Consider the following 144,179-nt stretch of genomic DNA (forward strand, 5'->3'; position numbering starts at 1 on the left):
AATCCTTCGTTTTGGTTACTCAAACTTTAAAAACAGAGATCAGTAACGCCTTCGTTTTGCTGTTTGATTCTTAGAACAGTTTTAAGAAATTAGGGCTTTTCTCTGAAAATTATATAATTAACTATCTGCAAATGATTTTGATACGAAATAAAATACGGTAAAAGGCTATTTATAATTACGGAAAATTAGTATCCCGTTGGATCATTCCGGATATAAAATGGTACGTTTATTTATAAAAACTGATCCAAACGGTATCGGTTTTCGGGATAATTATCCAAATCAGTACAGCTTGTACGGCGGTCTTGGTCTCAGCACCCAGTTACACGTACTACGAAGTGATAATTGGGATAGTTTAATAAAAAGCTCCCGTTTATTAAAAATACGGGTTTTATTAATATATCGAAACGAATATTGTATCGAAAATGTTGTGCCGGGACCCGCGCAGGACAAACCGTACACCGGATCGAAAAAGTCGAAACATGGAAAATGCTCGGAATATTACAATTAGGTTAGGAAGGAGTTCTCGGAAGAGTTTCGGGTTCCAAAAACGTAACAACGGTTGACGTCGGTTGGTTCCCGTTTTTATAAAATAAATTTTAATTACCCGGAAAAAGATTTTAAAAATTTCATATGATTCTTATAAATCTATAAATCAACATAAAATAATTAGGAAGATATGACAATTATCTATATTTTATTTTGGACATATAAAAATTAAAATACTCAATTAATATTATTTTTGAATATTCAAGTACATATATCACTTAACAATTAACTCACAAAATAGATACTGAACACACATAATATTTATTTAATATCGAAAATAATTACACGATATATCCCGGATATTACAATGGACCTTACTCAAGAAGGAATTTGTGTATATGATTCTGATTGGAAACTTTTTGTAAGGGATAACAGTACAAGGAAACAATCGGAAGGATTCATAAATCAAGAAATTAAAATTGAAGAAGAAATAATGAATGATTAATTAGATATGAGTGAGACAATCATATTTTTACTCAAGATGGCCAGTCTTTCATACTATATGGCATACAACACATGATTAGGTGGCGTCCCACCAGACTCTTCGTTATTCTGACAAAGAGTCACACCATAACACTGCTTGTCTCAATCAGAAAATAAGTCTTGAGGGAAAAATGATTTTTGAAAGGAATACAACAATTTCCTTATCACCTCAGAGCTGATTGTAAACGAAGTTCATACTTTATTCAAGATTCATAAGAATGTTTGGTATTATAGAAAAGAATGATAACATTGGTCGCCATCCACATTTTATCTATTTACAGCTGCAACGTTCGTTCGATCAATATATCCCATTCTGAGTCATATATTGACTTTTAAAAGTTCTCTGAAATGCCTTCTTCAATTGATTATTAGAATAAATTCCCATATATTAGGTCTTGTATCTTTAGCGTCGCACTTCCATGTTCAATATTTTTATAATTCGACCCTGCTTGCACTCTTACGAGATTTGCAATCATAACTTCAAATTTTGCTTACGCTACTGATCATTCAATATATCAACTCCTTTGCTAATAGCATTCTTCCTTTAGAAAAGTCTAGAGATTTTCTCAATCATCTTTGCTCATACTCGACTTCTTGTAAATCGACGTATTCTTTGAACTCTAATCGTCTCAGAAATTGGATGAATAGTTTCTCCATACATTGGTTCTGTCATTAAACTTATCAAACAATATTTGCATTATTCTACTAGGAACAATCAAATTTTTTGCATAATAGCTGGTCCACTTGGCCTTTTAAATGAACCATACTAACTTCTAGAACAAGTATTCTTCTGGATAATCTAAATCTTATAACAAACAAGAAACTCAAGTAGTAGTTTGACAACCAAGTTTTTAAAACTTGTTTTGTTCCAAGGACTTTTAGAAAATTTTGTGAAGAAAAATCTCTTTTAAAAACTGTTTAAAATTTTGAAAATCATACACCTGGTCGTTATTACTATATGAGTTGGTTTTTGTCATTTTCAATAATTTCAAGGTATCAAATCAGGGAAGCAATCAGATAAGAGCCCATTCATTTCCATATAACTTCTACCCTGATTGGGTCCATTTTTTCTGCATTGGTCAATAAAAACTCTAGTTACCGTTGCATATTATCTTATTCGTTGCTTCACTTCTAATCTTCCATGCTGGTAACATTCCCATCATCATCTTTTATGATTACTAAGTATAATAAGTCTATCCAGTAATCATCAGATCAATTTTATAACACAAAATCGATTTATATCACATTACTTCTACACGTATCATGTTTGGTCATAGCATCATTATCAAATTCCAAGAAAACTCTCGATCTCCAATCCTCTCAAATTTCTTTAAAAATCCATTTAGCTTACTCTACAAGATAATCATGGGTGGCATACTCATTAGTAGCTTCATATAACCTGGTAGCAGCTATCCTTCAGAATAACTAAATTCTCATTCTAGGTTTTTTCTTACCACTCTTAATATCTCGTGTATTAACCACATGTTGTAGCTCTCGAATCCATCCTCCTAGGTGCTGTTACTTCATAAGACGGGTTTGAAACTGATGGTATATTACAAGGCATAGAGTAGACATAAGAGATGCACTCACAGCTGAATATCCGGTAGAACCAGAATCAGCTTGTGGGGAATTCTCGAATAGGTAGTCTCGCATCAAGGGATAAGATACTTGCTTGAAAAGGTGTAGCCATCGCAACTGGGGGTGATATGGCTAACATAACATAACAATTTTCTTTTCAACTGTAAAATAACATAACGAATTTGCAAGAGTGAGCTAACTAGCTCAGCAAGTCATACTAGCAATAACTGAGGTTCAACAATGATCAGTTGAAATGATTCAGAAGAATCAAGTTTCTGGATAATCAATGATTAGAATTGAATATTCTCTTTTCATTTAAAAAAACCAAGGTTAGGTTGCTGATCAGTCAAGCACTAACCCCGAGCGAAGCTCCCAGCTTTGCTTTATATACTGGATCCAAGGCACGCATTGGCCTAATATGACCACGAATCTGGTCCACATTTATAAAACCATCCAATTCTAAAACAATTCAATATGATAACCATTGCAATTCCATAAAAACATAATCATGATTAACATTGATAAAGCATTTATCTTAGAGCATAAAACATTTCACAGGTATCACCAGGGTGTATTAAGGTGTAGATGTTAAGCATAAAACGCGCTAATAATTCACGCAAGTATACGCGTTCGCAAGTAATATAGAATAAATTCTAGTTCATTCCCACAGATTCTTAGACTAATTATGTTCAATTTACACTTACTCACCAATGTATGATTACTTCTCAATGTCAAGATAATAACACTTAGATTTGATTAACTAATTATTAACTACAATTAACTACGAGAATTGAACACTTAATTGACACTTGAATTAACAATATTAAACACACATGAGATCATAACTTCATTACTACTTCCTTCAATAGTTATCGTTATTACCCTTAGCATGAAACAATGATGATATTAATCGAACAACACGAAACTGATAAAAGCCAACTTTCGTTGTACTAATACCATTCTACCAAACATCCACAATTAAGATAGAAGTTGAATATGCATCAATTATGTTGAGACCCTATATGTCTACAGAATTTGACAACATAATGATTTAAGCACAAGTTATTCCATATGATTACACAGGGCAAGTAAAACGGTTAGAGTTACCCAATAATCATGCATACACATACATAAACTTATACAAGCATGGCAAGTTCTAAATCTCAAGATCCACCGTCGCTTCACAAGAGATTAACACCCTATCTTAAATGTTCGTGACGCACATAAGACGAATAAGCGCAACCTATGCTAGATATCATACAATTATCACACACTAAGGTATTAAACAACTAACTAAAGAATTCCATAGTAAATCCGTTACGACCCCATGATCACGATTAACCCATGATAGAACTCATCGTCACCATGGGTTCATATGAAAACATGATAATAACACACAAGATAAACTAATAAACATACTTATTAAAACCAGAGTACGTCACAAGAGTAATAAGGTTCAAAGTAAAGAAAACTAGCATCCACTGATACAACGAACAAAAGAATCACAAGAAAATGTATGCTTCCTCTTCTTCGTTGCGATGTGCTAAAATGGTCTTCTTCCTTCTGTCCTTGCTCCTTGATTGATACCAAAATTATGTGAAACGTCTCTAAAAACTACTTATATAGAAGCCCATAAGACTCAGCCATCTCAGAAGTCAGAAGTCCAACAGTCGAAGGACTGTAAAAAATCAGTATAAAAAATTACGCCCCTGAGTGGCCGCCCAGCAATCCTGAGCGGGCGCCCAGCTTTCTGAGCGACCGCCATTTAGTCCTTAAGCATACTCTAAGACTTGGTGAAATTACAAGTGTTTCTAGCATGCATGTCAACCTACAAGACTCAATCATCACTCCAACGCTATCACTACACTTGCATCAATATCACAAATCAATCGGTAAAGTAACGCAAAAGGGATCATGGTATATGCATGAGCTAAATGACCTGATAAATAAAATAAAATAAAAAACTATATGGCAAAAATATGCAATTATATGAACTAAATTATCATGAATATGCAACTACATGACACACAACAAAAATATTCCTTAACTACCACCCCCAAACTTAAAATCTTCACTGTCCCCAGTGAAGGTAGTAGAAAGGAACACAGGGTATACCTACTCGGAGAAATCATCATCATCACCCTCAGAGGGTGGAGTATCAGGAGGCGGATAAGCAGAGTCCTCACCAAAAACGGGCCACTGGATGTCAGCTCCAAGGCCTCTGAAAGCAGTCCCAAGTGCAAGGGTGAGCACCTGAGCGAACCTACTTTACGGCTTATACATCGCATCCATCCTCCTCGACAGCCTCCTATACTGGGTGAAAGGAATATGTCCTAAGTCCAATCATGTATTAGGATTTAGGAATAACTTTTTATGTAATCTGTTTTGATTTCATTGATATTAATAAAAGACTTGTTTTGTTTTTATTACAGGCTCTATCTATTTAAGTGTTCAAATAAGATATACCATAGTTTAGAGTAATGGTTTTTATGGATAATGATGAGATCATAATAGTGAGACCTAAAAGATGATAACTCTAAACTTAAATAGTTCCTGATCATAGGATTACTAACTGGTAATTAATAATCCGCAAAGATCGGTACATACTATGCTTGCTTCATTATGAAGGATGTCTGTTCTCATAGACATTTGTGTGGTGACACTATAGCTAGTATGTAGGTGCTTATTATAGAATAAGTTCACTGAACATGACTCGCATAGCTGAACAACTGATGGAGTTCACTCACGTGTCAGCAGTTGTTCACATAGTGATAGTTGTACAAGTATCCTTAGACTTGAGGTCATCATAGTCATCTTGTGTACACTGAACTATGCTTTAGTTTAGTTCGTAGTCTCCAGGAACAAATATTAGGGCTCTACTAGGTATAGGAATTTGTACACGAAGATAGTGTATGATCAATAAAGGATCTATCCCTTCCAGTGAAGGAAGCGAATGTTCAAGGCTGATCCACTTATGCTAGTTCAGGAATCTCTGGCCAGAGTGAATGAAATTAGAAAGGAGTTTCTAATTTGCATAGAACTAAACATAGTAAATGGTAAGCAAGTGATTAAATTACATAGGCTTGACACAAGATCCATGCCTTGTATTTAATCAGGACATTATAGGGTAGAAGGAGTTTATTGTACGGTAACTATTCACTGAATAGGTTCTTGGTATTCTAAGCAGTGAATTCGTATTATCCGGATAGTCGCGATATGCTGAGAAGTATCCCTCACGATGTAGAAAAAATATGATTAATTAATTAATCATATTTAATAAATTAGAAAATTTATATAAATAATGATAAAATAGTTTTATTATTATTTATTTCTACTACCGGCTTAATATTGAACCTACAGGGTCACACCATAAAAAGAGAATGATTTAATGGTGGAGGAATTAATTAATAATGGCTGATAATTATTTATTTATGAAATAAATAATTAATTGGCAAATTTAATAATTAATTAAATTAGATTTAATTGATTATAAATTAATTAAGAAAAGTTTTTAATATTATTAATCAAGAATTTAATTTTTGGAAATTAAATCAAGAGAGAGAATTATTTCTAAAGTGTTTAGAAAAAGGATTAATAATTAAAAGGTGTTTTAATTATTAATGAGAATAATAAATGGGTTAATAATAATAATATTTTATGGGAAAATTTCAGCTGAAAATTTTGCCTATAAATATATTATTATAAACCCTGTTTTTATTCTAACCCAAAAATTTTAGAAAAACCTAATTCTCTCCACCTCCTCCTCCTCCTTAACGTCGTTTTCTTGGTGGATACCGGTGGAGTACTTCACGTTTGAGGAGCAGCTGCTAAGGATCTCCGATCGTTGCTTTTGGATCGCTATTAAAGGTTAGTAATCGATTCATATGTTTTAATCACGATTTATATGCTTTTATTTGGATTTTATATGTGTAAAAGTGTTTTACCTTGCCTCCGCTGCGATTAAAATCCAACATTGGTATCAGAGCATATGTTGTATGCATATAGATCTGTGGTAAAAATTTTAGAATTTTATGTGCTTGTATGAATTAATTATGATTTTTACAAGTTATATTATGGATTAATTATGCCTGATGAGAAATCGTTTCTCAGAATAATTTTGAATGTTGATCTGGGTTCTACAAGTGTTGTAGATCGTCTTGGTATTTGTTTCATAATTTTATGATGTATAGAGTTTTTATTATGAATTTTTGAAGATCTTGCAATTAAATTCGTAATTAAATAATCATGTATATATATATAAATTGTAAGTATGTATATATATATCTGCTGTGGTTGCTGTACTGATGGAACGGAAGCAAAGAGAAGACACAGATGTCAGGTACGGCTGCACGGCGATCGAGAGAAGAAGCTGTCAGGCGGCTGTTGCAGGCGCGTGTGGCGCACGCGCGCGCGGGGGGTTGTCGCGCATTCCGGGAATGCGTTACAACCTGTGGCGCATTCATGGAATGTGTTACACCTTTTAATGGCTTAAAAGGCTTGTAACGCATCACCGGAATGCGTTACAGAGCTAGTAATGCGTTCCTGTAATGCGTTACAGCCCACCTGTTATTTTTAAATTTGATTTTTGGGAGTTTCGTAACTCCGTTTTAGGCGTGCAATATATCGTTGGATTCGTTTTTCCGAGACGGATCTAATGGAGTGATCAAATTTTAGTTTATATAAAAGTTTTGAACTGTTTATATTTCCGAAAGTGTTTTAAAGTTGTTTTTAACTGTTTTAACTGCTTTTAAATGCTTCATGTGATACATAGAGATGTATAATGCTTAGACCAATATTCTAGATGATATAACATGCCTACCTTGAGGTTTATTCATGTTTATATATGTGATATATGTTTAGTTTATCATGCGATGATAGATTTATGTGAACTTAAATAAACATAAGGCGTTTGTTAGACAACCTAGTATAGTGAAATTGTTTCATAACCTAAATAATAATATTATGAATACAATCATGAGATTCTTGTGTTTATGAAACACATAATTGAATATGAATTTTCGATATGAGAGAAAGGATGATTCTGTCAACAACAGATTTCTATCTGTAAGAAAGGGTTATTAAGTGACACCTCTTGACAATACTCCACCCGATTTGGGAATCATCTGATTATTGATTATTGATTTAAAATATTTAATTTAAAAGGAAGAATTCTTTATAATATGATTATGATTGTAACATAATATAATCCCTCTAAAATTAAATAATATCAAGTAGTAATTGGCCAATGACACAACGGGCTTGTGTCGGTCATAGCCTTCCAACATGATAGAAAAGTAGTTCTTATTTTTGAATCATTGTCGGTTCGTGCTACAGCCGAGGGCTTTGATTTCGAAATAAGAAATACTTGTCTATTACATAGAGATGTGTACATTGAATAAGAATCTAAAGGTCGGTACGTGCCACAGCCGTGGGCCTTTGGGGACTGATTCAATTGTACGGAATGTTGGGTTAGACTTGACTTAGAATATTTAGTTTGTCGTGCCACATCCGTGACTCAATTATTCAAGAGGCTAAAGTTTGATTAGGGAATAACATAAGATGTAATTGACAAGAGTTGTCTGCCTATTGAACATTACATGGCGGTTCGTGCTACAGCCGGGGTTGTGTAATAGAATGTAGGATCCCTATTCCCACTAGCATTATGAATGCTTAATTTTTCACGTAGGGGGTTGAATAAATTAGATAAACTAGTGGGAGCCACTTATGAATAAAGACCCGATTCATATAGTGTTTTTTTAAAATGAAATTGAATATTTGTTAAGTGTTGTTATGTGTTTATCATTTACAGATTTACAATATACATTATGTCTTCTGCACTATCACTCAGGAGCATACTTGATGCTCACAAGTTGACTGGTCCTAATTATGCTGACTGGCTTCGAAACTTGAGATTTGTTCTCAGGATTGAGAAGCTGGAATACGTGATTGACTCACCTAAGCCTACTGAACCTGCTAGTGATGCACATAATGATGAACATGTTGTGTATCGTAAGTGGGTAGATGATGCAAATGTTGCTCAATACATCATGCTAGCTTCCATGAACATTGAGCTACAGAAGCAACATGAGCATATGGATGCTCACACTATCCTCATGCATCTACAAGAGTTGTATGATGTGGCAGGGAGGACAGCTCGATATGAGATATCGAAGGAGATGTTCGGTTAGTAGGATGTCTGAGGGATCATCTATGAATGACCATGTACTTAAGATGATCAATTTGATTGAACGTCTTGGACAACTTGGTTTTGCCATGGATGGGGAGCTGAGCCAAGACTTGGTCTTGCAATCACTTCCGAGTTCGTTCTCGCAGTTTGTTGTGAACTTTCACATGAATAAGTTGGATGTCAGCCTGCCTGAACTCCACAACATGTTGAAGATTGCGGAATCGAATTTTCCCCCTAAGAAGAGTTCTGTTCTTCTAATTGGTGAAGGTTCCAATCCTAAGAAAAGGAAGAGGAACCCTTCCAAGAAGAAGAAAGTAGGTGAGAAAACGCCGGTTCCACCAAAAGCTGAAGACCCCAAAAGCAAAGTTGTTTGCTTTCATTGTAACAAGGTGGGGCACTGGAAGAGGAACTGCAAGGTATACCTTGCAGAATTGAAGAAGAAGAAGGGTAGTGAGACTACCGCTTCTGATTCAGGTATGTTCATGATAGAAGTGAATATGTCATTAAATCAAATTTCTACTTGGGTATTAGATACCGCCTGTGGTTCTCATATCTACAATTTGTTGCAGGGACTAAGGAGAAGTAGGACTCTAAAGGAAGAGGAGGTGATTCTACTGATGGGAAATGGAGCAAGAGTTGCTGCTGAAGATGTAGAATCATTTCATTTACATATGCCTACGTATGCCTACGGGAAAGACTATTATTTTTTAAATAATTGTTATTTTGTTTCCTCGATTGTGAGGAATATTATTCCCATGTTAGACTTGGCTGGATTTTCATTTATTATTGAGAATAATGAATGTTCTATTCTTAGAGATAATATTCTTTATGGACGTGGTACTTTAAATAATGGTCTGTATAAATGTGACATAATTTACTTCAGATTGAACAAACTAATAAAAGAAAAGGGATGATGAAAATCTCACTTCATTGTGGCACTGCAGTCTCCATTTAGTAGACATGGAGAGAGGGCTGCAAATTTGCTAGGAATGGTACACACAGATGTATGTGGACCAATGTCTACGCAAGCCATGGGTGGATTTTCATACTTCATTACTTTCATGGATAATAGATCTAGATTCGGATATGTGTTTGATGAAACACAAGTCTGAAGCCTTTGAAAAGTTCAAAGAGTATAAGTATGAAGTGGAGAAACAAACCAAACATAGTATTATAATTCTTCGATTAGATCGAGGTGGTGAATACTTGAATGGAGAGTTTTTGGATTATCTCAAAGTAAATGGTATAGTCTCCCAGTGGACGCCTCCAGATTGGTATCTGAAAGGAGAAATCGAACTTTGTTAGACATACTTCGGTCCATGATGAGCTATGCAAATCTTCCAGTATTCCTATGGGGTTATACATTGGAAACCTCAGCATATTTACTGAATAATGTGCCTTCCAAATCTGTTCCTCAAACTCCGTATGAGATATGGAAAGAAAGGAAACCGAGTCTTAAACACGTTAAGATTTGGGGATGTCCAGCTTATGTCAAGTAAGTTGATCCAGATAAGCTGGAATATCGATCCGTAAAATGTAGTTTTGTGGGATATCCTAAAGAGACTTTAGGGTATTACTTTTACACCGATCATCGGGTGTTTGTCTCCAGACATGCTACCTTCTTGGAAAAGGAGTTTATCCTTGAAGGAAACAGTGGGAGCAAAATTAAACTTGATGAAGTTCAAGAAGCACAAACTACTACGGGTCAAGTGGAAACACCTGTTCTGACTGAACAACCTTCTGTGGAACAACCAATTCGTAGGTCACGGAGAGTGTCTCGCCAACCTGAGAGGTAATATGGCCTTGTCATTGAGAATGACAATGAGTTGTCGATCATTGATGATGACGATCCTGTGACCTATAATGAGGCTATGAGTAGTGTTGACTCAGAGAAATGGCATATTGCCATGAAATCCGGAATGAAATCTACGTATACGGGATAAAAAAGAATGATTAAAGCAGATGGCCAGGTGGAGACCTTTAAGGCCAGGCTTTTGGGAAAAGGATTCAAACAAAGGCAATGGATTGACTTTGATGAAACCTTTTACCTGTAGCCCTGTTAAAATCAGTTTGGATTTTGCTTGCGATTGCTGCTTACTACGACTATGAGATCTGGCAATTAGCCATATGGTTTTCTTTCCAAAAGAAATGAAAACCTAGTGTGTAAGCTGCTGCGAACCATATGTGGTTTAAAGCAAGCTTCTCGTAGATGGAACATCCGTTTTGATGAGACAATCAAAGAGTTTGGTTTTATGAAAAACGTAGATGAACCATGTGTCTACAAAAGGGTTAGAGGGAGCGCGATAACATTTCTTGTGTTGTATTGAATTAGAGTTGACACATATAATAACATAACAGACCCACTCACAAAGCTACTTTATGAAAGTCACTTTGATCGTCATAAAGACAAGATGGGTATTAGATACTAGAGTGATTGGCTTTAGTACAAGTGGGAGATTGAAAGGAATATGTCCTAAGTCAAATCATGTATTAGGATTTAGGAATAACTTTTTATGTAATCTGTTTTGATTTCATTGATATTAATAAAAGACTTGTTTTGTTTTTATTACGGGCTCTATCTATTTAAGTGTTTAAATAAGATATACCATAGTTTAGAGTAAATCTTTTTATGGATTATGATGAGATCATAATAGTGAGACCTAAAAGATGATAACTCTAAACTTAAATAGTTCCTGATCATAGGATTACTAACTGGTAATTAATAATCCGCAAAGATCGGTACATACTATGCTTGCTTCATTATGAAGGATGTCTGTTCTCATAGACATTTGTGTGGTGACACTATAGGTAGTATGTAGGTGCTTATTATAGAATAAGTTCACTGAACATGACTCCCACAGTTGAACAACTGATGGAGTTCACTCACGTATCAGCAGTTGTTCACATAGTGATAGTTGTACAAGTATCCTTAGACTTGAGGTCATCATAGTCATCTTGTGTACACTGAACTATGCTTTGGTTTAGTTCTTAGTCTACAGGGACAAATATTAGGGCTCTACTGGGTATAGGAATTTGTACACGAAGATAATGTATGATCAATAAAGGATCTACCCCTTCCAGTGAAGGAAGCGAATGTTCAAGGCTGATCCACTTATGCTAGTTCAGGAATCTCTGGCCAGAGTGAATGAAATTAGAAAGGAGTTTCTAATTTGCATAGAACTAAGCATAGTAAATGGTAAGCAAGTGATTAAATTAGATAGGCTTGACACAAGATCCATGCCTTGTATTTAATCAGGACATTGTAGGGTAGAAGGAGTTTATTGTACGGTAACTATTCACTGAATAGGTTCTTGGTATTCTAAGCAGTGAATTCGTATTATCCGGATAGTCGCGATATGCTGAGAAGTATCCCTCACGATGTAGAATAAATATGATTAATTAATTAATCATATTTAATAAATTAGAGAATTCATATAAATGATGATAAAATAGTTTCATTATTATTTATTTCTACTACTGGCTTAATATTGAACCTACAGGGTCACACCATAAAAAAAGAATGATTTAATGGTGGAGGAATTAATTAATAATGGCTGATAATTATTTATTTATGAAATAAATAATTAATTGGCAAATTTAATAATTGATTAAATTAGATTTAATTGATTATAAATTAATTAAGAAAAGTTCTTAATATTATTAATTAAGAATTTAATTTTTGGAAATTAAATCAAGAGAGAGAATTATTTCTAAAGTGTTTAGAAAAAGGATTAATAATTAAAAGGTGTTTTAATTATTAATGAGAATAATAAATGGGTTAATAATAATAATATTTTATGGGAAAATTTCAGCTGAAAATTTTGCCTATTAATATACTATTATAAACTCTATTTTTATTCTAACCCAAAAATTTTAGAAAAACCTAATTCTCTCCACCTCCTACTCATCCTCCTTAACGTCGTTTTCTTGGTGGATACCGGTGGAGTGCTTCATATTTGAGGAGCAGCTGCTAGGGATCTCCGATCGTTGCTTTTGGATCTCTATTAAAGGTTAGTAATCGATTCATATGTTTTAATCACGATTTATATGCTTTTATTTAGATTTTATATGTGTAAAAGTGTTTTACCTTGCCTCCGCTGCGATTAAAATCTAACACTGGGCATCAGCCATCCCAGCACCTTCCTGAGCTCTAGAAGAGCCTGCCTCATCACGACCCTAACTGGGCCTAGCCATGGTAGCACCAGCTGCTAGACGTCCTCCTGGAAGACGATATCCTAAACCATGCTCTTCCGACTCTCCACTCGTCCACTCCTGCATCGCATTCAGAGTTGCTGAGTCAATAGGAGCGGTCGCCATATGCAACTGCTCGTGAGAAGGCCAATGAACTCCCACTGCTCGGCACAGCTTCGTGACAGTAGATGCATAAGGGATGTTCATGTGCTTCGCTCCCCTAAAAAACTTTAGAATCCCTTGGTAGATGAACTCACCAAGGTCCACATAGTACTCCTCATTCAAGATCCCCCATAACAACCTTGCTCGCCCAACTGTAACCTCATGTGCATGTGAAGTAGGCAGAATATTAGCACAAATAAAGGCATTCTATGCACAGGCATACCTATTCATCACAATCGCTGAAATAGAACGATACTCATTAGATCCAGTCTTGAACCTCCACACCGTGCCCGGCTGACAGAGAGTAGCACAAATCAAATCCAAATCAAATTCCTCGGGGGTCTTCTCATTCCAATTCTCATCCGTGGGCTTCCGCTGACGTTGTCCAATCACACGACGAATCACCGCGGGCTGATAATTAACTGTAAGCCCACGAACAACAGTAAACCCATTCTTGTCCGCCTTTGCGTTCGCATAAAACTCGTGAACCACACTCATTGGAACCGCCTCCGGCGACTCACAAAAAGAAATCCACCCCTTCTCCGCAATCATCAGAAATAACTCACCATCCCTCCCCGATGGTAAAAATCCCCTCTCCTTCAAAGTCAGCTTAGCTAGAAGCCTAGTATACTCCTCCTCATCAGCCCTATCCAACAAACGAGGTCTCGCAGCAGTTCCCCTCGAAGAATCAGCAGTAGGAACGGTGCTGCTGCTATCAATAGTTCGGGATCTCTTAGGTGCCATTGAAACTGAGAAAAAGTGTTTAATAGTTGTGTTTTGAGTATAGGAGAGAGTTTTAAGGTTGAAAGTATATGGGTGTGTATATGGAGGAGTTGTATGTATATATAGGGTAGGAATTAGGGTTAAAATTTGAGTAGGAGTGGGGTTTTTGGGAGATAAAACGTGGGTTATGGGAAAAGAAATCGTGGGTTATGGGTTGTATATTGTTTTTGAATTTTTCTAATTTTTTTTTTAATTTTTTATAAGGCAAAAAAAAAATTTCAGACAGTCGGGTCCTGCGCAGTCGCTCAGCAAAGCTGAGCGGGCGCCCAGCAAGGCTGAGCGGGTGCCCAGGGGGTCTCTGGAAATTTTTTTTCTTGTCCAAATTTTTCTGATTTTTTTGTGGTTTTGGATAGGTGGTTAACTTCTAAGGGTTCCTATAGTCACAAATCTTGGGTTGCCTCCCAAGAAGCGCTTCTTTTACGTCATTAGCTTGACGTAGAGTACTTCGATCAAGTTGACAATAAAATGACATTAACCACTTCCCGGTTTGCCGTGTCCCCATAGTAATGCTTCAATCTCTGACCATTAACCTTGAATGCTTGGTCCGGATCATTCTCAAAAATCTCCACCGCTTCATGTGGAAACACAGTTTTGACAATAAAAGGTTCAGACCACCTTGATTTCAACTTTCCAGGAAAAAGTCAGAGACGAGAGTTGAATAAAAGAACTTGTTGCCCCGACACAAATGACTTAGGGGATAGCTTCTTGTCGTGCCACCTTTTTACTGTTTCCTTGTACATTTTGTTGTTCTCGTACGCTTGAAGTCGAAATTTATTAAGTTCATTTAACTGAAGCATTCGCTTCTTCCCAGCTGCATTTAGATCAAGGTTCAACTTCTTCAACGCCCAATAAGCCTTATGCTCAAGCTCCGCAGGTAAATGACACCCCTTACCATAAACAAGTTGAAATGGGGACATCCCAAGTGGAGTCTTGTATGCTGTTCTATAAGCCCAAACAACTTCATCGAGCTTTAAAGACCAATCCTTCCTTGACGGACAAACAACTTTATCTAGAATGCGCTTGATCTCTCTATTAGACACTTCAGCTTGACCATTCGTTTGCGGATGATAGGCAGTAGCAACACGATGATTCACATTGTAGCGCTACATCATAGAAGTGAACTTACGATTGCAGAAATGTGACCCTTCATCACTTATGATTACTCGTGGCGTTCCAAACCTTGTGAATATCTGCTTATGGAGAAAACTCAACACTACCTTTGCATCATTCGTCGGTAGAGCCTTGACTTCTACCCATTTTGAGACATAATCGACTGCTAGCAAGATGTATTGATTATTGCAGGACGAGACAAATGGTCCCATGAAATCGATTCCACAAACATCAAAGACCTCGACTTCAAGCATCATATTTAACGACATCTCATCCTTCCTCGTAAGATTCCCCACTCTTTGGAAACGATCACACCTTAAAATGAACTGATGTGCATCCTTAAACAAAGTAGGCCAGAAAAAACCTGCTTGCAAAATACGAGCTGCTGTCTTTTCATCACCATAATGTCCACCATAAACTGTGGAATGGCAGTCTCGTAATATCCCCTCCGTCTCACAGATTGGGATACATCTCCTGATGATCTGGTCAGCTCCTTGTCTAAACAAAAATGGTTCATCCCATATGTACCACTTCACCTCATGCAGAAACTTCTTCTTTTGAGCTGCATTCATATTAGGAGGCATTATATTGCTGACAAGATAGTTCACAATATCTGCGAACCATGGCTCTTCCTCCTGAATTGCGAATAACTGCTCATCCGGAAAAGATTTGTTAATCAATGTCGTATCATGTGAAGTAGAATCGGGATTCTCCAATCTAGAGAGATGGTGAGCTACTTGATTCTCAGTACCTTTTCGATCCTTGATCTCTAACTCAAATTTCTGTAGCAAGAGCACCCAATGAATAAGTCTAGGCTTCGAATCCTTCTTTGAGACCAAATAGCGAATGGCAGCATGATCAGTGAATACTGTCACCTTTGTCCCAAGCAGATAAGATTGAAATTTTTTGAAACCAAAGACTATAGCCAAGAGCTCCTTTTCAGTAGTGGTGTAGTTCATTTGAGCTCCATTTAGAGTCTTACTAGCATAATAGACCACATAAAAAAGATTATTCTTCCGCTGCCCAAGAACTGCTCCCACTGCATAATCACTCGCATCACACATCATCTCAAAAAGTTCTGTCCAATCAGGTGTCGTAAAAACTGGTGTAGTTATCAAACTCTTCTTGAGAGTCTCGAATGCTGCTAAGCATTCATCATCAAATTTGAAAGGCACATCTTTCTCGAGCAAGTTGCACAACGGTTTAGATATCTTCGAGAAGTCCTTGATGAAACGCCGATAGAAACCCGCATGACCAAGAAAACTACGGATTCCCTTCACATAATTAGGTGGTGGAAGATTTTCAATGACTCCCACCTTGGCTTTGTCCACCTCAAGACCCTTGCTAGAGACTTTATGCCCAAGAATAATGCCTTCACGCACCATAAAGTGACATTTTTCCCAATTGAGCATCAAATTAGTTTCCACACACCTTTTGAGCACCGCACGAAGATTATTCAAACATTCATCATACGAATGTCCAAAGACGGAGAAGTCGTCCATGAACACTTCGACATTGTTTCCAATCATATCAGAGAATATAGCCATCATACATCTCTGAAAAGTGGCAGGTGCACCACATAAGCCAAACGATACTCTGCGAAAAGTAAATGTGCCAAATGGATAAGTGAAGGTAGTCTTTTCTTAATCTTCCGGTGCAATGCAAATCTGATTATACCCCGAATAGCCATCCAGAAGACAATAATACTCATGCCCGGTCAACCTGTCAAGCATCTGATCAATATATGATTCCTACATTCAGCCACTTCAGAATTTCTTTCTTCATCACTTCTTTCATGATAGGATTAAGTTGTCATTGTTGCTCAACATTCGGCTTACTACCTTCCTCTAGCAGAATTTTATGCATGCAGTACGAAGGGCTGATCCCTTTGATATCTACTATAGTCCATCCGATAGCCGATTTGAATTCTCTCAAGATCCTCAAGAGCTTGTCCTCCTCACTAACTGAAAGTTCAGATGCAATAATAACAGGTAAAGTAGATGCATCACCTAAAAAAGCATACCTCAAGTGTTCAGGCAATGGTTTAACCTCCAAAGTAGGTGCTTCCTCAATAGATGGTTTGAGCTTCCCTTCAGCATTCTTGAGATCAGAAGTACCAAGAGATTCAAATGGCATGTCTAGCTTTCGCTTCCAAGGAGAAGCATTTAGATATCGTAGTTGCTCATTGCCATCCTCATCATCACTGTCAAACTCCCCCACTAAGGCTTTCTCTAAGACATCAGACATTAGCATATGATCAAGTTCTGAAGTTACCGCAAAATCAATCAAATCCACCCTTAAGCACTCCTCGTCTTCTGTAGGGAATTTCATCGCCTTGAATACATTGAATGTCACATCCTGATCCTGCACCCTCATAGTAAGTACACCTTTTTGCACATCTATCAAGGTACGGCCTGTAGCCAAGAAAGGTCTTCCCTAGATTATGGGAATCTTCTTATCTTCCTCGAAATCCAAAATGACAAAGTCTGCAGGGAAGAAGAGCTTATCCACCTTTACTAACATGTCCTCCACGATGCCTCATGGGTATGTAATAGAATGATCAGCCAATTGTATAGATATGTAGGTGGGCTTTGGATCAGGCAAATTCAACTTTTTGAAGATAGACAATGGTATCAGATTGATGCTTGCTCCTAAATCGCACAGGCATTTGTCAAAAGACAACTTGCCAATGGTGCAAGAAATGGTGAAGCTACCTGGATCTTTAAGCTTTTGAGGTAATTTTTGTTGCAGCATAGCACTGCACTCTTCCGTTAGAGCAACGGTCTCAAGGTCATCCAGTTTCACCTTCCTTGAAAGAATACTCTTCATGAATTTTGCATAACTAGGCATTTGCTCCAGAGCCTCAGCGAAAGGTATGTTGATGTGAAGTTTCTTGAACACCTCCGAAAACTTATCGAACTGTTTATCCAGCTTTTGTTGTTGCAATATCTTAGGGAAATGTGGTGGAGGATAGAGCTGTTTCTCCCCTGTATTACCCTCAGGCAGAGTGTGTTCAACAGTAGTCTTCCTTGGTTCCGACGCTTTCTCCTTTTGCTTCTCTTCTTCATCAACAACTTCAGCTTATTCGTCTTTCGCTTTTTCAGCATCAGCAACTTTTCCAGACCTTAAGGTAATAGCTTTGACTTGCTCTTTAGCTTCCTTCCTTCCTGGCACTTCAGTATCGCTGGGAAGTGTGCCAGGTTAACGGTTTAGCACTGCATTGGCTATTTGACCGATTTGATTTTCCAAGGTCTTGATAGAAACAGCCTGACTTTTGCACAACAGCTTGAGCTCCTCGAAATCAACACTAGAAGGTGGAGCAGCACCTCTTTGTTGAGGATATGATTGCCTTTGAGCATAATGTTGTGGTTGCTGAAATCCAGGTGGATTAAACTGCTTACTAATAGGCTGCTGATATGGTTGCTGAATAGCATTCTGATTATTGCTCCAATTGAAATTGGGATGATTTCTGTTGTTAGGATGATAAGTAGCTGGCACAGGCTGTTGCGGTCGCTGATAATTGTTCATATACTGCACAGTTTCATTAACAAGAGAACACTGATCTGTAGCATGAGAACCTGCATAAAGCTTACAGACCATAGCTATCTGATTGACTCCATAGTTGGCTAAAGAATCGACCTTCAAAGACAACGCTTAGTGCTGCGCTGCAATAGCTGTAGCTACATCAACTTCCAGAATACCTGCTACCTTCCCAGGAACCATCCTTTGAGTTGGGTTTCGATGCTCATTTACAGCCATAGTTTCAATAAGATTATAAGCCTCAGTATAGCTTTTGGCCCACAAGGCGCCTCCAGCTGCTACATCGAGCATGGGCCGAGATTGGGCCCCCAAATCATTATAGAAACCAATAATCACCATCCAGTCAGGCATACCATGATGTGGACACTTTCTCAACATCTCCTTGTAGTGCTCCTAAGCTTTGCACATAGATTCTGTTGGTTGCTGCACAAACTGATAAGAGCACTCCTCATAGCTGCAGTCTTCGCCATTGGATAGAACTTCACTAGAAACTTTTATGCAAGATCTTGCGTAGTGATGGACTCAGCTGGTTCAGAATGTAACCAGTCCTTAGCTTTATCCCTCAGAGAGAATGGGAAAAGCCTCAGTTTGATAGCCTCATCAGTCACACCATTATATTTGAAAGTACTACAGATCTCGACAAAATTCCTGATGTGCATGTTGGGGTCTTCAATCGCCGCACCTCCGAAAGAAACAGAATTTTACACCATCTGAATAGTGCCCAACTTGATTTCAAAAGTGTTAGCCTGAATAGCCGAATGAAGGATGCTTGACTGAATGTCATCAATTTTAGGCCGAGAAAAGTCCATAAGAGCTGGATCAGCCGGAACTATACGATCACCCATGATTATTGGTTCTTTCTGCTCACTCTCTTTATCCGAATCTTCAAAATCTATCTTCTCCGAAATATCAAGAACTGAGTCTGTCGCCTCAGCCGTATCTAAAGTCCTCTTGCGAGTACGAGAACGTGTTTGCATAAACGCTCGCTAAAGTACCTGAAACACAACCGGAAACAATAAGTAACACGTCTTAATCAATGAGTCCTAATGACCACTGATGGGAAGTACATGTTAGTCCCTTAACAATGTAACAAGAATTACGGGGGGGGGGGGTTGAATGGAATTCTAGAAACTTTTTCTTGAATAAAAATGTTCTAACTCAAATATATATATAAGTGTGAATTGATTAGCAGAGTGCGGAATAATTACTTGAAATGAATCAAAACACAAGTAATTAAAAACAAGAGTCTTTAAAAAATTTCTCGTGGATTTGAATGATTCCACCAGAGATATATAATATATATCGAGAGAACTCTGTGTGCAAAAGGCAAACAGCTGCTTAAAAATGATAGCAACTAAGAATGAGAGAAATGCTAAGAATGCAGCTTACAAATGTTCTTTCTTGGTTGCTTAGTTCCTTAGTTACTATTCTATTTGCTACTTCTTGGTTTACATATCACCAAGATTACAAAGTAATAAGACAGGATAATAAAACAAAAACTATCAAGTCTAATACAATGCCACTTCATTACTCTATTCCAGCATCTTTAAATATATTCATAATACCATGGAAATGACAATACTTCTTTGTTCTCGAAAACCCAGTTGAATAGGCTACCACATTCCATTTGCATACACTCGACGCATGTGACTGTGTTGTCACTGTTAAAAGATATTTGAATTCTTTATCCGTCGGGTTCATGATCATCTGTCGAGTTATTGATCATCCGTCGAATTCATTGTTGTTTATCCGTCGGGTAGCAATCAGGCACTTGACTTCATTTCATTTATGCAGAATTACAAGACATCATCTATGTACAATTAATCAACCTAATCTGCATATCTAGTTAAAGTCAGCATGACTTATGTACTACTACAAATTCTAAATAATGTGTATGCAGAAATGTGCTACAGACTTATTGTTACATAAGCTACTCACTCGATGGATAATAAGTCATCATCCGTCGGGACTAAAATGAGTTATCTATCGGGACTATAATCCTTATCCGTCGAGTGCTACATTTTCACTAAGTAAAATCTACCAAGGTGTTTTGTTCATGCAATCATCAAGTACACAACATATACACAACAATCTCTCCCAATTTATGTCTACTGGAATTGTAGCCATAAATTAAGAGATACTTGATGATAACAAAACACCCTAAAAATACAACTTTGAAAGTAGATAGATAAAACTGTAAAGTGCTTCAATTAACAAAATGTACAAAGTTTTGCACACAGTCATTTTCAAGATACTCCTCTAGCCTGAACAGATTTATCTAGTTCCTTGAAGGTCTGGATCTCTTTCCAGGCTTTCTGTTGTTTTCTTCAATCTGATTTTGGAGCTGTCTGTGGAATTCCAGTTCATCAGATTCTGAGAGATTTAGCTTTTCTTGCATTTTCAAGAGAGTCTCATTGCTAGAGATGCTCAATTGGTCTTCTAATCTGAAAAATCTTCTCACTCCTTTGTCATCCATAAACTCCATCAGCTAGTAGGGCCTTAGATGCACTCTTCTCCCTGTGTAAGGGATAATTAGAGTCTTTGGGAGTGCATCTTTAGCTCTAATACTCCTTAGTTCTTCAATCTTCTTTAAAACCAATCTTCTTGCAGTAACATTGAACCCAAAGTTCTTCTTGAAATATGAATAAACCTTAATTAGTACAACTTGGCTTTCTTGAAGGATCCTGTGAAGTGGCCACTGAATCTCCTTTCCTCCCTTGTACTTGAACACTAACCTTTCAGTTAGGTTTCTGTATGCATCAATTCCTCTTACTTCATCTAGTTCATCTAGATAGAGGTTTAGATCAGAAAACTCCTTGATATCACACAAGTACATATAATCTCCTTTGTTGACTTTAGATTGAGCTTTGCCTAGAGATTTAGATTTGAGAGGTGACAACTTCACTTTCTTGACTGCTCTTGACTTTGTTCTCTTTGGCATGTTAAGGATTGGCAGATTGAAGTCAGGAATTGGTATGTTCTCCCATTCTATTGGTTCATCCTTAGGCACAATAGGTTCACCATGAATGTTCCTGTAAGGATCCACCACCTTGATATCTTCAAATACCACATAGGGTTTTGATGCTTGAGTTGTAGTTGTAGTGGATTCCTTGGGAAACTGATTCTCCAATTCCTTATCAACAATGTCCAGTTTCCTTTTGGTTCTTTTAGCCAATTCCTTGATTCTTGGAGATTTCTTCTGAAGGCCTGAATAGATTTATCTTGTTCCTTGAAGGTCTGGATCTCTTTCCAAGCTTTCTGTTGTTTTCTTCAATTTGATTTTGGAGCTGTCTGTGGAATTCCAGTTCATCAGATTCTGAGAGATTTATCTTTTCTTGCATTTCCAAGAGAGTCTCACTGCTAGAGATGCTCAATTGATCTTCTAAACTGAAAAATCTTCTCACTCCTTTGTCATCCATAAACTCCATCAGCCAGTAGGGCCTTAGATGCACTCTTCTCCCTGTGTAAGGGATAATTAGAGTCTTTGGGAGTGCATCTTTAACTCTAACACTCCTTAGTTCTTCAATCTTCTTTAGAACCAATCTTCTTACAGTAACATTGAACCCAAAGTTCTTCTTGAAAGATGAATAAACCTTAATCAGTACAACTTGGCTTTCTTGAAGGATCCTGTGAAGTGGCGGCTGAATCTCCTTTCCTCCCTTGTACTTGAACACTAACCTTTCAGGTAGGTTTCTGTATGCATCAATTCCTCTTACTTCATCTAGTTCATCTAGATAGAGGTTTAGATCAGAAAACTCCTTGATGTCACACAAGTACATATAATCTCCTTTGTTGACTTTAGATTGAGCTTTGACTAGAGATTTAGATTTGAGAGGTGACAACTTCACTTTCTTGACTGCTCTTGACTTTGTTCTCTTTGGCTTGTTAAGGATTGGCAGATTGAAGTCAGGAATTTGTATGTTCTCCCATTCTATTGGTTCATCCTTAGGCACAATAGGTTCACCATGAATGTTCCTGTAAGGATCCACCACCTTGATATCTTCAAATACCACAGAGGGGTTTGATGCTTGATTATAGTTGGAGTGGATTTCTTGGGAAACTGATTCTCCAATTCCTTATCAACAATGTCCAGTTTCCTTTTGGTTCTTTTAGCCAATTCCTTGATTCTTGGAGATTTCTCTTGTTGTTCAACTTGCTTCTTTGGATCTTGAGATTCAATGATTTCAGATGGCTAAGCAGGAATTTGTTGTGATGAATTTACAGCATGTAGCTTGGCCAAGATAGCAATTTGCTCTTTCTTTTGTTTAGCTTTTTTAGCATCTAGCCTTTTCTTCTCTCTTTGCTTCAGCAAATTGAGGGTGTCCAGCCACCACACAAATTTCTTTCCCATTCCTAAAAACTTTAACAATTCTCTTTTTCAAAGCTGAATCAGCTGGATCTTTGTAGAATGTAATTGACCTTGACAGAAGCTTCTTTTCATCAGGCTTAGGTGTCTCATACACTATATCCAAAGGGTTCTTCAATGATAATTTTGGATAGTTCACCCTTAGTTTCAGAATTAATTTAGCCTTTGGAGATTTGATGCAGGATGACTGTCCCCTTTCCTGATAGTTCAGGCTCATCTCATTCACAGAAATCTGCTAGATTTGGGAGTGACGGATGGCTGACTTTTCTGGCTCCTTTACTAGTCCTAATTTCCTTTGTATATCCTCATCAATCTTTTCCCAGTTGATTGGCTTCAACTTTTCCATTTCAGTTGCTCTAATGTTGGCTGCTGCTGCATTTATCAGATTTATACTGTCTGTAACTGGTGGCTTTGAGATAGTAATTGAAGGCACAATTACTTTACTGATTTGAATTTGAAGAATCTCCCCCTCACTTGGTCCTTTATCCCCCTTTTTGTTATCATCAAGTTGAGTAGAGGAGGAGGTTTGAGCATCCACCAGTTTTTGAAGTAAATCTGTCTGTTGGGCTTGATGAAGATGAATGGCTGTTAAAGATGCTTCCATGGCTGACATTCTTCTATCCAAGGCATCTATCTTGGTTGCAAGATGAGAATTTTTTCTTAATTGCCTCGTGATGTCAAGCATTGTAGCTTCTGGAAGCTTAGAATCCATCTTATCTGAAATGGCCTTCTTCATCTCCTCAATATCACCCTTGATGGTGTTTACAACCCTAGCATGTTAGAAGCCTTGTATTTGTTGAAGTTGCAGTGAGGCTAGATATGCCTGAAGGAGCTTCTTGGTGCTGAAATTTGTAGTGGTTTGAAAAGCAGTATTTGTCTGATTAATTAGTTGGATCAGGGTTTTCTTGAAGTAGTGCTCATCACAGTTCTTTGAAAATGCCCATGATGGCATACTTGATCTTGAACTGGAACCTACTTCCCCCCTATGTCCATTGCTTCATCTTCACTATCCCCACTTTCATCACCAAAGAAATTAGCTGAGCCACCAGTCTCATAATCCACATCACCAGCTGTAGAGGGCAAAGCTGTGATGGCATCCTTATCTCTTAGCATAGACTGTGTGGTATGCACCAAATTGAGCATCCTTTCTGCATCGCCATTGCCCTGTTCAGCTAGAAGTTGATAAGCTGGAACAGGGTGAGTAAATGCCTCAACATCAAGGGAGGTGGAATCTATAACAGCTTTAGGTTGCTGAGATAGTCCATCCCTGTCTGCATCCTGGACATTCATTGATTCACTAGCAATGACATCCATCCTTATAGATCTAGTACCTGCATTTCTCTCATTTTCTCTCTTTTGTTGCATCAGGGTCTCAGCCTGGCTCCCCACCCTCACACCCTCACCTTCACCATCTAAGGTGGGACTCCTCTCACTCTCTTTTGCCAATCCTGAAGAAATGGATTGCATAATTTCACTCATTTCCTCTCCTTTTTCCTGGGAGCAACCCAGACTCTCACTCATAACACTCTTCTCTCTCAATCCTAATAGTGATTGTACAACCACTAATTCTTCTGCACTTGAAATAAATGAAGTTTGAAGCTGTGCAGAGATACTCGACGGATGAGTGATATCCATCGGGTGAGTGGTTTTGCTATCCGACGGATAACTGCTGTTAAGCTTATCTATCGGGATACAATCACTACTCGATGGATGAACAATATCCATCGAGAGAGTAGAAATGAATGAACTAGAAATGGAAACTATTGTGGACTCTGTGCTGATTGAAGGTATTTTGGGCACAGATGATTCAACAGTTCCTGAAAGAATTGGCAAGTGAGCCAACAAATCATCTAAAAGATGATGCTCACTTGCACTAGATTTTGGCTTCCCCAACAAAGTTAAAGAAGGGGAATCAGGAATTTATGTTTTATCATATCCACATCCAGTGAGTTTGTGGGTGAGTTTGGCGTTTGAGGTGCTTCTATTACTAGAGATTTTGGCTGTGACTCCATATTTATTGGAGTCACATCAAACTAAATTTGTGAAGGTGTAGTGGTTGTGTCTTTAGCACCAGTTTGCACTGTGTGTGTACCCTGTGCATCCCCAAGGGTTTTAGATTTCTTCTTTCTGGCATAAGTTTAGGGCGAGCTTGTGTCCCTAACCCTCTTGACATGTGCTCTTGGTTGAGAGCTTTGTTCAATAGCTACATCCTTTTGGGATGATGCAGCTAGAAATGAGCTTTTATCCTTTTTAAGCACTGCAGTTTATTAGGAAACTGCAGTGTGGCTAGGCTGGGAACCACTCAACTCTCCATCCTTATCCTTAGGGTTTCTTTTATGTTCACCCCTTCCCTCACCTGTCTTACCCACTTGCACACTCCCCTTTTTGGTTTTGGTGGATTTTTCAACTGGCCTCTTTTGAGAGATACCAGAGGGGGCTTTCTTTGATTTGGGTTTTGAAATTTTTGCAGGTTTGGTAGCTTGGGTAGGCAACTGTTGGGTCATTGACACAGTTGCCATAGCCACACTATAACTCAAAGAAATTAGTGAGGTTGGAATAGTAGTAGGGATAGATGAACTTACCTCACTTACTTGAGGTGCTTCCATTACAGGGAAATAGAACAGTGGCACCTCCTTGTGATGATTGGCCCTGTTCAAATCTGCAATGAGCCTTCTCTCTTGAACCCAACAATCTAATTTGTTGCTAGGGTTCTCAAGCACAATTTCCTCAGAGAGATGGTTAGCTAACATCATAAAAAATCTAGCATAATACACATTCTTACCTCTCTTATTTAGCTTTCCTAGTTTGAAACCCAACTCAAACAAAATAAGGTCACTGAAATTATAGAACTTATCTGTAACTAGCACGTAGAGCATGTTAAGCATGGAGATATTTATTGAATCAAAATTACTGGCTTTACCTGAAAAGACCTTTGTCACTACATCACACATAAAACTCCATTCTTTCCTAAGGCCCAGTCTCCTAATGTCACTTAACTTAGAAGTATAAAGAGCATAGTTCATGGAATTAAGCATATTGATTATGTCAGTGTCAGTGTGTGGTGAGGTCACAGTGTTATCAAGAATCTTGAAACATGCTTTTATAACATCACTATTGATACAAAATTCCTTACCTTTAATGGTGAGTGTGATTGTCTTATCTGTTGAGTTGTATGTAGCGGTGGTCCACATCTCTTCAACAACTTCACAAAAGATTGTGGGTGATTCCATCATGGCATATCTAAGCTTGCAATTTTTCACAAAGTCCATCATCTTGTGATAGTCACCAGATTGCTGAATACCCTTATTTACTAGTGCAGTGAAATTGTTCTTCTCATAAATAAACCCAGTTTGAGACATAATATTGAAAACGGGCGCCATTGTTAGAGAATGAGAGCTTGAAGAGAGAGAGAGAGTAAGTGCTTTGAAAGAGAAAGAAATTGGAGCAGTTGATTTGAGAATGATAAAAGAAAAGCAATTGAAATAAAATAAGCTTTTATACTATCTCAAAAATAACTGCTAAAAACAATAAGGTAAAATAAAGTAACCAATGAAAATTGCCTAAAATAGCCGTTTAAAAAAATAAACTGTAAAAATTCCACCCATTATCCGTCGTGTCATGCTTACAAATGTTCAGGAAATTAACGGCTGAGATTAAGACAATTCGACGGATGAGGATAAACTGTTATCTGTCGAGTCATAAAATATTCCGGAAAAGTAATTGATTTTTATTAGCAAATAATATACCGACGGATGATCAAACTCGATGGATAAAGATCATCCGTCGAGATGTAAATTTTGACTTAGCCAAAATTTCATCCAAGACTGAAAAATCAATTAAAATTCTGGCTGCATTTCAACTTGCAAATTATCTCATATAAAATTTAAGAATAATTAAGCATACCTAACTCATTTACCAACCTTGAAAAGGTGGATTCATCCAGTGGCTTGGTAAAGATATCTGTAAGCTGCTTCTCACTTGGAACAAAATGTAGTTCCACAGTACCATTCATTACATGTTCCCTTATGAAGTGGTACTTGATATCTATGTGCTTTGTCCTTGAATGTTGTTCCAAGTGATGGCAGTTGCACTTGATTTTCAGTGATGGCAGTTGCACTTGTGCTATCACAGAAAATAGGAATCCTTTCAACTTGCAAACCATAGTCTAGCAATTGATTTTTCATCCATAAAATCTGTGCACAGGAACTGCCAGCAGCATTGTATTCAGCTTCAGCTGTAGAAGTAGAAACTGAATTTTGCTTTTTACTGAACCAGGACACAAGCTTGTTTCCTAGAAATTGACAGGTTCCTGTTGTACTTTTTCTATCAATTCTACAACCTGCATAATATGCATATGAATAACCAGTTAGATCAAAACCAGAATCTCTAGAGTACCAAATGCCAAGTTTTGGTGTTTCCTTGAGATATCTGAAATTTCTCTTAATAGCTACAAAGTGAGATTCTCTAGGATCAGCCTGAAATCTAGCACATAAACATGTAGCAAACATTATATCTGGCCTACTAGCTGTTAAGTACAGAAGTGAGCCAACCATGCCCCTATAACTTGAAATATCCACAGACTTTTCAGCAGTGTTTAATTCAAGCTTAGTTGCAATGGCCATGGGAGTTTTTGCAGATGTGCAATCCATTAGATCAAACTTCTTTAAGAGATCAAAAATATATTTAGTTTGACTAATGAATATTCCATCACTAACTTTCTTAACTTACAAACCAAGAAAGTAAGTTAGTTCTCCCATCATACTCATTTCATACTTACTTTGCATCAATTTGGCAAACTTTTTGCAAAGTTTCTCATCTTTAGAGCCAAAAATAATATCATCTACATAAATTTGAACAAGTATACTAGAGCCATTAACATTTCTAAAGAATAAAGTTTTATCTACAGTACCTCTTGTGAAATGATTTTCCAAAAGGAACTTTAATAAAGTGTCATACAAGGCTCTAGGTGCTTGCTTCAGTCATAAAGTGCTTTCAAAAGATAATAGAAATGTTCTGGAAAATTTGGATCTTCAAAACCAGGAAGTTGACTGACATAGACTTCCTCCTCCAAATCTCCATTCAGAAAGGCACTTTTGACATCCATTTGATAGACCTTGAAATTCGCATGGGTTGCATAGGCTAAGAAGATTCTGATGGCTTCAAGTCTTGCAACAGGAGCAAATGTTTCATCAAAATCTATTCCTTCTTGTTGACAATAGCCCTTAGCAACCAATCTGGCTTTGTTCCTAACTACTATGTCATTCTCATCCATCTTGTTTCTGAATACCCATTTGGTGTCTATTGGAATCTTTCCTTTAGGCTTGAGCACCAGCTTCCATACATTATTCCTTTAGAATTTTTTTAGCTCCTCCTGCATAGCCAAAATCCAATCAGGATCCAATACAGCTTCTTCTACCTTCTTTGGTTCTTCCTTAGAGAGGAAGCTGCTGTATAGACATTCTTCTTGAGTTGCTCTCCTGTTTTGAACTCTAGAAGAAACATCACCAATTATGAGCTCAAATGGGTGATCTTTTGTCCATTTCCTTTGTTGAGGTAGATTAGCTCTAAATGAAGAGGCCTCGTTGCTGTCTTGATGTGTGATTGAGTTTTGATTGTTAGAAACTCCCCCCGCGTTTGTGAATCTTTGATTTGAGAAAGGGGAACTTTCTATAGGTGATCTATCCTGACTTCCTGCTCATTTTGATAACCCGGCGGATGGTGAATTTTGAGTACCGGCAGATGAAGCTGGTTGTCTCCCGATGGATAACGCAGATTGCCTCCAGACGGATGAAGCATTATGCAACTCGATAGATGTTGAGTTTTGTGCTTCATTGGTAGTAGATTTTTCTGCATTATCCTTTGATACTGTTTTTCGATCACTTTCATCATCACTGTCATCACTAACCATCTCCATATTATCGAATTTGAGGCTCTCATGGTAATCTCCATCTTGCAGTCCTTCAATCTTTTTATCATCAAACACAACATGTATTGATTCCACAACAATGTTAGTTCTTAGATTGTAGACTCTATATGCTTTACCAACAGCATATCCAACAAAAATTCCTTCATCTGCTTTAGCATCAAACTTCCCATTTTGATCAATTTGATTTCTCAGAATATAGCATTTGTAGCCAAAGACATGAAGAAAATTTAAAGTTGGCTTCTTGTTCTTGAACAATTAATAGGGAGTCATGCATCTTGCTTGATTAACCAGGGAAATATTCTGAGTGTAGCATGCAGTATTTACAGCTTCAGCCCAGAAATATGTTGGCAGTTTAGATTCTTCAAGCATTATCCTTGCAGCTTCAATAAGTAATCTGTTCTTTCTTTCCACTACTACATTCTGTTGTGGAGTCCTTGCTGCTGAAAACTCATACAGAATCCCATTTTCTCACAAAATGCTCTCATGACAGAATTCTTGAACTCAGTTCCATTGTCACTCCTGATTCTTCTAACCTTGAAATCAGGATGATTATTGACTTGCCTTATGTGATTGATGATGATTTCACTAGCCTCATCTTTAGACTTTAGGAAATATGTCCAAGAGAACTTTGAGAAATCATCTACAATTACTAGGCAAAATCTTTTCCTTGAGATGGAGAACACATTGATTGGTCCAAACAAATCCATGTGTAGCAGTTGCAAAGCTTCTTCATTTGTTAAATTAAGTTTCTTCCTGAATGATGCTTTAATCTGCTTCCCTTTTTTGCAGGCATCACACAATCCATCCTTAGAAAACTCCACTAGAGGAATGCCTCTAACCAGTTCTTTCTTTACTAGCTCATTCATGGTCTTGAAGTTTAAATGGGATAGTTTCTTGTGCCATAGCCAACTTTCATCCTGACTTGCTTTACTGAGAAGACAAGTAACAGATTCTACACTAGATGAGTTGAAATCAGCTAGGTACTCATTTCCTTTTCTCACACCAGTGAGAACCACTTTGTTGCTTCTTTTGTTAGTCACAACACAGGCTTCTGAGTTGAAAGTTACTGAGTTGCCTTTATCACAAAGCTGGCTGATACTCAACAAATTATGTTTGAGACCATCCATTAAGGCAACCTCCTCAATAATGACATTGTCCTTTAAAATCAAGCCATATCACACAGTATAACTCTTGCTGTCATCTCCAAAAGTAATACTTGGGCCATCTCTCTCCTTAAACTCTGTGAGCAGGGTAGAATCACCAGTCATGTGTCTTGAACAACCACTATCCAAGTACCAAAGATTCTTTCTGTTTCCCTGCACACATCAAAATCAAATCAAGTTGATTTTGGTACCCAAGTTTCCTTGGGTCCTGTCTTGTTAGCTTTCTTTTTTTGTTTCTTAGGCTTTATCTCATTTGACTTGGGGATATCAGATTCATCCTTAGTCATTTGAGTTGGGCCTTTGAAACCATTCATTGCAACATAATTATCATGCATATTATAATCAACATGGAATGTCATGCTATTAGTGAACATGTTATTCCAATAAGGTATGCTAAATGGCATTTGTGGCATACTAAATACAGCATAATAATGATTAGGTGCAAATGGCATAATAGCAAACTGTGCATTCATATTATGTGTAGACATAGCATTCATAGGCATGGGAGGCATGACATTCATGTTGGGAAAGTGAGGTGGCACAGACATGGAAGTAGGCATGGCAGATTTGCAATTAACAGATAAATGGTTTACACTACCACACTCGACACAGATTTTTCTAGGAGCATATATATCAGGTGTGTAGTTATTGCGTTTGTTAATCCCTACTTTACCGTTTCTATTATTTTTCTTTTTAGCCTCTGTTTTCACCTCAATCTTTTCAAGCCTGTCACTTAACTGTTTGACAGTCATGTGACTAACATTAGCCTTTTTCCCTTTCTTAACTTAACTCGATTCTCCTGGAACAAAGTTCTTGGAAACAGATCCATATTTTTCATTCAACTTAACAAGTTTGGCTTTACTGATAGGCTTGCTAACAACCGACGGATGAGGATTTTCATCAGTCGACGGATAACCCTTTTGGTTATCCGACGGATGACCCTCATTATCCGTCGAGTCTACATCTGTTAGCACTCCATCCACCAAATTTGGTTCTAGTTTCTCCTTGTTCTTTTTCCAGGCTGCATCACAGAAGGATTTGATTCCTTGAACTTTGGTGATTTGAGCATGGACATCTCTAGATGTTTTCCATGCCTTAATCACCTCATGTTCACGCTCGAGCTGCTTCTTCAAAATATCTTCTTTCTTCAAGGACTCAGTTAATTCCTCCTTGGCAATCTTACACTCAATTCTTAATTTTTTAAAATCAATGAACTGAGACTCTAGCACATTATTTCTCTCACTCAAAAATAAATTGTTTTCTTTGATTTAGCATTTTCTTTAGTAAGAGACTTAAGTGTAACACACAAATGATATAACTCTGTAGACATGTCATTTATAACATCATTACACTCAGCTTTAGATAAATGTGTAAGGTTTATAGTAATTACCTGATTACTTGAAGAACTTGTTTCTATTTCATCAGACTTGGCCATTAGGGCTAGATTGACATAGCTGACATCTTCATCTTCATCCAGACCATCTGCTGCCCAGTTATTTTCTTGTGTAATGAAAGCCCTTTCCTTTTGTTTGAGCAGCTCAAAGTATTTTTGCTTATAATCCACAGGCTCAAACCTTTTCTTGCTGGAATCTGACTTTCTACACTCACTGGAAAAGTGCCCTACCAAGCCACATTTGAAACATTTGAATTTTGATTTATCCACCATGTTTCTATTTGGCTTGGCTGCTCCAAAGTTCTTTTTGAACTTGAGCTTGGCAAATCTTCTGGAAAGAAATGCTAAATGTTCATCAATGTCTTCCATGTCATCTTGGCTCAAAGAATCTTCACTTTCTACTGCAAGCCCCTTGCCCTTGCTTTCACAGACCCTTGAAGTTGATTCAACAGCTTCCATCTTCATCTCCTTCTCTTTCTCTAACTCAGCAACTAGTGCAATGGACCCTCCTTTCTTTTTTCCTCTCTCCATCCTCTCATCTTGCTCTATTTCAAGCTCATAAGTTTTCAGGATGCCATACAGTCTCTCCAAAGTAAACTCCTTATAATCTTGTGAGTTTCTCAATGAGACTGTCATTGGTTTCCATTCCTTTGGAAGAGATCTAAGGAATTTCAGATTGGAGTCTTTTGTCTGATAGACCCTTCCATGCAACTTTAAAGCATTTAGCAGTTTTTGAAACCTACTAAAAATGTCAGTGAGAGACTCACTTTCTTCATTATGAAAATGCTCATATTGCTGAATCAGTAGCTGCATCTTGTTTTCTCTAACTTGCTCAGTACCATCACAGATGATCTATATTGTATCTTAAACATCCTTGGCAGTTTTGCAGTTGATGATGTTGTCAAACATATCACCATCAACTCCATTAAACAGGATATTTATGGCCTTTTTATCCTTCCTGACTTGTTCAATGTCAGGATTTGACCATTCATGCCTTGGCTTGGGGACATATGGCTCATTTCCAGTTGCAGCTCTCATTGGTACATGAGGGCCTCTTTCTATGCAGTCCATATAGGCCTCATCTTAAGAAAGTAAATGAAGATGCATCTTTACCTTCCAATGATGGTAATTATCTTTATCCAGAAAAGGAATCTTGACTCCAATATCCTTCTTGTTCATCTTGCTGTATTGTTTTGATCTTTAAATGCTTTGTTCTTCAAGAGCTTGCTCTGATACCAATTGTTAGTCCCTTAACAATGTAACAAGAATTACAGAAGGGGGGTTGAAAGGAATTCTTAAAACTTTTTCTTGAATAAAAATGTTCTAACTCAAATATATATATATATAAGTGTGAATTGATTAGCAGAGTGCGGAATAATTACTTGAAATGAATCAAAACACAAGTAATTAAAAATAAGAGTCTTTAAAAACTTTCTGGTGGATTTGAATGATTCCACCAGAGATATATAATATATATCGAGAGAACTCTGTGTGCAAAAGGCTCACAGCTGCTTACAAAATGATAACAACTAAGAATGAGAGAAATGCTAAGAATGCAGCTTACAAATATTTCTCTCTTGGTTGCTTAGTTCCTTAGTTACAATTCTATTTGCTGCTTCTTGGTTTATATATCACCAAGATTATAAAGTATTAAGACAGGATAATAAAACAAAAACTATCAAGTCTAATACAATGCTACTTCATTACTCTATTCCAGCATCTTTGAATATCTTCATGATAGCATGGAAATGGCAATGCTTCTTTATTCTCGAAAACCCAGTTGAATAGGCTACCACATTCCATTTGCATACACTCGACGCATGTGACTGTGTTGTCACTGTCAACATATATTTGAATTCTTTATCCATCGAGTTCATGATCATCCGTCGAGTTATTGATCATCCGTCGGGTTGTTGATCATCCGTCAAATTCATTGTTGTTTATCCGTCGGGTAGCAATCAGGCACTTGACTTCATTTCATTTATGTAGAATTACAAGACATCATCTATGTACAATTAATCAACCTATTCTCCACATCTAGTTAAAGTCAGCATGACTTAGGTACTACTACAGATTCTAAACAATGTGTATGCAGAAATGTGCTACAGACTTATTGTTACATAAGCTACTCACTCGATGGATAATAAGTCATCATCCGTCGGGACTAAAATGAGTTATCCGTCGGGACTATAATCCTTATCCGTCGAGTGCTACATTTTCACTAAGTAAAATCTACCAAGGTGTTTTGTTCATGAAATCATCAAGTACACAACATATACACAACAATCTCCCCCAATTTATGTCTACTGGAATTTTAGCCATAAATTAAGAGATACTTGATGATAACAAAACACCCTAAAAATACAACTTTGAAAGTAGATAGATAAAACTGTAAAGTGCTTCAATTAACAAAATGTGCAAAGTTTTGCTCACAGTCATTTTCAAGATGCTCCTCTAGCCTGAACATATTTATCTAGTTCCTTGAAGGTCTGGATCTCTTTCCAAGCTTTCTGTTATTTTTAATATGATAACTATTGCAATTCCATAAAAACATAATCATGATTAACATTGATAAAGCATTTATCTTAGAGCATAAAACATTTCACAGGTATCACCAGGGTGTATCAAGGTGTAGATGTTAAGCACAAAACACGCGCTAATAATTCACGCAAGTATACGCATTTGCTAGTAATATAGAATAAATTCTAGTTCGTTCCCACAGAGACTCAGACTAATAATGTTCAATTAACACTTACTCACCAATGTATGATTACTTCTCAATGTCAAGACAATAACACTTAGATTTGATTAACTAATTATTAATTACAATTAACTACGAGAATTGAACACTTAATTGACACTTGAATTAACAATATTAAACACACATGAGATCATAACTTCATTACTACTTCCTTCAATAGTTATCATTATTACCCTTAGCATAAAACGGTGATGATATTAATCGAACAACACAAAACTGATAAAAGCCAACTTTTGTTGTACTAATACCATTCTACCAAACATCCACAATTAAGATAGAAGTTGAATAGGCATCAATTACGTTGAGACCCTATATATCTACAGAATTTGACAACATAACGATTTAAGCACAAGTTATTCCTTATGATTACACAGGGCAAGTAAAACGGTTAAAGTTACCCACTAATCATGCATACACATACATGAACCTATGCTAGCATGGCAAGTTCTAAATCTCAAGATCCACCGTCGCTTCACAAGAGATTAACACCCTATCTTATATGTTCGCGACGCACATAAGACGAATAAGCACAACCTATGCTAGATATCATACAATCATCACACACTAAGGTATTAAACAACTAACTAAAGAATTCCATAGTAAATCCGTTACGACCCCATGATCACGATTAGCCCATGATAGAACTCATAGTCACCATGGGTTCATATGAAAACATGATAATAACACACAAGATAAACTAATAAAAATACTTATTAAAACCAGAGTACGTCACAAGAGTAATAAGGTTCAAAGTTAAGAAAACTAGCATCCACTGATATAACGAATAAAAGAATCATAAGAAAACATATGCTTCCTCTTCTTCATTGTGATGTGCTAAAACGGTGTTCTTCCTTCTCTCCTTGCTCCTTGATTGATACCACAATTATGTGAAACGTCTCTGAAAACTACTTATATAGAACCCCACAAGACCCAGCCATCTCAGAAGTCAGAAGTCCAACAGAATAAGGACTGTAAAAAATCAGTATAAAAAATTACGCCCCTGAGCGGCCGCCCAACAATCCTGAGCAGGCGCCTAGCTTCCTTAGCGGCCGCCCAGCTTTCCTGAGCGGGCGCCCAGCTTTCCTGAGTGGGCGCCCAGCTGCTTACTGGAAAAATTATTATTCTGCTCTCGTTTTCTGTTGCGTTCTGCTTTTTAACTTCCCACATCCCATGCCAAGCACTCCCCCAGGCTTATTCCTAATGAAATCTCCCCAGAAATGCAAGTTATACCCTGAAATGCACAAACACTAGAAAAATGCATCAAATACACAAAATACTTGATTTTAAGACATCAATTCAAGCCATTATAAGACGTTCTAAGTGGTATAAAATGCAACTTATCAGTAGATATGAAGAACGGCTTCAAGCCTGATGAAGAATCAAGTATCTGAAGAACAATGGTTCAATGATAATACATGGTCTTGACCTTTGATGTGATAGGGTATTCCAGGGTGAATAAGTTTCTGTATGCTCAAGAAATTCTGTTGAAATACTTGGTTTATGGTGTGTATGTATTTGCAGAGTAGTATTGTGTTGGTATGGTTTAATATTGGGGAAATCAACCGTTGGTGGTTTACAAGAAATAAAGCTTACAACTCAAGTTCAATGATATGATCAGGGTTCAAGGTTGAATAGTTTAAAGCACTTGCAATGTAAAACAAGATTTATTTTGAATACTAGCAACATGTTATGAGAAAGTTCAGAACTATTTGGAATATATCTCGAAGAAAGGTTCAGAAGGACTTGCCTTATCATAGGTGCTTTCCAACTTTACTTGTACTCATCTAACAGTTCTACTCATCAATCACTTTCCTTCTTTTTCTATGCCTTGCTTCTATTCGTCAATCACTTGCCTTCTATTTCTACGCTTCAATTCTATCTACGGATCACTGACTTTCTTTTTCTATACCTCGCTTACTCTTCTAGGCATCACAAGCATCTATCAATACTCAATCTCATACTATTCTAATTGTCACATAGACGTCATAAGCTTTTATCTATCCTTTATTTTACCCAAATCTGATTTATAGATTGAAAGTTATGACCAAAAAAGTTAAACAACAACCACATATGCATATAACACATCAATCAGATAGCACGTAGCACATAACATGCAAGATATTCAATTAAAATTATTTTTCAAAGAAGATTCGGGTTCAAAATGATTTTCCATGTATTTAATACTAATATTTGAACATTTTTCTGAATTAAAATGGGCCTCCGAATCATTTTATAATTAAATAATAGGGTTCAAACACCCGAATCTGACTTTAAATTTTTTTTATAATAATTATCGAGTCTTGAAAATAATTTAAAATAATATTTTAAGGCTCGAAATTGTTATTCCCTAACAATATAACAAGAATTACAGAAGGGGGGGGGGTTGAATGTAATTCTAGTAACCTTTTCTAAAACAAAAAAAATGTTCTTGCTTGATAAAATATGAAGGTAATAAAAATAAATGCTTTTAAAACTTTCTGGTGGATTTGAAAGTATCCACCCAGATATATATATATATATATATATATCAAATAGAACTCTGTGAAGCTAAAATGGCTCACAGGTGCATTACATGTTGAATAATCAACCTACAGAGAGATTTTTAACAAGTACGACTTTATCTATCTCTCTTTGAAAATGTGTTTGCTTAGTTAATTGTTCTACTAGCTACACTTGGTTTATATATCACTAAGTTTACATGGTAATAAGACAAGATAATAAAACAAAACCTATCAAGTCTAACTCCATGCTACTTCGTTACTCTATTCCCTCATTTTTGAAAATCTTCATGACTTGTATAGAAATGGTAATGCTTCTTTGTTCTCAATTTCCTGCTAAACAGGCTGCCACATTCCTTTTTGCAAACACCCTACGCATGTGACTGTGTTGTCACTGTCAATAGATATTTGAATTGATCATCCGTTGGGTACATTCTTGTTATCCGTCAGGTAGCTTGTTGATCATCCTTCGGGTAGCTTTGTTGATCATCCGTCGGGTAGCTATTTGACACTTGACTTCATTTCACTTATGCGGAATTACAAGACATCTTATATTTACAATTAATCAACCTATTCTGCATATCTACTAGTAGTCAACATGACTCATATGCTACTACAGAATCTACACAAAGTTATTTGCAGAAATGTGCTACAATACTTATTATTACATAAGCTACTCACTCGATGGATGCCAAATTATCATCCGTCGGGACTATATTGAATCATCCGTCGGGACTATATTTTATCATCCGTCGAATGCTACAAAAATCACTAACTTAAACCTACTAATGTGTTTTGTATGATTTATCATCAAGTTCACAACATATTCCTACCAATCTCTCCCAATTTATGTCTACTGGAATTGTAACCATAAATTAAGAAAAACTTGATGATAACAAAACACTCTAAAAATACAAATTGAAAATAGTAGATAAAACTGATAAGTTCTGCAAATTTACTGAGAATTAGACAAGACAAAATGTACAAAGATTTGCTCACAATCATTATCAAGGTGCTCTTCTAGTCTAAGCAGATAAATCTATTTCCTTGATGGTCTGGATTTTTTCCCAAACTTCCTGTTGTTTTCTTCTATTGGATTTTAGAGGTGTCTGTGGAATTCAACTCCATCAGCTTTTGAGAGATGTAGCATTTCTTGTATTTCCAGTAGAGTCTCATTGCTAGAGATGCTCAACTGGTCCTCTAATATGAAGAATCTTCTTACTCCCTTTTCATCCATGAATTCCATCAGCCAATAGGGCCTTAGATTCACTCTACTTCCTGTGTAAGGAATAGTTAAAGTTCTTGGGAGTGCATCTTTAGCTCTAATACTCCTCAGTTCTTCAATCTTCTTTAGAACTAGTCTTCTTGCAGTCACATTGAATCCAAAGTTCTTCTTGAAGAATGAATAGACCTTTATCAGTACAGATTGGCTTTTTTGAAGGATCCTGTGAAATGGCCATGTGATCTCTTTTCCTTGTTTATACTTGAACACTAGCCTTTCAGGAAGATGTCTGTAAGAATCAATCCCTTTTACTTCTTCCAGTTCATCCAAGTAGAGATTTAAATCAAAAAATTCCTTGATATCACAGATATACAAGAGATCTCCCTTGTTGACTTTGGGTTGAACTTTGGCTAGTGACTTAGATCTGAGAGTTGAAGGCTTCACTTTCTTGATTTCTCTGGTCTTTGTTTTCCTTGTCTTGATGAATAGAGGTATATTTAATTCAGGAATTAGTAGACTATCCCGGTCTATTGGCTCATCCTTTGGAATGATAGGTTCACCATGGAAGTTCTTGGATGGATCTATCTAGAATTCTTCATGTGCCACAGAGGGCATGGATGTTTGAGTTGTAGTAGTAGACTTTTTGGGAAAATAGTTTTCCATCTCCTCATCACTGAAATCCAAATTCTTCTTAATTCTTTTCTTGTACCTTGGTTTCTTTGTCTGTTGAGGTGCATCTTGCACTTTCCGATCTTTAGATTCAGCAATTTTAGATGGTTGTGCAGAAATCTCTTTTGTAGTTTTCACAGCTTAAAGCTTGGCCAAGATAGCAGCTTGCTCCTTCTTTTGTTTGAGCTTCTTAGCATCTAGAGCAGCTTGCTTCTTTTCTTGCCTTAATCTTCCTTTCTCTTCCCTTTTTTCTTCTACAAACTGAGGGTGTCCAGCAACCACACAGATTTCTTTACCATTTCTGAAAACCTTGGCAATTCTTCTTCTCAGTGTTGAATCAGCTGGATCTTTGTAAAATGCTATTGACCCGGCCAACAGCTTCTTCTCATTTGGCCTAGGTGTCTCATACACTGTATCCAAAGGATTCTTGTCTGAAAACTTTGAGTAGTTCATTTTTGGCTTCATGATCAGATTTGCCTTTGGAGATTTGATGTAGGATGTTTGGCCTTTTTCCAGATTATTCATACTCATTTCATTCACAGAGATATTCTTGCCTTGAGAGTGATGAATTATTGTTTTGTCTGACTTCTGAATTGGACCAAATTTCTTTTGAATATCATCATCAATTTTCTTCCAGTCTATTGGGCTCACTAGCTTCTTCTCAGCTGCTGCTTTTAGATTGGCTGCTGCTTTATTGATTAGATCTATGCTATCTTTAGCAGGTGGCTTTGTGAAGGCAATTGCTGGCACAATTGCTTTGCTTACTTGAATTTTCAGCACTTTCTTCTCCCCTCACTCCTTGATCTCTCTTGACTGACTAGGACAATAGAGCTTTCTTTCTCCCCTTTTTGTTATCAGCAAGTTGAGTAGAGGAAAAAGTTTGTGCAGCCACTAGCTTTTGAAGTAAGTCTGTTTGTTATGCTTGATGTAGATGAATTATTGTGAGAGAAGCTTCCATAACAATCATTCTTTTATCCAAAGAATCCACCTTGGTAGCAAGATCAGAGTTCTTCCTTAGCTGTCTCTTAATGTCCATCATTGTTATTTCTGGAAGTCTGGCTTCCAATCTATCAGAAATGTCCTTCTTGAGTTGATCAACCTCATTTTTTATGGAAGTGACAACTTGACTATGTTGATAGCCTTGAATTTGTTGGAATTGGAGAGAAGCAAGATGTGCCTGCAGAAGCTTCTTGGTGCTATCATTAGTTGATGATTGAAGAGCAGATTGTGTCTGACTGATGAGTTGTACGAGTGTGGTCTTGAAATGATGTTCATCACATTTCTTGGAGAATGCCCATGATGGCATGCCTGATCTGGAACTAGGGCCTACTTCTCCCCTATGTCCAGTGGCTCCTCTTCACTATCTTCACCCTCATCACCAAAGAATTCTTCTGAACCACCAGTCTCATAGTCAATATCACCAGCTGTAGGAGGTATAACTGTGATGGCATCCTTTGCTCTTTACATTGACTGAGTAGTATGCACCAGATTCAGCATCCTTTCTGCATTGTAATTGCCCTGTCCAGCTAGAAGTTGATATACTGAAACATGATGAGTAAATGTCTCAGCATCCAAGAAGGTGGAATCTATAACAACTTGACTTTGCTGAAATAGTCCCTCCCTATCTGCATCATGGACATTTATTGACTCACTAGCAATGATATCCATCCTTATCTCTCCTGTACCTGCATTTCTCTCATTATCTCTCTGTTTTTGCATCAAGGGCTCCCCTTGGCTTCCCACCCTAACACCCTCACCTTCACCTTCTAAGGTGGGACTCCTCTCACTCACTTTTTCCAGTCCTGAAGAAATGGACTGCATTACTTCACTCTTTTTCTCTCCTTTTTCATGCGAGCAACCCAGACTCTCACACAATTCACTCCCTTCCCTCAGTCCTAAGAGTGATTGTATTACTACTAAGTCTTCTACACTTGTGAGAATTGAAGAAATTTTAAGTTGTGTAGAGACACCCGATGGATGAGGAATATCCATCGGGACAGTAGTATGGCTATCGGACGGATGACTACTGTCAAGCTTATCTGTCGGGATACAATCACTACTCAACGGATGATGAATATCCATCAGGATAGAAGAAATAAATGAGTTTAGAATGGAGACTATTGTAGACTCTGTGCATATTGATGATAATTTAGGCACAGAAGTTTCAACAGTCTCAGAAAGAAATGGCAAGTGAGCCAACAAATCATCTAAAAGATGATGCTCACTTGCTTGGATTTTTGGCTTCTCCAGGAGAGTTAAAGATGGAGAATTTGGAAGTGATGTATTTATCATGTCAATATCCAGTGAGTGTGTGGGAGAATTTGGTGTATTAGGTGCTTCAATTATGAGAGATTTTAGTCGTGACTCCATATTTATTGGAGCCACATCAATCTGACTTTGAGATGGTGCAGTGACTGGGTCTTTAGCACCAATTTACACTGTGTGTGTGCCCTGTGCATCCTAAAGGGTTTTTGATCTTTTTTTTCTAGCATAAGTTTGTGGTGAGCTAGTGTCCCTACCTCTTTTGTCATGTGCTCCTGGTTGGGAGCTTGTTTCAATAGTGACATCCTTTTGGGAGGATGAAACTAGTAATGAGCTTATTTCCTTATTAACAACCACAGTTTGTTGGGAAAATGTGGTGTGGCTAGGTTTGGGTACTCTCTTCTCACCAGCCTTATCCTTAGGGTTTCTTTGATTTTCACCCTGTCCCTCACCTTTCTCACCCACCTTCATACTCCTCTCTTTTTGTTTAGTGGATTTTGTAACTGGTTTCTTTTGAAAGAAACCAGGGGGGGCTTTCTTAGATTTGGGTTTTGAAATTTTTGATTTAGTAGCTTGGGTAGGCATCTGTTTGGTCATTATAACAGATGTCATGGCTACATTTGAAGGCAAAGAAATGTGTGAGGTTGGAAGAGTGGAGATAGTAGAAATGACCTCACTTACCTGAGGTCCATCCATTACTGGAAAATAGAAGAGGGGCACCTCTTTGTGGTGGTCTGCTCTATTAAGATCTGCAATTATTCTTCTCTCTTGAACCCAATAATTCATCTTGTTGGTTGGGTTCTCAATCACAATATTCTCAATGAGATGGTTAGCAAGCATCATGAAAAATCTAGCATATTAGACACTTTTACCTCTCTTATTGAATTCTCCTAACTTAAAGCCTAACTCAAACAAAACTAAGTCACTGAAATTAAAGTACTTATCAGTAACTAGCATGTAAAGCATGTTAAGCATGGATATGTTAATAGAATCAAAGTTGCTAATTTTACCTGAAAACACTTTAGTTACCACATCACACAGATAACTCCATTCTTTCCTAAGACCCAACCTTCTAATTTCACTTAATTTAGAGGTAGTGAGTGCATAGCCTATGGAATTAAGCATGTCAACTATATCAGTGTCTGTGTGTGGAGCAGTAACAGTATTATTAGGAATTCTAAAGCATGCTTTGACAATATCACTGTTAATGCAAAACTGTTTACCTTTAAGAGTGAATGTGATGGTCTCCTCTAGAACCTCACAGTAGATGGTGGGAGATTCCAACATAACATAGTTAAGTTTGCAGCCTTTCACAAAATCCATCATTTTGTGGTAACTTCCAGACTGTGGAATCTCCTTGTTCACTAGAGCTGTGAAATTGTTCTTCTCATACATGTACCCAGTTTGAGACACGATTTTGATGACTGGTGCCATTGTTAGAGATTGAAATTTGCAGAGAGAGAGAGAGTGATTATTTTTGAGGAAGAAAGAAGTTAGAGTAATTGAATATTGAGAATGATAAAAGAATAGAATAAAAATGAATTTAGCTTTTATACTATTCTCAGAAATAAACTAACAAAAATAATAAATTAAAATAAAGTGACCAATAAAAATTGCCCAAAATAGCCGTTAAAAATAAACAAACTGTAAAAATTCTGTCACTTATCCGTCGTGTCATGCTTACAAACTGTAAGTATACTCGATGGATAATATTCAGAGTTTTAACGGCTAGGATTGAGGCAATTCGACGGATGAGGATAAATCAGTTATCCGTCGAGTTATTAAATATTCCAGAAAAATAATTGATTTTAGTAACAATTAATATACCGACGGATGATCAAACTCGATGGATAATGAGCATCCGTCGGGATGTAAATTTTGACTTAGCTAAAATTTCATCCAAAGTAGAAAAATTAATTAAATTTCTGGCTTCATAACAACTTGCAAAATATATGAAATGATTCAAGAATAATTAAGCATACCTAACTCACTTACCAACCTTGAAAAGGTGGATTCATCAAGTAGCTTGGTAAATATGTCTGCAAGGTGCTTTTCACTAGGAACAAAACGAAGTTCCACAGTACCATTCATCACATGTTCCCTTATGAAGTGGTACTTGATGTCTATGTACTTTGTTCTTGAATACTGCACTGGATTTTTAGTGATGGCAATTGCACTTGTGTTGTCACAGAATATAGGAATTCTTTCCACTTCAGACCATAGTCTAGCAATTGGTTTTTCATCCACAAAATCCGTGCACAGCAACTGCCAGCAGCAATATATTCAGCTTCTACTGTAGAAGTAGAAACTGAATTTTGCTTTTTACTGAACCAGGACTATAACGACTCGCGTATTTTTGAATTATTTAAATATGTAATTGTGGAAGTATTAAATAAATAAAGTATGTGTATACTTTTATCAGTCGATGTTATTTTTTTATTATGTATGTGTGATTTATGGTGTACCGGGTTGTCCTCGTAATTAATTATGAAATTGTATTGAATTGTTTTCACTTTTAAAATTGGATTTAATACAAATTTATTTGTATAAATATGCGGGTTGTCTCTAAAGTTAATTTTATGGTTTTATAATTACAATAATTATTTTTAGGATTTTATAAAATTTAGAAATCAATATTTTATCAATTATTTAGCCCTGAATGATTTTCTGATTTCATTTATTTGTAAAATCTGTATTTAATTATACAATTCTTCAAAAATTATGAAACTCATATTTATTTAAGTTTAGAATATTCCGAGAATTTTAAAATTATTTTGGAAATTTTTTGAGAGTAATTTCACCCGCGCGTTGATTTGTTTAATTGATAAAATCGGGTATAAATTGCATTTCAAAAATTGTTTTAAAATTATGAAAATTACGTTTTTACTTACTTCGGGATATTTCTAACATTTTAAGACTATTTTGATAATTTTCCGAGATTATTTTTGTGCAACTTGGTTCGTTAAATTGCAAGTGCGGGTTGAGAAGTCGGGCGAGCAAAACACGTGTTTAATTTTTATAAACCTTAACAAAACGTGGCAGTCTTATAGTTTAGGTTCATTGGTGTTAATAATAATAATAAAAATAAAATCAAGGAGATGAACACAAAAAAATGTTCACATTTTTCTCTCATTCCTCTCTTGACTCAATCGATCACTGGCTTGATTTCTCTGATATCTCCCTAATTCCTCCCCATTTATAACCCATGTTCCTCCTCTTTTTTCTGTTACTTCTGCGCCCGTGTCTCTGGTAAGCCGTCGTCGCCGCCGGGATTCCGGTTGGTTGTGGCTGTTCCCGTTTTGGCCTTTGTTTTGCTTGTATTCATATATATACATATACCTGTACGTATGTATATGTTTGGGTATGATGTTGTCTTGGTGTTGTACCTAGTTTCTGCTGCCGCCTGTCTTCTTTTTCGTTACCGCCGTTATTTTTCCGGCGAGGTGACCTCAGGTTATGGGCGGCGCATGTATACTCCTGTTCCTGTTGCTTGTCCGATTGGTTTTGTTGCATTTTTTTATATATATATAAATTCCACAGGAATTATTTGATTAAAGAAAAATTCTGTGAAATAAATAATTACGTGTAGGTGGAATTTTATTTAATCGGTAAAACTCGTAGAGGACACCCGAAATAATTGGGCACCGACGAACTTTGCTGCGTCAACATTGATTCTCAATTTGTTGACGGTGGACTGTGATGTTTATTTTGAGTCCTAAAATTTTAAAATATTAATTTAGTTCATAAAGTTATTTTCAAAATGAAAAATATCTATCAGGTATATAAAGATTGTATCGAGATTTGGTTGCGTAAGTGATTGCGGTTGTTGTTGAATGGTTTGGATTAGAAATAGTGGTTGTTGGATTAGTTGTTTGGATTGATTGATTATTGTGATTGATGTCAGATTGCATCGACAGGTTAGCCGATACGTAAAGGAAGTGTTGCCCGATTTCCGGGAAATCGAACTACGGAAATACGGGAGCAAATTCGGTAATTATCTGGACATCGAGCGAGTATAAGTAAATACATATACATATGTTTTATACGAAACCTGATTGTATGTTATAGTGAAACGATTTGCCAAAATCAATAACCCTAATTTCATACAATGACGAGTATACGTATTTTCTGAAAATGAACACCGAATCGATTTTCGAGAACGTGAACCCTAACTGATGCCTGTATTACAATAATATATGTGTTACGAGTCGCGATTTGTTAACGCACGGGTAAATTGTTAGCGAGGATATGTCAAGCATAATCGAAAGTATAAATTAGGGTATTTCGACTCTGTAGGTTCTATTCGGAAGGCCCGAGAATTGGCATTGGGCGAAAGATAGTTTGGTGGTTAGTCGAAAAGCTTAGTAAGGTTCCAATCGAAGGACTTAAGTGTTGAGGTCGAATTCAGGGTGAACTATTGGATAGACAATAAAGCTTGAGTATTCGAGTCGGTTCGAAGTCAATTAATAATAATTGTAAAGCTCTGCAAGACAAGTACTTCTGAACCTTTCTCGAGATATATTGCAAATATTTTTACTTTCTCTCGTGACATATTGTTAATATTCAAAATTGCTCTGTTTTATATTGCGAGTACTTTGAACCATACAGTCTTGAACCCAGATCACATTATTTGATCTTTGAGCCGTAAGCCTTATTCTTTGTAGACCACACCTTGTTCATTTCCAAATACTAAACCACACAAATATGATATTACTCTCCAAATACATAACAACAAAACACCAAACACTGGAACCGAATTGTTTGAACATACAGAAACTTTTATACCCAACTCATTCTTTGTAACATCAAAGAACTAAACCTTGAAAAAATCACTGGTCATCTACTACCTGATTCTCTTACAGGCTGGAGGCCATTTCTTTTTCATACTCTGATATACCCTCGTGGTACCCATGAATTGCACCATGCTCTTATGCAAATGTTTTATATGTAAATGTGTTATTACTGTTGATTATGAACTTATTTCATTGAGTTATATTATTTATCATACTGAACTGCTTTAGAATTGGATAGTTTTCTTTATGTGGACCAGATTCGTGGTCATACCAAATTCATGGTCGAATTAGGCCAATGTATGCCTTGGATCTAGTTTATAGAGAAGAGCCATGTGCCTTGCTCGGGGTTAGTGCGTGACTGATCATCAGCCTAACCTTGGTTTTAAAATTTAAAAATGAATATCCAATTCTAATGATTGTTTAACAAGAAATTTGATTCTTCTGAATCATCCCATTTGAACATTGTTTAACCTCAGTTATCATTATTACGACTTGATGAGCTAGTTAACTCACTCTTGCGAATATTTTTATGTATTCTACAGTTAAAAAGGATATGGTTGATAGCGAGGTTTCCTCAGCCCAGTGTACGTGCTAGGATTCCAGATTGAGTTGGATTAAGCTTGCAGGAGCTTTATATGGTAGTGAGTTAGCAAGATTGTGCGAATGATTTCATTACCAGTTGTAAATTAAATTAGTTGGGATTTGGTACTTTGTAATAAAAGTTAAGGTTGTGTCTTGTTTTCATACTTTAACCTGTTGCGATCCATGGTTGTGTAAAGCAGGGTCATTGCAAATTATATTTCATATACAGGTTTATATATTGTGTGTGTTGTGGAACCAAAACTTTCGACCCGAGTTTGGAGGGTGCCATAGGTTGGTATTAGAGCTACAGGTTATAAGTCACTGAAACAAGCCTAGATTATCGGGATTGGGTAGAGGGTTAGGATTAGGAATAGGAAATAGAAAGATAAGACGTCGTGAGGTTGAGTGCGACCATTTAGTAGGTTTTCGGTATGATTAGTGGTGCGATTCGAGATTCTTAGCTTGCGACGTGATTTCCAGGTAACGGCAATGGTAGATCTTATTTTCCCTGTATCATCTGATCATTTGGAGCCTTCCATTCGAGGATCGTTATCTTTACTCAGATTTGAATTGCACATTATTCTTCCACCAGTATTAACTGAATTACCTCCTGTTATAACAGATGCACTCCTTCAAGCTATTATACGTTATTCTACCCCCTTCTGGTATAAGACCCACCTATTTAAGAACCTTCATTTGCTTATTCTTGTTCTACTGGACATTTAACTATAATTATATCTTTTCAGTTTACTCTACACAATGTTCTGTACCCCTAGTTTAAAACCTGTCTTATGGAGCAACAGTATCTACGAGGATGGATTCGAGAGCTACAGTAAATGGTGAGTGCATGAGCTATTAATAAAGGTGAGAAGGAGTTGAGAAATAGAATTTATGTGTTCTGGACGGTAGCTGCTACCAGGTTAAAAGAAGCCATTAGTGACTAGGCCACCCATTACTAGCTTGTGGAATGGATTAGATGAGTTTAGAAAGAGAATTAGAAAAGAGTATGGATCTAGAACTTTCTTGAAGTTAGATAATAGTGTTATGATGATGTGATATATTTATAGTAACAATGTGATGTGACATCAGGTGACTTGTTGACTGTTGGATAGCCTGTTCTACTTAACGACTGCAAAGATGATGACGGAAGTATTACCAGTATGGAAGCTTTGATGTGAAGCTACGAATAAGATAACCAGCAACGACAACTGAAGTTTTCATCAATTAAGGAAGGCAAATGGACCCAATAAAGGAGAGAAGGTAGATTGAGGTGAATGGACCTTTATGTGATTGTTTTCTTAAACTGGTACTTTGTTATAGGTAAGGAGGACAATAACCAACTCATATAGTAATGACGACAGATGTGCGATTTTCAAAATTTTTTAACAAGTTTTCGAAAAAGATTTTCTTTTATAAAATTTCTAAAAGCCTTTTTGAATAAAATAAGTTTTAAAAGTTGGTTATCAAGTCACTACTTGAGTTTCTTGTTTGTTATAAGACCAGATTACTTAGAAAGTACGTGTTCTAGAAATTAGTATGGTTGATTCCGAGGGCCAAGTGGACCCGCTATTACGAAGGAGTTTTGATTAATCCTAACAGCAGAATGCGAATCTTGTTTGAAGAGATTAACAACGGAACCAGAGTACGGAGAAGCTATTCATCTAGTTGCAAAGACCATTAAAGTTTAAGGAATTTATTGATTTAAAAGGAGCCTAGGCATGATCGAAGAAGATTGGGAAGATTTCCAGACTTTTCTAAAGGAAGGACATTATTAACCAAAGAATCGTCACTTTAAGTGGCATAGATAAAACTTGAAGTTATCCGATAAGAGCGCCACGATGATCGAATTGTTAAAATAATATACGTGTAGGTGCGATGTTAAAGACGCCAGACTTAACAAGTAAGAATCTATCATAATTCTTAATTTGCGAAGGCATTTCAACGTACTTTCTAAAGTTGTTATATGATACAATTGGGATATGATCGAACAAGCTCGAAAGATGAATACAAGTAAAATGTGGATGGTGACTAATGGTATCATTCTTTTCTCCAATATTACCGCGTATATTCCTTTTTGATTCCTAAATACGTATGAACTTCTTTTCTTAATAAATTCTTTACGATGATATCGAAAAAGAGGATATTGCATTCCTTTAAAATTTAATTTTTCCCCTCAAGTTTTGTTCACTGATTGGGACAACCAGTATGATGGTGAGACGCCTTGTCGGGATGTCGAAGAGTCGGATGGGACGCTACCTAATCATGTTCTGTATGCCATATGGTATGAAAGACTGACCATCTTAAGTACCAATGTGGTTGTCTCATTCATATTCAAATCACTACTTCTTCTTTCTTTTCAACTCTAAGTTTATTAAATTGCGAATCCTTCTAGTTGTTTCATTGTACTGTCGTTCTTTGCAAAAGTTTTTCAAACAAAAATCAACGTCAACTGAACCAACCAGGAAAAAGTTCCATCTCCCTCTCACCCATGCAAAGAAAATAAGGGCATATGGCAAGGATTGCAAATCACTAGCTCCAGTCAGGGATGCACTAAGAATCAAGGGAATCTACTCCAATAAGGAATACGTCTCCAAGGACGAGAGTTTATGATTTGTCTGTGAAATATGTTATTCCGAATACGGACGTGATGACGTGAATGATTATTGTGAATACCTTATGCGTTAAAGTATTAAAAGATGTGGGAGAAATTTGATTGTTTATTTCTCATGATTTTGTTGATGAGATGAAATACCCTGTTGAATTGATAAGATAATGACTAAAGGGCTAGCAAATCACGAACGTATAATTGTTGAATAAGTGAGTGCCCATATTGGAATTGAGGTTTCTGGAAATAAGTTTATGAGGATTTGATATCATTTAAGATAGGATAATTTAACATTATTCTAGGAAATGGACTAACTACTTAAGTGCGATGCCCAGATAGACTGTCGTGATGAAAAGATAATTCTGAAGACACTAACTAAGAATACGATGAGGTATAAAGGAATGACAGTAATTGGCTTTTCTTTGGATATGATGGTTTGACATTTTTCCACAGAAGATTCTTTATATCAGCTACTTCCATTTTGTCTAAATCAACTTGAGCAGTGTTAGAGGTTGACTTGATGACTTTATCAGAACTTGCTGTTTCAGTTATAGGTTGTTGTTCTTCACTCTGAACAACTTGAGCCTTGTCAGAGGTTGTCTTTCATTCTTCAGAAATCTTCTTTCTTTTCAGAGTTTGAACATTTGTATGTTCAGCAAGAATATCATCAGTAACTTGAACCATTTTGCACACAGGTTTTATCAGAATTTGAGGAATTTTCATCTCCTGTGGCTTGATTGGTTCATCAACTTTTCCCTTCCCTTTGTCTTTGGGATCAATCTCAGATTGTGATCTTGTTTTGGGCTTTGATGCCTCAGTTTGTAACTTCTCCTTGATCACAATGCCTTTTACCTTAGGCCTTGGAGGTTTCTTTGCAACAGAAGCTTTCGGCTTTAGATTTGTCTTTTCAGCTTTACATCTATCTTCTTCCTCCATGAGATTTTCTAAATCCATTCCTGGATTATGCTTCAGAAATAATCTTCTAGCAATTTCCACATCAAGTGTCTGAATCTTGGGATCCTTGTAGTAGACAATAGTCTGCTTTCCCTTGAGCTTTAGAGTTTGCATGAACTTTTGAGAATCTTGACTTCCACCTTATATCAGAACATCAGGCTTTGTCATAAGACTTTGTTCATCAGAACTTGATATCAGATTTTCAGTTTCAGTACTTGCTATCAGATTTTGAGTTTGAGCAGCTTCAGAATTTGTCTTCTTTTGAGTAGAAGATTTGCTTGCTTCAGTAATTAGTTTCCTTAAAGAAACCTTGCTGCTTTGCCCTTTACTTTGAAATTGACCTCTACCCTTGCTAGGGTTTCCCTGATCATCAGCTTCATCATCTTTCTTCTTCAATATTTGATCATTAGAGCATTTTGACTTAACTATCTTCTCCCCCTTTTTGGCATCATCTGATAATAGGAGTGAGAAAAGAAGTTCCACTGAAGATTGAATAACATTCAATTGAGCTTGTTGAGAAGCTTGATTAGCCAGGACCTCAGAGATTTGGGCATGTTGCCTCTCTTGAGCTTTCTCAATTGCTTCTACTTTCTCAGAAATAGGTCTGATAAACCTTTTTTTGTCAAGCTTGGTCTCTATATCTAGCTTTTCATCTTTTTCAAAAGCTTATCAACCTTTTCTTGAGTTTGTGAGTGTAGATCTTGAAGATTCTTGGTAGATAGAGCAGTGATCTTGAGCTGTGTCTTGATATCAGAATTTATCACAAGCTCATCAGCTTTAGCAATGTGCTCTGTCAGAACATTAGAGCTTGGAATGAAATCAGAATTCATTCCACTTCTTGGTCCACTCTACTCCTCTATGAGTTTCATCCCAAGGTACAGGAGCATCCAGTTCAACAAATTTCTTGACCAATGCTTCCTTTCCAAGTACAGGAGCTAGAGTATGTACTGAGACACTATCTCCAAAGCTTGATGAAGACTCATTATCCTCTGATAACACAACAGTGTGTGAGGCTATAGGAGTTTCTGATTTATCTTCATCTAAATTCTGATCTTCAGGTTCTTGATCCAGAATTGGTGTAGATGGTATCTCAACATCAGCATTTAAGATTGGAGAATGAGTTGGAGATGTCTCAGCTGCTGTAGGAGCTTCCAAATACAGAATAGTAGGAGTGTGCAGCCTGTTGATATCAATTTCAGGACTTAAGCCTGAATCTTCAACTATAATATCTTCATGAAGAGGAGAGACTGGAGGTGTAACCACTGTATCCTGAACATTGTCTTTGACTTTAGCTGGAGGTGGCAGAGATTCAATGATAATTGGCTCTTTTGAGATCAGAAATTCCTGATCTCCTTCCTCAGCTTCTTCAGTATCTTCTAATGGAGGCTTAGCAAAATGCCTTTTAGCCTTCATTTTCTTCAATCTCCTTGCCAATGAAGGAGTTGCTTTATCATGAGTACTTACTGTTCTTTTCCTCTTCAAAGTATCAGAACTTTGAACTTTAGCATTTATCTGTGGGGTTGACCCTGCAACTTCTGTTTCTGTCTGAAATACCAGAGTTTCAGCTTCAACTGTCATAGGTCCTGATACATGAACCTGTGCTTCCTCTTCACTATCAGATTTATCCCTGAAAATCATTTTCCTTCTCTTTTGTGGAGGCTGAGGGACAAACTTTGTCCTCTTTGGCCTGGAAGGTGAAGGTCTGATAGTATGTGCTGATGATTGAGGTTGAGATGACTGCGTTGGTTTGAAATATGTCCTGATGGTAGGTTGTGGTTGTGGTTGAGAAGTTGTTGGTTGTGTAGTGGTTGAAGGTTCTGATGGAATGCTTGTCGAACTATGGCCAAAGTCACCATATGGGAATCTTCCCCTGTTGTAAATACAATACTTGGAGACCCATTGGCACCACCATCATCATACACGCCTGACCTCCAGAACTCCAGCACTTGAGTTCTTGAGAATGTGTCTGGTTGGGTCAGTGCATAACCTATCTCAGAGTTAGCGAGAAAGTCCTGAACGAAATAAAGATCTGATGGGGCTTCACTCTTGCTAAGAATAGTCAAGTAATTGTTGGGGACAAACTTCGCTCCATTGAAAATAATATCTTTTGGTGCCATTTCTGTAAGAAATAAGTGAGAAAATATATTGTGCACAAGGTGTTTGATAAAAGTCCTGTATGAAAAAGCTTCAGAGAATATTAGAGAGAGAGAGAGAGAGAATAAGAGAGATTAAGAATAAAAAAGTAGGTAAAATATTAGAAAATCTTTTAACTCCCATATATATACTCTCTCCACTCAACAGTCCTTTTTAGAAGTAAAACTGACACTTGTACACCTGTCATCCAGTAAATAGTTAAAGCAGAGTTAGTGAGCACGAGAAATAAGCAATAATTAACGTGCACATGTAGTTTTTCAAGACAAACACGTTTACCACTAACCCAAATGATTATGACTGTTTTTATCTCACCTAATTATATTCTGATTAAATATGACCGTTTCAGTATTTACCACAAATAAGTCAAGTGGAAATTAATGCCACGTAAGCATCAGAGTTTCCATCAAGATTTAATATCAGAACTTGACTTTTATCAGATTTTAACAGTCATCAGAACATGGCTTCTGTACTTAAAAAGTGAATGTTTGTATCTGTGATCCTTCATACAAATACTGACTTGTTTCTTCAGAGTTTAATCATCAGAACTTCCATCAGAACTTGTCCTCAGAATTTATGCAAATGACACTTAACTGTTTGTCAAATACAACTTAATCACCACAGTAATTTTCATCATTCATATGGAGTGAGAGTGTGTGCATTAGCAAAATATCAGATAAAGATTAAAGTCTGATATACTTCAGTACATCTTAGAAATAAGGTATAACTAAGAAAAGTGCTTAAAATATGTCATTAATAATGAAGTCTACTATAGGATAAATTTGTGCGTGAGTTCACCTCAACTGTTTGTGCTCATTTTATGCATCTTTTGAAATTTCTTTTTACAGTGGCTTCTCAGTGTAAGTGAGTCACAACTTCTTATCATAATTTATGCTATTATCAGAGTATTTCTCCAGTAATCAGAGAATGTGAAAAGTCACTAAGAAAATTTTATTTGCTTTTCTAATGCATATTACTTAATACCATCAATGCACTTGGGTCTTCCCTTCCACATATTTACTCTAGATCTCAAAGGAGTACCTGACTTTAATATTCTGCTTCTGCAGTTGATGTGGAAATTGATTTCTGTTTCTTGCTAAACCAAGAAACTAATCTGCCTCCAAGAAATTGGTAGCTTCCACTTGTGCTTTTCCTGTCTATTTTGCATCCTGCTAAATCTGCATCTGAGTAACCTATTAGCTTAAAGTCTGACTCTATAGGATACCACAATCCTAGATCAGCTGTACCCTTAAGTTACTTGAAAATTCTTTTCACAGCTATTAGATGAGGTTCTCTTGGATCAGCCTGGAATCTTGCACAAAGACAGGTAGCATACATGCATGATATCAGGTCTACTAGCAGTTAAATAGAGTAATGAGCCAATCATACCTATGTAGTTAGTAATATCTACTGATGATCCAGTATCTTTATCTAACTTGGTTGCAGTGGCCATGGGAGTGGATGCAGTTGAACAGTCTTGCATTCCAAATTTCTTCAATAAATTTCTAGTGTACTTGGATTGACAGATAAAAGTACCTTCTTCATTTTGCGTGACTTGAAGTCCCAGAAAATAGCTAAGTTCTCCTATCATACTCATTTGATATCTTGACTGCATTAGCTTTGCAAACCTTTCATAGAGTTTGGCATTTGTAGAACCAAATATGATATCATCAACATATATCTGTACCAAATGTAAGTCCTTTCCATGGTTGAGGTAGAATAAAGTCTTATCAATTGTACCTCTATGAAATCCACTTTCCAGAAGGAATTGAGCTAAAGTCTCATACCATGCTCTTGTAGCTTTCTTAAGGCCATAAAGTGCTTTATCAAGCCTGTAGACATGATTTGGAAATTTTGAAACTACAAAGCCTGGAGGTTGTTCAACATACACCTCTTCCTCCAATTCTCCATTGAGAAAAACACTTTTTACATCCATTTGAAAGACTTTAAACTTTTTGTGAGCAGCATAAGCTAAAAAGATTCTTATGGCTTCAAATCTAGCAACTGGTGCAAATGTTTCATCATAATCAATACCCTCCTGTTGAGAGTCGCCTTTAGCAACCAACCTTACTTTGTTCTTTGTAATTATGCCATCACTGTCAGTTTTGTTTCTGAACATCCATTTTGTGCTAATAACTGATCTGTTCTTTGGTCTTCGCACTAGGGTCCAAACTTTAATTCTTTCAAATTCATTTAACTCTTCCTGTATTGCTTGCACCCAATCAGCATCTTGAAGAGCTTCTTCCACTTTCTTTGGTTCAGTCTGAGATAGAAAAGAATGATAGAGACATTCATTTGATGTTGCAGTTCTAGTTCTGACACCTGCTTCAGAATCTCGAATTATTAAGTCAGGTGTATGTGATTTGGTCCACTTCCTTGCAGATGGAATGTCTTCAGCTGTGTACTCACCTTTCTCCTTTGGTATGGTCTTTACTGGTTGATCAGCTACTACAACAGAGAGCTTGGTAGGCTTATGTGGTCCTTCATTAATTTTGTCAAGGTATTCTGGATCTGTACCTTCCAGAAACATAGCCATCTTCACTTTCCATATGGGATACTCAGAAGGTCTCAGTATGGGAACCCTAATAGTCTCATATCGGCTGTGGGTTTGAGTCTTTTAATTTTCTTCAGTTTTGGTGAGCTTGGTTGGAGTTTGTGCTTCTTCAGACATGATTGTTTGGATCTTTACTGTATGTGTGTTAATAGAAAAGCCCTGATACCAATTGTTAGGTCACACAACACTGTAGAAGGGGGTTGAATACAGTATTTTCACAATCAAATCGATTTAACAGAAGTATGTAACAAAGATCAAGTATATTGAATAAACTCTGTTACAATAAGAACTGTTGTTCTCTCTCAGTGATGAACAAATATCACTAAGAGCTGCTAGGTTACAATATATAATTTTCTCGATAATGATAACACATATAGTGTAAACCCTAAGTCTGTGTTTATATAGTACACAGTTACAAGATAACTTCTAATTGATATGGAATACAATTATGTCTCCTAAAATATATCAATCAGATATCTTCTACAAGTCTTCTAGTCCTCTAACTCTTTCCATGCATGTCTTCTTTTGTTTTAGTCTCGATCTTCTACTGTAAATCAGCTTCCTTCCTTATATGAAAGTCTTCCCGCACTTAAGTTCTGATATGACCTTAAGTTCTGATATTAAGTTCTGACTTCCAGTAAGTCCTGATTTCAGTAAGTCCTGATTTCAGTAAGTCCTGATTTGTCCTGTTGTTAAGTTCTGAAAACCAAACACAAATCATATTAGACATGACATCTCAAATATATCTAACATAATTGGTAAAACTCGTAGAGGACACCCGAAATAATCGGGCACCGACGAACTTTGTCGCCGTCAATAGTGATTCTCGATGAGTTGATGATGGACTGTGATGTTTATTTTGAGTCCTAAAATTTTAAAATGTTAATTTAGTTCATAAAGTTATTTTCAAAACAAAAAATATCTATCAGGTATATAAAGATTGTATCGAGATTTGGTTGCGTAAGTGATTGCGGTTGTTGTTGAATGGTTTGGATTAGAAATGGTGGTTGTTGGATTAGTTGTTTAGATTGATTGATTATTGTGATTGATGTCGGATTGCTTCGATGGATTAGCTGATAAGTAAAGGAAGTGTTGCCCGATTTTCAGGAAATCGAACTACGGAAATACGGGAGCGTATCCGGTAATTATCGGGACGTCGAGTGAGTATAAGTAAATATATATATGTATGTTTTATACGAAACCTGATTGTATGTTATAGTGAAACGTTTTGCCAAAACCAATAACCCTAATTTCATACAATGACGAGTATACGTATTTTCTGAAAATGAACACCGAATCGATTTTCGAGAACGTGAACCCTAACTGATGCCTATATTATAATAATGTATGTGTTACGAGTCGGGTTTTGTTAACACACGGGTAAATTGTTAGCGAGGATATGTCAAGCATAATCGAAAGTCTAAATTAGGGTATTTCGACTCTGTAGTTCTAGTCGGAAGGACTGAGAATTGGCATTGGGCGAAAGATAGTTTGGTGGTTAGTCGAAAAGCTCAGTAAGGTTCCAATCGAAGGACTGAAGTGTTGAGGTCGAATCCATGGTGAACTAGTGGATAGACAATAAAGCTTGAGTATTCGAGTTGGTTCGAAGTCAATTAATAATAATTGTAAAGCTCTGCAAGGCAAGTACTTCTAAACCTTTCTCGAGATATATTGCAAATATTTTTACATTCTCTCGTGACATATTGTTAATATTCAAAATAGCTCTATTTTATATTGCGAGTACTTTGAACCATACAGTCTTGAACCCAGATCACATTATTTGATCTTTGAGCCCTAAGCCTTATTCTTTATAGACCATACCTTATTGATTTACAAATACTAAACCACACAAATATGATACTACTCTCCAAATACATAACCACAAAATACTGGAACCGAATTGTTTGAAGATACAGAAACTTTTATACACAACCATTCTTTGTAACATCAAAGAACTAAACCTTGAAAAAATCATTGGTCATCTACTACCTGATTCTCTTACAGGCTGGAGGCCATTTCTTTTGCGTAATCTGATTTACCCTCGTGGTACCCATAAATTGCACCATGCTCTTATGCAAATGTTTTATATGCAAATGTGTTATTACTGTTGATTATGAACTTATTTCATTGAGTTATATTGTTTATCATACTGAACTTCTTTGGAATTGGATAGTTTTCTTTATGTGGACCAGATTCGTGGTCAGACCAGATTCATGGTCGAATTAGGCCAATGTGTGCCTTGGATCCAGTTTATAGAACAGAGCCGTGTGCCTTGCTCGGGGTTAGTACGTGACTGATCAGCAACCTAACCTTGGTTTTAAAATTTAAAAATGAATATCCAATTTTAATAATTGTTTAACAAGAAATTTGATTCTTCTGAATCATCCCATTTGAACATTGTTTAACCTCAGTTATCATTATTATGACTTGCTGACCTAGTCAGCTCACTCTTGCGAATCTTTTTATGTATTCTACAGTTAAAAAAGATATGGTTGATAGCGAGGTTTCCTCAGCCCAGTGTACTAGCTAGGATTCTAGATTGAGTTGGATCAAGCTTGCAGGAGCTTTATATGGTAGTGAGTTAGCAAGATTGTGCGAATGATTTCATTACCAGTTGTAAATTAAATTAGTTGGGATTTGGTACGTTGTAATAAAAGTTACGGTTGTGGCTTATTTTTCTACTTTAACTTGTTGCGATCCATGGTTGTATAAAGCAGGGTCATTGCAAATAATATTTCATATACAGGTTTATATATTTTATGTGTTGTGGACCCCAAACTTCCGACCCGGTTTTGGAGGGTTCCACAAGGACACTAACTTGTTTCCTAGAAATTGACAGGTTCCTGTTGTACTTTTTTCTTTCAATTCTACAACCTGCATAATCTGCATCTGAATAACCAGTTAGATCAAAACCAGAATCTCTAGTATACCAAATGCCAAGTTTTAGTGTACCTTTGAGATATCTGAAAGTTCTCTTAATAGCAATTAAGTGAGATTCTCTAGGATTAGCTTGAAATCTAGCACAGAGACATGTAGCAAACATTACATCTGTCCTACTAGATGTTAAGTATATAAGTGAGCCAACCATGCCTCTATAACTTGAAATATCCACAGACTTTTCAATAGTGTTAATTCAAGTTTAGTTGCAGTGGCCATGAGAGTTTTTGCAGATGTGCAATCCATTAGCTCAAACTTCTTTAAAAGATCATAAATGTATTTTGTTTGACTAATAAATATTCCATCACTAACTTGCTTAACTTGTAAACCAAGAAAGTAAGTTAGTTCTCCCATCATGCTCATTTCATACTTACTTTGCATTAATTTGGCAAACTTTTTGCAAAGTTTTTCATCTGTAGAGCCAAATATAATATCATCTACATAAATTTGAACAAGTATGCTAGAGCCATTAACATTTCTAAAGAATTAAGTTTTGTGTACAGTACCTCTAGTGAAGTGATTCTCTAAAAAAAACTTTGACAAAGTGTCGTACCAAGCTCTAGGTGCTTGCTTCAATCCATAAAGTGCTTTCAGAAGATAATATACATGATTAGGAAAATTTGGATCTTCAAAACTAGGGGGCTGACTGACATAGACTTCCTCCTCCAAATCTCCATTCAGAAAAGCACTTTTGACATCCATTTGATAGACTTTGAAATTGGCATGAGCTGCATAAGCTAGGAAGATTCTGATAGCTTCTAGTCTTGCAACAGGAGCAAAGGTCTCATCAAAATCAATTCCTTCTTGTTGACAATAGCCCTTGGCAACCAATCTAGTTTTGTTCCTTATAACTATGCCATTTTCATCCATCTTGTTCCTGAATACCCACTTGGTGTCAATTAATTTCTTTCCTTTAGGCTTGGGTACCAGCTTCCATACATTGTTCCTTTAAAATTGGTTTAGCTCTTCCTGCATAGCTAAAATCCAATCAGGACCCAACAGAGCTTCTTCTACCTTCTTTGGTTCTTCCTTAAAAAGGAAGCTGTTATATAGACATTCTTCTTGAGTTTCTTTCCTTGTTTGAACTCTAGAAGATGCATCACCAATAATTAGCTCATAGGGGTGATCTCTTGTCCATTTTCTCTTTTGAGGTAGATTTGCTCTAGATGAAGAGGCCTCATTGTTGTCTTGATGTGTGACTGAGTTTTAATTAAGAGAAACTCCCCCTAAGTTTGTGAATCTTTGATTTGAGAAAGGAGAACTTTCTGTAGGTGATCTATTCTGACTTTCAGCTTTTCTTAATGTTTCGACGGATGATTCACTTTGAGTCCCGACGGATGAAGCTGATTGTCTCCCGACGGATAAGGCAGATTGTCTCCCGACGGATGAATCATTTTGTAACTCGATGTAAGTTTAGTTATGAGCTTCATCAGTTGTAGATTTTTCTGCATTATCCTTAGTAACTGTTTCTTGATCACTTTCATCATCACTGTCATCACTAACCATCTCAACATTATCAAACTTGAGGCTCTCATGGAAATCTCCATCTTATAGTCCTTCAATCTTTTTGTCATCAAACACAACATGTATTGATTCCACAACAATGTTGGTTCTGAGATTGTAGACTCTATATGCTTTTCCCACATCATATCCAATAAAAAGTCCTTCATCAGCTTTAACATCAAACTTCCTATGTTGATCAGTTTGATTCTTCAAGATATAACATTTGCAGCCAAAGACATGAAGAAAATTTAGAGTTGGTTTCCTGTTCTTGAATAATTGGTAGGGAGTCATGCACTTTGCTTGATTAACCAAAGAGATATTTTGAGTGTAGCAGGCAGTATTCACAGCTTAAGCCCAAAAATATGTTGGCAACTTTGATTCTTCAAGCATTGTCCTTGCAGCTTCAATAAGAGATCTGTTCTTTCTTTCCACTACTCTATTTTGTTGTGGAGTTCTTGCTGCAGAAAACTCATGCATAATCCCATTTTCTTCACAAAATGATCTCATCACAGAATTCTTGAACTCAGTTTTATTGTCACTCCTGATTCTTCTTACTTTAAAATCAGGATGATTGTTGACTTGCCTTATGCGATTGATGATGATTTCACTAGCTTCATCTTTAGACTTTAGGAAATGTGTCCACGAGAAGTTTGAGAAATCATCCACAATTACTAGGAAAAATCTTTTCCTTGAGATGGACATCACATTGACTGGTCCAAACAAATCCATGTGTAGCAATTGCAAAGGTTCTTCAATTATTGAATCAAGCTTCTTTCGGAATGATGCTTTAATTTGCTTTCCCTTTTGGCAAGCATCACACAGTCCATCTTTTGTAAATTCCACTTGAGGGATACCTCTAACTAGTTCTTTCTTGACAAGCTCATTTATGGTCTTGAAGTTTAGATGGGACAGCTTCTTGTGCCATAACCAACTTTCATCTTGACTTGCTTTACTGAGAAGACAAGTGACAGATTTTGCATTTGATGAGTTGAAGTCAACTGGATACACATTCCTTTTTCTCACTCCAGTGAGAACCACTTTGTTGCTTCTTTTGTTTGTCACAACACAGGCTGCTGAATTGAATGTTACATTGTTGCCCTTATCACAAAGTTGGCTGATACTTAACAGGTTATGCCTGAGACCATCCACTAGGGGAACTTCTTCAATGATGACATTGTCTTTTGAAATTAAGCCATATCTCACAGTAAAACCCTTGTTGTCATCTCCAAAAGTAATATTTGGGCCAGCTCTTTCCTTGAATCCAGTGAGCAGGGTAGAATCTCCAGTCATGTGCCTTGAGCACCCACTATCTAGATACCACATATTCTTTCTGTTTCCCTGCACACACAAAAATCAAATCAAGTTGATTTTGGTACCCAAGTTTCCTTGGGTTCTGCCTTGTTAGCTTTCTTCTTTGGTTTCTTAGGTTTAATCTCATTAGACTTGAGAATTTTTTATTCATCCTTAGTCATTTGATTTGGACCTTTGAAACCAGTCATATGAACAGAATTATCATGCATATTTTGATTAACAGGGAAAGGCATGCTATTTGCAAATATGTTATTCCAGTAAGGCATACTAAATGGCATTTGTGGCATACTATATGCAACATAATAAGGATTAGGTGCAAATGGCATAGTAGTAAATTGTGCATTCATATTTTGAGCAGACATAGCATTCATAGGCATGGCAAACATGGCATTCATGTTGGGAAAAGAAGGAGGTACAGTCATGGAAGTAGGCATGGCAATTTTGCAATTAATAGATAAATGATTAAAACTACCACACTTAACACAGATTTTTCTTGGAGCATATTTATCAGGTGTGTAGTTGTTATGTTTGTTAATTCCTACTTTCCCATTTCTGTTGTTATTCCTTTTAGTATCTATTTTAACCTCAATCATTTCTAACCAGTCATTCAATTGCTTGATAGACAGATAACCAACATTGACCTTCTTTTCCTTCCTGACTTGACTTGATTCTCTTGGAACTAAGTTCTTGGTGACATATCCATATTTCTCATTCAGCTTGGCTAGCTTGGCTTTGCTCACTGGTTTACTCACAGCCGACGGATGTGGCTCTCTTTCACTGGATGATTATCTGACGGATGACCTTCATCATCCGTCGAGTCCACATCTGTAGACAGCCCTTCAACCAAATTGGATTCCACCTTTGTTAGGTCCCAATTTGTTTGAAGAAGGGGGGGGTTGAATGCAAACAATACCGTTTAATCGAATAAAATGCGGAATAAAAATATGAAACAAAATTCAAGTTAAATAAAACTTTTATTAAACTTGAAAGGTGTTACAACTACGGTATCGGTTACAAGGGATTAATCTCAAATCAATTATTACAAATCTAGAATAAATTCGACATGAACTTTTTCTATTTTTGCAATTAAAAGATCAAATGCTAAATGCGATTTGAGATTAAGTTCTAGGGATTTTAATCCGCTAGATTAATACACAAGAACAAGATAAATAATTCTAGTGGATTGGATTTAACTTTTCAATCTAGAATTTTGATCTTGAATAAAGCAGATGAAAAATAAAATGTTGAGCCTTTGTTTTCTGCTGAGTTCTTGACTTGTGTTTTTTTGTTGAATTATTGCATGAATATCTTCTGCTGTGTTTTTGTTGTTTAAGTAAACAGAACAATCCAGTTTTCTCAGCAAGACTTTCGCCAAGACAATCAAATGAACTGGTATGACAATCCATTTGAACTGGTAGGACTTTCGGTGGGACTATCCTCTTAAACTAGCAAGACAATCCCAATAGCTAGCAAGACAATCAGAATGAACTAGCAAGACTTTCGGTATGACTATCAATTGTCATACCGATTGTCATAGTAGTTCAAATCACATTGTCTTACTGAATTATTAATAGATTTTAATCTAATAATAATTCTGAAAATCCTTAATAATAATTCTAAATTAATTAATCAATTAATTCAATTAATCAATAAATTAATCTTTGCAGATATAATTTATTTTCTTAGTTAAATTATTTGACTTAATTAATTAATAGAGAATTAATACTAATCTTGAGCAGCAACCATTCTTCTGAAAATCTTCTGAAAATTACTGTCAATTATGAATCAATTCCACCACTTCAATGTTGACACTCGATGTACTGTCTGGTTCATGAGTGACTAACTTCCGTGACGTTTCTTAAGCCTTGACCTTGATACTCTTGATTTTCTTCAGATTAAATCCTTGTAATTAATTGATACCCTGACGAGATCTCTGTCACTTGATTAAATCCACAATCTTGATTTATATCACTGAGGCTTGATCAATTTCTTGAGCTTCTTCCAGTGAATTAAGTCTTCAAGTCTGTAGATGAATAATGTTTCTTAACCCTTTGACAGATGTTACTTTGTGAGATCTCTCTGACGATAGATCCACTATTTACTTATTACATTCTTATTTGAGTTGAGTTATATCCTCGAATATACAAATAGGCTATGCCATATGCCTTTCAATCTCCCCCTATTTGTTTGTTAGACAATAACAACAAATACCTAGAGGATAACTCAACTAACAAATAAGAAAAAGATATAAATAGTAATGCAAAGTGAATAGCAGAAAAGTTCTGGATTATATTTAACATTTTCCAGATTCTAAAAGAAATTTACAAGTGAATACAAGATAGATGTTCCTCTAGCCTGAACATATAACTACATTAGACTATCTTGATTCATAAAGCTCTAATCATATTACATTGAGTTTTGAGCTAATTGACTTCAGTTGTCTTCTCTTCTGACTTCACCTTCTTCTAAATCTTGAAGCAACTCTTTGTCAAAGACACGATCCTTTTCTGAAGTGAAGCTTGCTGGTCTGACTGGTTGAACTCCAACTGACTTCAGCTTATTCTTGATCTGATTGTAACTTTTAATATTCTTTTCATAATAAGCTTGAATCAAATCAGCAGCTTGAGTCTTCAACATGGATGAGTATCCAGCAGTTCTTAAATGATGTTCCATCTAGACCAGATGCTTAGCTGAGTAGTCTTTAAGAGATTGTACATCTAGCAGACAGATTTGAAGACAATCAGACTTAAAGAATCTCACCTGATGAGGATTGTTGACCACTTGAGGACTAGCCCTGCTGGCAAACTCTTTAAGCCTTTCTCGAAGAACTTCATTCAATTCTGAGCTTCTTTTTACCTTGTTGAGAAGAACCCAAATCTCTGATAAAGAACGATTCTCAAACAGATGAAGTGACACCTTGAAAGATCCTTCACTCTGATAATATACAAAAATGCTCATCTCATTTAGGGATCTATCAAAAGCAGTTGTGATCCTTGAGACTTCAGTCTTGATAGCATTCATGTACATGTCATTGTTAGGATTTGAGATTTCCAGCTTGTCAAGAAGATGTAGAAACTGTCTATCATTGTTAGTGCTCAGCTGAGGCATATCAAGTACTCTCCTAGCTTCATCCCATTTTTCACCAATCTTCAGTCTGACATCTCTTCTCCTTTCTTGAGCCTTAATGTCATGAAGACGTTGCTTTTGAAGAGTTTCTGTTCTTTGTATGTCTTTCCTCATGTCAATGATCTGGGAGACCTTTTTGAGTTCAGCTTCTTTTCTTTTCATCTCTGACTGCTGCTGCTGAAACTCTTTCTCAAAGATAGGATCCACTGTAGCTTCCTCTTCCCATTCTCCAAAATCACTTTCTTCTTCAGCTTCAAATAAACCATCTTTATCTTCCAAGACTGGTTCAGTGGGAATGTCAAAAATATCAAAGTCATCCTGTTCTCCACTGTAATAGACATCATCAGCCTTTCCTTTGTCCCCAGCAGAGGTATCTTTTTCTTTCCCCTTTCCACTACTCCCTTTCTTCTCCCCCTTAGTTGAGGGATCCTCTATTGACTTTCCCTTAGATCCTCCCTGACCTCCATCACCTCCCGAGCCTGAGCCTCCACCAGACGGCCCTTCAAAGTAAGTCCTTTGTTCTTCATTGGGACAGTGAGAATTTTTGATCATGTAGTACAGGTGCTTCATCCCTTCATTCAGATGTTCCATACCTGTCTCTATCTTCAGAAATCTAGAGGAATCCAGTGAATGATTCATTTCAACCAAATCTTCAAGAGAAGTCATCCTTGTATGTAGAGAGCAGAAGTCAGAAATGTCATCAGCTGATAAAGTTGGAGTTTCCTGAATGGAATTGAGCTTTGGTGTGACAGTGTTCTTGAGATCTGAGATATCATTCCTTATGAGTGCCAGCTGATTGTTGACAGAGGTGGAAGAAGAAGACCGTTCAACCACTTTTGCTTTGAATGCTTGAGCTTTAGCTTGACTTTTAGCAAGTTCTTCTTTTAGAGCAGCAATTTGAGCTAACTGGTTTACAGTATCAGTGTCTGTGTGTGCTCTCACCTGAATTTCACTCGTGTTTGGTTCACTCACCTCACGTGCTTGTGTTTCTCTCAAAATAATTGCTCGTGAGGAGTCTTCCTGTTGCTGCTCTTCTGTACCTACAATTAAAATCACCCTAGCCTCTTCAAGAGAGGTCAGTGGTGGTGCAATGGGAATTCGCGAGTCCCGATCCTCAGTCAAACCTATCATTTCATGTGAAATAGATGTCTGAATTGCTTCAAGGATAGATTGACCGAGTTGCCCTCCACTTTCTCCAGATAAATCTGCGAGTGGAGAATCCCATGAGGGAGCCAGAGGTGTTTGATCTGGGAGGGGAGAAAATGACTCTATTAAGGGTGGCTGAGAGTCGGATTTTCCCTCAGAAGCATGTGACTGCTCTTCTGCCGTAACTATGGCAGGCACTGTAACAGACTCTATGTGCACTCCTCGCTCTGTGTCCTGAGTATCATCTGTGGGTATGTATGGTTCCATTGTGAGTAATGGAATTGTGCTTGACTCAGTACAAGATGCCATGGCCCTATGGCGAATTTCAATAGATTCATCCTGTTGAGAGAATGTCTCTAGTAACTGTTCATTGGCCATTTCAAAGTCCATATCCTGTTGGGAGGACAAAGATGGGCTTTCAGATGCCTCAGTATAAGTTCTTCTTTTCTTTGGAGGAGGCAGAGCTGAGGGTTCACTGATATTTAACAATGCACTACTTCCTATTAACCTTCTGGGTAACATTTTAGACAGTGGGGGAGAGGTTGAGATAGAATGTGACTCTGTATTTGGCTCTATGACCTGGGATTGAAGCTGTGGTTCTACAACTTCATGGTCAGCCCTATCAACCACTGGGGGTCTTTCAACAGAAGTAGGAATGGAGTGAGAGTGAGGAATTACTACCTGTAAAGGAAGAGCATCTGATGTTGGAGGAGCCTGGGTGGCTTGAACCACTGGAGGAAGAGGTTGCTGTTCATGACCGGGAAAATTGAAAATAGGTAAAGGAATATAAGTGGCCATGAAAGCAGATACAAGTACTGGAACTTGCATGAATTTAAAGGTTGTGTCTTGGCGGGTGTAAATCTTTTTTCTTACTGGAGGGGGTTCGGTTATTGCAGAGTTAGCAAAAAGGGCTTTGTGTTTAGGTGTGAGAAGATGATCTGCTATAAGCATGAGAAAACGAGCATAATAACATGATACCCTACGATTTGTAGAATGATCACGTAAAGCAGTAGTGAGACGTCTCAAGAGAATGGGAAAAAGTAGTTTGCCAAAATTGATCCTTTGATTGAAAACAACCGCAAGACCAATATACTGCAGAGTGGAAGTGATGTTGTGAAAGTTGGATTTAGTGCAGTTGGCAAACACTTTAGAAAGTGTATCGAAGAAAATATCCCATTCAGACACCAAATTGGATTTTGAAAGTTTGGTTAAATTGATCACCCCCTGATAGTGAATAGCATGGAAAAAGTTTGTGATATCATTTTCAGAGGGTAAATTACAGAAATTGTCCAATGGAAAATTTAACGCCTGATTGATGACTGATTCATCAACTACATACTGTGTGTTTGCCACGGTGAATGAAAAAGATTTTGAATCATCGGCCACAGTAGAGGTTGTGCAAATCAGTCTAAGCAGATCGACATTTAAAATCACATTTGATTTAATAGCAGAGCTAACAATCGAATGGTCATTTAAAAATCTAATCCAAGGCTTAAATTTTTCCACATCACATTTTTCCGGATTAAAATAACCAACCTGATTATGCGCGACAATTTGGAAATTGAGAGCCATTTAAAATAATAATAAGACACACACTTTCAGAATTTTAAGAATAATATTTAAGAAAATTTGAATTAATTAAATTAATTTAATAATTCGAATTAAATTAATTATAATCGAAAAAATTAGAAAGGAATGTATCTCGTTAAAATTCCTAACTCACAAAATTTTGGCAGCACTCCTTTATGTATATACTTGTATGTATATATAACAGGAGTAAATTGCTGAGTAAGAACTCGAGCACAAGAGTAACAATGGAGATCTGTTGGTTCGAAGAGAGAGAGAGAGAGAGACAAGAGAAACTGTTGAAATTTGAAAAACAAAATGAACTGAACTGATAAAAATAAAAAGAACAGACACAAAAACCATTAAGTAGTATAACTGGTATGACAATCCGGGATTGTCATACCGATTGTCATACCAGGTAAAAGAAAGAAAACAAATAAAAGAAAAAACACTAAATTTATAACTGGTATGACAATCTGATAGTCATACCGATTGTCATACCAGTATAAAAGAAAAATATATATATAAAAGTTTATAACTGGCAAGACAATTGATAGTCATACCGATTGTCTTGCCAGTATAAAACTATACTGAAAAACACTAAAATGACAATTATATACTGAAATGACTTTCAGCAAGACAATTTCAATTGTCTTACCGATTGTCATTCTGGAAATAAAACGTTTACAAACAGAATTAATATGTATATATGTGTATATATATAAGTACTGAAATGATTTTCAGCAAGACAATTTTAATTGTCTTGCCGATTGTCATTTCAGTAGAAAGACAATCAAATATGTACAGAAAATATGAAAAACTGAAATAAAGTCTTATATAAATAGTAGAAATTCAGAAAATATTTACAAAATTAAAATAATTAAAATATTTCAGAGATAATAATATTTTCAGTCCAAAAATAGATTTCTTTTGAATTTTAACAAATTAAATTCATAGAAAAATATTTTTAGAGAAAATAAAATATTCTGAGACATTAAAATTAACAATTTGAGTAAATAAATAAGATAAGATAATAAAAATTCCATAGAAATAAGCAAGACATATGATAAAATGATAACATAAATTTGCAAATGAATTTTTCATTTATGAAAAATTCATTTGTAAATTCATTCAAGAACAGATCTCAGATATTAACTAAATTAATCACTAAAACTATTCAACATGCCCAATTTACCAACTAATCTGGTAAATGTTGATTCATCAAGTGGTTTAGTGAAAATATCTGCTATTTGTTCTTCTGTTGGAACAAAAAATAGTTCAACAGTACCACTCATGACGTGCTCTCTAATAAAATGATATCTGATGTCAATGTGCTTTGTCCTCGAGTGCTGCACAGGGTTGTTGGTGATGGCTATTGCACTTGTATTGTCACATAAAATAGGAATTTTGTTTAATACAGAGCCATAGTCTCGTAGCTGGTTCCTAATCCACAAGATCTGAGCACAGCAGCTTCCAGCAGCAATATATTCAGCCTCGGCCGTTGAGTTGGAAACTGTTTGATGTTTCTTGCTGTACCATGAGACTAGCCTGCTTCCTAGGAATTGACAACTCCCTGAGGTGCTTTTCCTATCAACAACACTTCCTGCGTAATCTGAATCTGTATATCCAACAAGGTTAAAACCAGATTCTTTAGGGTACCAAATACCTAGATTTGGTGTTCCCTTAAGATATCTTAAGATTCATTTAACAGCAACGAGATGAATATCTCTAGGATCCGCTTGGAACCTTGCACATAAGCATGTAGCATACATAATATCTGGTCTACTTACAGTAAGATAGAGTAACGAGCCAATCATACCTCTGTAGCTTGTGACATCTACCTTAATGGAGTTTTCACATGGTCCAAGCTTGACAGCTGTAGTTGATGGAGTCCTTGCTGATGCAGAAACCTCTAGATTGTACTTTTTGAGGAGTTCCTTGAGATACTTGGATTGACAAATAAATATTCCATCTAACCTTTGATTTACTTGTAATCCAAGAAAGAACTTCAGCTCTCCTATCATGCTCATTTCCAACTTGCTGTGCATTAACTTAGCAAATCTCTTACAGAGATTATCATTAGTAGACCCAAATATTATATCATCCACATAGACTTGGACTAATATAGTATCATTCTTATGTTTTTTAGAAAAGAGAGTTTTGTCTATGACACCTCTAATAAAGCTATTTTCAATAAGAACTTCAGAGAGAGTGTCATACCATTTTCTTGGAGACTGTTTGAGCCCATAGATAGCCTTGAAAAGAAAGAAGATAAAATCCAAATGATCTGGATCTTCAAAACCAGGAGGTTGCTCTACATATACCTCTTCATCCAACTTTCCATTCAGAAAGGCGCTCTTGACATCCATTTGATAAACTTTAAAGTTTGAGAATGCTGCGAATGCCAGAAATATCCTGATGGCCTCAAGTCTAGCCACTGGAGCATAGGTTTCATCATAATCAATACCTTCAGCTTGAGAATACCCTTTTGCTACCAGTCTTGCCTTGTTTCTTGTAACTACACCATCTTCATCTAGTTTATTCCTAAATACCCACCTAGTACCAACAGCTTTCTTGTGTGTAGGTCTAGGTACAAGTTTCCAGACTTGTTGACTTTCAAACTGATTGAGTTCATCTTGCATAGCAATCACCCAATCTGGATCAGTTAGTGCTTCTTCAATCTTCTTAGGTTCCATCTCAGAAAGAAATCCTGAGAACATACACTCATTTTGAGTAGCACGTCTAGTTCGGACTCCAACATCTGGATCACCAATAATCAACTCAAAAGGATGAGCTTTATTCCAGACAGTCTGTCTTGGTAGATTTGATCTTGATGATTCGCCTTGAAACTCATTTGGATGTTATGTCCTACTAGATGATCCTTCAGCATCTCCCCCTGAGTTGTTGCCATGTTGACTTGAAGATTCTCCATCAGTAGCAGTGGTATCTCTATTGTTGCCAAAGTTTCCATCACTATTACCTTGAGTATCATCAAGATTAACAGGTTCTTCACCAGCAACAACCTCAGGTTCTTGACCATGTTCTGATTCTGAATCTGACATATCATCAAACTTCAGTTTCTCAGAAGGATCTTCAGTTTGGATACTAGGGAGTTTAGTGTCATCAAATGTAACATTGATACTTTCAGTTACTTTGTGTTGATCAATGATATACACTCTGTATGATCTTCTTCCATATCCAACAAAAATACCCTCATATGCCTTTGCCTTGAATTTACCACGACGCTCATCTCCATCCTTGAGCACGAAGCATCTGGCACCAAATACATGAAAGTATTTGATAGAAGGTTTCTGTTCATTCAAAATCTCATAAGGAGTTTTCATGAAGTCTTTGTTGATTAGAGTTCGATTCTGAGTATAACATGCAGTATTGACAGCTTCAGCCCAAAAGTACATTGGAAGACCTGATTCACTTAACATCGTTCTTGCAGCTTCAATCAATGTACGATTCTTCCTTTCTACCACTCCATTTTGCTGAGGGGTTCTAGGAGCTGAAAATTGTCTGGTAATCCCATTGTCTGTACAGAATCCAATGAGAAGTGAATTCTTGAATTCTGTTCCATTATCTGACCTTATTGCTCTAACAGGGACGTTAGAATCTAACTCAATCATCTTGATATTATAAATCACAACTTGTGGTGTTTCATCCTTAGAGTGAAGAAATAAAACCCACGTATACTTGGAATAGTCATCAACTATCACAAGACAGTAACACTTCTTTGACATCGAAAGGACATTAACTGGTCCAAATAAATCCATGTGCAATAATTGCAGAACACCAGTTATGGAAGATGTGTCAGTGCCTCTGTGACTTGCTTTCTTTGACTTTCCTTTCTGGCAAGCCTCACATAGTCCTTCTGGAGAGAATTCCAGCTGAGGCAGACCTCTTACCAATTCTCTTTTTACAAGAGAATTCATTGTTTTGAAATTGAGATGAGAAAGTCTCTTGTGACATAGCCAACTCTCATCTGACGATGCCTTTGCATAGAAGCAATTGACTTCAGGATTGCTCCCAGAGTTCATGTCAGCTACGAATAGATTTCCTTTCCGGATTCCCATTAAGGAGGGTTTTTCACTTTTCTTGTGCAGAATCTGACACTTCAGCTTGTCGAATAAAACATTGTAGCCGTTGTCACAGAACTGACTAATGCTAAGCAGATTGTGTTCAAGTCCTTGCACAACATACACATTTTCAATGATAACATTTCCAGCTAGCAAACAGCCATATCCCTCCGTTAAACCTTTGCTGTTATCTCCAAAGGTAACCACTGGGCCAGCTTTCTCAACCACATTTGATAGCAGGGCTCTATCCCCGGTCATATGTCTTGACGATCCGCTGTCAAGAATCCACACTACCGGTTGTACCTGTTTAATGCCCTGCAAGACAAATGGATTAGACCTTCTTCGGAACCCAAGCTTGGCTGGGTCCGGCATACTTGTAAAATTGGCCTTTATCAGGCAAAACAACATTCTTAATTTTAATATTCTCAACGTTCTCAATGACTGAACATTTGACCTTGTGAACAGCCTTGACAAATTTCTGTTTAGGCTTAGGCACAAATGTCTCCTTTCTAGCTTTAGGAGGACTAGCAGTCTTAGACCTATCATGCTTTCTATTATTCACATGCTGACGAGGAGTAGTCTTATCATTAGAAACATGCTTACCATTAAAATAAGCAAACATCAGATTAAAAGCACAAGACATACAATCAGGAACACCACATGCTTTATGAGAGGGATTAACAATAGGCAACTTATGCATGGTAGACATGGCATTTGTGTTATCCAACTCATGTGTGTCTGAGTTAGTCTCAGTTGCTTTCACAACCTTGACTGGAACTTTTGACACACTTGACTTGGAGACAGCTTTCTCATTAGCATTATCTTCAGCACGAATTTCTTCTTGAATAATAAAAGAGGTCTCATCAAATGGTTCAGCAATTGATTCTTTATAGAGGGGTTCATCAACACCCTTAAGCACATGTGGTACTTCCCTGCCTTTAGCACAGACATGAGGAGGGGAGTATATGCCTAATTTTCCAATAGCAGCATTGTAATCATAACCTATACCAGATGTTTGATTAACAGCTTGCTTATTGTAAAACTCTTTGGACTTCGAACAAGAATTAAAGTAAGCTTTAACCTTAGCCTCAAGACCGGTGATCTTGTCTTTGAGAATAGTTTCAAGTTGTCTATAACAGTCAACTCTATTCTCTAGAAAAGATACTTGTTCTTTTAATTTATCTTGATTAATGTGCACAAGTCTTAATTCATTGACCTCTTTCTCAAGGTCTTTGATTTGTTGATTTAACAATTCATTATCACGACGAGCACAATCTAAGGAACCTCCTAGATGATAAACTAATTCAGCATCAGTAAATTTTACATCTTTTCTTGACGATGAGGTGTTTGCATCACTAGCCATGAGAGCAAGATTCCCAACTTCTTCATCTTCACTGTCAGTATCATCCCAGCTTCTTCCCTTTGCCAGGTAAGCCCTTTCAGATTTACTCTTTTGATTAGAATCGTAAGAGTTCTTCCTTGCTTGTTTTGGCTTCCTGCATTCTGTGGCAAAGTGTCCCAACTCATTGCAGTTGAAACATCGAATGGTGCTTCGATCAACCATCCCTGTTTTATACCCACCACTGCTGGTGTTAGAGGATGAAGATCCACCTTTCTGGAATCTGTTGTAGTTGGACTTGTACTTGAACTTGGGATTCCTTTTGAATCTGACATTTGAGAATCTCTTGACAATCAGGGCCATTGACTCATCCTCCAATTGCTCCAGTTCTTCCAAGGAATAATAATCATCTCCTGATTGATTTATAGTAGGATGATCAAATTCTGCTACTATCACATTATCTTCAACCTTGGAAGACTGTACCATTATTTTTGACTGTTGAGATTGTTGTTGATATTGTGGTTGTTGTTGTTGTTCATCAGCTACTAGAGCAGTAGACGTGCTGACCACTCTTCCTTTCCCGTAAACTTCCTTCTGCTGAATCTGCTCCAACTCATAAGTCTTTAACACACCATAGAGCCTTTCCAAAGAAATCTCACTCGGATCTCTTGCTTCTTTTATGGCAGTGATTCTATGTTCGAGATGAGTTGGCAGTGTTAAAAGGAACTTTTTGTTGACCTCCCTGATGGAATAGTATTTACCATTAATGTTCAGGTTGTTGATCAATGCATTGTACCTCTCAAACACTTCAGTGATTCCTTCTCCTGGATTGGATTTAAAGTATTCATACTCAGAGGTTAGGATTTCTAGCTTGTTCTCCCTAACTTCCTCTGTGCCTTCATTAATAATCTCAATAGTTTCCCAGATATGTTTGGAATCTTTACAATTCATCACATGTCTATTCATCAAGGGATTAAGGGAATCTACTAAAATTAATTGAAGGCTAGCATCCAGGGAGGCTTCTTCTATTTCAGCAGGAGAGAAATCCTCAGGATCTTTCACATAAGTTCTCGCTTTGGTGATCACCACATCATTTTCTATTACCTCTGGTTCAATAACCATAGGAATTTTTGGACCCTTCTTTAACACTTGCAAATATTTGGGATTAGCCACTTGTAAAAACAGTAGCATCTTCTTCTTCCACATAACATAATTTTCTTTATCGAAAAGTGGAATTTTAACGGTCCCAACTTTTTGTGTAGTCATTATGAATTTTTTGAGTGAATAAAAAATTCAAGAAGTGAAAGAAACACAAAAGTCTAGGATCTAGATTTGTACGTTAATCAGAAGGCTCTAATACCAATTGTTAGGTCCCAATTTGTTTGTAGAAGGGGGGGTTGAATGCAAACAATACCGTTTAATCGAATAAAATGCGGAATAAAAATGTGAAACAAAATTCAAGTTAAATAAAACTTTTATTAAACTTGAAAGGTGTTACAACTACGGTATCGGTTACAAGGGATTAATCTCAAATCAATTATTATAAATCTAGAATAAATTCGACATGAACTTTTTCTATTTTTGCAATTAAAAGATCAAATGCTAAATGCGATTTGAGATTAAGTTCTAGGGATTTTAATCCGCTAGATTGATACACAAGAACAAGATAAATAATTCTAGTGGATTGGATTTAACTTTTCAATCTAGAATTTTGATCTTGAATAAAGCAGATGAAAAATAAATTGTTGAGCCTTTGTTTTCTGCTGAGTTCTTGACTTGTGTTTTTTTGTTGAATTATTGCATGAATATCTTCTGCTGTGTTTTTGTTGTTTAAGTAAACAGAACAATCCAGTTTTCTCAGCAAGACTTTCGGCAAGACAATCAAATGAACTGGTATGACAATCCATTTGAACTGGTAGGATTTTCGGTGAGACTATCCTCTTGAACTAGCAAGACAATCCCAATAGCTAGCAAGACAATCAGAATGAACTAGCAAGACTTTCGGTATGACTATCAATTGTCATACCGATTGTCATAGTAGTTCAAATCACATTGTCTTACTGAATTATTAATAGATTTTAATCTAATAATAATTCTGAAAATCCTTAATATTAATTCTGAATTAATTAATCAATTAATCAATTAATTCAATTAATTAATAAATTAATCTTTGCAGATATAATTTATTTTCTTAGTTAAATTATTTGACTTAATTAATTAATAGAGAATTAATACTAATCTTGAGTAGCAACCATTCTTCTGAAAATCTTCTGAAAATTACTGTCAATTATGAATCAATTCCACCACTTCAATGTTGACACTCAATGTACTGTCTGGTTCATGAGTGATTAACTTCCGTGATGTTTCTTCAAGCCTTGACCTTGATACTCTTGATTTTCTTCAGATTAAATCCTTATAATTAATTGATACCCTGACGAGATCTCTGTCACTTGATTAAATCCACAATCTTGATATATATCACTGAGGCTTGATCAATTTCTTGAGCTTCTTCCAGTGAATTAAGTCTTCAAGTCTGTAGATGAATAATGTTTCTTAACCCTTTGACAGATGTTACTTTGTGAGATCTCTCTGACGATAGATCCACTATTTACTTATTACATTCTTATTTGAGTTGAGTTATATCCTCGAATATACAAATAGGCTATGCCATATGCCTTTCAACCTTCTCCTTGCTTTTCTTCCAGGCTGCATCACAAAAGGACTCAATATCTTGAACTTTAGTGATTTGAGCATAGACATCTCTGGATGATTTCCATGCCTTGATCACTTCTTGTGCACGTTCAAGCTACTTCTTCAGAATTTCTTCTTTCTTCAAGAACTCAGTTAATTCCTCCTTAGAAATCTTACACTCAATTCTTAATTTCTCAGATTCAATGAACTCAGACTCTAGCACATTGTTCCTCTCACTTAAAAACAAATTGTTTTCTTTAATTTTAGCATTTTCTTTGGTGAGGGACTTAAGAGTAACACACAAGTGACATAATTCTGTAGACATATCATTAATTGCATAATTACACTCATCCTTAGTCAAATGTGCGAGGTTAGTGGTGATTACCTGATTACTTGAAGAACTTGTTTATGTCTCATCAGACTTGGCCATCAGGGCTAGGTTGACATAGCTTATTTCTTCATCTTCATCTAGTCCATTAGCTGCCCAATCATTTTCTTGTGTTATGAAAGCCCTTTCCTTTTGCTTGAGCAACTCAAAGAACTTCTATTTATAATCAACAGGCTCAAACATTTTCTTGGAATTTGACTTTCTGTATTCATTTGCAAAATGACCTGCTAAGCCACATTTGAAACACTTGAATTTTGATTTATCCACCATGTTTCTATTTGGCTTAGCAGCTCCAAAGTTCTTTTTGAACTTGAGCTTGGAAAACCATCTGGATAAGAATGCTAAGTGCTCATCAATATCATCCATGTCATCTTGACTCAATTGATCTTTATTTTCAGCTACCAACTCTTTTTCCTTGCTTTCACAGACCTTTGATGTAGATTCAACGGTATCTACCTTCATCTCTTTCTCTTTCTCTAACTCAGCAACCAGTGCAATGGACCCTCCTTTCTTCCTTCCTTTCTCCATCCTTTTACCTTGCTCTATTTCAAGCTCATAAGTCTTCAGAATGCCATACAGTCTCTTTAAGGTAAACTTCTTGTATTCTTGTGAATTTCTCAAAGAGACTGTCATTGGCTTCCATTCTTTTGGAAGAGATCTAAGGAACTTGAGGTTAGAGTCTTTAGTTTGGTAGACTCTTCCATGCAGCTTCAGAGCATTTAGTAGCTTTTGAAATCTACTAAAAATATCAGTGAGAGTTTCACTTTCTTCACAGTGGATATGCTCATATTGCTGAATCAGTAATTACATCTTATTTTCCCTTACTTGTTCAGTGCCATCACAGATTATTTGAATTGTATCCCAAACCTCCTTGGCTGTTTTGTAGTTAATGATGTTATCAAACATATCACCATCAACTCTATTGAATACAATATGCATTGCCTTCTTGTCTTTCCTAACTTGTTCAATACCAGGGTTTGACCATTTATGCCTTGGTTTGGGAACATATGGCTCATTTCCAGTTGTAGCTCTCATTGGTACATGAGGACCTCTCTCTATGCAATCCACATAGGCCTCATCTTGAGAAAGAAGATGAAGATGCATTTTCACCTTTCACTGGTGGTAATTATCTTTATCCAGAAAAAGAATTTTGACTCCAACATCCTTTTTGTTCATCTTGTTATTTGTTGTGATCTTTACACTCTTTGTACTTCAAGAGCTTGCTCTCATACCAATTATTATTCCCTAATAATACAACAAGAATTACAGAAGGGGGGTTGAATGTAATTTTAGTAACCTTTTCTAAAACAAAAAAATTGTTCTTGCTTGGTAAAATATGAAAGTAATAAAAACAAATGCTTTTAAAAATTTCTGGTGGATTTGAAAGTATCCACCAGATATATATATATATCAAATAGAACTATGTGAAGCTAAAATGTCTCACAGTTGCTTTACAAGTTGAACAATCAAACTACAGAGAGATTCTTAACAAGTACAACTTTATCGATCTCTCTTTGAAAATGTGTTTGCTTAGTTAATTGTTCTACTAGCTACACTTGGTTTATTTATCACCAAGTTTACATGGTAATAAGATAAGATAATAAAACAAAACCTATCAAGTCTAAATCCACGCTACTTCATTACTCTATTCCAGCATCTTTGAAAATCTTCATGACTTGCATAGAAATGGTAATGCTTCTTTGTTCTCAATTTCCTGCTAAACAGGCTGCCACATTCCTTTTTGCAAACACCCAACGCATGTGACTGTGTTGTCACTGTCAACAAATATTTGAATTGATCATCCATCGGGTATATTCTTGTTATCCGTTGGGTAGCTTGTTGATCATCCGTCGGGTAGCTTTATTGATCATCCGTCGGGTAGCTATTTGACACTTGACTCCATTTCACTTATGTAAAATTATAAGACATTTTATATTTATAATTAATCAACCTATTCTGCATATCTACTAGTAGTCAACATGACTCATATTCTACTACAGAATCTACACAAAGTTGTTTGCAGAAATGTGCTACAATACTTATTATTACATAAGCTACTCACTCGATGAATGTTAAATTATCATCTGTCGGGACTATACTGAATCATTCGTCGGGACTATATTTGATCATCCGTCGAGTGCTACAAAATTCACTAAGTTAAATCTACTAATGTGTTTGGTATGATTTATCATCAAGTTCACAACATATTCCTAACAGAAACTATTTTTCAGAATTTTTAAATCAAAAATAAATAATTAAATCTAATTATTAAATCAATTAAAATTAATTAAATTAATTAATCAATTAATAATAAATTAATTGATTAATTAAAATAATTAAAAACTAATTAAAATTAATTAATAAAATAATTTTGATTTATTTTTGAATAAATAAATAATTAAAACAATTTTATGAATTTAAACAAATTAAATAAATAATTTTTCTAATTTTTAAAATAATAAAAATATTATTTTTGAAATAATTTTAAAGAGAAAGGACTGAAATGCAAGTAAGGTGTAAGGTGGGTGATGAAATTGCAATTTCACCACCCCCACCCTCCACCACATGTGGCTGTCGCCATCAAGCTCGCCGGCGGCGGCTGAAAATCACCCAGAACGGTTCCAAAGTGTTTTATGTAATCAAAATTCACAAATCATCAGTTATTTAGCCGGGTTTTGGCCGGGAAATGAAGAACACCGCCACTGTTCTTCTTTTCCGATCTGATCGAAATCGGCTCCTAAAATCAAGTAAAAATCATGCATCGATTCCTGGGAATGTCCTGAGTACATTGGTGGTAACAGATTCTTCCCCGAATTAACGAGATTGAAACCCCCAATTTGGGATTAGAAATATTCAAGAACATAAACCCTGGTTTTTAATCTTGAGAACCAAACCACAATTTGGACATGTTATTGAACTCGGTTTTTGACATATAATATACCAAAATGACCAGGAAGAAAAGATCTACATGATTTTGCCATCAAATCATATCAAAAACATCAAGAACAAAAAATCCTAATTTAATCCATAAATAATTCGAATTAAAATAATTAAATAAGAGAAATACCTTGATTTCTGCACAAAAATAGATGGTTGATTCAGAAAGAGTTTTTCGAGAGCTTCGTTTTGATATATTGCACGCCCGAATCGGAGTTCGATAACGCCTTATTTTGTTGGATTTATTTTCAAGAACGCGATGAATTTTAAGGATTTTCTCTTCAAACTATATAGTTTTACTGTTTGCAAATGATTATATGTAGAAAATACAATACTGTATCGGCTATTTATATTTACGGAGTATTAGTACATTCTGGATCGTGTTGGATCGATAAATACGTTTCTTAGCCGCTAAGTAACTATAAATACGATCCTATCGGATAACGTTTTGGATAAATATTATCTTGTTTTGGATAAACACTATCCTGTTTTGGATAAGCACTATCCTGTTTTGGATAAGCATTATCCTATTTTGAATAATTATCAAAACCTGGCTTTTATAAAGAGATTTGTACGAAGATAATGTTATCGAAAAGGGTTAGCAAATCAAAAATTTTGCGCGGGGCCGCACACGGGTCAAATCATAATACGGATCGAAAAAGTCAAAAGATGGAAAATGTCCGGAATTACCAGATTAGGTTAGGAAAAAGTTTTCGGAAGAATTTCAGGTTGTAAAAATGTAAAAACGGTTAAGGTTGGTCGATTCCCGGCTTTAGAAAATGATTTTGTAATTATTCAGAAAATAATTAATAAATTCATAAATCAATATAAAATTATATAACACTCCAAAAATTACCAGAAAAATACCTTAATTATCTATATTTTATTCTGGAAATATTAAAATTAACATACTTATACTTTACCACATATAAACATCAACATAACAACACCAATCATCAGATAATTTACCAAAAATCACAATATAATCACATAATAATTATTTATTAATAAAAATAATTACGCGCTATATCCCGGATATTACAGATAACCTTCATTTTTCGTCGAATCCACATTCGTTGAGAGTCCTTCCTCCAAGTTAGAATTCTGTTTCTCCTTGCTCTTTTTCCAGGCTTCATCACAGAAGGATTCTATACCTTGAACCTTAGTAATTTGAGCATGGACATCTCTGGATGATTTCCATGCCTTAATTACTTCATGTTCTCGTTTAAGTTGCTTTTTTTAAGGATTCAGTTAGTTCATCTTTAGCAATCTTGCATTCTATTTTCAGTTTCTCAAACTCAACAAATTGAGTTTCTAACACATTATTTCTTTCACTCAAAAACAAATTGTTTTTCTTAATCTTAGTGTTTTCTTTAAAGAGTTATTTGAGTGCAACACGTAAATGATATAATTCTATTGGCATGTCATTTATAGCATCATTACACTCAGCTTTAGATAAATGTGCTAGATTAGTGGTGATTACCTGATTACTTGAAGAACTAACTTCTGCTTCATCTGATTTGACCATCAGGGATAGATTGACATAGCTTGTATCCTCATCTTCATCCAATCCATCAGCAGCCCAGTCATTTCCTTGAGTTAGAAAGTCCCATTTCCTCTTGTTTGGGAAACTCAAAGTACTTCTTTTTAAAATCCACAGGCTCAAACTTCTTTCTATCAGAATCAGGCTTTTTGCATTCACTTACAAAATGACCACTCAAGCCACACTTGAAACATTTAAATTTTGACTTGTCAACCATATTTCTGTTTGGCTTGGATGCTCCAAAATTCTTCTTGAATTTGAGCTTAGCAAACCTTTTAGATAGAAAAGCTAGATGCCCATCTATGTCATCCATATCATCTTGACTAAGATGGTCTTCATGTTCAGCTACTAGCCCTTTTCCTTTGCTTTCACAAACTCTAGGGTTTGGTGCAGATTCCATAGCTTCAACCTTTATCTCTTTCTCTTTCTCTTGCTCATCAACCAATACAATAAATCCTCCCCTCTTCCTTCCTTTCTCTAGCTTATTATCTTGCTCTATTTCAAGATCATAGGTCTTTAAATCCCATACAGTCCGTCCAAGGTAAATACCTTGTAATCTTGAGATTTTCTTAGTGAGACTCTCAAAGGCTGCCATTCCTTTGATAGAGATCTAAGGAATTTGAGGTTTGAGTCCTTTGTTTGATAGACTCTTCCATTCAGCTATAGAGCATTTAGCACTTTTTGAAACCTACTAAAAATGCCAGTGAGTGACTCACTTTCTTTACTATGAAAATGTTCATATTGTTGAATCAAGAGTTATATTTTATTTTCCCTTACTTGCTCAGTTCCATCACATATAACTTGAATTGTATCCCAGACATCCTTAGCGGTTTTGCAATTGATGATATTGTCAAACTTGTCACCATTAATACCATTAAAAAAAATCTTCATGGCCTTCTTATCCTTATGAACTTGCTCAATATCTGGATCAGACCATTCTACTCTAGGCTTTGGGATAGACGGCTCATTTCCTGTAGCAGCTCTCATTGGGACATGAAGACCTTTCTCAATACATTCCACATATTCTTCATCTTGAGAGAGGAGATGCAAGTGCATCTTCACCTTCCAGTAGTGATAGTTATCTTTTTCCAGAAATGGAATATTTATTCCAACATCTTTCTGCTCATCTTGTTAGTTATTGTGATCTCTAAACTCTTTGTTCTTCAAGAGCTTGCTCTGATACCAATTGTTATCCTTTACAATCTAACAAAGAATTACAGAAGGGGGGTTGAATATAATTCTGGTTTCTTTTTCAATTTTAAGAACTATTTTTTCTTAAATATATAAATGTGTTTCATTTGGCTAAAGTGAGGAATGAAAGTATTGAAGAAATCAAACACAAAGTAATCAAATACAAGTATTTAAAAACTTTCTGATGGATTGAAGTTTTCCACCAGAGATATAAAGTAATCAAATACAAGTATTTAAAAACTTTCTGATGGATTGAACTTTTCCACCAGAGATATATATAAATTCGAGAACTCTGTGATGCAAGATTAGCACACAGCTGCTTAAAAGTAGAACTTACAAATTACAGAGAAATTCTTTAGAGATTTTGCTTTTTCTATTTCTCTGGTAAATTGCTTACTGACTTGATACTATTCTACTTGCTACCCTTGGTTTATGTATCACCAAGTTACATGATAAAAAGACAAACAAATAAGATAAAATGTTTCTTAGTCTAATTACATGCTTCTTCATTTCTCTATCCAGCATCTTTGAATATCTTCAGGTTAGCATGAAAACGGAAATGCTTCTTTGTTCTCTAAAACCTGTAAATAGGCTGCCACATTCCATTTGCATCTTATTAACCCATGTGACTAAGTCATTATCAACTGCTATTTGAATTTAAACATCCGTTGAAATTTTATTGGATCATCCGTTGAAACTGTGTTGAATCATCCGTTGAAGCTTCACTAGATCATCCGTTGAATGTGACTTGGGTCATCCGTCGAAGCCTTGTGCTAATCATCCGTTGAAAGACTTCCATAGCAGTTAAATCTATTTCACTTATGCAAAATTATAAGGCATCTAATATTTATAATTAGCCAACTTATTTTGCATATCAAGCTAGTAGTCAACATGACTTTGAATATTCTACAACTTCTAGACTCTTTAAGGTATTGTAGAATGCAGAAATGTGTTACAAGACTTATTGATACATAAGATACTCTCTCAACGGATGTTAAAGTGATCATCCGTTGAAAGTTACAAATACACTAAATTAAATCTACTAAGGTATTTTATTTAACTTATCATCAAGTACACAAAACAAAAATAGATATTACACTCAGAATAGATATTTGCATGTTACATGCTACACTCAGAATAGATATTTACTAAACAAAAATATTGGCAAGTCACCCTACTCAATTTTATCAAAAAGAAAGACTGCAGTTAAGCATCTTCATGTGTTTGGAATCCAATGCTTTGTGTTAAAAGACAATTCTGAATATGTTGAAAAATTTGACTCCAAAATATTTAAAACTATTTTTCTTGGATACCCATTGGAAAGGACTGCCTATAGAGTCTATGTGCTAAAGTAGAAGAAAATAATGTAGAGCATAAATGTGACATTTGATGATGACAAGTATCTAGGCTTGGAATGCCTTGATGAAAATAAAGCTGAAACTTAAAGTTTGAAAATCTCAATATTGACAGTTGTAAGTCATATGTCATAGCCTATTTGTATATTCGAGGATTCAACTCAACTCAAATAAGAATGTAATAAGTAAATAGTGGATCTACCGTCAGAGAGATCTCGCAAAGTAACATCTGTCAGAGGATTCAGAAACAAGGTTCATCTACACACTTGAGGAGTTAATTCACTGGAAGAAGTTCAAGAAATTGATCAAGCCTCAGTGATATAAATCAAGATCGTGGATTTAATCAAGTGACAGAGATCTCGTCAGAGTATCATTAATTACAAGGATTTAATCTGAAGAAAATCAAAGTGTTAAAGTCAAGACATGAAGAAACGTCACGGAAGTTAGTCACTCATGAACCAGACAGTACATCGAGTGTCAACATTGAAGTGGTGGAATTGATTCATATATTTCAGTGATTTTCAGAAGATATACAGAAGAATAGATACTGCTCAAGATTAGTATTAATTCTCTATTAATTAATTAAGTCATATAATTTAATTAAGAAAATAAATTATATCTGCAAAAGATTAATTTATTTGATTAATTAAATTAATTGATTAATTAATTCTGAATTAATATTAAGAATTTTCAGAATTTAAATTGGTTTAAAAATTTGTTTTAATTCAACAAGACAACTGATTGTATTAGTATGACAATCGGTATGACAATCAATAGTCATATCGAAAGTCATGCTAATTCAAAAGGATTGTCTTACCAGAATTTTTATAGGATTTAAATCTATTTATTTTCAGCAAAAACAATCTGTTTGAACTACTATGACAATCGGTATGACAATTGATTGTCATACCGAAAGTCTTGCTAGTTCATTCTGATTGTCTTGCTAGTTCTAAGGATAGTCCTACCGATTGTCTTGCTGAGCTCAGGATTGTCTTACCAGTTCAATTCTATTCGGTTGATTGATTAAAAGAAGCAGAAGCAGTTCATTCAATTATTATTCAATCAACAATACAGAACCCGAGAACAAAAGAAAAAGAAGCAGAACAATATTTCATCTTCTCTGCAAAACTTCAAGATCAATTTCTAGATTGTAAAGTTAAATCCAATCAACTAGAAATCTTTATCTTGTTCTTGTGTAACAATCTAGCGGATCAAAATCCCTAGAACTTAATCTCAAATCGCGTTTAGCATTTGATTTTAGTTATTGCAAAAATAGAAAAAGTTCATGTCGAATTTATTCTAAATTTGTGATAATTAATTTGAGATTAATTCCTTGTAATCGATACAGTTGTTGTAACACCTTTCAAGTTTAATAATATTCTTATTTAACTTGAATTTTGTTTCACATTTTTTATTCCGCATTTATTCGATTATTCGGTACCGTTTGTATTCAACCCCCCTTCTACAAACGCATTGGGACCTAACAACAGTGATTTTGATGATGAAGCTAAAGTCAACACAAATAATAGAATGGAGGAAGAAACATGTGAACCAATAAATTCTGACAATGAGAATTGATCTCAAGAAAGAAGCTCACCTGAATTTGATGGCACAAACTCAGTGGGGAGAAAGAGATAATGGTTCTGCAATTCATGCCAACAAAAAATGAGGATAATTCTAGTAAAAAAAATCATCACATCAGAAAATGGGATAGAAGTCATACACGAGATACTATAATTAGTAATCCTAATATTGGAGTGAGGACTAGAAGTGCCACTGCAAATGAAATCTTGCATGTATGCCATTTTTCTCAAAATGAGCCTAAGAAAACTGAGGAAGCTCTACTGAACCCTGATTGGATAACTGTTACAACAAGAGCTAAATCAATTTGAAAGAAATAAAGTTTGGGAATTAGTTCATGCAACAAGAAATAGAAGCATCATTAGAACAAAATGGGTGTACAGGAACAAAATGGATGAAAATGGAATTGTGACAAGAAACAAAGCAAGACTTATTGCCAAAGGCTACTCACAAGAAGAAGGAATTGATTATGATGAAACTTTTTCTCCAATTGCAAGGCTCGAAAGAATAAGAATTTTCCTTGCATTTACAGCACACTCAAATTTTAAGGTGTATCAAATGGATGTGAAAAGTGCATTCCTTAATGGTGAACTATAAGAAGAAGTTTATGTGCAACAACCACATGGATTTGAATATCCGGAATTTCCTAACTTTGTCTACAAACTTTTAAAGGCTCTCTATGGAATGAAGCAAGCACCAAGAGCATGGTCTGACACTCTGTCAGAATTTCTACTCAAACATGGATGTACTAGAAGCACAATTGACAAAACTCTATTTTACAAGCAACATGGTGATGACATCATCCTGGTTCAAATCTATGTGGATGATATCATCGTTGGTTCCACTAATGAGAAGCTGTGTCAAAGATTCTATAAACTCATGCAGAGTGAGTATGAGATGAGCATGATGGGAGAACTAAGTTACTTTATTTTCCTTCAAGTTAGCTAAAGAAGTGATGGAATCTTCATCAGTCAAACCAAGTATGTCAAAGATCATTTGAAGAAATTTGGAATGGTGGACTGCTCACCTGCATCAACCCCTATGTCTACAGCTACCAATTTGGATGAAATAAGAAGGGAAAAAGTATAGACATCTCAAGATATAGAGGAATGATTGGATGTTTGCTCTATTTGACTATAAGTAGATCAGGCATCATGTTTGCCACATGCCTGTGTGCTAGATTTCAAGCAAATCCTAAAGAATCACACTTAATGGCTGTCAAAAGGATTTTCATATATATGAAGGGAACAACAAACTTGGGATTTTGGTATTCTAAGGGAACTGGTTTTAAAGCTGTTGGATACACAGATGCAGATTTTGCTGGATGCAGGGTAGACAGAAAAAGTACAAGAGGAAGCTGTCAATTCCTTGGTCAAAGACTTGTATCTTGGTACAGTAAGAAATGATTATGTGATAATTTCCATAGCTGAAGTTGAATACATAGCTGCTGGAAGTTTTTGTGCTCAAGTGTTATGGATTAGAATCAATTAATGAATTATGGCATAATGTTACAAAAGATTCCAATAATGTGTGACAATACTAGTGCAATATCTATTATTTCTAATTCAGTTAATCTAACTAGAACTAAGCACATTAATGTAAGGTACCATTTTATTTAGGAACATGGTATAAATGGTACTATTGAGATTTTTTTGTTCCAACAGAAATACACTTAGCTAACATTTTCACTAAACCTTTGGATGAAGCAACTTTCACTAGACTTGTAATTGAAATTGGTATGTTAAATTCGTCATTCTAAAGGCAAAAACTTAGCTAACAAGTTACAGCAGATTAAATCCTGATAAATTAAAATAAATTTGATTTAATTAGGAAATACCTGAAATATGATCTATAAATATTTCAGAATTCTTTGTATTTTTGTTCTTCTAAAATAAAATCTAACTTGGAATTTTTCTAGTTCTAAAAAAAATTGTCCAAATCTTAGTTCACATCATTTATATGTGAAATTAATATAAGGCATATTTGAGAGAAATTAAAAGTATGTAGAGAATTAAGTTCTCGATAAGTCTAAATGACTTGATGACAAGTCATTTTATGACTTCTCGACAGAGTTCTTTTATGACTTCTCGACAGAGTTCTCGATAAGTCTTTATCAATGACTTCTCGATGTACATATCGATAAGTCCTTTTATGACTTCTTGACCAGTGTTGTAAAAGATCTCGATATGTTATAAATATGGAGTTCTCTACAGTTCAAATTTTAGACTTCTCGACAACTCAGAACTAAAATAATTTAATTCAATAAATTATTTCAGTAAAATATTTTTTATATAACATCATTTTAATTTTATTTGATTTTATCAATATAAATTAGAATAATTCAGTCCAATAAGGATAAACTGGGTATTTGTACAATATCTCGATAAGTCACTATCTAGTTCTCGATAAGAGTCAGGAAAGTGACATCTCGACATGAGTTCTCTATAAGTCATGTGACTTCTCTACAAGTAATTTTTAACCGTTCATTTTTCTCTTGTCGATAAGTCACATCCCTACCCTATAAATACCTAGATATCTCGACATAACCCCTCTTTACGCTTTCGGGATCTCAATTGACCTAGTTTTTGTGATTTTTCACCATCATCAACTGTTTCAATCTTTCTCTCTCTCAACACACTTACCCACTAAAACCCAAACTCTTCAATGGCTGATAACAACGTGATGGATGTTATCCCCAAGGATGGAACCAACTATCTGGCTTTTATTGATCCAACTCAAGCACCAGACAATTTTAAGTGCTTTGTGAAGTTTATTACGGATTCGTACCTATCAGGAGCCCTAACTACAAACCCAGTGCTCTACTTGGATGTTCTAAATGATTTCTAAAACACCACAGTCATTAACATCATTTTTTATGATAATCAAGCAGTTTTTATGGTGGTTAATTGTACAATAAGGGGTGTGGCTGTCGAGTTCAATTCCAATGACATCGACAAGGCTTTGGGTATTCCTACAGATAACTTGGTTAAAGCACCTACAAAAAAAGAACTAGATGAATTTCATAAACTACAGTGAAAAGATTGATATGGCTCGGCTAAAAAAGAAGAACCTGGGGAGGGAGTGGTCATTTGTTTTGACTCCATCATCAGGGCATTAACATGCAGAAAAACTGTCTTTGACAATATTTTAAGTGTAGTGCAGAAGCCGGTGCATTCTATGACCTATAACAGACATCTCAATATTGGCAGCGTGATCTTGGAGGAGCTAAGCACAAGGCTCACTATGCCTTTGGTAAGTAGGGGTAAGGATATTTTATTTCCTAGATTTATCATGTCAACTGTAAATCATAAAGTAGCTGACAAACATTTGCTAGATAGTATTGATAGAAATCAAATATACATTTATAAACAAGTGTCCAAAATTCTATTTGGATCACTTAATATAAGGAGTCAGGTTAAGGTTAGGCTAAGTATCACTGACTTTATGTGGGAGAAATTTAAAACCCATCCTTATCTAATTCCTAACATGGGAAGCACTGCAATTCCTAGTTTAGCTATGGCACGTGGTCCTGCAGTAGCACAAATGCAAGAACGGCTACATGAGTCTACCACAGCTGCAACCATTTCTTCACAGCCATTAGCTGGTAGTCAACCAACTAATTCATCCTCTCAAAAGCATGGAGTTAGTTAAAAGAAGAGGAAGTAACCAAGCTTAGTAGTTGTTAGTGAGAGTGGTGAGGATCAAACAGAAATTGTATCACTGTTGGTCAAGAAGCCAAAAAAGCAAAAGAAAATTGAGCTGACCACTCAAGTGACCACCTCTGCATCCTCTCAAAAAGATTCAGTTGTAACACAGGGGTCTAAAATGACTCTAGTGGCACTTTCTTAACAAGGTGTCACTATTAATTCAAGCATTCTCCCCAATGTACCATATAATGAGTCTACACCCCCTCTTGAGCACTCTCAAAAAGGTGAAAGAAGTAATTTGGCTGGCACACACATAGAGAGCACATCTATTGAAACTCCCTCTTGTATTTAGGGGTGTTTCTAACACTCATGCATGAGCTCACACAAATTATTTCTCAAATTTCTTCTAATTTTAGTAAAGGACTTGAATCATCTTATCAAGTCCGGCCAAAATCAAGTGACACGGTTCATGAAACTGTGATCACCACTTAGACACAATCTTTAGATGGTCAGAGGCTACATGTTGAGGTAGACCTTGATGAGACCATCACAAACATAGGGGTTTCATTAGTTTTTCCTGAAGACCCTATGCAAGCTTCTAATGCACCTTTATGTGCTCAACAATCTTCACAGACTGATAGGTTTCAGGGTAGTACTTTTAAGGGGGAGCTACTCAAATCCTCTCCAATTCAATTGGAGGTTTCTCATAAAGAAACGAATCCCCTGAACACCCTAGCTAAAATTTCCTTGACAATTGAAGCTAGGAGTTCAATTTCCAACGATCCAGCTATGCCAACGATCCAGCTATTAGTGAGGCAAGTACTCAAGCACATTCAAGTTCCAGTTCCCTACAAGAGGAACAAGGGTTTGAGGCCATAGTACATGTTATTAATCTGGTCAACTCCCATCTAATTCCAATGGAGGTTCACTTACCTGGTGAACAATACACTATCACAACCACAGCTACAGCTGTGAGTTCAACTATGAATCCAGTCACAGGTATCACACTACCTTCAATTCTATCCACCTCAATCCAAAACACAACTGACCCTAACTAACCTTCAACTTCTGTACAACCTTCACACCTCTTATCATAATGGTTGCAAGCTACTAAAACTCCAACTCAAACTGTAGATGAGATGCTGGTAGATCAAATTGAAGGGTTTGCTAATATTGTTCAATAACTGTTCACATCCAATATGACAAACCAAGACTACCAAGCCATCCTTCTCACCTACAAGGAGGAAGTTGAAAAATAGCAAGATAAAATTATGGGATGAAGCTGACATTGATGGAAATATGGATTCTTAGATCTCCAAAACATTTTCTGTTGACATGAAGGAGGCACTTACTAGGTTTAGGGAGGAGTACATCATAATTCTTGGAAGCAGTGCTAAGGTGCTCACTGCCATCACAGAAGTCTACTACGCTCAACTCAAAGCCTTCAATTTTATTGGCAAGGCTATAGAAAAGACTCTGGATGGTCATCAAGGTGCAGTCAAGGAGTTGGTGAACAAGAGAATTGATAAATTGATGCCAACACTTAATGACATGAAGACCAAATACATCAAGTTCTCAGACAAACTTCAAGCTCTCACACTCACTCCAGTTGAAGAGAGTATCAAGAAACTCAGGGAGTCCTTCATTGTACTGCATAATATGATCCAACAGGAAATCACAAACAACAATGACAACAAGGTCAAGTTAGAGAAGCTATACAAAGCTAGGTTTGGACCATCTGCATGGGTAATGGAGGAAGTCAAAAATGCAGTACTCAATTCTCTTGGTACATCTCTCTCAACAAGCTCACAGACTGCTCCATCCACATCCACAAATCTTCAAGTTCAATCTCCTCAACATCAAGCGACTGAGCTACAAGCTTCAAATGCTTCTCTCACTACTCAAGATTCTCAAATCACTTCTCTAGTTCAAAGTCAATAGCAGGACATCAAGTCCCTAATATACTCCCAAAAGTATTTTCAGATGCAGACCAATGTGTCTCTGGGAACTATTATATGTGCTTTAAAAGTTCCACTTAAGGAAACACCTCAAATGGTAAGGGCCCAGAACCCTCAAAACTCAACCTTGCCTACTACCAAGCCTAAGGGGGAGATGATGGAGCCCAAGCTAAAATCTAGCCAATCAAGCAAAAGTGAAGATGACATTGGACTTGAAAGAGTCAAGATGACAGCTGAAGGCCCTTGCCTTGACAAAGAGTTTGCTGAATTTCTAGAAGCCCCAAGAGATTCCCTCAATTTCAATCACTTTACATATAAGAAGGATGTAGACAAGTACATAAATTTCCTGATGGTGGTGCTAGTGGCCAGGAAGAATTTCAGAGAAAAGTGAGTCATTGTGAATGTAAATGACTCAGGTGTTGACAGGTGTATGCAGGTGTCCCTTTTTTCTGCAATCAAGAAAGGTATCTGAACTGAATGTATTCATCCAAAAATTCAGGGTAATGAGTCAAGAGGGCACTTTTTTGCTTCATGAGCTCGAAAATGGTCAAATAGGTGTTTTTCCTGAAGCCTGTCTATAGCCAAGTAAATGAGTGGCGTATATCTGGCCCTAACACTAGAAGATGCAAACAGTTCCAACTGCCTAAACACTGTGTCATGGGCAACAAGAAGATGATGATGACTTTGGAAACTGAGTTTAAGACTGTTGAAAATTATCTATATCAGGAATCAGGATCTGCTATGGAGTCAGGATCTGACAAGAGTTATCGGGATATATAACTAATCAGGATCTATCTGACAGTCAGGATTTGTCAAGCTGTTTGGATCTGATGCAGTTAGGATATGCATCATGTTATGAAGGCTATTAGGATATGATTGGATAAGTCAAGGCTACAGGATAAATCAGAATCTGATGATGTAGGATCATAGTCATTGATTTAGATATGTATAGAAACTGGATAAATTATACTGTAATATATCTTAAATTGATAAGAATTGATTATAGTTGTGTGATATATAAACACAAAATAGGTTATCACTTTGTGGTGTGCACAACTCGAGTATTTTTATAACCTAGCAGCTCTTAAGAATATTGTTCTTGAGAGAGTTTTGTAACAGTTTATTAAAGATCAATATAAACTGTTATTTGATTCATCTGTTCTCTATTATCATTACTTTACTTCTGTGATAAATCGATTTATTGGTTAATTATATCCAACCCCCTTAAACAATTAACCTTACTGGGCAAAGTGGTATCAGAGCAGTCAAATTAACTGTTAGTTTGAAAAGATCAAATATGTATGGAAGTAAGTATGAAAGCATGAAAATTCCTATCCTGAAGAAAACTAATTACTCTACATGGAGAGTAAAGATGTTGATGTTCCTTTAAGCTATTGAAGATGCATATGTTGATATTATCAAAAATTGACCTCCTTATCTTGAGAAGGTTGTGTCCATGATACCAACTGTTCCTGAACACTTTATCAAGAAAGAGAAATTAGAATCGTTAGCTTGAGAAGGCTGTAATGCTTAAGGAAGCAAAAGTTAGGAATATTCTACACAACAGTTTGAACAATGAGATGTCCAACAGGGTGATTTCCTGCAAGACTGGAAAATAGATATGGGATGATTTGGAGACATAGTGCCAAAGTACAATGGCAGTAAAGAAGAATAGAAGAGCTATTCTTGTGCAAGAATATGAACAGTTTGATGCCAAGGATGATGAGTCAATTGCTGATTTTTTTCATAGATTCCTGACGCTACTAAATGATCTATGATTGGTTGGAAAATAGTATAACAGGGAAGATTCAAATACCAAGCTTCTGAGAGCTCTTCCTGAAGAATGAGATACCTAAGCCTCAATAATCAGGCATCAATATGATCTTAATTCACTAACATTAGATAAAGTCTTTGGAATGCTGAAACCCCATGATATGGAGATTCAGTAGAGGAAAAATAGGAAGAGTCAGAAGATAAAGATTGTGTCTCTAAATGGTGAAACTCATAAAGGAAAGGAAAAGATGAGTGAGAGGTCAAGAAGAAGGAACATTGTGGAAGAGTCAGATACTGATGAATTATCAGATCATGACACAGATACTGATGAGGATATTGAAATTGAAATAGATGATTCTCAAGTGGTTCAAATTGCTGTTATGCTGGTAAAAGGTTGAAGGATGAGGTTTACAAAATCAAAAAGAAAATATAGTTTTAACATATAGTACTCTAGTGATAGCAAAGGCAAATTCAGAAAAAATGAGGGACAATACACCAAGGGAAGGAAGTTTCATAAATCTAATGTAACTTGTTATAACTGTAATAAAAGAGGACTGTTATTCCCAAAGTATTGTAGAAGGGGGGGGGGGGTTGAATACGATACCTAAAATCTTTTCGATTCGTTTACAAGTTCTTCGTTAAAAGTATGGAATCAAATAAGACACAAAACAATTCGAGGAAGATATTGTTTTATTAATATAATCCTTAAGGTTGCTATAATCTAATCAATAAATTGATTAGCTACAATAAATTCAACAGCATAACAATATATTTACAAGCTTAATAAATGAGGGGCTTTAATGGAGCTCTCGTAAACTAAATTGTGTTGCTGAAGAAGATGACTGACTATGAATTACATTCATTTCGCTTCTATTATAGACTTTTAAATTTAATGGACAGGTGCATATTTGTGTCCACACATTCCATTTAAATTTGCTACAATTGATTCACTGGAAATCATAAAATGCTCTTATGGCGACCTATACATTATGTCTTCTCTATGGCGACTGGATGAGGCTTTATGGCGACCAGGTAAGGCTCTGTGGTGACCAGGTGTACTTATGAAGTCCTATGGCGACCAGGCAAAGCCCTATGGCGATCAGGTGAATCCCTGTAAACTTTAAAGTCCTATGGAGACTAGCCAAAGTCCTATGGCGACCAGGTGAATCCCTGTGAACTTCTTCTATGGCGACTAGGTCTTATGGCGACCACTAATACCTTAGAGATTTCTCTATGGCGACCAGTTCTGTGGCGACCACAGAGTGTCCTGTAGTAGTACACACTTCTATGGCGACTTGAGAGAAGAGTATTATGCCTTAGAGTGTTCTTGCTTCTGTTTAGCCATTCTTCATTGTATCAACATTTTCTTCTGTAACTGAATTAAAATTCCTTCTTCAATACTGATGTTTGGTGCACTGGTCTGGTTCACAAACAACTAGCATTGAGAGAACCTAATTCAATTTGTCTTGTATTTCTGAGCTGATATAGATTGGTGATTATCCATTGCTTCTTTCACTAAACCCTTGATCTGTAACACTTGAAATCAATTCATGTTACTGATGCTTAAAGTCCCTTATTGTCTTATTCTTCATGGTTGCTTGAACATGATAATGAACTTCTTCCCATGATCTGTTAGAGGACTTAATGAGTCAATTACATCTTTTGGTTCTTTGTGTTTATCCTGTCTTCATCTGTATGGTTTCTGTACTTCACAATTTAATATTTTTTATATGTTTCTATTTTTATGTTGAGTTATAAATCCTCGATTACATGTTACATTACATTATGCTTTACAATCTCCCCCAATTTGATTATTAGAGTTCGACAAGAAAATCCCTAAGGATAACTCAACTGATAATAAGAAAAATTACAATCTCAAAACAGATAAAGATATTAAATACATTCTGGATTACATATTCCATTCCAGATTTCTTAAGTTAAAAATTACAAAGAAGTGTTCCTCTAGCCTGAACATATGTTCTATGTCTTCTTTGTCTTTGTTCTCTTCTGCTTCCTGCTTTCTTCTCCTTCTTGGGGCTGATCAGATTTTCTCTTAGAGGCTTTCTTCTTAGGATCTGAAGGTTTTGGAGGAGACTCTTTCAGCTCATTCAATCTAGCTTGCACAGAATCACGAGCTTCTATCTCAAGTGCATTGACTGGAGGTGGATTATTCAGTTCATGAAGCATTATCTCAAGATATTTGACTTTTGTGCATTTAGGAACAAAATCAAACAATAGTGAGGATTTTCTGGACATTACGAAGACTATTATCATTTTTGGATGTCCTCTTACTCTTTTAGTGTCATTGGTTGATTCTTCTTCGATCACTTCATCAAGTATCTTAATAATAGGAATCAAAGCAACCTTGTCTTCTTTACATGTGGATAGTTTGACATCCATCAAGGCTTGTTGTATTGAGTCTGATTCACTTGTCCTGAAGTCTTTGATCTTGATCTTGCTTTTGTTGATTCTAAAGACTAACTCCCCTTCACTGTCAATGCTGATTATGGGTTTATTGTCTTTCAGAAGATTAATCTCTGCTTCCCCATTGATGAACACCATCTCATGATATGCTCTCATAACCTTCTTCATATCCTTCTTTGTGTCTCTGATCATCTTATCATTGAGCCTATATCCATTTAGAACTTCAGCAGCTTTGTAATCTGCTTATGATATTTTAACACATGGAGCTTCCAGTTTAGCTCTTCTGCTCCTGAGTTGACTTTTCAGGAAAGTAAGTTTTAGATAACGAATGGTTCTTATGTGTTGGTCAGACATGGTGATGTTTTGCATCCTACCACCTACAAATACTTTGATCAAGAATGTGTACATAAATGCTTGAGGGGATACATCCATCATCATTCTCCAAAGTTTGTCTCTGAAGTATTCATTCTCATTTGATTTTAACCATGGGATTTTTGAGGCTAAGACAAACATTTCAACAATGTTCAACTTTTTCAACATACTGGTAGACATCTTCATTTACAGACTGTCTCTGTGATTAATAGTTATCTTCCATCTATTCTTCAGAATGTTCACAGTAGTTCCAGTAATTATTTTGCTGAACTGATCATAAAACTCATGGATGTTATCATGTTCCTTTCTATAGTGCTCCACAGTTCTCAGCAGATTAGAGTTACCAGGGTCTGAGTAGTGATATGTTTCTGGTTTGTCCATTTTCTTCTTTATTTCTTCCCATTTGCTTCCTTTCCTGTTAGCTCGAAGATATGATTCTCTCGCTTCTCTGTTCTCCCTTCTTTGAATAGCTCTTTGGATTCTTGCTCTTGATCTTTCCATTTCTTCTCGAATCTCTATATAAGAGCGATTGATTTTCTCTGGAAGTCCATAGAATAAATATAACGACTCGTGTATTTTAAATTATTTAAATATGTGATTATGGAAATTACTAGATAAATAAAATATGTGTATTGGTTTTGACTGCTATGTGTTGTTTGATTAGTAGCTATATGTGATTTATCGTGTACCGGGTTGTCCGCGTGATTAATTTTGGAGTCGTATTGAATTGTTTTCAATTTCAAAAGTGGATTTAATACAAATTTATTTGTATAAATATTTGGAATGTCTCTAAAATTATTTTTATGGTTTTATAATTACAATAATTATTTTTAGGACTTTATAAAATTGAGCAATCAATTTTTCATTAATTATTTATTTTTAAATGATTTTCTGAGTATGTTTAATGGTAAAATCCATATTTAATTATGGAAATCTTCAAAAATTATGAAAATTACATTTAATTATGTTCATATTATTCTGAGAATTTTAAAATTATTTTGGAAATTTTCGGGATCAATTTCACCCGTGCGTCGATTCTTTTAATTGCGAAAAGAGGGTATAAATTGCATTTCAAAAATTGTTTTAAAATTTTGAAACTTATGTTTTTATAAACTTCGGGATATTTGTAATATTTTAAGACTATTTTCGTGATTTTCTGAATTTGTTTTAAGTGCAGTCCGGTTCGTTAATTGCAAAATGCGGGTATGAGTTGCGTTTTAAAAATGCTTTAAAAATTATGAAAATTTTATTTTATTAGCTTCGGGATTTTTAGAAAATTTTAAGACTATTCAGCTAATTTTACGAGTTTATTTCATGTGCAACATGGTTCGATAAATTCCAAAAGCGGGTCATGTCGGGGCTATCAGAAAGGGGAAACACAACACATGTCAAACGTTAGGCTATGCAGGAGATAGGTGGCAGGCTGTGATTGGTTAAAAAAATAATAAAAATAGTAATAAATAGATAGATAAAACACACGCACACGCACCAAACCCCCTTGTTTTTTTCATTGCCGAGTTTCTTCTCCCCCTAGTTCACTCGACTCCCTCTCTCTCTAATCCCTCTTCTTCTTAATTCTCTTTGTTCCCCTCTGTTCCTGGGTTTCTTCCCCAGTCACTGCTTGGTTACCGGTAATCTCCTGATTCCGATTGCTTTTATGTATATATATACGTATATGTGTATCTATATGTGTTACAGTGTGCGTGTGTGTGTCCCAAAAGTGTGTGCGGGTTGTGTGAGCGATGAAGCTGCTGTGCCTTGGATTTTCTGGCCTTTCACGTATTTTCCGGTGACTTTTGTCGGTGTTGTGCTTCCGGTGTTAACTGTTCTTATTCCAATTATTTTCCCAAATTGTTGCGGATAAATGTTTAAGTGGAATTTTGATTTTTCCTTTGCAGGAAAATTTATTGTGATTAAAATTTATGAAATAAAAATTTAGTTTGAGCGGGGAAATTACTAATTAAATTGGTAGAATTTGCGATGGAAACCTGTTGTATACGGGTACCCGCGAGTTTTTGCCGCCGTCGGCGATGAGCCTCGGCGAGCCGACGGTGGACTGTGATAAATTAATTCTGAGTCCTAAAATTTTTAAAAGATTAATTTAGTTATTAAATCTATTTTCAAAATAAAAAGTATTTATTGGGTATACAAAGATTGTATCGAAATTTTGGTTAAGTAATTGATTGTGGTTGGAACTTGTGAAGTGGAATGCGATTGTTGTTGAAGTAATTGTTTTGATTGGTGGATTGTTGTGGTGAATTAACGTCGATTATATTCGACGGGTAGTCCGATAAACGAAGGAGACGTTACCCGATTTCCGGGAAACTGAATTACGTAAATACGGGAACGTATCTGATAATTATCGGGACGTCGAGTGACTATATATGTGTGTGTGTGTGTGTGTGTTTTATACGAACTTGGTTGTACGATGTGATGGAATATTTTGCCAAATCAATAACCCTGATTTCGTAAAATAAAGAGTATATGTATTTTCCGAAAACGAACACCGAACCTGATTTTCGAGATTGTGAACCCTACTTGTTGCGTGTGTTATTATAATATAAATAATTACGAGTTGGGTTTGAATATCGTTGGGTAAAATTGGTATCGAGGATATGTCAAGCATACCTAGACGTCTAACGTAGGGTATTTCAACCCTGTAGGTTATAGTCGGGAACCTTGAAGTGGACGATGGACTAGAGATGACCTAGTAGTCAGTCGACGAGCTCAGTAGAGTTTTAACAGAAAAACTTGAGTATCAAAGTCGAATCCAATGGGATCCAGTGGATAGAAAATAATGCCTGAGCGACAGAGTCGGCTCAGAGTCGATCAGTAATAGTTGTAAAGCCCTGTAAGGCAAGTACTTCTAAACTTTTCTTCAAGATATATCGCAAATATTTTCGAACTGTTTCATAATATGTCGCTATTATTCAAAATGACTCATGTTCTATATTGAAAGTGTTTTAAACTATTTAACCTTGAACCCTGATTTTTCTTGATCTTGAGCTATAAGCCTTATTCTTTGTAAACCGTCCTTTGTTGATCCTCAGACACCAAACCATACAAATATGATACTACTCCCCAAATGTATAACTACCAAACACCAAACACTGGAAGAGAATTGTTTGAAAACACAGAAACTTTTATACTCCAACCATTCTTTATAACATCAAAGTACTATACCTTGAAAAATCATTACTGGTCTAATACCTGATCCTTTTACAAACTGAAAACCGTTTCTTATACATACCCTGTTATACTCTCGTGATACTCATGAATCGCATTACGTTTTTATGCCAATGCTTTATCGCTGTTGATTATGATCTTGTTTATTTAATTACATTGTTTATTATACTGAATTATTTTAGAATTGGATAGTTTTCTTTATGTGGACCAGATTCGTGGTCGAATTAGGCCAATGTGTGCCTTGGATCTAGTTCGTAGAGCAGAGCTGTGTGCTTCGCTCGAGGTTAGTGCGTGACTGATCAACAGCCTAACCTTGGTTTTTTTTAAACTTAAAATGAATGTCCAATTCTAAAGATTAGTTAAAAAAAAACTTGATTCCTATGAATCATCTCATTTGATCATTGTTTAACCTCAGTTATCGTGATTATGACTTGCTGAGCTAGTTAGCTCACTCTTGCGAATCTTTTTATATATTTTACAGTTGAAAAGGATATGGATGATAGTGAAGTTCCTCAGTCCAAAGTGTGGGCTAAGGTTCCAGTTTGAGTTGGTTCAAGCTAGCAGGAACTTCATTCGGTAGAGAGATAGTACGATTCTAAGAATAATTTCATTATCAGTTATAAGTTAAATTAGTTGGGATTTGGTACGTTGTAATAAAAGTTAAGGTTGTGGCTTGTATTCATACTTTAACCTGTTGCGATCCGTGGTTATGTAAAGCAGGGTCATTGTAAATAATATTTTTTATACAGGTTTTTATATGGTGTATGTGTTATGGACCCCAAACCTCTGACCCAGGTTTGGAGGGCGCCACAGGTTGGTATCAGAGCTACAAGTTATAAGTCACTGAAACAAGCCTAGATTGTCGGGATTGGGTAGAGGGTTAGGATTAGGAATTGGAAATAGAAAGATAAGACGTTGTGAGATTGAGTGCGATTGTATAATAGGTCTCCGACACGGTTCGTATTGCGATTCAGGGTTCTTAACTTGTGACGTGTTTTCCAGACAACGGCAATGGCAGATCCTGATTTCCCTGTATCGTTTGATCGTTTGGAGCTTTCGGTTCAAGGATCGTCACCTTATCTCGGATTTGATTTGCACCTTGTTTCTCCATCAGTATTAATGGTACTACCTTCTGTTATGACAATCGCACCTCTTCAAGCTATTTTACGTTATTCTACCACCTCTTGATACGAGACTACCTATTTAAGAACCTCCATTTGTTTATTCTTGTTTTACTGGACATTCGGCTGTGAGTGTATCTCTTTAGTTTACCCTACCTCCTGTTCTATATCCTCGGTTTAAAACTTGTTCTATGACGCAACAGTACCTACAAGGATGGATTTGAAAGCTACTGTAAATGGTGGGTACTTGAGATATAAATAAAGGTGATAAAAAGTTTAGAAAGAAGATTTAAGTGTTCAGGAGGATAGCTGTTATCAGGTTAAAAGAAGTCATTAGTAGTTAGGCCACCCATGACTAGACTGTGGAATTGACTAGATGAGTTTTGAAAGAGAATTAGAGAAGAGTATGGATCTGGAGCTTTCCTAAGAGTTAGATAATGGTGTTAGGATGATATGATATATTTGTAGTAACACTGTGATGTGTCGTCAGTGGATTTGTTGACTATTGGATAACCTGTTCTACTTTACGACTGCAAAGTTGATGACGGGAGCATTACCAGTATGAAAGTGTTGATGTGAAGCTACGAATACAATAACATGCAACGGCAATTGAAGTGATCATCGATTAAGGAAAGCAAATGGACCCAATAAAGGAGATAATGTAGATTGAAGTAAATGGACCTTTATGTGATCGGTCCTTTAATTTGGTACCTTGTTATAGGTTGGAAGGACAACAACCAACTCATACAGTAAGGACAACCAGATTTATGATTTTCAAAATTTTAACAAGTTTTCGAAAAAGATTTTTCCTTACAAAATTTCTAAAAGCCTTTTTGAATAAATGTAAGTTTTAAACATTGGTTGTCAAGTTACTACTTGAGTTTCTTGTTTGTCAAAAAAAGACCCGGATTACTTGGAAGGATACTTATTTTAGATTTAGTATTGTTAATTCAGAGAAAAAAAATAACCCGCGATTATGAAGAAGTTAATTATTCCTAACGGTAAAGTGCAAATATTGTTTGATAAGATTAACAATGGAATCCGCGTATAGAGTAATTGTTCATTCAGTGGCAGAGACCATTAAAGTTTAAAAAATTCATTGATGTAAAAGGAGCTTGGGCGTGATCGAAGAAGAATGGGAAGATTTCCAGACTTTTCTAAAATAAGAATATTATTAACAAAAGGATCGTTATGTTGAATGGTTCGTGGATATTCTAAATTAAAAAGAGGAAACCCGAAGTTATTTGATGAGAACGCCATTATGATCGAATTGTTAAAGTATTATATGTGTAGGTGCGATGTTAAAGACGCAAGACGTGAGAAGTAAGAATTTACCATAATGCTTAATTTGCGAAGGCATTTCAGCGTACTTTCTAAACTTATATGGAACAATGGGAATATGATCGAACAAGCTCGAAAGATAAATACAAGTGAAATGTGGATGGTGACCAATGGTATCATTCTTGTCTTCAATACTACAGCGTATATTCCTTTTTAATTCCTCAAAATGTATGAACTTCTTTTCTTAATAAACTCCTTATGATGATATCAAAAAGGAGGATATTGCATTCCTTTCAAATTTAATTGTTCCCCTCAAGTTTGCTCTCTGATTGGGACGAACAGTATTATGGTGAGACGCTTTGTCAGGAATGACAAAGAGTCGGGTGAGACGCCACCTAATCATGTATTGTATGCCATATGGTATGAAAGACTGGCCATCTTAAGTACCAATGTGGTTGTCTCATTCATATTCAAATCCTTACTTCTTCTTTCTTTTCAAATCTATTTTTTGTTGAATTATGAATCCTTTTAGTTATTTTGTTATACCGTCGTTCTTTGAAAAGTTTTTCAAGTAAAAATCAACGTATCCTGAATCAAGTGGACGAAGTTCCATCTACCTCTCATGCATGGAAGGGAAACAAGGGCATATGGCGAGGATTGCAAATCACTAGCCCAGTCAGGGATGCACTAGGAGTCGATGGAATCGATTCCAATAAGGCATACGTCTCCAAGAACGAGAGTTTGCGAGTTGTCTGTAAAATATGTTATTCAGAATATGGACGTGATGACATGGATGATTATGGTGAATATCTTATGTGTTAAAGTATTGTGAGATGTGGAAGCAACTTGATTGTTTATTCCCCCCAAGGTATTGTTGATAAGATGATCTATCCCGTTGAACTGATAAGATTATGACTAAAGGATTAGCAAATTTAAGAACGTGTATTTGTTAAATAAATGAGTACCAATGGTGGAATTGAGATTTCTGGAAATAAGTTGTGAAGAATCGATATCATTTAAGATAAGAGGATTTGACATTATTCTACGGAATGGATTAACTATTTATGCATGATGCCCAGACAAACCGTCGTGATGAAGAGGTAGTCCTGAAGACGTCAAATGAGAATAAGATGAGGTATAAAGGAAGGAGGGTAAAGAATTTGTTAACAATGATTACAGTGATCAAGATGTGAGCATTATGGTGATTATGGGATAAATAAAAGTCAGAAAAAAACAAAATTTGAAGATTTGATAGCAATTAAGGAGTTTCAAGATATGTTTCCAGATAAGTTATCAACATTTGCTCTAGATAGAGAAATGAAGCTCGCGATTGACTTAGCACCTGAGACGAAGCCAGTGACTAAGGCTTTACCCAAAATGGCACCAGTTAAAATGAGGAAGTTAGCAAAGCATATGCAAGAGATGTTAGAAAAAGGAGCGATTAGACCTAGTGTACCCCATAAGGTGCACCAGTATTAATTGTTAATAAGAAAGATGAAAGTATGAAATTATGCGTCGACTAGCGAAAGCTCAACAAGTTTACTATCAAGAGCAAGTATCTGTTACCTCGAACCAATGATTTGTTTAATTAAACGAAAGAAGCAAAGTACTTTTATAAGATTGATTTAAGACTTGGTATTTCACCAATTGAAGATTGAACCTATGGATATATCAAAGATAATTTTTAGAACTAATTACTGTTCTCGTATTGTCATTTGGATTAACCCATATACCAGTAATATTTGAACTTGATGGACAGAATCTTTAAGGAATATCTGGATAAGCTGTAGTTGTAATACTTAAAGTCAACGGAGGACCATGCAAAACATTTAATGATAACTGGGAAGTTGGAGAAGAAAGAAGTTGTATGAAGTATAGTTCTTAGCATGACTAGTCAATATGGAGAAGATCAAAAGAGATTCATCAGAAATTAAAGTTACTATGAATAAAGAAAGATCAAAAACACCATCAAAGGTAAGGGGTTTTACAATGGACCGGTTATTATTGAAAATTTGTGCAAGATTTCTTGAAAGTTGCAATACCTTTGACGAAGCTAACCAGGAAAAACAAGAAGTTTATATGAAATGGAGAAGGGTGAAGAAATTTTTGCGGAGTTAAATGAAAGAACGGTTACGTCACCTGCTTTATTACTTTGAAAGTATCAAGGAGATTTTGTAGTTTATAGTGATGCTTCTCATAATGAAATAGGATGTGTGTTGATGCAGCACAATAAAGTTATTGTATATACATCCAGACAACCAAAACCTTATGAACAGAAGTATCCTACTCGTAATTGGGACTAACAATAATAATATTTGTTTTAAAAGATTGGGAAACAAGATATGTATGGATAAAAGCGTAAGATCTATACAGACCATAAAAGTTTGAAATATGTACGTACGAGGAAAAGTAAATGTAGAGGCAAGCGATAAGTGAAAAGGAGAGAACGAACATAGAAACTGTACCAGAAGAATTATCTATGGAATTTTAAAAGTTGGAGTTGGAAGTCAGATATATAATCCTAAGGAAACAGGGATGGGTAGTATGACCTTTTAGTCAGAATTGTTAAGAAACGATAAGGAGAGGTCAAGGGAAGATAATGGATCACGATGTTAACAGTTAGTAAGAGGAAGATTATGCACCCAGAAGAACGATCATGATATTCCTAGGTTTTCTTCCAGTATTTGGATGTTATAAGTAAAGGAATTAAGAAATGAGATCCCACAGGGAATTCACAATATCAAGTATTTAATTCATTAAAGAAATGCCAAGATATACGGAAATTTTAAAGAAAAATAGTGATAACCAAGTATAAGAAGGAAATCTCAAAATGGATTAGGAAGTGTTGGACATGTCAAAGAATTAAGGCGAAGTATGAGAGGCCTAGTGGATAAGGCAGACCCAGGGAGTGGTTTTACAAGAAGCGAATCGTGAAGTGTACCAGTAATGTTAATGAAAAGAAGGAATGAAATTATGAGAGTATGTACTGATTATCGGGAGTTTAACAAAACAACGAATAAGAATAAGTGACCCCTATAAAGAATTGATTACTTATGAGACCTAATTCAAGAAATGTGTTATGCATCAAGGATTAACTTAAGATTCGACCTGAGAACATAACGAAGATTACGATCAAAATGAGTTAAGAGCATTGCAAGATCTGGTGATATTATGTGAAATAACAAGTGTAGCAGTTGGCTATAAGGAATTAAGGAACATGTTGTAAAAGGAGTACTCAGATAAGCGAATTGTATTTATTGATAACATCTTCAGCTATTCAGAGAATAAGAGAGTCGGTTTGAAATGCCCAAGGATTTTTCCCCAATGGTTGAAAGGAAAGTAGCTATGCGTTGAGTTTTCAAGTATGAAATTTTGACATAGGTTAACAAAAGATTCTGATTAATCCATCATCAACCACCTAAACAAAGTCGTGTGGTAACAGATGCCTTGTGCCGAAAGAAAGGATTGGACGTAAATGATTTGGAAAGAGTGGAATATGAGTTCGAATACCTAAAAGAAATAATAAGTGAATATATGAGATTACTTTTCAGCCTTAATTGATAGAAACGAATAAGAGATATTTAAATGTTTGGAAAGTAAGTTGAAAATGAGCACCGCCTACCATCCTTAAACAAAGGGTCAGAGCGAGGGAGCGATTCAGGAAATATAAGGTATGTTGAGAGATAGAATTTCAAGGAGAACTGGGATGATCATTTATCATCAATGTCAGCTTTAGAATGCCACTTTACCAAGCCTTATTTGGACGCAAGTGTAGGTCCCCACTTTATTGAGATAAAGTGGGAGAAAGAAAGTCGTCAATTCCTAAGTTAATTCAGCACACCAAGGGTGTAGTGATATTGATTGAAGCAGCTCGGAATAGACAAAGAAAGACGGCAAAATTTTATCAAGAGAGAGTATGAGTATAGAAATAGGACCGGTAATGTTAGTAAAAGTTTCACCTTGACAGAGATTGGATAGGTCTGAATAGAAGGGACACGTTGAGTCCTAAATTAGTGAACCATTCGAGGTATTGATAAATATAGATAGAGTTATTTACGAGTTGATGTTACCATCACAACAATATATACATATAATGTAGTTGCCTGTCAATGTTAAAGCGATAAGTATCTGATTTGAATTAAGCGATTGATTAGGAGCCAATGGGCTCTTGTCTAAGTTTGTTCTGCATATAGTGATCGATCCAAATTCTTGATCGTTAAAGGCGAGTTCTTGGAAATGAGAGTATATCCATAATAAGTACGTTTGAAATCCTCGAGTATAAGAGTCTACTTTGGAAATTAGAGTCAAATATGCTTGACAAATATCCTTACTTGTTTAGTTAGACCAGATTTTGAGGACAGAATCTTTTTAAGGGGGAAGGATATAACGGCTCGTGTATTTTAAATTATTTAAATATGTGATTATGTAAATTACTAGATAAATAAAATATGTGTATTGGTTTTGACCTCTATATGTTGTTTGATTAGTAGCTATATGTGATTTATGGTGTACCGGGTTGTCCGCGTGATTAATTTTGGAGTTGTATTGAATTGTTTTCAATTTCAAAAGTGGATTTAATGCAAATTTATTTGTATAAATATTTGGAATGTCTCTAAAATTGTTTTTATGGTTTTATAATTACAATAATTATTTTTAGGATTTTATAAAATTGAGAAATCAATATTTCATTAATTATTTATTTTTAAATGATTTTCTGAGTATGTTGAATGGTAAAATCCATATTTAATTATGGAAATCTTCAAAAATTATGAAACTTATATTTTATTAAGTTCGTATTATTCTGAAAATTTTAAAATTATTTTGGAAATTTTTGGGATTAATTTCACCCGCCCGTCGATTCTTTTAATTGCGAAAAGCGGGTATAAATTGCATTTCAAAAATTGTTTTAAAATTTTGAAACTTATGTTTTTATAAACTTCGTGATATTTGTAACATTTTAAGACTATTTTCGTGATTTTCTAAATTTGTTTTAAGTACAGCCCGGTTCGTTAATTGCAAAATACGGGTATGAGTTGCGTTTCAAAAATGCTTTAAAAATTATGAAAATTTTATTTTATTAGCTTCGGGATTTTTAAAAAATTTTAAGACTATTCAGCTAATTTTACGAGTTTATTTCATGTGCAACATGGTTTGATAAATTCCAAAAGCGGGTCAGATCGGGGCTATCTGAAAGGGGAAACACAACACGTGTCAAGCGTTAGGCTATGCAGGAGATAGGTGGCAGGCTGTGATTGGTTAAAATAATAATAATAATAAAAATAATAATAAATAGATAGATAAAACACACGCACACGCACCAAACCCCCCTGTTTTGTTCATGGCCGAGTTTCTTCTCCCCCTAGTTCACTCGATTCCCCCTCTCTCTAATCCCTCTTCTTTTCAATTCTCTTTGTTCCCCTCTGTTCCTGGGTTTCTTCCCCAGTCACTTCTTGGTTACCGGTAATCGCCTGATTCTGATTGCTTTTATGTATATATATACGTATATGCGTATCTATATGTGTTACAGTGTGCGTGTGTGTCCTAAAAGTGTGTGCGGGTTGTGTGAGTGATGAAGCTGCCGTGACTTGGATTTTCTGGCCATTCACGTATTTTCCGGCGACTTTTGCCGGTGTTGTGCTTCCTATGTTAACTGTTCTTATTCCAATTATTTCCCCAAATTGTTGCGGATATATGTATAACTGGAATTTTGATTTTTCCTTTGCAGGAAAATTTATTGTGATTAAAATTTTTGAAAAAAAAAATTAGTTTGAGCGGGGAAATTACTAATTAAATTGGTGGAATTTGCGATGGAAACCCATTGTATGCGGGTACCCGCGAGTTTTTGCCATCGTCGGCGATGAGCCTCGGCGAGCCGACGGTGGACTGTGATGAATTAATTCTGAGTCCTAAAATTTTTAAAAGATTAATTTAGTTAGTAAAGCTATTTTCAAAATAAAAAGTATTTATTGGGTATATAAAGATTGTATCGAAATTTTGGTTACGTAATTGATTGTAGTTGGAACTTGTGAAGTGGAATGCGATTGTTGTTGAAGTAATTGTTTTGATTTGTGGATTGTTGTGGTGAATTGACGTCGATTGTATTCGACGGGTAGTCCGATAAACGAAGGAGACGCTGCCCGATTTCCGGGAAACTGAATTACGTAAATAAGGGAACGTATCCGATGATTATCGGGACGTCGAATGACTATATATATGTGTGTGTGTTTTATACGAACTTGGTTGTATGATGTGATGGAATATTTTGCCAAATCGATCACCCTGATTTCGTAAAATAAAGAGTATATGTATTTTCCGAAAACGAACACCGAACCAATTTTCGAGTTTGTTAACCCTACTTGTTGCGTGTGTTATTATAATATAAATAATTATGAGTCGGGTTTTAATATCGTTGGGTAAATTTGGTATCGAGGATATGTCAAGCATACCTAGAGGTCTAACGTAGGGTATTTCAACCCTGTAGGTTATAGTCGGGAACCTGGAAGTGGACGATGGACTAGAGATGACCTAGTAGTCAGTCGACGAGCTCAGTAGAGTTTCAACGGAAAAACTTGAGTATCAAAGTCGAATCAAATGGGATCTAGTGGATAGACAATAAAGCCTGAGCGACAGAGTTGGCTCAGAGTCGATCAGTAATAGTTGTAAAGCCCTGTAAGGCAAGTACTTATGAACTTTTCTTCAAGATATATCGCAAATATTTTCGAACTATTTCATAACATGTCGCTATTATTCAAAATGACTCATGTTCTATATTGCAGGTGTTTTAAACTATTTAACCTTGAACCCTGATTTTTCTTGATCTTGAGCCATAAGCCTTATTCTTTATAAACTGTCCTTTGTTGATCCTCAGACACCAAACCATACAAATATGATACTACTCCCCAAATGTATAACTACCAAACACCAAACACTGGAAGAGAATTGTTTGAAAACACAGAAACTTTTATACTCCAACCATTCTTTATAACATCAAAGTACTATACCTTAAAAAATCATTACTGGTCTAATACTTGATCCTTTTACAAACTGAAAACCGTTTCTTATACATACCCTGTTATACCCTCGTGATACTCATGAATTGCATGACATTTTTATACCAATGCTTTATCGCTGTTGATTATGATCTTGCTTATTGAATTACATTGTTTATTATACTGAATTGTTTTAGAATTGGATAGTTTTCTTTATGTGGACCAGATTCATGGTCAGACCAGATTCGTGGTCGAATTAGGCCAATGTGTGCCTTGGATCCAGTTCGTAGAGCAGAGCTGTGTGCTTCGCTTGGGGTAAGTGCGTGACTGATCAGCAGCCTAACCTTATTTTTTTTTAAAACTTAAAATGAATGTCCAATTCTAAAGATTAGTTAAAAAGAAACTTGATTCCTCTGAATCATCTCATTTGATCATTGTTTAACCTCAATTATCGTTATTATGACTTGCTGAGCTAGTTAGCTCACTCTTGCGAATCTTTTTACATATTTTACAGTTGAAAAGGATATGGATGATAGTGAAGTTCTTCAGTCCAAAGTGCGGGCTAAGTTTCCAGTTTGAGTTGGTTTGAGCTAGCAGGAGCTTCGGCTAGCAGGATCTTCATTCGGTAGAGAGATAGTACGATTGTAAGAATAATTTCATTATCAGTTGTAAGTTAAATTAGTTGGGATTTGGTACGTTGTAATAAAAGTTAAGGTTGTGGCTTATTTTCATACTTTAACCTGTTGCGATCCTGTTTATGTAAAGCAGGGTCATTGTAAATAATATTTTTTATACAGGTTTTTATATGGTGTATGTGTTGTGGACCCCAAACCTCTGACCCAGGTTTGGAGGGCACCACAATAAACAATCGTATGAGAAAACATCTTCATCTTCAAACTCTTCATCCTCAGTAATGGTCTTTCTCTCTTTTATAGACACTTCTTCAAATCTTGGCTCACACCCATTGGAACATCACTTTCATCTATTTCACCTTCTTCTAGTTCATCTTCAGAGAATAAGGGTCTTGGAGCATATATCTGAGATAACAAATTTCTTTGAGTTGTAATGATTTGGCTCAGATGTCCTGATTGCTCCCCCTGAGATATTGCACTTTCCTTAGAGAATCTTTCCTTGAAGAGCACCATTTCATCAATCCTCTATTCTAGATCTTCCTTCATCTTATCTCGAAATTCATCATAAGTACTAGTAGTTTGAAATGCATCTTGAAGTAGATTAACAGCAGTGTCTACTTTTTCTTGTTCTACTACCCTTTTCTCCCCCTCAGTTGGGTTATCCTTCAGAGCTGGTGTTGATTGAGCATGTAAGGTCGAGATAGGGATCTCAAGAGAAACAGGCAGTTGCTTACTGACTGAGGTCATTGACCCAGTACTGGCAAGAGCTGCTTCAGATGAGACCGGGATCGGCGCTTTCTTGCTAATTGAGAGCGTTGGCTCAGTGTTGGCAATTGCTTTTCCTTTCCTGTATGAGAGAGAGATCGCTCAATGAATTCCCGTAAACTAGCAAATGCTGCTTGCTGATGTTCAAGTTGATCGGAAAGACTGGCTATCTGATGATCCCTAAGAGATTGTTATGTCTGAAAATGTTGATCTTTAAGAGCCAGCTGTTCTTTGAGATAGTTGTCTTTGAAAGCTAGCTGCTCTTTAAGATAGGATTTGGTGACATAGTTTGAGAGATCTATTTGTGTAGTTTGGATGGTAGGTGTCTCACAGGCTTCTCACAGTGTATCGCTCAGCACTCTAGCACTCAGTTTAGGGTCATGTGTGTAACTTGTTCTCACATTTTACTCCGCTCAAAGCTCCGAATTCCAATTGTACCTGTAGAAGACACTGGAACCATCCTTAAGGAGGTCAGCAGTGGTGCAATGGGAGTTCGCAATTCCCGATCCTTGTCTGAGACAAGTTTCCTGTCATCAGGAGATGACTCATCCAGAGTTAGAATCTCTGGGAGGAGCACTGGGGCCGTCATACTTGGCATCTGATCCCTAGCTTCCCCTTGTATCTGTGAAGATACATTCCCCTTAGGCTCACTAGTGAAATCTAGTTCATCGCCAATGGGTTGTCGATCCACACCTACGTCGGATCCACTATCCGCAGATGCATCCAGGGTTATTAGTCCTGGGGAGGTAAGTGATGCGCTAGATTTGGCAGCAATTACAGCACTCTCTCCTAACACCTGTGAAGGCAGTTGATTCATTAAAGGACCTTGAACAAGATATTCTAACTGTAAAATGGTTGAATGCCCTGTTTCCGTCAATACTTCCTTACCAAAGAGATCTCTTCTAATCAACTTATTTAATACTTCAAGAGCTTGGATATCGGATAGTGTGTTTGACTCATTACAGGATGCCTTGGCCGACAGGCGAATTTCAATAGATCTACCTTGTTGAGAAGATAGATCTAGTAACTGTTTAGTTGCCTTTTTAGCCAGAGAATCCTTTTGAGAAGATACCTGGAGGTTTGCAGTTGTCTCAGGAAATTTACTTCTTTACTTCAAAGGAGACAAAGCTGTGGGTTCTCTCAAAGTACCTTCCTTATTTGCTGCATCTAGTGCAGTTTCTCCCTCTACATGCATAGGGTCCTTATACTCTAGGTTTTGGGCTAAGAGAGTTGAAGGTATTTGATTGGGCTTTAGAGGGAGGTTATGAATTTGTGGTATGCCAAATTCACTCCCTCTCCTATCTACTTGTTCAATAAGTAGTTGTGTGTGATGTGGGTCAAGATGTAATTGATCTATACTAATGAAATCAGAGCATGCTTCATAGGTATTACTCATAGCAGATATACCCATGCCAGAGAAAGCTGGTTTATAGAAAGATGTATTAGAGTGAGTAGACTCAGCAACTTGGGGAGGTTGTCTAGCAGCTTCAAGTTGAGGTTGTGGAGAATTTTCAGGTTCAGCTTCTTGTTCTGGTTCAACTTCATCATCCGCTTGATCACCATGTTCAGGCTCAGGTTGATCTGCTTCTTCATTCATATTCTCTTTATGTACATGAGCAATGTTTTCCTGTGGTGCATTATTAGCTTGAGGTTCACCTTCATCGTCTTCATCTTCATATTGAGCATTGATGGTAGCAAAGACATCTGTCATATGCTCTGTTAGGAAAGCAACATTTTTATTTGAATAGTTTCCTTTCCTGTGCAATTTAGTCACTATCATTAGGGACAAGATAGGAGAATCTTCCAAGATGTCACTGTGAGTTGATGCTTTTTGTGCTTCTGATAGTTTTCCATTGAGCACAATCTGAAGAAACCTTGTATATAAGATAAAGTTTTGATGCTGAGATTGGTTCTCCAAAATGTGCTTCATGAATAAACGCCCAAAGTTGATACGAAGATTATTTGCGACAGCAACCCCAACAATTTGATTGAAATTAGTCAGTCCATGGAATCGACCAGTCTTGGGAGCCAAGCAGTGAGATAATATGTTGAAGAACATATTCCATTCTTTTGGAAGATGACTCTTGTTGAAGTGTTTAGGAAAATCATCATTCCCTGTCAATATGCTTTTTATTCCTCTGAAGAAGCTCAGTAATTTCCAGTCTTCTGGAATGGCATCAAAATTATCACGAGGTAGCTGAAGATGTTCATTTAAATCGACTTCTGTGATTCTGATGGTATCATTACCAATAACAAAGGAAAAAGCCAGTTGTTCACCATCAGAGGAGTTTATAGTTGTTCTATGCACATGCCTGAGAAGCTCAACATTTAATTTCACATTAGTAGTTAATGCAAAGCGCACGATGGAGTGTTCATTTAGAAAACGGATCCATGTCTCAAAATGTGCCATTTTAACTGGATCACGTTCAATAATTAAAACAAAATTTGTTTTTGGAATCTGAATATTATTCGGCATTTAATTAAAAATGAGAATAATATTTGGATTTAAAATAAATAAATTTGTGTCCATCAAATTATAAGATAGATCAAATAGAGCAAAATATTTTGAACACGCTTTTTTTTTAAAAAAAAAATTAACCAAACGAGACCTTAAGAAGAAATTAAAGAGAAATCAATCCAATTAACAAAAAAAAGTTTGTTTAGCCAAACAAAGCCTTAATCACAAAAAAGGGTAATTTGATCTCTCCAAACACCCGGTGGAATCTCTTAAAAGTGTTATCAAATTAATCCTTGTTCTCTGGGCTTTCAGAATCTTCAATTACTATAAATTTTGGCAAAGTTTTGTTACATTTTTTTATCAAACTAAAAATTTCTTCTTCTCCCTCACTTGCGACTGTGTTGTGTAAATATTCTGAAAAACAATCGGTTATATGTATATATACTCACAAAAATCAAGTTGAAATGCTAAGTGCTCCGTGACGACTGAGAAGGTTATGGGCATTCTGTGGCGACCAGGGAGTCATCCTCTGGCGATTACAGAGAAGTCACTTAGGGAATTCTAAGTGTTCTCTCTCTGGTCACCAAGGAGTCCACTCCTATGGCGACTGCAGAGAAATCACTTAGATAATTCTAAGTGTTTTCTCTATGGTGACCAAGGAGTCCAATCCTATTGCGACTACAGAGAAGTCACTTAGAAAATTCTAAGTGTTGTCTCTGTGGAGACCAAGGACCCCTGGTAAGATCCTATGGCGATCAGCCCTCTGAGGTGACCAAAGAGCCATATTATGCCCTTTACAGATATTTCAGTTCCCTGTGGTGACCACAACATGCACTTGACCATTTATATCAAAAAATTACACTATTAACTGAATATAATTTTGTGCTACTAAGATTATAATTTTAACAGTTTCCTTTAAATAATTGTGAATTTAAAAGATGTTAGAATTAATAAATCACAATTATTTTTCACTACTTATACAACTATTATCACTAAATTGATAACACTATATTTTTGTGAAAAATTATTATGCTGCAGTTTTTAATACTAATTCCAATGAACCCCTTTAAATATTAATTATTTAAAGTCCACTGAAATTAAATTACGTAGCTTTATCAATATGAATGTGCTAAAACATATATATATTTGGATGCAAGCGCATAAATGATTGAATTACGAGAAATTATTAATGGCATGTAAACTTAGATGTCCTTAAAATATTGAAATTAAATAACAAGTAAATTTAACCAAGACAAATTGCAGTTTCTAACTTCTAAAATTAATTAGAAAGATTTAACATCCCAAGCTCACTAACCAACTTAGAGAAAGTGTTTTCATCAAGTGGTTTTGTGAAGATGTCTGCAATTTGGTCCTCTGTGGGTACAAAATGTAACTCCACAGTGCCATTTGTGACATGCTCTCTGATAAAGTGATAGCTGATATCAATGTGCTTTGTTCTTGAGTGCTGAACTGGGTTGTTTGAGATTTTTATTGCACTAGTATTGTCACAAAATATTGAGATCTTTGATACCAACAGACCATAATCCCAGAGTAGGTTCCTCATCCACAAGATTTGAGCACAACAGCTTCCAGCAGCTATGTATTCAGCTTTAGCAGTTGATGTGGATACTGAGTGTTGCTTCTTGCTATGCTAGGATACCAATCTTCTCCCAAGAAACTGACAGCTTCCTGATGTACTTTTCCGGTCAATCTTACAACCTACAAAATCTGAATCTGTATAGCTGTTAGTCCCTAACAATACAACAAGAATTACAGAAGGGGGGTTGAATGTAATTCTGGCTACTTTTTGAGATTAATGAAAAATGGTTCTAACTTAATAATATATAAGTGTTTGATTTGCAAAGTACGGAATAAAGAGTTAGATAAATCAAAACATAAGTAATAAAAACACAAGTCTCTAAAAACTTTCTGGTGGATTTGAATGTATCCACCATATATATATTATATATCAAGAGAACCCTATGAAGCTTGAATAGCTCACAGCTGCTTACAAATATGAACAACTAAACTTAAAGAGAAATGCTATATGATTCAGCTTACAATTGTTTCTCTGAGAATGCATTTGCTTAGTCTTGTTGTTGTTGTTTTACTTGCTACTCTTGGTTTATATATCACCAAGATTACATAGTAATAAGACAAGATAATAAAACAAAACCTATCAAGTCTAATACCAAGCCACTTCACTACTCTATTCCATCTTTTTTGAATATCTTCATAATAGCATGGAAATAGTAATACTTCTTTGTTCTAAAAAACCCAGCTGAATAGGCTGCCATATTCCTTTTTCAAACACTCGACGCATGTGAATGTGTTGTCACTGTCAACAGATGTTTGAATTGATCATCCGTCGGGTACATGATTATCATCGGTCGGGTTGCCTTGTTGATCATCCATCGGGTAGCTTTGTTGAACATCCGTCGGGTAGCTATTTGACACTTGACTTCATTTCACTTATGCAGAATTATAAGACATCTTATATTTATAATTAATCAGCCTATTCTGTATATCTAATTAAAGTCAACATGACTTATATGCTACTACGGAATCTATACAAAGGTGTTTGTAGAAATGTGCTACATGACTTATTGTTACATAAGCTACTCACTCGATGGATGTCAAATCATCATCCGTCGGGACTATATTGAGTCATCCGTCGTGATTATATTTGATCATCCGTCGAGCGCTACATTTTTCACTAAGTTGAATCAACTAAGGTGTTGTGTTAATGTAATCATCAAGTTCACAACATATTCCCAACAATTTCCCCCAATTTATGCCTACTAGAATTTGTTGTGTATATGTTGTGCACTTGATAATTTCATGAACAAAACACCTTGGTAGATTTTACTAAGTGAAAATATGTAGCACTCGACGGATAAGATTTTTAGTCCCGGCGGATAATTCATTTTGGTCCCGACGGATGATGAATTATTATCCATCGAGTGAGTAGCTTATGTAACAATAAGTCTGTAGCACATTTCTGCATACACATTGTTTAGAATCTGTAATAGTACTTAAGTCATGTTGACTTTAGTTAGATATGCAGAATAGGTTGATTAATTGTACATAGATGATGTCTTGTAATTCTGCATAAGTGAAATGAAGTCAAGTGCCTGATTGCTACCCGACGGATAAACAACAATGAATTCGACGGATGATCATGAACCCGACGGATAAAGAATTCAAATATCTGTTGATAGTGACAACACAGTCACATGCGTCGAGTGGATGCAAATGGAATGTGATAGCCTATTCAACTGGGTTTTCGAGAACAAAGAAGCATTGCCATTTCCATGCTATTATGAAGATATTCAAAGATGCTGGAATTGAGTAATGAAGTATCATTGTAATAGACTAGATAGTTTTGTTTTATTATCCTGTCATATTACTTTGTAATCTTGGTGATATATAAACCAAGAAGCAGCAACTAAAAAAATATATGAGATATAAGCAGAGAAACATTTGTAAGCAGAATTCTTAGCATTTCTCTGCATTCTTAGTTGTTCAATATTTGTAAACAGCTATGCTTTTTGCACACAGAGTTCTCTCGATATATATTATATATCTCTGGTGGAATCATTCAAATCCACCATAAAGTTTTTAAAGACTCTTATTTTTAATTACTTGTGTTTTGATTCATTTAAGTAACTATTCCGCATTGTGTTAATCAATTCACACTTATATATATTCGAGTTAGAACATTTTTATTTCAAGAAAAAGTTTCAAGAATTCCATTCAACCCCCCTTCTGTAATTCTTGTCATATTGTTAAGGGACTAACAATTGGTATCAGGGCAAGCTCTTAACAAAAAAGAGTTTAAAGATCAAAACAATACAACAAGATGAACAAGAAGGATGTTGGAGTCAAGATTCCATTTCTGGTTAAAGATAATTACCATCATTGGAAGGTAAAGATGCATTTTCATTTGCTTTCTCAAGATGAGGCCTATGTGGACTACATAGAAAGAGGCCCTCATGTTCCAATGAAAGCTGTAACTGGAAATGAGCCATCTGTCCCCAAGCCAAGGCATGAATTGTCTGATCCTGACATTGAACAAGTTAGGAAGGATAAAAAGGCCATGAATATCCTATTTAATGGAGTTGATGGTGATATGTTTGACAATATTATCAACTGCAAAACTGCCAAGGATGTTTGGGATACAATACAGATCATCTGTGACGACACTGAGCAAGTTAGAGAAAAGAAGATGCAGCTACTGATTCAGCAATATGAGCATTTTCATAGTGAAGAAAGTGATTCTCTCACTGACACTTTTAGTAGGTTTCAAAAACTACCGAATGCTCTAAAGTTGCATGGAAGGGTCTATCAGACAAAAGACTCCAATCAAAAATTCCTTAGATCTCTTCTAAAGGAATGGAAACCAATGATAGTTTCATTAAGAAACTCACAAGATTATAAGGAGTTTACTTTGGAGAGACTGTATGGCATCCTGAAAACTTATGAGCTTGAAATAGAGCAAGATGAGAGGATGGAGAGAGGAAAGAAGAAAGGAAGATCCATTGCACTAGTTGCTGAGTTGGAAAAGGAGAAGGAAGTGAAGATGAAAGCTGTTAAGTCAACTTCAAGGGTCTGTGAAAGCAAGGGCAAAGGGCTGGTAGCTGAAAATGAAGATTCTTTCAGCCAAGATGACATGGAGGACATTGATGAACACCTAGCATTTCTTTCCAAGAGATTTGCCAAGACAAGTTCAAGAAGAACTTTGGAGCAGCCAAGCCAAATAGAAACATGGTGGATAAATCAAAATTCAAATGTTTCAAATATGGCTTGGCAGGGCATTTTGCCAGTGAGTGTAGAAAGTCAGATTCCAGCAAGAAAAAGTTTGAGCCTGTGGATTATAAGCAAAAATACTTTGAACTGCTCAAACAAAAGGAAAGGGCTTTTATAACACAAGAAAATGACTGGGTAGTAGATGGTCTCGATGAAGATGAAGATGTCAGCTATGTTAATCTAGCCCTAATGGCCAAGTCTGATGAGACAGAAACAAGTTCTTCAAGTAATCAGGTAATTACTACAAACCTTGCACATTTATTAAAAGCTGAGTGTAATGATGCCATAAATGACATGTCTACAGAGTTATATCATTTGCGTGTTACACTTAAGTCTCTTACTAAAGAAAATGCTAAAATCAAAGAAAACAATTTGTTTTTAAGTGAGAGGAATAATGTGTTAGAGTCTCAGTTCATTGATTTTGAAAAATTAAGAATTGAATGTAAGATTACCAAGGAGGAATTAACTGAGTCCTTATAAGAAAGAAGAAATTTAGAAGAAGCAGCTCGAGCGTGAACAGGAGGTGATTAAGGCATGGAAAACATCTAGGGATGTCCATGCTCAAATCACCAAAGTTCAAGGAATTGAGTCTTTCTGTGATGCAGCCTGGAAAAAGAACAAAGAGAAACTAGAACCAAATTTGGTAGATGGAGTGCTAACAGATGTAGACTTGATGGATGATGACGATCATCCATCGGATAACAAAAAGGGTTATCCGTCGAATGATGAAAATCCTCATCCGTCGGCTGTGAGCAAGCCTATCAGTAAAGCCAAACTTGTTAAGCTGAATGAGAAGTATGGATATGTTTCCAAGAACTTTGTTTCAGGAGAATCGAGTCAAGTTAAGAAAGGGAAATAGGCTAATGTTGGTCACATGACTATCAAACAGTTAAGTGACAGACTTGAAAAGATTGAGGTAAAAACAGAGGCTAAAAAGAAAAATAATAGAAATGGTAAAGTAGGGATTAACAAATACAATAACTACACACCTGATAAATATGCTCATAGAAAAATCTGTGTCAAGTGTGGTAGTGTAAATCATTTGTCTGTTAATTGCAAATTTGCCACGCCTACTTCCATGTCTGTGCCATCTCACTTTCCTAACATGAATGTCATGCCTCACATGCCTATGAATGCTATGTCTACACAGAATATGAATGCACAGTTTGCTAACATGCCATTTGCACCTAATCCTTATTATACTACATTTAGTATGCCATAAATGCCATTTAGCATGCCTTACTAGAATAACATGTTTACTAATAGCATGCCATTCCCTTTTGATTATAATATACATGATAATTCTGTTGCAATGAATGGTTTCAAAGGCCCAACTCAAATGACCAAGGATGAATATGATATTCCCAAGTCAAATGAGATAAAGCCTAAGAAACAAAAAAAGAAAGCTAACAAGGCAGGACCCAAGGAAATTTGGGTACCAAAATTAACTTGATTTGATTTTGATGTGTGCAGGGAAATAGAAAGAATCTTTGGTACTTGGATAGTGGTTGTTCAAGACACATGACTGGTGATTCTTCCCTGCTCACAGAGTTTAAGGAGAGAGCTGACCCAAGTATTACTTTTGGAGATGACGGTAAGGGTTATACTGTGGGATATGGCTTGATTTCAAAGGATAATATCATCATTGAGGAAGTTTCCTTAGTGGATGGTCTCAAACATAACTTGTTGAGTATCAGCCAGCTTTGTGATAAAGGCAACTCAGTAACCTTCAACTCAAAAGCCTGTGTTGTGACTAATAAAAGAAGCAACAAAGTGGTTCTCACTGGTGTGAGAAAAAGAAATGTGTACCTAGCTGATTTCAACTCATCTAATGCAGAATCTGTTACTTGTCTTCTTAGTAAAGCAAGTCAGGATGAAAGTTGGCTATGGCACAAGAAGCTATCCCATTTAAACATCAAGACCATGAATGAGCTAGTAAGGAAAGAACTAGTTAGAGGCAATCCTCTAGTGGAGTTTTCTAAGGATGGATTGTGTGATGCCTGCTAAAAAGGGAAGCAGATTAAAGCATCATTCAGGAAGAAACTTGATTCAACAATTGAACAACCTTTGCAGCTGCTACACATGGATTTGTTTGGACCAGTCAATGTGTTATCTATCTCAAGGAAAAGATTTTGCCTAGTAATTGTAGATGATTTCTCAAAGTTCTTTTGGAAATATTTCCTAAAGTCTAAAGATGAGGCTAGTGAAATCATCATAAATCACATAAGGCAAGTCAATAATCATCCTGACTTCAAGGTTTGAAGAATCAGGAGTGACAATGGAACTGAGTTCAAGAATTCTGTCATGAGAGCATTTTGTGAGGAAAATGGGATTCTGCATGAGTTTTTAGCAGCAAGAATTCCACAACAGAATGGAGTAGTGGAAAGGAAGAATAGATCACTTATTGAAGTTGTAAGGACAATGCTTGAAGAATCTAAACTACCAACATATTTCTGGGCTGAAGCTGTAAATACTGCTTGCTATACTCAGAATATTTCACTGATTAATCAAGCAAGATGCATGACTCCCTATCAATTGTTCAAGAATAAGAAGCCAACTCTAAATTTTCTTCATGTCTTTGGCTGCATGTGCTATATTCTGAGAAATCAAATTGATCAAAATGGGAAGTTTGATGCTAAAGCAGATGAAGGAATTTTTGTTGGATATGCTGTTGGTAAAGCATATAGAGTCTACAATCTAAGAACCAATATTGTTGTGGAATCAATACATGTTGTGTTTGATGATAAAAAGATTGAAGGACTTCAAGATGGAGATTACCATGAGAGCCTCAAATTCGACTAAATGGAGATGGTTAGTGATGATAGTGATGATGAAAGTGATCGAGAAATAGTATCTAAGGATAATGCAGAAAAATCTACTACCAATGAAGCACAAAACTCAACATCTGTCGAGTTACATAATGCTTCATCCGTCAGAGGCAATCTGTGTTATCCGTCGGGAGACAACCAGCTTCATCCATCGGTACTCAAAATTTACCATCCGTCGGGTTATCAAAAGGAGCAGGAAGTCAAGATAGATCACCTACATAAAGTTTCCCTTTCTCAAATCAAAGATCCACAAACTCAGGGGGAATTTCTAATAATCAAAACTCAATCACACATCAAGACAACAATGAGGCCTCTTCATCTAGAGCCAATCTACCTCAATAAAGAAAATGGACAAAAGATCACCCCTTTTGAGCTCATAACTGGTGATGTATCTTATAGAGTTCAATCAAGAAGAGCAACTCAAGAAGAATGTCTATACAACAGCTTTTTTCCAAGGAAGAACCAAAGAAGGTAGAAGAAACTTTGTTGGATCCTGATTGGATTTTAGCTATGCAGGAGGAGCTAAACCAATTTGAAAAGAATAATGTATGGAAGCTGGTGCCCAAGCCTAAAGGAAAGAATCCAATAGACACCAGGTGGGTATTCAGAAACAAGATGGATGAAAATGGCATAGTAGTCAGGAACAAAGCTAGATTGGGTGCTAAGGGCTATTGTCAACAAGAAGGAATATATTTTGATGAAACATTTTCTCCTGTTACAAGACTTGAAGCCATCAGAATTTTCTTAGCCTATGCAGCTCATGCCAATTTCAAGGTCTATCAAATGGATGTCAAAAGTGTTTTTCTGAATGGAGATTTGGAGGAGGAAGTCTATGTCAGTCAACCTCGTGGTTTTGAAGATCCAAATTTTCCAGAACATGTCTATTATCTTTTGAAAGCACTTTATGGACTGAAGCAAGCACCTAGAGCCTGGTATGACACTTTATCAAAGTTCCTTTTGAAAAATCACTTCACAAGAGGTACTGTAGATAAAACTTTATTTTTCAGATATGTTAATGGCTCTAGTATACTTGTTCAAATTTATGTAGATGATATTTTTTTTGGCTCTACAGATGAGAAACTTTGCAAAAAGTTTGCCAAATTGATGCAAAGTAAGTATGAAATGAGTATGATGGGAGAACTGACTTACTTTATTGGTTTACAAGTTAAGCAAGTCAGTGATGGAATATTCATTAGTCAAACTAAATACATTTTTGATCTTTTAAAGAAGTATGATCTAGTGGATTGCACATCTGCAAAAACTCCCATGGCCACTGCAACTAAGCTTGAATTAAACACTACTGAAAAGTCTGTGGATATTTCAAGTTATAGGGGCATGGTTGGCTCACTTCTGTACTTAATAGCTAGTAGGCCAGATATAATGTTTGTTATATGTTTATGTGCTAGATTTCAGGCTGATCCTAGAGAATCTCACTTAATAGCTATTAAGAGAATTTTCAGATATCTCAAAGGAACACCAAAACTTGGCATTTGGTACCCTAGATATTCTGGTTTTGATCTAACTGGTTATTCAGATGCAGATTATGCAGGTTGTAGAATTGATAGAAAAAGTACAACAGGAACCTGTCAATTTCTTGGAAACAAGCTTGTGTCCTGGTTCAGTAAAAAGCAAAATTCAGTTTCTACTTCTACAGCTGAAGCTGAATATATTGTTGCTGGTAGTTGCTGTGCACAGATATTTTGGATGAAAAATCAATTGCTAGACTATGGTTTGCAAGTTGAGAGGATTCCTATTTTCTGTGATAACACAAGTGCAATTGCCATCACTGAAAATCCAGTACAACATTCAAGGACAAAGCACATAGATATCAAGTACCATTTCATAAGAGAACATGTAATGAATGGTACTGTAGAACTATATTTTGTTCCAAGTGAGAAGCAGCTTGCAGATATCTTTACCAAGCCACTGGATGAATCTACCTTCTCTAGGTTGGTAAGTGAGTTAGGTATGCTTAATTACTCCTAAATCTTTATTAGATAATTTGCAAGTTGAAATGCAGCCAGAAATTTAATTGATTTTTCAGTCTTGGATGAAATTTTGGCTAAGTCAAAATTTACATCTCGACGGATGATCTTTATCCATCGAGTTTGATCATCCGTCGGTATACAATTTGCCAATAAAAATCAATTATTTTTCTGGAATATTTTATGACTCAACGGATAACAGTTTATTCTCATCCGTCAAATTGTCTTAATCTTAGCCGTTAATTTCCTGAACATTATCCATCGAATATACTTACAGTTTGTAAGCATAACACGACGGATAATGGGGGAATTTTTACAGTTTATTTTTAAACGGCTATTTTAGGCAATTTCTATTGGTTACTTTATTTTACTTTATTATTTTTAACAGTTATTTTTGAGATATTATAAAAGCTTATTTCATTTCAATCGCTTTTCTTTTATCATTCTCAATTCAACTGCTAAAATTTCATTCTTTCTCAAAGCACTTACTCTCTTTCTCTTCAAGCTCTTATTCTCTAACAATGGCACCTGTTGTAAATATTATATCTCAAACTGGGTTCATTTATGAGAAGAACAATTTCACTGCACTAGTGAACAAGGGTATTCAGCAATCTGGTGACTATCACAAGATGATGGACTTTGTGAAGAATTGCAAGCTCAGCGATGCCATGCTGGAATCACCCACAATCTTTTGTGCTGCTACATACAACTCTACAGATAAGTCAATCACACTCACCATTAAAGGTAAAGAATTTTGTATCAATAGTGATGTTATAAAAGCATGTTTCAAGATTCCTGATAACACTGTGACCTCACCACACACTGACACTGATATAATCAATATGCTTAATTCTATGAACTATGTTCTTTCTACTTCTAAGTTAAGTGACATTAGGAGAATGGGTCTTAGGAAATAATGGAGTTTTATGTATGATGTAATGACAAAGGTCTTTTCAGGAAAAATCAGTAATTTTGATTCAGTCAATATATCCATGCTTAACATGCTCTACATGCTAGTTACAGATAAATTCTATAATTTCAGTGACCTTATCTTATTTGAGTTAGGCTTTAAATTAGGAGAGTTAAATAAAAGAGGTAAAATGTGTATTATGCTAGATTCTTTATGATGTTAGCTAACCACCTCTGTGAAGAGATTGTGCTTGAGAATCCAAACAACAAATTAGATTGTTGGGTTCAAGAGAGAGGGCTCATTGCAGATTTGAACAGGGCCAATCATCACAAGGATGTGCCATTGTTTTATTTTCCTGTAATGGAAGCACCTCAGGTAAGTGAGGTAAGTTCATCTATCCCTACCACTATTCCAACCTCACTAATTTCTTTGAGTTCTAGTATGGCTATGGAAACTGTGTCAATGACCCAACAGTTGCCTACCCAAGCTACCAAAACTGCAAAAATTTTCAAACCTAAATCAAAGAAATCCCCCTCTAGTATCTCTCAAAAGATGCCAGTTGTAAAATCCACTAAAACCAAAGAGGGGAGTGTGAAGGATGGCAAGTTAGGTGAGGGAAGGGGTGAACATAAAAGAAACCCTAAGGATAAGGATGGAGAGTTGAGTGGATCCCAGCCTAGCCACACTGCAGTTTCCCAACAAACTGCAGTGCTTAAAAAGGATAAAAGCTCATTTTTAGCTGCATCCTCCCAAAGGATGTAGTTATTGAACAAAGCTCTCAACCAAGAGCACAGGCCAAAAGGGTTAGGGACACAAGCTCACCCCAAATTATTCCAGAAAGAAGAAATCTAAAACCCTTTGGGATGCACAGGGTACACACACTGTGCAAACTGGTGCAAAAGACACAGTCACTGCACCTTCACAAATTCAGTTTGATGTGGCTCCAATAAATGTGGAGTCACAGCCAAAATCTCTAGTCATAGAAGCATCTCAAACACCAAACTCACCCACAAACTCACTGGATATGGATATGATAAACACATCAATTCCTGATTCCCCTTCTTTAACTTTGTTGGGAAGCCAAAATCTAGTACAAGTGAGCATCATATTTTAGATGATTTGTTGGCTCACTTGCCAATTCTTTCAGGAACTTGTTATGGATAAAAAACTAAGGTTATTACTCGCTGCGTTTATTACTAAGATTCGGGAGCTCAAGGCCTTTAATGGCTGCTCTCGTGTTTCGTAGCTTAATTCTGCCTTTACGAGATGCCTACGTATCTCTGTGAATTAGAGAATCAAGCCAAAAAACGTAGTTCTGATCTGTGGGGTGAGACCCCTTATATAGATGTTGGTGGTCCTTGAATTGGACTTGGTATAGGAGACTTGGTGGGCAAGTCTCATAATTAGAATGGACTTTGGAGTCCTAGATAGTAGGAAACTGATTCCTTATCCTTTTAGGTCCCCTTGAGGCTTATCTATAAGGATTTATATCCTTATCAGGACTCTTCTCAACAGCTGATTTTTCCCTTATTAATTAATTACGAAATTAATTAATAATCAGGGCTTTTGGGCCATTTTTATTCGACCAGTCCTGATCTGGTCCATCAGGCTTAACCTTTCTGGTCTGAATATCAAAACATCTTCTTATTGGGTCTAGCAGCCCATTATCAGGATTTATTTATCCCTATCATTTGCCCCCCAACTTTTGGGAAACATTGACTATGTTTCGCAGAAGTTAAGTCTATTCATTCCCTTACAGGGTTTCGTTCTTGCGTAAAGTGTGGAGCGACCTACACGTTTACAACGAATTTTTCCTTTTATTTAGGAATTATTTTGATTTCCAGGAATTTTTCCCTTATTTCCGGGATTTTTCCCTAATTTCTGGAATTTTCCCTAATTTTTCTGGGATTTTTCCTTATTTTTCTGGGATTTATCCTTAATTTCTGGATTTTTCCCTTAATTTCTGGGATTTATCCTTAATTTCTGGATTTTTCCCTTAATTTCTGAAAACATTAACATTTTTCAGAAACTATTTAAGGAATTTCCTTATTTGTTGTAATTTTCCAGGATTTTTTCTTCCCTTTTTCTTTCTTTTTTCTCTCTTCTCTCTTTTTTTTTTATACAATTTTCGACCAGGAATCCATTCGACCAGGATCCTGGTCGAATTAGCCTTTGTTGTGCCTTGGTCGAAGGGAATTCGAGGAGGATACATTCGACCTCACTTCCTGGTCGAATTTCGACCAGGATTTTTGCTTTGTATTTTATTATTTTTTTTTTATTTTTTTGAGCAGAAATCTTCGACTAGGAATTTTCGTCCCTTTCGGTCAGGATTCCTGTGTTTCTGACCGAATTAACCACCTTTCTTGCCTTGGTCGAAGCTATTTCGAGCAGGATTGGTTCGGCCAGGATTCCTTCGTATTTCTTGGTCGAACGGGTCTAAATCCTGATCGAATTAAGTCTGGTTTTGAGCCTTGATCGAATTCTATTCGACCTTAAGCATTTCGATCAGGAATTCTTATGATTTCTGGTTGAGCTGGGTCAAGAAGCAGGGTTAAAAACTATTCCGGTATTTTCGACCAAGAATTTTGGTCAGAATTTTTTCTTGACCGAATTAGCCCCTTTTTTCAGCCCTGGTCGAAGGAAATTCTACCTCAATTCATTCGACTAGGATTTTAAGGCAAGTCCTGATCGAATTGGGTAAAGGGTACCAACTTTTTATTTCTAACTTTCCTGGGCCTCTATCTTGGGCCATCCCTTTTTCTGATTAGATTTTCTTGGGCCAACCCTTTAGTGGGTTTTAATCCTGGGCCCATTCCCTAATAAATCTGGGTTTTCCCTTTTGGGCCTTTGATTTTCAACTAATTGGGCCCTTTTCTGGGCTAGTTTTATTGGGCTAATCTTTGGGCCCTCTGTTTTTAACTGGGCTTTTCTTTCACCCCTCTTAAAAAGGTATTTGGGCCTCAAACATGGCTTTTATACCTGGGCCTTAGTTCTGGGCCTTTATCTTTAAGCCCAAATTCCAGGTTCTTCTAAGGTTTTTCTGGATTCTTCTAGAATCTTTTAAAAATTAAAATTTTTCACTTGGTTTTTCCAGGAACTTCTTGGATAGTTCCAGAACCTTCTAAGTTTTGGGCCCAAATGGGCTTTTTAAGGCCCATTATCCCCCTTCCTTGGCTATATAAAGGTGGGGTGAGAGTTTGATTTCTCCACACCTCTCATTTCACCTCTCTACTTATTCTACAACTTCTCCTCATCTTCCTCCAACTTTCTAACCTTTCCTCTCTCAAATCCCCTCCTTTAGTTTTCCAACCTCTCCTTCCTAGCTTTACTAATGGCTGACAAGAGTTCTGAGAGGGCGGCCAAGATAGCCTCGGCTTTAAAACGAGGTAAGGATATCGAGATCCATTCTTCATATATGTCTTTAATTGATATGATTAACACTAGGGGGGATGAATATCCCTCCACTGCACATCTCGACTCTTTTAATTATTGTAATACTTGGCACAACATAGATTTCAATAAACTAAATGCTCGTTATAACGTCCTTCCTCCCCTTAGATTAGTTCCAGTCTCTGGTGGTGATCGTACTTGCCACTGGAGACCCGATATTCTCTTCATTTACACAGATGCCCTTAATGCTGGGCTTAGGTTTCCTTTTCACCCCTTTATTCCTCATCTTTTGGCTGATTTACAAATCAACCCGTGTCAGCTTCCTCCAAACGCCTGGAGGAACATTCTATGTTTTATGGTCTGCTGTCTTAGGGAGGGCTTTCCTCTTTCTGTAGCTGTTTTTAGGAAAGTCTTTCAGTGTTACAATAGTTCTTCCAGCATCTGCGGCTGGGTCTATGTCAAGCAAAGGCCCAAAAGCAAACATATCTTTAACAGTGCCTCTATTCCTGATAATAATCAAAATTGGAGGAATAGTTTCGTCGGGTTACGTTGGGAGAATGGTAACTGGGGCACACTTTTTCGATCTTCCTTTGGGAAGGTCAGTGATGGTAGCCTCAAATCCATTCACTTAACTCCTGAAGAAACTATTATTTATAATGGGCTTACTCAGGATGATGGCACGACCACCAGCTGGACTCTCTTAGAGGAGTTTTCCCTGATTCATGTGGGACTATCCTCTGTTTCTCAACAGGGTATTTTTCTTCCCTTCTCAATTTTACTTCATTTCATGCATTATTAACTTCACTTATTTTGTCCTTTGCTTTGTTTCAGCTGCTAAGGAGATTAACGAGGACAATGTTCCTTTGGTTGAGGAAACAGCTAGGATGAAGAAAGCTCGGCTCGCAGGCCTAGACACCCGGGGAAAGGCCACGGAGCCTATCTTTTTGAAGAAGCACAAAGAGCCTATAGGGGAGGCCTCAACTGAAGGAGCTGGAGGCCATGGTACTCCTATCACTGCTGCTGCCCCTACTGCTGCTGCCACAGGCGCCTTTCAGCCTCTCTGGGGATTCCGCCGAGGGGACACCGTAGTTGGTTCCACAAAACATGCTTGGGATTGGTCTTACCATAGCGTGACCCCCAAGGATTTTACTGATGTGGTGGCCACCCCTGATCTTGAGAGGATCAAGCTCATGGGAGCTCAGTCTCTGGCTTCGGTATGCCTTCTCTTTTTTGAACTTATTTTTTGTTCTTGTAGCATTTTCTTGCCTTATACTTTGTTAATTGCTTTGTTTCAGTCTAACGCCTATTTTCAAGGCGCTGTGAGGCAAGCCGAATCATGGAAGCGGGCTTCTGATAAGGCCGATAATGCCCTCAGGAGGCAACAGAAGAAGTATGCTACCCTGGAGAAGAAGCTCAAGCGCAAGGAGGAAGAACTCGGAGAGTCTAACGCCGAGCTGGTGGTACTTCGGGCGGAGAAGGATAAAGCTATAGACAACTATCTGGACTCGGAAGAGTTTGCCCAATCCATGAGGATTAGGGATGATTCAGTCTTTCCTGAGTTTTTTAGGACTGGTTGGGACACGGCCCTTGGGACCGTGAACGAGGCTTGTCCTGATATTAACCCGGCGGACTACATCTGCCCTGATGACGAGGCTTTGCTACAGAGGTTTCGTACCCGAGTAGTTGTCTCGGACCATGTTCCTCAGGATCCACTACTTCTTCCTCCCGAGTCTTCTTCCAGACCTGCTGAGGACGACAGCTCTTCCTCCTCCTCCGAGACGACAGAGACATCCAGCGAGAGTGGAGAGGACGATGATATGGATGCCGAGGGTACTTCAGCTCCTTAGAGCTTTTTCAGCCCTGCGTGGCTTTTTTTTTATTTTCGAGACTTTATTTATCAAACTTTTGTAACATCTATCAGATCTATTTCATTTATCACCTTTTATGCTTGCATCCATGCATTTGATTTTTATTTGTTAGGCCACAAACATACTTTGAAGAACTTATGAATTTCATAAAATTGTCTGGGATTCGTCCCTTACACAAGTCTTAATAAACTTCGTAATAAAACTAAAACATATAAATCCTAAGCAAGCAAAGCTTCAAGGTGCTTTTCAACCTACTCGCCATCCTGACGAGTGAGAATCGTATCCGGCTTCCCTACACATAGTAAACCTTCAGGTTTTGTGCATGCCAAGTTCTCGGGACTTCAAAACCATCCATAGTCTCTAGCTTGTAGGTTCCTCTACCTTGAACACTCTTGACTCTGTACGGCCCTTCCCAATTCGGGGCAAGCTTCCCTTTTTGTCCTACACCAGATGCTTCTATCTTCCTCAAGATTAGATCGCCTTGTTTAAAAAACCTTTCTTTAACCCTTAGGTTGTAGTAGAATGAAGCTTTTTTCTGATATTCTACTATCTTTGCATGTGCTTTATCTCGCACTTCATCAATTAAATCCAGGGCTAATCTCTGCCCTTCCTCATTTTCTTTCTCATCGAAAGCCTGAATCCTTGGAGAGGAATGTGATATCTCCACGGGAACTACTGCTTCCGCCCCATATGCCAACATGAAAGGAGTTGCATCTGTCGTGACTCTACAAGTAGTCCTGTAGGCCCATAATATTGGAAGTATCTCATCTACCCAATTATTTCTTGACTTCTCGATCCTCTTCTTTAGTCCATCCAGGATTATCCGATTTGCTACCTCTGCTTGTCCATTGGCTTGCGGGTGAGCCACAGAGGTGAATCGTAACTCGATTTCATTTTCTTCACAATACTTCTTGAATTCCTCATTGTTGAATTGTGTTCCATTGTCAGTGACAAGGATACGGGGAATTCCATATCGGCACATAATGTTTTCCCACAGGAATTGTGCAACCTGCTTAGTAGTGATTTTGGCCAAGGGTTTGGCTTCAATCCACTTGGTGAAATAATCAATGGCTACAATCAGAAATTTCCTTTGTGCCGTGGCCATAGGAAAAGGCCCTAGAATATCCATCCCCCACATGGCAAAGGGAATAGGCGAGTTGATAGAGGTCAGCATCTCAGGGGGTTGTCTAACAATTGGTGCATGCTTCTGACAGCGGTCACACTTCTTTACATATTCTTTGGCATCAGCCATCATTTCTGGCCAATAGAAGCCTAAACGAGTTATCTTATGAGCCAAGGCCCTGCCCCCCAAGTGTTGTCCACAAATACCTTCATGCACTTCTTCAAGAGCCAAGCGTGCCTCATCGGGCCTGAGACACCTCAAGTAGGGAACCACGAAAGATCTTTTGTAAAGAATCCCATCTATCAAAGAGTATCTTAGTGCCCGAACAGTTAACTTCCGTGCTTCAGTTGCATCACTTGGCAACCAACCGGTCTGAATATGAGCCTTGATGGGATCAATCCATGACGTCCCCAAGCCTATGGGAGCCACTAGCTTAACATCTATGCTCTGTGTCTTCAAAACACGGAAGTACACACTTCCTGAACTTTCTTCAATCTCAGACGAAGCGAACTTTGATAGCGCATCCGCCTTAACGTTTTCTTCCCTTGGAATGTGTTCAACATGGCATTCATTAAATTGGGTCATCACAGCCCTTACTAGGCGGACATACTTAGCCATCGTATCATCCCTTGCCTCAAATTCTCCCTTTACCTGGGATATGATCAGCTTCGAGTCTCCACGGACCTTTAAGTTTTTGACTCTAAGTGTCCCAGCTAGACCAAGGCCAGCTATCAGGGCTTCATACTCTGCCTCATTGTTTGTGGTTGGAAAATCTAACTTCATAGCATACTCAATTAAGAACCCATCAGGGCTTTGCAAAACCAACCCTGCTCCACTGGAATTTGTTTTTGATGCTCCATCAAAATAGAGAACCCAATATTCTTTCTCCTTGTCATTCTTCTCCCTGTCCCCATTGTCGACTCTCTTGTCTTGAGGTATGGTATCTTCCTGCCCCCCGACTTCTTGGTCGGGTATGGTACATTCCACCACGAAGTCAGCTAGTGCCTGGGCTTTTATGGCCGTACGTGGCTTATACTTGAGATCGAACTCTCCCAACTCTATTGCCCACTTAATCAGTCTCCCACTTGCCTTGGGACTGTGAATGACATTTCTCAGTGGCTGATTTGTTAGCACTTCAATTTGGTGAGCTTGAAAATAAGGACGCAGCTTTCTTGAAGCCATTACCAAGGCTAAAGCGAATTTCTCAATGGCTGAATAATTCAACTCAGCACCATGCAAAATTTTGCTGACATAGTACACGGGTTTCTGGACTTTCAGTTCCTCCTTAACCAACACCGCGCTCAAGGCGCTCTCTGAAACAGCCAAGTACAAGAATAAAACTTCATTCAGAACTGGCTTGGCCAACAACGGGGCCTGGCCCATATACTTCTTTAACTCTTCAAATGCCTTCTGATTTTCCTCACTCCATACGAAGTCTTTGATGTTCTTTAGTGACTTGAAAAATGACAAGCACTTGTCTCCTGACTTGGAGATGAATCGTCCTAATGCAGCAACCCTTCCTGTAAGCTTCTGAACATCCTTAACAGTTTTTGGTGGTTCCATGTCCAGGATTGCCTTTATCTTATCCGGGTTAGCCTCAATTCCCCTCTTTGAGACCATCAGTCCCAAGAATTTTCCAGATCCTACTCCGAAAGCACACGTCGTAGGATTCAACATCATCTTGTGGTACCTCAGGACCTCAAAAGCTTCCCTTAAATGGGCTATATGATCAGTCTTTACTAGACTCTTGACTAACATGTCATCAACATAGACTTCCATAGTCTTACCAATAAGATCCTTAAAAATTCTATTCACCAACCTTTGATAGGTGGCTCCTGCATTCTTGAGACCAAACGCCATAACAAGATAATAATAAACACCAAAGTCAGTGATAAATGATACCTTTGGAATGTCATCCTTATGCATTTTGATCTGGTTGTATCCGCTAAACCCATCCATGAAACTCAGCATCTCATGTCCAGCGGTGGCATCAATCAAGGTATCAATTCTAGACAGCGGAAAACAGTCTTTGGGGCATGCATCATTCAGATCGGTGAAGTCTATACACATCCTCCACTTTCCATTAGCCTTCTTTACCATTACAGGTTTTGCTAACCACTCCGGAAATTGAATCTCCTCAATGAAACCAGCCTCTAAGAGCTTTTCCACTTCCTTCCTTATAGCCTCTTGTCTTTCCGGGGCAAAATTTCTTTTCTTTTGTTTCACTGTCTTCCGGCTTGGATCCATGTTTAGCTTGTGAGTAATTAACTCCGGGTCTATGCCTGGCATATCAGCTGCTGACCATGCAAACACATCACTATTTTCTTGCAAAAATTTCACTAATTTCCCTCTAAGGGGCTCCTCTAATGTGGCTCCAATGAAAGTCATCCTCTCAGGATTCTTGGGATCTAAAGGAACCGAAACCAATTCTTCTGCTGGCCTTCCTCTATTCTCATCATTTTCTCGAACATCCATATCTTCAATAGGAAGAACCTGCCCCCCGACTCCATCTGCCCTCAAAGAGGCCACATAACAGCTTCTAGCCATTTTTTGATCTCCTCTCTCTTCTCCAATCCCGTTTCGGGTGGGAAACTTCATGACTGAATGGTAGGAAGAGGGGACTGCCTTGAAGGCATGTATCCCTGTTCTCCCCATGATAGCATTATAAGTTGAACTAGCCTTTACCACCACGAAATCCAGCATCTGCGTTGCTTGCCTTGGCTCCGTACCTATGGTGGTTGGCAATTTAATTATCCCTTCCACAGGACATTCTACTCCAGCAAATCCATATATCGGCATGTCGGTTGGTGTCAACTGGGAGTCGTTATACCCCATCCTTAGAAAGGTGTCGTGGAGCAAGATATCCACAGAAGCACCATTATCCACAAGGACCCTCTTAACCGGGCTATTTCCTATTATCGGCGTTATGACCAGCGGGTCGTCATGGGGAAACTTCACACCCTCTAGGTCGGAATCATCAAAAGCCAATGTTACTTCTGTCCTGGCCCTCTTCGGGGCTTCTCCAACAATATGCATAACCTCTCTAGTATATGCCTTTCTGGAATTTTTGGACAATCCAGCAGCAGTTGGACCTCCAAAGATCGTGTTTATCACAGGCCCTCGAGGTCTCGGCCCTCCATAAATGGTGTTTATAACTGGTCCTCTAGGTTGGGGATTCCGCCCCTGATCGTCTTGGTCCCTCCTACGATCTTCAAAGTTCTTCCTTCCATTATTATTTATGTCCCCTCCATCTCCAGTATACTTGTTCAATCTTTCTTTTCGAATCAAAAACTCAATTTCATCTTTCAATTGCCTACACTCATCGGTGTCATGGCCAACATCTTTATGAAACCTGCAATACTTGCCCTTATCTAGCTTGGTAGGATCAGCCTTCAAGGGCTTAGGCCAGCGAATATCTCTGTCTTTCTCAATCTCCATCAAAATCTGACTTCTGGGAGCATTCAGCTTAGCGTATTCAGTGAACTTTTGCCCAGGTCCTCCCTTCTTGGGGGTTGAATCAGGATTTTGTTCAGTTCTAGGATATTTGTACTTAGCGATATACTCCAAATCAGTTTTTCGTTTCTTGCCTCCAGTGGGCTCATTACTTACTACGGTCTTCCTCATACTTTCTTCAACCTTGATATACTTCCCTGCCCTCTCTTGGAGCTGCAACATGCTCTCAGGGGGTCGTTTGGCCAAAGACATTTTGAAAAACTCATCCCTAGTTCCTTGTTGCAGTGCTATCATGGCTACCTTATCATCAAGGTCTGGGACTTTTAAAGCCTCTTTTGTAAAACGATTCAGGTAATCTCTTAAGGATTCCTTAGCTCCCTGCACAAGACTCATAAGAGATGCTGAACTTTTCTCATGGACTCTTCCACTGATGAATTGCTTAATAAAAGCCTGACTTAATTCTCTGAATGATCCAATAGAATTTGGGGGTAGGCGACTGTACCATCTTTGAGCCATACCCGACAGGGTTTGAGGGAAGGCCCGACATTTTATAGCATCATTCACGGGTTGCAGCAGCAGTGCATTAGAGAATGTCCTAACATGATTAGCGGGGTCTCCCGTGCCATCATAGGCTTTGATAGTGGGCATCTTAAATTTCCTTGAGATATGGGCATTCATTATCTCTTCTGTGAAGGGTGGAGTTGGATCGTCAGGATCTCCAAGGGGAAGGAGATTGCTTGGATCAGTTCTTGGGACAGCAGCCCTTCTTCTTACCGGACCATCCAGGTCTATGATAGGAGGAGGATTTCTCCCCCTAGGAGGTATGTGGGATCTGGTGGCTTGGTGAGCCTCCAAATCACGCCTCAGCCTTTGGATTTCAGCCTCATGAGCCCTGATCTTTTCCTGCACTTCTTGGGGATTCGCCCCTGGGGTGCTTTGGGGGCGTTGCCTTCCATCGGCCATTGGCTCTTTTCCAGGACGCCTCCTTCTCGGGGCCACTTCATCATCCGAAGATTCGGAGTCTTTCTCAGTGTATGGACCAGAAAATTCCCGATCCTCGGGGATAGGATCCAAACCTCGTATATAGGGGGGCGACCGCCCTCGTGCTTCGCTTCGCCCAGCATATCCGCTTCCTCCAACCTCAGGGTGAAGGGGCATCCCATAAGGGGGGTTAGTAGTAACAATAGTTGAATATTCATACCCGACGGGTCGAGAATTCACAGGTATATGTATTTGTTGAACTTGAGGATTCGTACCTTGAATAGTCGGGGGAGTTGTCCCTTGTGGCTGAGGATGAGTTGCCCCTGTCTAGGCTTCCCCCTGAGTAGATGCATAAGTTGAATGGGGAGGAACCTCCACGGTTGATGAAATCACCTGGGTTGTCTCTAATGGTGTTCCTTCCTCTAGAGCTCCAATTGTTCTCCGTGTTCTCGCCATGGTTGTTGTAGTTGCTTCCCACAGACGGCGCCAAATGTTGTGGATAAAAAACTAAGGTTATTACTCGCTGCGTTTATTACTAAGATTCGGGAGCTCAAGGCCTTTAATGGCTGCTCTCATGTTTCGTAGCTTAATTCTGCCTTTACGAGATGCCTACGTATCTCTGTGAATTAGAGAATCAAGCCAAAAAACGTAGTTCTGATCTGTGGGGTGAGACCCCTTATATAGATGTTGGTGGTCCTTGAATTGGACTTGGTATAGGAGACTTGGTGGGCAAGTCTCATAATTAGAATGGACTTTGGAGTCCTAGATAGTAGGAAACTGATTCCTTATCCTTTTAGGTCCCCTTGAGGCTTATCTATAAGGATTTATATCCTTATCAGGACTCTTCTCAACAACTGATTTTTCCCTTATTAATTAATTACGAAATTAATTAATAATCAGGGCTTTTGGGCCATTTTTATTCGACCAGACCTGATTTGGTCCATCAGGCTTAACCTTTCTGGTCTGAATATCAAAACATCTTCTTATTGGGTCTAGCAGCCCATTATCAGGATTTATTTATCCCTATCACAACTGTTGAATCATATGTGCCCAAAATATCATCAATCGGTACAGAGTCCACCATAGTTTCTTTTCCAAGTTCATTCATTTCTACTCTCTCGATGGATATTGCTCATCCGTCGAGTAGTGATTGTATCCCGACGGATAAGCTTAACAGCAGTCATCCGTCAGATAACAAAACCACTCACTCGATGGATATCACTCATCCGTCGAGTATCTCTGCACAGCCTCAAACTTCATTTATTTCAAGTACAGAAGATTTGGTGGTTGTACAGTCACTATTAGGATTGAGAGAGAAGAGTGTTTTGAGTGAGAGTCTGGGTTGCTCCCAGGAAAAAGGAGAGGAGATGAGTGAAACTATGCAATCCATTTCTTCAGGATTGGCAAAAGAAAGTGAGAGGAGTCCCACCTTGGATGGTGAAGGTGAGGGTGTGAGGGTGGGGAGCCAGGGTGAGACCCTGATTCAACAGAAGAGAGAAAATGAGAGAAATGCAGGTACTGGAGCTATAAGGATGGATGTCATTGTTAGTGAGTTAATGAATGTCCAGGATGCAGACAGGGAGGGACTATCTCAACAAGCTAAAGCTGTAATAGATTCCATTTCCCTTGATGCTGAGGCATTTACTCACCCTGTTTCAGCTTATCAACTTCTAGCTGAACAGGGCAATGACAATGCAGAAAGGATGCTCAATCTGATGCATACCACTAAGTCTATGCTAAGAGCCAAGGATGCCATCACAGCTTTGCCTTCTACAGCTGGTGATGTGGACTATGAGACTGGTGGTTCAGCTGATTTCTTTGGTGATGGGAGTGGGGATAGTGAATATGAAGCAATGGACATAGGGGAGAAGTAGGTTCAAGTTCAAGATCAAGTATGCCATCATGGGCATTTTCAAAGCACTGTGATGAGCACTACTTCAAGACAACCCTGATCCGGCTAATAAATCAAACAAATACTGCTCTTCAAACCACTACTAATGCCAGCACCAAGAAGCTCCATCAGGCACACCTAGCCTCCCTGCAACTTCAACAAATCCAAGGCTTCCAACATGCTAGGGATGTAACCATGAAGAGTGATATTGAGGAGATGAAGAAGGCCATTTCAGACAAAATGGATTCTAAGATTCCAGAAACTATAATGCTTGATATCAAGAGGCAATTAAGAAAAAATTCTGATCTTGCAACCAAGATAGATGCCTTAGACACAAAAATGTCAGCCATGGAAGCCTCTTTAACAGCCATTCATCTTCATCAAGCCCAACAGACAGATTTACTTCAAAAATTGGTGGCTGCTCAAACCTCCTACTCTACTCAACTTGATGATAACAAAAAGGGGGAGAAAGGACAAAGTGAGGGGGGGAGGCTTCAGATTCAAATCAATGAGGGGGAGAGCCACCAGTTACAGACATTATAGATCTGATCAATGCAACAATAGTCAACATAAGAGCAGCTGATAAGGAGAAGTTGAGTTTAGTCAACTGGGAGAAAATTGATGAGGACATATAAAAGAAGTTTGAACTAGTCAAGGAGCCAGTCAAGTCATCCATCCATCATTCTCAAGTCAGGAAGATTTCTGTGAATGAGATGAGCATGAACTATCTGGAAAGGGGACAGCCATCCTGCATCAAATCTCCAAAGGCTGAAATAATTCTAAAACCAAGGGTGAACTACTCAAAATCATCATTGAAGAACCCCTTGGATATTGTGTATGAGGCACCTAAGCCTGATGAAAAGAAGCTTCTGTCAAGATCAATTGCTTTCGACAAAGATCCAGCTGATTCAACTTTAAAAAGGAGAATTGCTAAAATTTTCAGGAATGGGAAAGAAATTTGTGTGGTGGCTGGACATCCTCAATTTGCTCAAGCAAAGAGAGAAGAAAAGGCTAGATTGAAGCAGGAAAAGAAGCAGGCTGCTCTAGATGCTAAAAAGGCTAAACAAAAGAAAGACCAAATTGCTATCTTAGCCAAGCTACATGGTATAAATTCATCACAACAAATTTATGTTCAGTCATCTGAAATCATTGAATCAAAGAAGCAAGTTGAACAACAGAAGAAATCTCCAAGAATCAACGAATTGGCTAAAAGAACTAAAAGGAAACTGGACATTGTTGATAAGGAATTGGAGAATCAGTTTCCCAAGGAATCCACTCCAACTACAACTCAGGCATCAAAATCCACTGTGGTATTTGAAGATATCAAGGTGGTGGATCCTTACAGGAACATCCATGGTGAACCTATTGTGCCTAAGGATGAACAAGTAGAATGGGAGAACATACCAATTCCTGACTTCTACTTGCCAATCCTTAACAAGCCAAAGAGAACAAAGTCAAGATCAGTCAAGAAAGTGAAGCTGTCACCTCTCAAATCCAAATCAGTAGTCAAAGCTCAATCTAAAGTCAATAGGGGAGATTACATGTACTTGTGTGACATCAAAGAATTTTCTGATCTAAACCTCTATCTAGATGAACTAGATGAAGTGAGAGGAATTGATGCATACAGAAACCTACCTGAAAGGTTAGTGTTCAAGTACAAAGGAGGAAAGGAGATTCAGTGGCCACTGTACGGGATCCTTCAAGAAAGCCAAGTTATACTGATTAAAGTTTATTCATCCTTCAAAAAGAACTTTGGGTTCAATATTACTGCAAGAAGATTGGTACTGAAGAAGATTGAAGAGCTAAGGAGTGTTAGAGCTAAAGATGCACTCCCAAAGACTCTAATCATCCCTTACACAGGGAGAAGAGTGCATCTAAGGCCCTACTGGCTGATGGAGTTCATGGATGACAAAGGAGTGAGAAGATTTTTCATATTAGAAGACCAATTGAGCATCACTAGCAATGAGACTCTTTTGGAAATGCAAGGAAAGCTAAATCTCTCAGAATCTGATGAACTGGAATTCCATAGGCAGCTCCAAAATCAGATTGAGGAAAACAACAGAAAGCTTGGAAAGAGATCCAGGCCTTCAAGGAACTAGATAAATCTGCTCAGGCTAGAGGAGCATCTTGAAAATGACTGTGAGCAAAACTTTGTACATTTTGTTAATTGAAGCACTTTTCAGTATTATCTACTGTCTTTTAAAAGTTGTATTTTTAGGATGTTTTGTTATCATCAAGTATCACTTAATTTATGGCTATAATTCCAGTAGACATAAATTGGGGGAGATTGTTGTGTATATGTTGTGCACTTGATGATTTCATGAACAAAACACCTTGGTAGATTTTACTTAGTGAAAATATGTAGCACTCGACGGATAAGATTTTTAGTCCCGACGGATAACTCATTTTGGTCCCGACGGATGATAAATTATTATCCATCGAGTGAGTAGCTTATGTAACAATTAGTCTGTAGCACATTTCTGCATACACATTATTTAGAATCTATAATAGTACTTAAGTCATGTTGACTTTAGTTAGATATGCAGAATAGGTTGATTAATTGTACATAGATGATGTCTTGTAATTCTGCATAAGTGAAATGAAGTCAAGTGCCTGATTGCTACCCGACGGATAAACAACAATGAATTCGACGGATGATCATAAACCCGATGGATAAAGAATTCAAATATCTATTAACAGTGACAACACAGTCACATGCGTCGAGTGGATGAAAATGGAATGTGGTAGCCTATTCAACTGGGTTTTCGAGAACAAAGAAGCATTGCCATTTCCATGCTATTATGAAGATATTCAAAGATGCTGGAATTGAGCAATGAAGTAGCATTGTAATAGACTAGATAGTTTTGTTTTATTATCCTGTCTCATTACTTTGTAATCTTGGTGATATATAAACCAAGAAGCGGCAACTAAAAAAATATATATGAGATATAAGCAGAGAAACATTTGTAAGCAAAATTCTTAGCATTTCTCTGCATTCTTAGTTGTTCAATATTTGTAAGCAGCTGTGAGCTTTTTGCACACAGAGTTCTCTCGATATATATTATATATCTCTGGTGGAATCATTCAAATCCACCAGAAAGTTTTTAAAGACTCTTGTTTTTAATTACCTGTGTTTTTATTCATTTAAGTAACTTTTCCGCATTGTGCTAATCAATTCACACTTATATGTATATTCGAGTTAGAACATTTTTATTTCAAGAAAAAGTTTCAAGAATTCCATTTAACCCCCCTTCTGTAATTCTTGTCATATTGTTAAGGGACTAACAGAATTGTAGCCATAAATTAAGAGAAACTTGATGATATCAAAACACCCTAAAAATACAGATTTAAAAGGTAGTAGATAAAACCAAAAAGTGCTGCATTATTTACTGAAAAATTTACAAGACAAAGTGTTCAAAGATTTTCTCACAATAATTTTTAAGGTGCTCCTCTAGTTTGAGCAAAATGATCTATTTCCTTGATTGTCTGGATTTTTTCCCAAGCCTCCTGTTGTTTTCTTCTATTTGATTTTGGAGCTGTCTGTGGAATTCATGTTCATTAGATTCTGAGAGATCTAGCATTCCTTGCATTTCCAGAAGAGTCTCATTGCTAGAGATGCTCAACTAGTCTTCTAATCTGAAGAATCTTCTAACTCCCTTATCATCCATGAATTCCATCAGCCAGTAGGGCCTTAGATGCAGTCTACTCCCTGTGTAAGGAATAGTTAAAGTCTTTGGGAGTGCATCTTTGGCTCTAATACTCCTTAGTTCTTCAATCTTCTTTAGAACTAATCTTCTAGATGTCACATTGAATCCAGAGTTCTTTTTGGAAGGATGAATAAACTTTTATCAATACAGATTGGCTCTCTTGAAGAATCTTGTGAAGTGGCCATGTTATCTCTTTTCCTCCCTTGTACTTGAATACTATCCTTTCAGGTAGATTCCTGTAAGCATCAATCACTCTAACTTCTTCCAGTTCATCTAGATAGAGGTTTAGATCAGAGAATTCCTTGATGTCACAGATGTACATGATATCTCCCTTGTTGGCCTTGGTTTGAGCTTTGGTTAGGGACTCGAATCTGAGAGTTGAGGGCTTCACTTTCTTGACTGCTCTGGTCTTTGTCTTCTTTGGCTTCATGAAATAAGGTAGATTGAGTTCAGGAATTGGTAGACTATCCCAGTTTATTGGCTCATCCTTTGAAATGATAGGTTCACCATGGAAATTCTTGGATGGATCTATCTTGAATTCTTCATTTGCCACAAAGGGCTTGGATGTTTGAGTTGTTGTAGAAGTAGACTTTTTGGGAAACTGATCTTCCAATCCTTCTTCATCAAAGTTCACTTTTCTCTTGGAGTGAAGTTTGTATCTAAACCTTCTTTTCTGCTGTGATTCTTCTTGCATTTTCAGATCCTTAGATCCAGTGGTTTCAGATGGTTGTTCAGGAATTTGTTGTGTGGGTTTTACAGCTTTCAACTTGGCCAAGATAGCAGCTTGCTCCTTCTTTTGTTTGAGCTTTTTAGCATCTAGAGTAGCTTGCTTCTTTTCTTGCTTCAATCTTGTCTTTTCTTCCTTTTTTGCTTCAACAAATTGAGGGTGTCCAGCCACCACACAAATTTCCTTACCAGTCCTGAAAACCTTGGAAATTCTCCTTTTCAATGTTGAATCAGCTGGATCCTTGTAGAATGCAATAGATCTTGACAACAGCTTCTTCTCATCAGGCTTTGGTGTCTCATACACTGTGTCCAAAGAGTTCTTTAGTGAAGATTTTGGATAGTTCACCTTTGGCTTCATGATTAGATCTGCCTTTGGGGATTTGATGCAGGATGTCTGGCCTCTTTCCAGATAGTTCATGCTCATATCATTCACAGAAATTTGCCTGACTTGAGAGTGATGAATGACTGATTTTTCTGGCTTTTTTGCTAGACCAAACTTCTTTTGAATATCCTCATCAATTTTCTCCTAGTTTATTGGACTAAACTGCTTCTTCTCAGCTGCTCTCAAAGTGGCTGCTGCTTCATTTATCAGATCAATACTATCTTTGAATGTTAAGCACCTTTTGCTCCCCCTCACTCCTAGAACTCTCTTTCTCCCCCTTTTGTTATCATCAAGCTGAGTAGAGGAGGAGGTCTGTGCAGCCACCAGTTTCTGAAGCAAGTCTATTTGTTGTGCTTGGTGTAGATGGATTGCTGTAAGAGAGGCTTCCATAGCAACCGTTCTTTTGTCCAAGGAATCCACCTTGGTTGCAAGATCAGAGTTTTTCCTGAGCTGTCTTTTGATGTCTATCATTGTTGTCTCTGGAAGTCTAGCTTCCAACTTGTCAGACATGTCTTTCTTAAGTTGATCAACTTCATTTTTGATGAGGGAGACATTTTGGCTTTGTTGGTAGCCTGATATTTGCTGTAGTTGGAGAGATGCAAAATGTGCTTGCAGAAGCTTCTTGGTGCTAGCATTTGTGGATGATTGAAGTGCATACTGTGTTTGGCTGATAAGTTTGATGAGTGTTGTCTTGAAATAGTGTTCATCACACTGCTTTGAAAATGCCCAAGATGGCATGCCTGATCTTGAACTAGGGCCTACTTCTCCCCTATGTCTAATGGCTCTTCTTCACTATCTCCACCCTCACCTTCAAAGAATTCTTTTGAACCACCAGTCTCATAATCAACATCACCAGCTGTTGAAGGCAAAGTTGTGCTGGCATCCTTAGCTCTTTGCATGGACTGTGTGGTGTGCACCAAGTTTAGCATCATTTTTGCATTGTCATTGCCCTGTCCAGCTAGAAGTTGATATGCTGGAATAGGATGAGTAAATGTCTCAACATCTAAGGAGGTAGAATCTATAACAGCTTGAGTTTGCTGAGATAGTCCCTCCCTGTCTGCATCCTGGACATTCATTGACTCACTTACAATGACATCCACCCTTATGTCTCCTGTACCTGCATTTCTCTCATTATCTCTCTTTTCTTGCATCAAGGTCTCACATTGGCTCCCCACCCTCACACCCTCACCTTCACCATCTAAGGTGGGACTCCTCATACTCACTTTTTCCAGTCCCGAAGAAATAGACTGCATTGGATCACTCTTTTCCTCTCCTTTTTCCTGGGAGCAACCTATACTCTCACTCATGTCACTACCTTCCCTCAATCCTAATAGTGATTGCATAATTATTAAGTCATCTGCACTTGTAACTATAGTTGAACTTTGGAGTTATGCAGAGACACCCAACGGATGAGAAATATCCATATAGTAATTTGACTATCCGACGGATGACTGCTGTTAGGCACATCCGTCGGGATACAATCACTACTCGACGGATGAACAATATCCATCGAGTGAGTAGAAATGAATGAGTTTGGAGTGAAGACTATTATAGACTCTGTGCAGATTGATGAAAATTTTGGCACAGATGTCTCAACAGTCTCAGAAAGAAATGGCAAGTGAGCCAACAAATCATCTAGAAGATGATGTTCACTTGCATGGATTTTTGGCTTCTCCAACAGAGTTAAAGATGGAGAATATGGTTTTGATGTTTGAATCATGTCAACATCCAAAGATTGTGTGGGAGAATTTGGTGTTTGAGGTGTTTCATTTTGTACAGATTTTGGTTGTGACACCACATTTGTTGAAGCCACATCAATTTGACTTTGAGATGGTGCAGTGACTGGGTCTTTAGCTCCAGTTTGCACTGTGTGTGTACCCTGTGCATCCCCAAGGGTTTTAGATTTCTTCTTTCTTGTGTAGGTTTATAATGAACTTGTGTCCCTACCCCTTTTGTTCTGTGCTCCTGGTTGAGAGCTTGTTTCAATAGTTACATCCTTTTGGGAGGTTGAAACTAGAATTGAGCTTTTATCCTTATTAACAACCACATTTTATTGGGAAACTGTGGTGTGGCTTGGTTTGGGTACACTATGCTCACCATCCTTATCCATAGGGCTTCTTTGATTTTCACACTGTCCCTCACCTATCTTTCCCACCTTCACACTCCCCTCTTTGTGTTCAGTGGATTTCATAACTGGCATCTTTTGACAGACACCAGTAGGGATGGCAATCGGGTCTGTCGAAACGGGTTTAACAAAAACCAAACCCGAACCCGATTATTTTTTTCAAACCCGAACCCGGTAAAACCCGAACCACTAAACCCGAACCTGAACCCATCAGGGTCGGTTCGGGTTCGGGTTTGTAGATCACTATCAAATTGTACCATAATTTGCACAAACTCTAGTGAAAAATTACTAGGATCTGGTTTGACCAAAGTGCTCATAAATATGACGATATTGAAATTCTTGGGATTGAATTAGAGGGTTTTGAGAAGACAATGGATAATATACCTCTATGAATAAAATTGTTGGTGAAATAATGCAACAATCTTGACCTTTAGTATACTTGTAGTGAAAATGCTGCTAAAAACATATTTAAACAACTTTAATATAATAGTTTGTAAAAAGTATAATTTTTTAGTACTAATATTTATATTATATTATATATTATATTATTACTTATGAAATATAAAATATTATTTATATATTAACACCGGTTTCAGATCGGGTTCGGGTTCGGGTCGGAACGGAACGGGTTTCGAATTTTCGGGTCGGGTTCGAAACGGTATGCCTTAAAACCAAACCCGACCCGAAAATGGTTCGGGTTTAAAAATCAAACCCAAACCTGAATCCAAATCCGAAATATTCGGGTTCGGTAAAACCCGTTCGGATCGGTACAGATCGGATATCCATGGGTTCGGTACAAATTGCCATCCCTAGACACTAGAGGGGGCTTTCTTTGTTTTTAGTTTTGAAACTTTGGTTTTGGTAGCTTGGGTAGGCATCTGTTTGGTCATTGACACAGATGCCACTGCTACACTAGAAGGCAAAGAAATGGTTGAGGTTGGAAGAGTAGAGACAGTTGAAATTACCTCACTTACCTGAGGTGCCTCCATTACTGGAAAGTAGAAGAGTGGCACCTCTTTGTGGTAATCTGCTCTATTGGGATCTGCAATAATTCTTCTTTCTTGAACCCAACAATCTAACTTGTTGGTTGGGTTTTCAAGCACAATATCCTCGGAGAGGTGGTTAGCAAGCATCATGAAAAATCTAGCATAATAAACATTCTTACCCCTCTTATTAAGCTCCCCTAACTTAAACCCCAACTCAAATAAGACTAGATCACTAAAATTGAAGTATTTATCAGTTACTAGCATGTAGAGCATATTGAGCATTGAGATATTAACAGAATCAAAGTTGCTAATTTTACCAGAAAATACTTTAGTAACTACATCACACAGATAACTCCATTATTTCCTAAGACCCAATCTCCTAATTTCACTTAATTTAGAGATTGTGAGTGCATAACCCATGGAGTTTAACATGTTAACAATATCAGTGTCTGTGTGTGGAGTGGTGACAGTATTATTAGGAATCTTAAAGCATGCTTTAATAATGTCACTATTAACACAGAATTCCTTACCTTTAATAGTGAAAGTGATGGTCTTGTCAGTTGAGTTGTACACTGCAGTCGTCCATATTTCCTTCACAACCTCACAGTAGATAGTGGGAGACTCCAACATTGCATATGTGAGCTTACAGCCTTGCACAAAATTCATCATTTTGTGGTAGTCGCCAGACTGTTGAATCCCCTTGTTCACTAGAGCCGTGAAATTGTTCTTCTCATAGATAAAGCCAGTTTGAGACATGATTTTGACGACTGGTGCCATTGTTAGAGAGTAAAAGTTGCAGAGAGAGAGAGGGTAATTGCTTTTGAAAAAAAAAAGAAGTTAGAGCAGATGAATTGAGAATGATAAAATAAAAGAAATGAAAATGAATTTTGCTTTTATACTATCTCAAAAATAACTGTCAAATATAATAAAGTAAAATAAAGTGACCAATAAAAATTTCCCAAAATAGCCGTTTAAAAAAATAAACTGTAAAAATTCCATCAAATATCCGTCGTGTTATGCTTACAAACTGTAAGTATACTCGATCGATAATGTTCATAAAATTAATGGCTAGGATTTAGACAATTCGACGGATGAGGATAAACAGTTATCCGTCGAGTTATAAAAATTCCAGAAAAATAATTGATTTTATTGACAAATTGTATTCCGACGGATGATTGAACTCGATGGATAATGATCATCCGTCGGGATGTAAATTTTGACTTAGCCAAAACTTCATCCAAAACTGAAAAATCAATTAAATTTCTGGCTGCTCTACAACTTGCAAATTATCTGAAAAGGTTCAAGAGTAATTAATCATACCTAACTCACTTACCTACCTTGAAAAGGCGGATTCATCCAGTGGCTTGGTAAATATATCTGCAAGCTGTTTTTCACTTGGAACAAAATGTAGTTCCAGAGTACCATTCATTACATGTTCTCTTATGAAGTGGTACTTGATGTCTATGTGCTTTGTTCTTGAATGTTGTACTGGATTCTCAATGATGGCAATTGCACTTGTGTTATTACAGAAAATAGGAATAATTTCCACTTGCAGACCATAGTCTAGCAATTGGTTTTTCATCCATAAAATATGTGCACAGCAACTTCCAGCAACAATATATTAAGCTTCTGCTGTAGAAGTAGAAACTGAATTTTGCTTTTTACTGAATCAGGACACAAGCTTGTTTCCTAGAAATTGACAGATTCTTGTTGTACTTTTTCTATCAATTCTACAACCAGCATAATCTGCATCTGAATAACCAGTTAGATTAAAACCAGAATCTCTAGGATACCAAATGCCAAGTTTTGGTGTACCTTTGAGATATCTGAAAATTCTCTTAATAACAATTAAATGAGATTCTCTAGGATCAGCCTGAAATCTAGCACAAAGACATGTAGCAAACATTATATATGGCCTACTAGCTGTTAAGTATAGAAGTGAGCCAACCATGCCTTTATAACTTGAAATATCCACAGACTTTTCAATAGTGTTTAATTCAAGTTTAGTTGCAGTGGTCATGGGAGTTTTTGCAGATGTGCAATCCATTAGTTCAAACTTCTTTAAAAGATCATAAATATATTTAGTTTGACTAATGAATATTCAATCACTAATTTGCTTAACTTGCAAACCAAGAAAGTAAGTTAGTTCTCCCATCATGCTCATTTCATACTTACTTTGCATCAATTTGGCAAACTTTTTGCAAAGTTTTTCATCTGTAGAGCCAAAAATAATGTCATCTACATAAATTTGAACAAGTATGCTAGAGCCATTAACATTTCTAAAGAATAAAGTTTTGTCTACAGTACCTCTAGTGAAGTGATTCTCTAAAAGAAATTTTGACAAAGTGTCAAACTAGGCTCTAGGTGCTTGCTTCAATCCATAGAGTGCTTTCAAAAGATAGTATACATGATAAGGTAGATTTGGATCTTCAAAACCAGGAGGCTAACTGACATAGACTTCCTCCTCCAAATCTCCATTTAGAAAAGCACTCTTGACATCCATTTGATAGACCTTGAAATTGGCATGGGCTGCATAGGCTAAGAAGATTCTGATGGCTTCAAGTCTTGCAACAGGAGCAAAGGTTTCATCAAAATCTATTCCTTCTTGTTGACAATAGCCCTTAGCAACCAATCTAGCTTTGTTCCTGACTACTATGCCATTTTTATCCATCTTGTTTCTTAATACTCATTTGGTTTCTATTGGATTCTTTCCTTTAGGCTTGGGTACCAGCTTCCAAACATTGTTCCTTTCAAATTGGTTTAGCTCCTCCTGCATAGCTAAAATCCAATCAGGATCCAACAAAGCTTCTTCTACCTTCTTTGGTTCTTCCTTAGATAGGAAAATGCTATATAGACATTCTTCTTGAGTTGCTCTCCTTGTTTGAACTCTAGAAGATACATCACCAATGATGAGCTCAAAGGGGTGATCCTTTGTCCATTTTCTTTGTTGAAGTAGATTAGCTCTAGATGAAGAGGCCTCATCGTTGTCTTGATGTGAGATTGAGTTTTGATTATTAGAAACTCCCGACGGATGGTGTATTTTGAGTTCCGACGAATGAAGTTGATTGTCTCCCGATGGATGATGCAGATTGTTTGTCAACGGATGAAGCATTTTGTAACTCGATGGATGTTGAGTTATTAGCTTCATTGAATGTAGATTTTTCTGCACTATCCTTATTAGTAGTTTCTTGATCACTTTCATCATCACTATCGTCACTAACCATCTCCACATTG

The sequence above is a fragment of the Apium graveolens genome, chromosome 3, assembly GCF_009905375.1.
Source record: "Apium graveolens cultivar Ventura chromosome 3, ASM990537v1, whole genome shotgun sequence".
NCBI classification, from domain to species: domain Eukaryota; kingdom Viridiplantae; phylum Streptophyta; class Magnoliopsida; order Apiales; family Apiaceae; genus Apium; species Apium graveolens.